The sequence below is a fragment of the Sus scrofa genome, chromosome 17, assembly GCF_000003025.6.
Source record: "Sus scrofa isolate TJ Tabasco breed Duroc chromosome 17, Sscrofa11.1, whole genome shotgun sequence".
Lineage (NCBI taxonomy): Eukaryota > Metazoa > Chordata > Mammalia > Artiodactyla > Suidae > Sus > Sus scrofa.
The window spans coordinates 31,473,149-31,601,513 of record NC_010459.5 but is presented as its reverse complement, the minus strand read 5'-3'; the positions used below and the strand labels follow the sequence as shown (position 1 = coordinate 31,601,513).

The 128,365-nt window shown below is 47.2% G+C and overlaps 4 protein-coding genes across 6 annotated transcripts; 1 reads left to right on the top strand and 3 right to left on the bottom strand.

Annotated features, from left to right (window-relative positions):
- LOC110257389 (basic proline-rich protein-like) lies at positions 9,289-10,168 on the bottom strand. The gene is made up of 2 exons (XM_021077685.1): positions 9,727-10,168; positions 9,289-9,641 (listed from the first exon to the last, which is right to left on the bottom strand). The coding sequence occupies exons 1-2, from the start codon at positions 10,166-10,168 to the stop codon at positions 9,289-9,291; spliced, it is 795 nt and encodes a 264-aa protein (XP_020933344.1).
- On the top strand, positions 9,507-48,587 carry SMOX (spermine oxidase). Of its 3 annotated transcripts, XM_021077213.1 has the most exons (8): positions 9,528-9,722; positions 33,703-33,936; positions 37,508-37,734; positions 43,798-43,971; positions 44,134-44,893; positions 45,598-45,758; positions 47,563-47,652; positions 48,109-48,586. In XM_021077213.1, the coding sequence occupies exons 2-8, from the start codon at positions 33,729-33,731 to the stop codon at positions 48,244-48,246; spliced, it is 1,758 nt and encodes a 585-aa protein (XP_020932872.1). In that variant the 5' UTR covers positions 9,528-9,722; positions 33,703-33,728; the 3' UTR covers positions 48,247-48,586.
- On the bottom strand, positions 64,153-84,493 carry ADRA1D (adrenoceptor alpha 1D). Its single transcript, NM_001123073.1, is given in 3 exon segments — positions 64,153-64,757; positions 83,384-84,322; positions 84,325-84,493. Coding segments are annotated over 3 exon segments (1,713 nt in total).
- Positions 110,838-114,984, bottom strand: LOC100154020 (40S ribosomal protein SA-like). Its single transcript, XM_021077684.1, is given in 5 exon segments — positions 110,838-112,932; positions 112,935-113,369; positions 113,372-113,553; positions 114,542-114,596; positions 114,894-114,984. Coding segments are annotated over 5 exon segments (1,041 nt in total). The 3' UTR covers positions 110,838-112,654.

Genomic DNA, 128,365 nt, shown 5'->3' with positions numbered 1-128,365 from the left:
GAATGCTGTTTGAAGGAGCTCTGATCTTTCTAATGAAAGATTATTTCACAAGGCAAACACATCTTTCAAATGTACTTTTTGTTTTTCTGAGTCTGATTTTGAATCAGTTATGTGTATCTTCCTCTTCATTCCTTCCTGCTGCAGTGTTTTGAAAGGACCCTGGGCTCTCCTTTCTCTGCCCAGGTCATGTCTTCTTCCAGGTTTATCATGGGGACATTGTTGAGGCCTGCTTCACCTTTCCACGTGACTCAATTCTAGTTCCAAGTCTGTGAGGAAACAACGATGAACTGGCCATTCTCTTACGTGCGAAGTCTTTCCTCCTCGGCTAAAATAAAGACAAGGATGAGTCAGTTTCTGCCAACCAGGATCTCCCAATAGTCCCAGTGACTCAGAAGATGGTTTGTTTAATGGGTCAGTGCTCCTCCCAGCAAGTTGGCAGCCCCAGCCTCCCCCTACCTGAGTCACCAGCTCTGGGTGATCCTATCAAGATACAGTTAGTAGAGAGCAGGGGAGGCAGGCCAAGAAAGATCAAGGATAAGTGGGCCAGGAAAGAGGATGGGAAGTGAAAGAATAAGATGCAGGAGGCTACATTTGTTCCTCATTTGCTGGTGGCCTTGGGTGGACCAACAAAGGGCTCAGTGTTCCCACTTTTTTTCTTTTTTCTTTTTTTTTAGGGCTGCACTCGTGGCATATGGAAGTTCCAGGCTAGGGGTTGAATTGGAGCCTCAGCTAGCAGCCAATGCCACAGCCACAGCAATGTGGGATCCTTAACCCAATGAGTGAGGCCAGGGATCAAACCCTCGTCCTCATGGATACTAGTTGGGTTCCTTACCACTGAGCCACAGGAGGAAGTCCTCAGTGTCCCTACTTGAAAATGGGAGAAGCTGAGTATCCTATAATATTAGTAGACCCAGTAGTGGCCCAGAAGGAGAGAAGATGAGACCACCAGGAATATATCTGGCTGGAGATAGACGCACTCTGGAACTTTCCTGTGCAAAAGGAAGGGAGCCCTGGAGACGGTCTGTCCTTGCAGATTTGGGGGCCTTCAGGAGGGTAGGGAGGAGGGGCAGCAGGTCAGATGTGAGGGGACTAGCCCAAGACAGGGGAGCTTGACAGATCAGGACACCTTTGGGGGCACAGAGCAGCTGGTGGAAACACAGCAGCCCAAGACCTTGGTTTCACTGCCTGAATTGCTGGCTCTGGTTTTCTTCTGTCTGCTTTGCTGTCTCTCTCTGTCAATCTTTGTTTTTCTCTCTCCATCTCATCTCCTCTCTCCTACAACACAAAGAGTAGTGAAGGCTCCCCTCCCCATGGGCTGAGTGTTTTCTTTCCTGTTTAGACGGTGACTGGCATCTGCGTATGGAGGCAGTAATCAATCCATCCTGTTTACTTGAGGCTGACACAGTGAGTTGTGGTCAGCAAGGCTGTCTTCCACGCCCCCCCAGGGTGGGGTGGGGGCCAGGATGCTGACACATACAGGCGCACACACACTCAGCTATGACCAGGTCAGTCTGCCTCACCAGAGCTGCAAGGTCCTGGGCTGTCCCACTCTGATGTCTGCAATGTTGTGGGACAGTCAGCTGGGCTGAGGTCATCTCCTCGGCTGCATGCCTGGCATAGATTCAGGGCTCAGAAAAGATCTCCTGACTGAAGTTCCTTGGACAGCACACGGCTCCTTGCAGCAGGGGCGGTCCTCAGAGGTGAGAAGGGCAGTGCCCAGAGGGGATAACATTAGGAGGCATCCTGATCAGAGCTCCCATTTTTACACGAGGGCATCTGGACTAGAGACAGCAAAGAGCTTGGAGAATGGGCCACCCTTAAACCTGTTCCCTCTCTGCTCTGCCTCTTTTGACTACTTCATGTGATTTGAGACACATTATTTTTCTTGGTTTCTCCAAATTCTCTGCAGGACCACTCTACAGGGTTAGGCTGGAGGCTGACAAGGTTTCCAGGGGTTGGTGATGCCAGTGGGGAAAGGGTGGGAGTAAGGCTGATGGAGGCAGATGGTGGTGGAGGCTGGAGGAATCCAGGCGGAGAAGATGGTGCTCTGTTTTCAAGGTGCTTGCCTAGGACCTGACTCAAGCATTGAACACAAGGGCCCAAGTAGACAAAGACTGTCAAACAAAAAACCAAAGAACAACTAAAACCCACATAAGCTGAGAGTCTGGGCCAACGCCCTATGATGCTTTGAGTGGTCTTTCGGAATTCCTGAGGCTATCTGAAGCTCTCCGGAGTCTACCTCCCAGCCTGATTGCACGCCAGCTCTGACGGTAAAGAACCCCACAGACCTGGGCTCTGGGGCCCAACTCTGTCGCTTGCTACTATGTGACTGAGGCCCATGCTTCCACTAAGAAATCACCTGTCTGAAATTCCGATTGAACTGGGTGTCTGCTATTTTTTGCCATGACATATGGAAGTTCCCAGGCTAGGGGTCGAATTGGAGCTATAGCTGATGGCCTACACCACAGCCACAGCAACATGGGATCTGCGACCTACACCACAGCTCATGGCAACGCCAGATCCTTAACCCACTGATTCTTAACCCAGGGATTGAACCCGTGTCCTCATGGATACTAGTCAGGTTCATTATCACTGATCCACAGTGGGGACTCCAGTGTACTCTATTTTATTTGCTAATCTGGCAATCCTTCCAAGCCCTCAAAAGTCAGCCCCGCCTACAACCCAAGACCATCAGTAGAAGACCCTGAATTACTTTGAAGTCTGGGATTTTATCTAAAAAACTCATACAAAATTTATTTCCTTGTTTTTAGTCCTTGTTTTGATATAAAACAGGTTTTATTTTATTTATTTTTGCTTTATAGGGCCACACCTGTGGCATATGGAAGTTCCCAGGCTAGGGGTTGAATCGTAGCTATAGCCGCCAGCCTACACCACAGCCGCAGCAACGCAGGGCCTGAGCCGCATCTGCAACTACACCACAGCTCACAGCAACACCGGATCCTTAACCCACTGAGTGGGGCCAGGGATCAAACCTGTAACCTCATGGTTCCTAGTTGGATTCATTTCTGCTCTGCCACAATGGGAACTCCGTAAACAGGTTTTAAACTATCTTGGTTAGAAGGCAAACATTTCCCACTTATTTACACCTGGCTGTGGACAAATTAAAGCCTGCTTACCTTGAGGGCCTACTTTCTAGGTGGCCAGGAGGAGGCCCTGGGCTGCACCTCGGGCCCTAGAAGTGTTTGCACCCGGAACCAGTGAACTAGGAAAGGAAGAGCAGGAGGGTGAGACATTAACAAGGTCATGTCTGTTCGGTTTAAAGGACTTCATTTTTGTCTTCCTATTTCATCTTTTTGATAGGTATTTAACTGTTTTTTCTTTCACAAAATGAGAATTATTTTAGTTAAAAAAAAAATTAGGAGGAGTTCCAGTCGTGGCGCAGTGGTTAACGAATCCGACTAGAAACCATGAGGTTGCGGGTTCGATCCCTGCCCTTGCTCAGTGGGTTAACGATCCGGCGTTGCCGTGAGCTGTGGTGTAGGTTGCAGACGCGGCTCGGATCCCGCGTTGCTGTGGCTCTGGCGTAGGCCGGTGGCTACAGCTCCGATTCAACCCCTAGCCTGGGAACCTCCATATGCCGCAGGAGCGGCCCAAGAAATAGCAACAATAACAACAACAACAACAACAAAAAAGACAAAAGACAAAAAAAAAAAAAAAAAAATTAAACCCCCTTATGCAAAATAAGGGCAGAGAGCCAGAGCCTCCATAAAAGTGGAGAGAAGGAGTTCCTGTTGTGACTCAGTAGTAATGAACCCAAGTAGTATCCATGAGGACATGGGTTCAATCCTTGGCCTCATTCAGTGGGTTAAGGATCTGGCGTTGCTGTGAGCTGTGGTGTAGTTTGCAGACTCAGCTCAGATCCCACATTGCTGTGGCTGTGGTATAGGCTGGTGGCTACAGCTCTGATTCGACCCCTAGCCTAGCCTGGGAACTTCCAAATGCCACCGGTGTGGTCCTAAAAAGCAAAAATAAATAAATAAATAAATAAAAATTAAAAAAAGAAAGAAAGAAAAAGAAAGAAAGAGGAGAGGAGTCAAGAGAACAGGACCCCCTGAAAGCAGTAGAGGTTGCTTTCAGAACAGTGGCTACACAGTGCTAGTCAGGATGTCCAGGCAGCACTCTGCACCTGTGGCATGTGGAAGTTCCCTGGCCAGGGAGCAAATCTGTGACTTGTCACTGCAATGACAAGGCCAGATCCTTAACCCATCGTGCCAGGGACTCCAGGAGCCTCATCTTGATGGGGTGGTCCCAGCAGCAGCTGGCCTCCTTCAGCGAGGAACTAAAGGCCATGATTACCAGTCTCTCCATCAGACATGCTCAGTGTCTCCCACTCCTGGGTGTACAATGTCGGAGACTTACTTACAGTAATGGAACTTATATCCTTTGGCTGTTAGTCTTTTCGTTAATATGTCATTATCCCATCAGAACAACCATACCAAGGATGTTAGTTGAAGATCAGGAAGTCTCGTCCAGAGGAGAAACCTAAGGACACCAGTCAGTGTGTGCAGTGAGGACAAGATGAAATACACATTCTAGCCTCAACTTCAGATGTAATATTCATGTACTACATGCCTGGTTTTGAGTCAAGTACTCTTTTATTTTCTAACTTTGTCTTTAATGAGATGGAACTGACATTATTTATAAATGGCTGGGGGGAGGATGAGGATACTCTTTTGTTTTGTTTTGTTTTGTTTTTTGTCTGTTTGCCTTTTCTAGGGCTGCTCCCATGGCATATGGAGGTTCCCACGCTAGGGGTCTAATCAGAGCTGTAGCCACTGGCCTACGCCAGAGCCACAGCAACGCAGGATCCAAGCTGCATCTGTGACCTACACCACAGCTCACAGCAAGGCCAGATCTTTAGCCCACTGAGCGAGGCCAGGGATGGAACCCACAACCTCATAGTTCCTAGTTGGATTTGTTAACCACTGAGCCACGACGGGAACTCCAAGGATGCTCTTTATTTGTCCTTTAGCAGTCAGGTATTGCCACAGCAGTGCTGCGTAACAACCATGGAAACTCAGTGGCATACAACAGTTAGTATTTATTTCTTATGTGTATGTAGGTTGACTGGGATAATTCTGCTAATCTCATGCATCTACAAGTTGGTAGATAGGTGCTTCCAGATAATGGCCTTCCTGTGTTTGGCTCTAGGTGCTGGGTGGTGCTCTGGTCTGCTCCTTGTGTCTTCATTCTTTGGCCTCAGGCTGAAGGGCAGAAATTATCCAGGGAAGCATTTCTAAAGAGATAGAAAAAGCATGAGAAGGAAGTAGAAACATGCAGGAACACTTTAAGGCTCAAAACTGACATACTACCACTTTTACCCTATTTCATTGGCCAGAGAAAGTCATATGGTCAAGCCCATTAACAGTGGTGGGAATCCATGACAATAATATGGGTGCACAGTACTACACAGGGAAGTGAAATATCATGGTCCATATGTCAACTCACTGCATCCTACAGAGAAACTATGGGTCCTTGGGGACCCATCCCTCTAGAACTTTATAAACTCTCCCATGGTAAAGGCTCCTGGCTGTTCATGAAAAGTCACTCTCCTATCCCACTTGAGTTCCCAGCTAAAACACACTTCCTAGCCTCCTCTGTAGTTGGCCAACTCCAATTGTTGCTGGAGGCACAAGTTGGAATGTGCCTAGATCCCTGAATCACTATATGAGGGAGGGCCCTTATGAAATGGGAAACTTCTCTCTCATGTGGGTAAGATACATGTTTCTATTACATTTGAACTACTGTGTTCTTGGGTCTCTTTGTTATAGCAGCCAGCATAACTGTTACTAACACACTTCTTAAAGCCCTTCTTCAACGGCTCTGTTCTCACAACACAGAGAGACAGAGCTCCCTGCGATGGTGGGTGTGGAAGTGCTTTGGAAACTGTGAAGTTCTCCACACACTTGAAGTCTGACTGTGATTAATGTTTTACTAATGTTTCAAGTCAAAACGGAGTGTAAGTCACCTGCACTGATGTGGCAAAGACTGAAGCTAATAATTTCTGACATCTGGGGGGGGGGGTTGCTGATGGTTTAGACATCAGTTTTCATATCCTTTAGTCTTTTAAATTTTCACCACAACCCTGAGAGGCAGGCTTTTGTCATTACCCCCGAGGATGACAAAAGCAAGTCTGGCAAACTTGCTCAGCGCCTCATAGCTGATCAGGTGTCTGAGCCTGACCTTCTTCCTCCTGTCCTTCTAAGAGAAAACAATGAGGAAGCATCTTAGTTCCAGTCTACTTTGCACCTATAAGGCTCTAAAGGCTCCCTTGCGGGGGATAGAAAAACAGGTCATACCCAAGGCTGATGCTGGTAGCTTGACTTGTGAGGGGTGTTTAAAGTTCCAGCCTTGTTAAAACGACCTGCCCCGGGAATCTATTCTTGAAGATAAGAGAGAGGTATTTCCTGGGGCTTCTGCAAAGATGGTTACCAAGATTCCTTCTATTCCTACATGCACATTTGTCATAGGTTGAGGTATATCCCTCCGAGTAGGTATCTTGGATATGTTGGAGATCTGTGGGAGTCCTAACCCCCAGCACCTCAGAATGTGACCTTATTTGGAGATGGGGTCTTTACAGAGGTACTCAAGTTAAAATGAGGTCATCAGGGTGGGCCCTAGTCCACTGGTGTTCGTTTGTTTGCTTATTTATTTTTTGTTTTTTAGGGCTGCATACCTGGCATATTGAAGTCCCCAGGCTTGGGGTCGAATCAGAGCTGCAGCTGCCAGCCTACATAACAGCCACAGCAACGTGGGAGCCAAGTTGCATCTTGCAACATACACCACAGCTCATGGCAATGCCGGATCCCTAACCCACTTGAGTGAGGCCAGGGTTGGAACCCACACCCTATGGGTACTAGTCTGATTGTTTCCACTGTGCCACAAATGGGAACTCCCACTGGTGGTTTTATAAGGGGGGTTTGGGCACAGAGATAGGCACATGCACACAAGGGAGAACTCGTGTGAAGATAAAGGGATAGAAGCTAAGATTGGGGTGATGCATCTATAAGCCAAGGAAATCTAAAGATTGCCAGCGCACTATCAAAAGCCAGGAGAGAGGATTGGAACAGATTCTCTCTCCCTTAAAAGGAATCAACTCCGCTGGCACCTTGATCTCAGATTTCCAACCTCCAGAACAATATATTTCTGTTAATTAAGGTGCCCAGTTCAAAGGACTTTGTTGCAGCAGCTCTAGCAAATTAATACAACACCCTACTCTTCCTATCAAGAGGTAGATAGAGTCAGTTTATCCTCCCCTTGAATCTGAGGTGGCTTTGTGACTTTCTTTAGCCCATAGATTGTGGCAGAAATAATGAATTAGCAACTCTGGGCCCAGGTCTTAAGAACCTGGCAGCTTCCATTGCCATCCTCTGGGAAGCCAGGCTGCCATGTTGTCGTATGTTCTGCTGGAGAGGTCAGAAAAAGAGAGAAGTCACTTGGATTATTCTGGTTCCAGCCAAGCTACCAGTTGATGTCGCTAGATAGGGACAGCAGAAGAACTATCTAGCTGAGGCCAAAGAACCCAAAGAACTGTGAGAAAGAAATCATTGTTGTTTTAAGTCACTGTTTGGGGGGTGGTTTATTACACAGTAGACAAGTGAAATGTGTACCTTCATATTTTTGGCAGATACTCCAGCACCTCTATCATTGCTGCTCCTAAAGTCAGATGCCTTGTGTACCATTCTCCTTCTGAATGGATTCTGGTGGTGCCTGTCTCCTGACATTGCTCACTCCCCCATAAAAATTTACAATGGTGCATCTGGTTGGCAGGAGTTGGATGATGCCAGGAGAATGGGAAAGAGTGCTTCTGGCTCTGAAATAGGAGATGCAGGATTCGTGATACAGAAAGTGATGTTCAAAAGGTAATGGGCACCCCTGAGACATAATGAAGGTCTTCAGTAATGACCAATTTTTTTTTTTCTGCAAACCTACTGCATGCTTGGCACACAGTTCAGGGTCCATTTACCTTCTAATGGTAAATAGTGTCTTGCCATCACACTTCCTCACTCTCCATTCCTGTGGTTTGGGTGGAATGAACCCCAGTGTAAGCTTGTGATTCAGGCTGCAACAATGATATGTGACCCAGTCAGAGCCAACTTGGTGTAATGCTGGCTTTTTCTGGGACAGATGAAAGAAGTGAGGACTTGGGTTATGCCTAGAGCTGCTGCTGCAAAGAACCGAGATGAGAGATGAGAAGAACAAGTCTTTTTTTTTTTTTTTTCCTTAGGGCTGCACCCACAGGATATGAAGGTTCCCAGGCTAGGGGTCTAATTGGAGCTGTAGCCGCAGGCCTGCGCCATGGCCACAGCAATGCAGGTTCCGAGCCGTATCTGCGACCTACACCACAGCTCACCGCAACACCAGATCCTTAACCCACTGAGTGAGGCCAGGGATTGAACCTGCATCCTCATGGTTACTAGTCAGATTTGTTTCTGCTGAGCCAAAACTAAAACTCCGGAGAAGACCAAGTCTTGATGATATTTTTTGAGCCTCTTGGTTCCAGATCAGTCATACCATTGGAGTCTTCTGTTACATGAATATGTACATTTCCTATTTGCTTACACCAAGTCAATTTAAGTAGTTTCCCATCATTTGTAAATGGAGGTTCCCAGGCTAGGGGTTGAATCAGAGCTGTAGCCGCTGGCCTATGCCACAGTCACAGCAACGTGGGATCCAAGTCACATCTGCAAACTATACCACAGCTCACAGCAACACTAGATCCTTAACCTACTAAGCAAGGCCAAGGATTGAACCTGGGTCCTCATGGATGCTAGTCAGATTCATTTCCACTGAGCCAAGACAAGAACTCCTTCTTCTTCTTCTTCTTCTTTTTTTTTTAAACAAATGACCCTCACACTTACAGTTGCTTTGGTTTTTATTAAAATTGAGGAGGCGGTGGGTAGTAGTACCAGGGAAAGAAGTTTTCTTCCAGAAGCCACCTCTGCTCAAAGCTATGGGCTGAGAAGGGACAGGTTCAAGCGAGTTGAAGTTTTGAGATTGAGGAGGTATGGGAGGGGGTGACTGTGGTGGGGTGCGGCAGCAGTGTTGGGAGAAAATGAGATTGGAGGTGACCCCCAGGGGAAAGAGCCCTCTGACCCCAACTGAGATCCAATGTAGGGTTTGCGAGAGTGAAGGCAGCTTTAGAGGAGGGTTCCGAGCTCTGCGGGTAAAGTGATGCCTGTGTCCTAGCTCCACCCCGGGGCCTGGCAGGCAGCTTCGGCTCCACGTTAAGCCCAAGCTCAGGGCGGGCAGGACTGCGCTGGCTGCTTATTGGGGGTGGACAGGTGGAGACGTTCGGCGGCCAGCTTGAGGCGGGGGCCGTGGGCCCAGGCGGGGAGCGCTGGGTCCGAGTCCGGAGGCGGGGAGCGCTGGGTCCGAGTCCGGAGACAGGGACAGTGGCGTTCTCCGCAAAGACGGCCTCCAGCCTCCCCGCCCCCGGCGGGCCGGGCCGGGGGGAGGAGTCCGGCGCGGCCCCGCCCCGAGGCGGAGCGGAGGCCGGGCCTGAGCGGACTGGGCGGGGTGGGCTGGGGACGCGAGGCGGAGCGGGGCCCCACACAGGCCGCGGCTGCTGGCTCGGGCCCCTAAGGTCCCAGCGGTGGCTGGAGGAGGAAGCCAGGCGGCTGAGGAGAAGGGGAGGCGGAGGAGGCCGAGGCTGGAGTGCGGCTCGCCGCAAATTCACTTCCCCGGCTCAGCAGGGAAAGGTACCGCGCGCCCGCTCCCCGACCCCCGGCTGCCGGCCCCGCTGGGGCGCAGGCTGGGGCTGCGGCTGCGGCCGCCGCGGGAGGGTGAGGGGCCCGAAGCGGTCCCGAGGCTTGGCCGGCCCGGGGCTCCGGCAGCCAGCGCGGCTCTCGGGTGGGAGGGCGAGGGTGCCCAACGTCCCCGGAGGCGGAGAGGGCGGTGGGTGCCGCGCCTCCTCCTCGCGTCGGGGGCAGCGGTGGTGGAGCCGGGTGGCTGTGGAGCCGGGTGGCTGTGGTACCGGGGCGGGGGTTGCGTGGGGGTGGGCAGGCGGGACCCGGGGGCTGAGTGCTGAGGGAGCACCCGGGGCGCCCGGCGGGCGCGTTTCCTGGGCGCAGACAAAGCCGGGCGCGGACGCCCCGCGACGTCTCAGGAGGTCCCTGGGGAGGGAAGAGAAGGCGCTGGGGGACATGGGGTCCCCCGGGCAGGGTGGGGAGCAGCTGTCCCCGAAGGGCCAACTAGGGGCTCACGGGCTGCGCTGGGGTTGGCAAGACCTGGGCTCGGAAAGGGTAGGGTGTGTTGAGTGCTCAATTTGGGGGAAGGGTTCAGAGTAGCCACTGCCCCGGGAGGGGGCTGGGGCTCTGGTTGAGCCGGTGAGGGGCCTGGCGACCCCCTCGGAGCTTGCACCAGGGAGGGGCATGGCCTGATGAGATAAGCACCTGGCTGACACCTGTGGTGAGATGTGCTTACAGGTTGGTTGCAGAGCCTGCTGGTGACGGCACATCTCGTGCCAGTCCACAGAGGGGCTGGGTAACTTCTAGTTTGGAGCAAGCAGCACCCGGCAGGTGTCTGGAGGGGTCATTGAAATGGTCAGAAATGGAGGGATGGCTAGGCCCTGTATCTGAAAGTGTGTGCAGTGAAGGCCCCCCATTTTTGCATCTTTGCTCCCCTCCCCTTTCATCTTGCTGTGGGGGCGGCGGCGGGGGGGGGTGGTCTAAGCGTCCCAGTTCCTGCCACAGGCTCATGCTTCCACTAGGGTTCCATGGTGGTCACCTCCCTGTCCCTGGTTCTTCAGTTACTTTCCCTCTCTCCAGTGTTAAAAGTGGCTGCTTTCCCCCTGGATCATTCACAATGGTGTAAGAACATGCTTTGTGCCCCCCTTCCCCATTTTACACCCCCACACCTTTTGCCTTCATCTCTCATTGGCCCTCAGCTATGATGCACTTTTCCACTTCTCTTCATAGCAAAAGTTCTCCGGAGAACTGTCTGTATCTGCAGCCCCTGTGGTTCTTCAGCTCATTTGACCTGGCTTTGGTCCCACCATTGCACTGAAACTGCCCTAGTAAAGGTCCCCTGTAATTTATACTCCCCCACCAGCAGATCTCTTTGACTTCCCTTGGTCTTGATCATTCTCTTCTGGCTTCTGGTTTTCTTCCTTAACACCAGCCTCCCTCAGCCCTTCCTTACCAGTCTTTAAGGACAACTCCTTCACTCAGCTTTAAATGTTGAGGGTCCCCAGCCTTGTCCTCAGCCCCCTCGTCTGCCCTGATTCCCTTCTATTTACATACTCTTCAAGCTGTCATTTTTCGTATAATTTTTTAATAATTTTAAAAATCAAGCATTAATTTACAAACACACAGATCTTAAATGTACATCATTTTCATTCTCATGATTTTAAGTAGCCAATTTTATCTCCAGCCCCAGCCTCTCTACCCAACCACCCTCCTGATGATTTATGGTGTCCTGGATGTCTCATAGGTATGAAAAACTTAATATGGAAGAAACAGAACCCTGACCACACTCCCCAAGCATGACCCTCCTGTGCCTTCCCATCTCAGTAAAGGGCCCATAACCCACCGTCCATTAAAGACAGGAAACCAGATGGCATCATCTCCTCCCTTTTCCTCCCTCTCCACAGCTAGTGCTACAGCAAGTCCTTTTGGTTCTTTCTGCCACATCTCTCTTAGGCCTCTTCTTCATGCTCTGACTCCACTGCTACTGCCCCAGGGCAAGCCACCTTGTCTGTCTTGCCTGAATGCTGTAGTAATTTCTACCTGTTTTCCCCAAGTCTGCAATTGCCTCCTCAAATCCATTTTAACCAAGCAGCGAGAACAATTTTGAAAACTATTGTGTAGATCATCTCAATCCTCTAAGACCCCCAATAGCTCCCTACTGCACTTGGAATAAAATTGCAAAGCTTTCCCTTGGCCTTTCAGACCCGCCATGATCTGGCCACTCTGACCTCTCCCGGCCTTATCCCCCACTGTCCCTTTTGCATCTTCCTAACAGTCACACCTGAATCATTCTGCTCCTTGAACACCCAAGCTTTTTCCTGCCCTGTGGCCTTTGCCTGTGCTCTTTCCTTTGCCTGGAATGTTATTTGCCTGGGCTGGCTTTGCTTCTTATTTTTCAGGTCTTGACTTAAGTATGCCTTCCCAGTCTTGGTAGCGGCTCGTCCTTCCCTATAATTCACTGTAGCACCTGGCTTACTTTCTTCATTATATTTATCAGAGTTCATAACCATTTGTTGCAGTTGTCTGTGTACTGTCTGGTTTCTTTCTTCCCCCCCCTTTTTTTTTTTTTAGGGCCGAATTGTGGCGTATGGAAGTTCCCAGGCTAGGGGTCCAATTGGAGCTCTAACTGCCAGCCTATGCCACAGCCACAGCCACGTGGGATCCAAGCCGTGGCTGCGATCTACACCACAGCTCATGGCAATGCCGGATCCTTAACCCACTGAGCAAGGCTAGGGATCAAACCTGCATCCTCATGGATACTAGTCAGGTTTGTTACCACTGAACCATGACGGGAACTCCCTGTCTGGTTTCTTAAGGGCTGGAAACTTGAGAATGTTTCAAGCCCTGGCATGACGTTGATGCTCAGAAAACTGAGCCAGGTGGGAAGGTCAGGGCAGCACAGGGGCCCTCTTCAAATCCCAAGTGATCCTGAGGATTTTTATTTTCTTTCCACAAAAGCAGTTGTGTGAATCACTGCAAGAATCTGAGGGGGCCAGTGGGAGAAGAGATGTGGAGATGGGACAAGTGGTTCAAAGGCAGGCCTGTAGCCTAGCGGGAGGCGGGGTGGCTCTAGGGGGTGTGGAGTTGCTGCAGGTTGGGGATGAATGATTTCCTTTGCTCTCTTTGGTGGAAATCCAGACTGGGGCAACAGAGGGGTGAGTGCATGCAAGCTTGTGTGTGTTTTCTAACTCAGGAGACAGGGGTGGCCAACGAGGCCAGAGCTGTATTTCAGGCCACTCTCTCGAGGGACTGCTGAGTGCCCAGCCCTGGGGGGCAGGGAGTTGGAGGGGAGGAAGAAGGTGGGGCTGGGGGTCTCCCTGCAGACCCTTATCTTTCCAACCCCAGTTCTCCTCTTTGCACAGAGGAGCCAGCTGAGGACTGAGCTGTGTAGCTAGTGCTCTCAGTATGAAGGGCTAAGAGCTGAGGGGCCTTAGATCTGGGAGGAGGAAGCTGGATCCTGGACGGGGCAGTGCTGATGGACCAAGGTAACACTGTGAGGTGAGCACTGGAACTAGGGGCTGAGGGCTCAGATCAGGGCTGGGCTGGCAGGCCTAGGAGAGGCTTTGAGCTGGGATAGTGGGAGCAAAGGAGGGTATATCCTGAGTGGGAGAAATTAGGCAGAGGCCAAGAGGCTGGCCCAGGCAGTGTTCTAAGGACTTTGCAGATATTAGCTCCTTGTAATCCTCTTAAGGTAGGTCTTATTCCCATTTTACGGACGGGAAGACTGAGCCACAGTCATGTACTTCAGTTGTGACAGAACAAGAACTGGGACCTCAGCACCCTGGCTCCAGAATCCGTGCTCTGAACTATTCTATTCTGTCACTTCTCTCATGCCTCTCAGATATGTGCCCCCTGAAGTCTTCTTAACAAATGGTTTTCCCTGACTGCCAGATGTGCCTGGCCTTGGCTGGAGAAGGAGGAAAGGAATCCCACCCTCTAAGGCAGAAGGAGTCCTCACCCCAAGTGGGCAGCTGAGTCTCTCTGCTTCATGCCCCACCTTTTCTTCCAGGAGGGGCTCTGGGCTCAGGCCAAGTATTTGGGTGTCATGCATACTGTGATTTTGAGGAGCTAGGGAGTTCACCTGCTTCTTATAAAAGCAGCTGCCTGCTTGAGATGTCAGCATTAGAATGTCATCTCTCTGGGCTCAGCATCACTCCACTGTCCTCTTCATCTGCTTCTGGAGAGCCTGGGGGTTCAGGTAGGAGCTCTGCAGATAAACTAGTCTGTTTTGGATTCCATGTAGGATGTTGTGAGGTGGAGCTTCAGACTTGGCCTTGGGAAACCTGGTTGGGGGTCCGAATTGGCCTGGGTTGAACACGGGAACAGAACTAGGGGAAGAGAGAAATGGGAACTGAAAGAGCTTAATCCACTTCAGTATTGCCCTGTCCTTACCTCTCTTTTTCTGTCTGTAAGATGAGATTGGAGGGACCTTTTCTTTTGCTCCCCAGACGTTGTGGGAGCCAGGAACTGTCTGAGGTTACATGCTTGAGTACCTTCTTGAGGACTTGCTGTAAAGGAGTGAGGACTTCCTGGGGGATGCCAGCCTCTTGGAACTGGGCCAGGGAGGGGGTGGGGAGGAGGGTATGACAGTCCCATCCTTTGAGGCTTTACTGTTTGCCCATGAAGAGGCCTCTGGGCAAGTGACTTGGCCTCCCAGGGGCTTCTCTGCCTGGTAAGAAAGGGTTTGCTGACCACTCAAGGATGGAGCCTCTTTGCTCCAGATTCTGACCCCAGAATTTAGGGGGCCTACTCATCTATCTCAGAGATCTTGCCAACCCCCCAGGAAAAGAGGGAGGCAGGCTGGGTGGCATTCTCTTCTGTATTTGGGGAGACTGAGGCACAGAGCGAGCACATGGCTGATGGAGGCTCACCAGGCCTGTGTTCTGAGGAGTGCTCCTTCCCCCGCAGGGAGCATGCAGGGAGCTGGTCCACACTGCCTGAGTCCACCTCAACTACTCTGAGTTGAGGTGAAGGCCATGGCGGAGCCCGAGCCCAGCAGGCTAGAGCTGAGGGGGAGCTTCCCAACACCTGGACACTGGGCCTTGTTAGCTGTGGTTGGCATCTGGCATCTTCTTTGCCCCATCCTGGTGCTTAGAGCCACCAGGAACACAGGACAGGGTCCCCACTTACCAGGAAATACGAGTGAGCCAGGCCAGGTGTGATGTAATGAGGTGCAGTTCAGACCAGCTTCTTGGAGGAGGTGGTGCTTTTAGAGGGCCTTGAAGTTCGGGGTGGCTTTGGCTGACACAGGAGGGGATGGCATTCCTGAGGTGGAAGCAGAGCCCAAGCCGTGGGCAACAAGTCAGTTGAAGCCTTGACTGCCAAGCCACTGAGTCTAGACTACATTCACTAGGCCCTGGGGAGCCACTGGAAGTTATAGATCTAGGACACAAGGACTTGATTAGAGCAGTGGTCTATAAAACTACTCTCCAGACTCTAGCATACACGTGGATCACCTGGGTAGCTTGTTCAAATTCAAGTTCCAATTCACCAGGTCTGAGGTGTGGCCCAAGACTCTGCATTTCTAACAAGCTCCTGGGTGGTGTGATGCTGCTGGTTCAGGGGTTATCTTTGTGTAGTGAGGGCTGAGACTGGGGACTTTGGGCCAGGCAGGTGCAGGGATGGGCCTAGATCAGGTGTGCCCTGGGGCAGGTAAGAGGGACTGTCCTGGTTCTCGTGGACTGTTTTGGGGCAGGTGTAGAGGTTACCTGCATGGGGGCTGGGCAGAGGGGAGTGTGCAGAGAACCTGGGGTGGGGGGGAAGGGGCTACTCTGTGGGGGCGGGGGTGGGTCTGGGTGAGGGATTTCTGGGGACTTGGGAACACAGGCCTGATTTCTAGGGTGCGACTGTGAGGAGCTCTCCAAACCATGAGAAAGTGTCTCAGGCGACTGCCCCAGGGCAGGGTGACATGCAGGAGGCATGCAGGGCATCTTATCTTTCCCCACAGCCAAGCCCGGCCCTGTGGGTAGCCAATCTGGGGTGAGCACTCTTCCTCTAGTCAGGGTGGGCCCAAGGAGATTGGGGAGACAGCTGACTCCAGCCCTGGACATGCCGGCTTCTCCTGAAAGCCCCCAAGGTTTCCCCAGCTGCTGAGCCATCACCCCCCAGCAAGCGTCCCTTAACCGCAGCCTGGCCTGCCTGCTTCCTTGTAGCTGCCCTGATGGCTGCATGAGCTGTTCTTGGGGTTTTGTTCCCTCCTGGGCCACCTCCTCAGTGACCCTGGAAGTGGGAAGGTCTGGATGCTTCTCTCTGCTCTACTTCTGGCTGGGCCACTACAGGCAAGTGTCTGCTCTGCTCTGCAGCCTTGGTTTCCTATAGATTAAGGGACTCTGTCCTCTCCTGGGGCGGGGTGGGGGGCACAAGGGGGAGAGTTGCAGGGTTTTTGTGGGTGAAGCACTGCGTTTTCCCAGAAAGGCAGCTTAATACATTTTTATTTTGGTTAACTATTAGAACTCATGGGAGTTCCCGTCGTGGCGCAGTGGTTGACGAATCCGACTAGGAACCATGAGGTTGCGGGTTCGGTCCCTGCCCTTGCTCAGTGGGTTAACGATCCGGCGTTGCCGTGAGCTGTGGTGTAGGTTGCAGACGCGGCTCGGATCCCGCGTTGCTGTGGCTCTGGCGTAGGCCGGTGGCTACAGCTCCGATTCGACCCCTATCCTGGGAACCTCCATATGCCGTGGGAGCGGCCCAAGAAATAGCAACAACAACAACAACAACAACAACAAAAAAAAACAAACAAAAAAAAAAAACTATTAGAACTCATGGGCTAATGGTGGAGTAGAGTGAGCAGTTTGCCTGGAAGAGCTGTCCAGCTTGGATTTGAGGATCTCCTAAGGCCCCTTGCTCGCTCAAGTCTGAAGGCATAGCCTGACATCTGAGGGCACCGGTCAGATGAGGTCCCTCTAGACCCTAGCAGGAGGGTAGGTAGTCCCTGCTCCGAAAGAAAGGTGGGAAGGGTAGACACCAAAGGTGAGGTTTGGTTGCCCCCGGCAGTGCCAAGAGGGGCTTTCAGGCTGAGCTCCCAAAATGTCACACGTAATTTCCAAAGGGATACCCCTTGCCCTCCCTCCTTGATTCCTGCCCATGTGCCCCCTGCTGTGCCAGGCTGTCCTGAGAGGGTGGGAGGGATGGCATTTCTCAAAGACTGTTTTGAGAAACCTCAAAGGTTCAGGAAACAAACAAGAGTAGAAACTGGAAAATCCATTCCACTACTCCGTGGGAGGTTCAGGGCTCTGACAAGTGCTATAGAAAAGAAATTGGTGTTTCCTAAACTGATTTGACCATAAAAGTTTTTTTTTTTTTTTGTTTGGTCTTTTTAGAGCTGAACCTGCAGCACAAGGAGGTTCCCAGGGTAAGGGTCCAATCAGAGCTATAGCTGTCAGCCTACGCCACAGCCACAGCAACATGGGATCTGAGCCTCGTCTGTGACCTACACCACATCTCACAGCAACGCAGGATCATTAACCCACTGAGCAAGCCCCAGGATGGAACCTGCGTCCTCATGGATGCTAGTCAGATTTGTTTCTGCTGAGCCACGACAGGAACTCCTTGGGGTAGGGTCTTGATTAGAACAGGGTGTGATCTTTGGGAAGGACAAGAAAGAGTGAGGACTGGCTTCCTTGGGGAGTGGCTAGCAGAGGGGGGGAGATTTGGGCAGAATGAGCTTTCACAGGCCACTCTGGGTATGGGCATCAGAGGGTGGGTGTTGGAGAGAGGGGGGCTGAAGGCAGGGAGAAGGAGCCACTGAAGGTTTCTGAGCAGGACAGTGGTTTGATCGGAGCAGGCTTCAGTGAGAAGAGTGGCAGGGTGTGATGCCGGGTTGGGGGTTCAGGACCCCCTCATCGGGCTTCCTCAGAGAATTGCTGTGCCCTATCACATCTCAAAGCCTGGGGAGGGGTTGAGGTGCTCTTGTGGGCCCTCAAATTATCAGAGCTCTGAATCATTTTCCCCAAAGTCTGTGGCCTTCCGGGAAGGGGTGTCCATAGTTCGGGATGGGAAGAGTCCCAGGGCCCTTGCTCCCCCCGCCTGCCCTGTGCTGGGAGAGAAGGTCAGTGAGGCCACCCTGGCTTGCCCCTTGCCTCACCTCATTTCCTCTGAGGTGTGAGGACTCTTTGTGCAGCAGCTCAGCGGAGGTGGTGGGGTGTGGCATTTCAAGCAGTGACCCATAAGAAGTTGCTGGAATGGCATCATGTGGTGTGGACTGGCTGACACAGTGACAGAAGCCCTCAAGGAGGCCTGGGCAGGGGACGCTCAGGGAGCTTTCCACCCCACTCAGCTGCCTTCTCGTCATCCTCTGCCCCTGTCTTTTTCTTCCTCAAATAGGCAGGAGCCCAGGGCTTTTCCTGCTCTCTCTAAATCAGGGGCTAGGAGGATGGAGGATGAGGAAGAGCATTAGTGTTGAATCAGGCCAGGGTGGCCGGGCTGTGTGTGTGTGGAGGCAGGTAGCTTCGGTCCCCTTGCCCCTCAGTTCGGGTTCCTTTATCATCTCGCTGCTTCTTTTGGGAGGGTGTTAAGGAAAGTGGGATTTAAGACCAGAAGAATCAGCACTTGGAAATGAGTTGGAATTTATTAGGTAATAGGACAAAGAACCCGGCCACCCTCTGCCAACCTTGTGCCAGGCCCCGATAGACCCACACTTCCTGTCCTCCCATGTGGCCTACGAACTGTTTCACAGATGGGAACACTGGTAGTGCCAGCAAATGGCATGAATGGGTCCCAAAGCCAGGTTCTAGGTCATCTGGTTCGATGCCCTTTCCTCAAGTCACAGACTCCTCAGAGCCTGTCTCCAATCTTTCAACCATGCCTTACCCGCAACCAGACCGCCTCCCCAGGCCAGCCCAGTCAGTTCTGGCGCCCCCGAACTCCTGACCTCAGCGAGAAGGGGCTGATGGGTCCTCCTTGTGGACTGGCAAATAACTAGACCTTGAGTCAGCTACATTTTAGGATGACTCAAGTAGGAGACACGCAGGACCACCAGTGGGCAAACATTCTTAGGAAAGATTTTTAAATGAGGCCTTTAAATGTTAAACACACAGATCCCTTTTTAGCCTCTTTTATTTTGGAAGCTTAAACAATTATATACAGTTAATGCAAAACTTTCGAGTTAATCTGAGAAAGTAACCAAGAAAAGATGATGAACTTGATTCATTCCTTGGTTTAAAAAAAAAAGAAAAAGGAGTTCTCTTTGTGTCTCCGTGGTTAACGAACCCAACTAGGATCGGTGAGGATGCGGGTTTGATCCTGGCCTCATTCAGTGGGTTAAGGAACCAGTGTTGCCATGCTTGAGCTGTGGTGTAAGTTGCAGATGCGGCTTGGCTGCTGTGTTGCTGTGGCTATGGTGTAGGCTGGCAGCTGTAGCTCTGATTCGACCTCTAGCCTGAGAAATTCCATATGCTGTGGGTTCCGCCTTAAAAAGCAAAAAAATAGGAGTTCCCGTTGTGGCTCAGTGGTTAACGAATCCAACTAGGAACCATGAGGTTGTGGGTTTGATCCCTGGCCTTGCTCAGTGGGTTAAGGATCTGGCGTTGCTGTGAGCTGTGGTGTAGGTGGCAGACACAGCTCGGATCCTGCGTTGCTGTGGCTGTGGTGTAGGCCAGTGGCTACAGCTCTGATTGGACCCCTAGCCTGGGAACCTCCATATGCCGCAAGAGTGGCCCTATAAATGGCAAAGAGACAAAACAAACAAACAAACAAACAAAACAAAACAAAACAAAAAAACCCTAAAAACTAAAAACTAAATAAATACTTAAAATAATAGAAAAATAAAGCCTGAGCCCTAGTGTCTTACTGAATATATTGTGGGGTGTCTTGTGTCAGATAAACTTCCCTGGACCTCAGTTTCTTCCTCTGTAGAAGGGAAATGTTAACATGAAGATTAACCAAATATTCCATTTGAAATGCTTAGCATCACCCTCTATACCTCAGATGTATTCAGTGAAAAGTAGCAATAACATTGCTGATAGAGGAGTTCCTGTCGTGGCGCAGCAGAAATAAATCCGAATAGGAACCATGAGGTTGCGGGTTTGACCCTTGGCCTTCCTCATTGGGTTAAGGATCCAGCATTGCCGTGAGCTGTGGTGTAGGCTGGAGGCTATAGCTCCGATTCGACCCCTGGCCTGGGAACCTCCATATGCCGAGAGTGTGGCCCTAAAAAAAAAACCCAAAAACCAAACCAAACAAAACAAAAACAAAAAAAACCCAACATTGCTGATAGAATTGGAAGAGCAGACATTTCTTGATTCCAAAAGCTGGTGAGTTATTAAGACTCTTTGAACTCAACAAGAGAACCTTGAGAATAGGTTTATTGTCCAAGCTCAGTATCTTAACTCCGAAGGTGTTTTATGGATTAAATCACGGGCCCATGTGTGCATTTTGAAATGAACACCATTGCCTTTTCAGACCTGGTTCCAGTTCTTTCTGAGGCTGGCTGGTGGGGGGGGGTGATGATGTTTTACATCAGGGTTGAACTTCATGACAAGCCTTTTATTGGGTGGCCCTTTGTTAGGAGGTCCTGTGCTACGATTTGTTAGGAGAGCAGTTAAACCACCTTGGAGTTACCAGGAGGGGAAAATCTTGGGCCAGAGAGAGGAGGTGGCTGTTTAAAGGGAATTATCATTTAGTTGCTCTTAGAATTTTCTTTTGTGATGCCAAAAGCCATTAGATACTGTCCCTGTCCCTATTTGTTGGCATAGGGCTAGGGTCTGGGCACCCTTAAGCTAGCCCCCATGGGGCAGGGAGTCTAGGGTGGCTCACAGCCACCACACTAACACCCTGGCCAGGGGGCAGGTGGCCTCCTGGCAGCAGCCCCAAGTTTTGGCAGAGTAGCTGAGGTGAGCTGCCAGGCTCGGGGACACCTCCTGCTAGCCCTGAGTGCCTGGCACAATGTATGCAGTGTCAGTGTGTGGGGAGGGGTAAGACAGGAGTGCCAAGCCGAGGGCTATCCTCAGACCTGCTACCCACGGAGGCTGAGTGAGGGCCCGAGAAGCAGGCAGATGTTGAGTAGAAATGAGCTGAGCATTGTCAAACCCTGCTCTGTCTCTTGCTCTCTTGAGGTGGCCTCCATCACAACTGTGAGCCTTTCTGAGCCTTTCCTCATCTGTAAAATGGGCACTAGGGTGTTTGGAAGGATTGAATGATGCCATGGCCTGGCACACAAAGGGCTCAATAAATGGAGATTTGCTCTGGGGTTTATCTGGTGGCTGGGTGTAGGGGGATGTTTTGTTCCCATGTTGGGATTGCGCTTGCTACCTTTGCTCTGTGATAAACCATACTGAGCAGGGGTTGGGGCTGGAGGAGGAGGTGAGCGTAGAAGATGGGGCTTTGCAGGAAAAGAGTTTGCAGTGGAGGGGACCCTCTTCCCACCAATGCTGCCTGCACCCAGCAAGCCCTGGACAGCCCATCAGGGCTGCAGTCTGTCTTTGTGGGCCTGGAGGGAGCACAGATCCTGGGCTAGGCAGAGTGGGGACCCCACCCATAGCTCTGGAGAGAGGTTTGGCCTACAAGAGACCCCCCTCCTCCCAGAGGCTGGAGCCGAAGCACAGACCAGCTTTGTGTAGAGTCACGAGGGGCCGGCAAGGGGGAACTGCGCCCGGGCCCAGCTGTCTCACAAGCCTCAGTTCTTGTCAGTGGTTTGAAAGAGTCAGTGGAAAGTGCTGACTGGGCTGTCCTCCTTACCCCCAGAGCTGCGAGGCTGTGGCTCCTGGCAGGGAGAGGGGAGAAGCCCCGCAGGGAGGCCACCTCCTCATCTGCCAGCTCACACCCCCTCAGCTTCAAGCCCCCCATCTGCAGAATGGGTGGCTCTCCGTGTGGAGACTTGACCCAGGTCAGGGGCTGGTCAGGGCTTTGCCTGCAGGTGACACCTGGTGCAGTGGGGCTGGGAGAGGGGCCCTGAGCTGTGTGTTTGGAGGCGGGCTCTGCACTGCAATGGGAGGCTGCCTGGAGAAGCATTTCCAACTCTGGTGATATCCCCAAGGAGAGAACTGGGCTCTAGAACCAGGCCACTGGGCCCTCCTCCTGCCTATAGGTCCTGTACCAAGTTTCTTCTCTTTTTCTTTTCTTTCTTCATTTTTTTAAAGTTTTATTGAAGTATAGTTGATTTATAATGTTGTGATAATTCTGAGGTACAGCAAAGAAATTCAGTTATACTTGTATACACACCAAGTTTCTTTTTCTTTCTTTGTGTTTTGGCTGCACCTGAGGCATGTGGAAGGTCCTAGTTCAGGAATCGAACCTGCGCCACAACAGTGACCCAAGCTGCTGCAGTGACGATGCCAGATCCTTAACCCACTGCACCACAAGGGAACTCCTCACACAAAGTTTCTTGCCTTTCCTACCGCACAGCCTTGTTGTGAAGGGGAAGGGAGGTGACCGTTTGACACAGAACTTGTAAAGCTTGTTCCTGGTGTCATGACTGGTCACCCAAGCCACCCTGACCCCATCCTTGCTCTTACCCTCACATTCCATCATTCAGGAAGTCCTTAGAAGGTCCCTACAGCATGATCATCCTCTGGTCCCCTCCTGCCTGTCACTTCCTCTGCTCTGGTGTGTCACCTTGTCAGAGAGGTTTCCTGCCCTCCCCATGCAGAGCCCCTGCCTCTCCCTTATCTGCTTTGCTTCATAGACCCTCTCTGATGGGGAGGCTTCTGGCTGTTTCTATAAATCAAGTGCCTGGTAGAGTAGCACTCACTCAGCTTCTCTTTTGTTGTTGTTTTTATTGTGATAAAACATACATAAAATGTATCATTTTAACCATTTTTATTTTTATTTATTTTTTGTCTTTTTAGGTCTGCATCCACAGCATATGGAGGTTCCCAGGCTAGGGGTTGAATCAGAGCTGTAGCTGACAGCCTACACCATATCCACAGCAACGCCAGATCCAAGCCACATCTGCGACCTACACCACAGCTCACAGCAACGCAGATCTTTAACCCAGTGAGTGAGACCAGGGATTGAACCCACGTCCTCATGAATACTAGTTGGGTTTGTTACCACTGAGCCATGAGGGGAACTCCCATTTTAACCATTTTTAGGTATACAGCTTAATGGTATTAAAGGTATTCACATTATTGTGCTACCATCACCACCATTCATCTTCAGAACTCTTTTTCAGCTTCCAAAACAGCTCTGTACCCTATAAACACTAACTCCCCATTTCCCCCTCACTTCTGCCCCTTGGCATCCACCATTCTATTTCCTGTCTCTGTGAATGTGACCACTCTAGGTGCCTCATGTGAGTGGAATTGTATAGCGTTAGTCATTTTGTGACTGGCTTATCTCACTTGGCATCATGTGTTCAAGGTTAATCCATGTTGAGGCACGTGTCTGAATTTCCTTCTTTTTCAAGGCTGAATAATATTCTCTCACATGCATGTTTGTTGATTCATCCATCGATGGACACTTGAATGAATTCTACCTTTCGGCTGTTGTGACTAATGCTGCTGTGAAGGTGGGGGAAGCTGTGTCTTGAGGGAGACAAAATGTAAATCTCTGAAAACATCCAGGTGGGAGCCTAGGGCCCATGACAGAGCAAAGCAGGTGTGAAAACAGTGCCCATTTTGTGGCCGAGGAAAAGGAGTCTTCTCCAGATCACTCAGTGTTAGACCCCATCCCCGCACCCTGGGGCCTCTCTGAGGAAGCAGTCCATGTGAGCAGAGCGTGGACCTTTCTGGCTTGAGGCATGTCACACATGTTCAGCGCAGGGCACTTTGGGAGTTGGGCAGCAGTGGGGGAGGGAGGACAGAAGGAGACCCTTGGCCTAAGTTGGAGGGTGGGCAGTGGACCTTGGGTGCTACCTGGCCTGGCTGCTCTCTCTGCCTCCTCCACTCCTGCATAGGCAGACCCCAGATGTTCTGACCCGGAATCTGCATTTGAGTCTGCTGTAGAGCAGTGATCCTCAGCTTTGGCTCTATGTTCACATCATGTAGGGTCCTTTAAAAGTTTCCACTTGAACCCCACCTCAAAGAGCCTGGTTTAGATGACCCAATGTTGAAGCACAGTATCAATCTTTTGTAAAAATCTCCAGGTGAGTCAGATGCCCAGGCTGGGAAGGAGTTCCTGTACGGGGCCTTGTAAGCTACAGGGTCTGGGCCAGGCTCTCTGCTCACTCAACCCCAGCGCTGAAGTTCAGAAAAGAGGGAGCTGGGACCCTGAGTAGGATGGGGGGAGAGAACTGCTGACAGTATTAGTTACCCCATGGCTGTGTAACAAACTATCCCCAAATTTAGTAGCTTAAAATGGCAATAAATAGTTATCCTCGTAGTTTGTGTGGGTCAGATTTTTTTTTTCTTCTTCTTGTTTTCAGTTGCCCCCACAGCATATGGGAGTTCCTGGGCCAGGGATTGAATCTGAGCCAGAGCTGCCACCCACACTACAGCTGCAGCGACCCTGGATCCTTACCCCACTGTGCTGTGGGTCAGGAATGTGGAAGCAGTTTAGTTGTTTCCAGCTGGAGGTCTCTCAGGAGGTCGCAGTCAAGGTGGTGACTGGGGCTGCAGTCATCAGGAGGCTTTACTGGGGCTGATGGATTGGCTTCCAGGGTGGTTCAGTCATGTGCTTGGCAAGACGGTTTGGCTGATGGTAGAACTAACTCAGTTCCTCCCCTCTCTGTGGGCTTCTTCTGTGAGTGTCCTCACAGCGTGGCGACTGGCTTTCCCTTAAGTAAGCAGTCTCGGAGAGCAAGAGGAAAGCCCCAGTGTGTCTTGTGACCGTGTTATGGAAGTCATCCTCCATAATTCTCCAGGATCCTCTTGGTTGCACAGGTCAGCCTGGGAGGGGGCTGTGCTAGGGCAGGTGTTCTAGGAGGGGAGGATCATCCAGGGCCACCCTGGGGGCTGGTGATCAACCAGCTTGTCCTGTTGTTGCACTCGCAGCCTCACAGACCTTGCCTGGGAGGATCCAGTGCCCCCAGTAAGTGGGATGGCTCTACTCCCTCATTCGCTCGTTCCTCCCATCATCAGACCACAGCAGTGTCACCTCGGGGTGGGGTGGTTCTCTCTGAGGCCTGGAGGTCTTGCTCTGGAGTCATCATGCAACAGGGTCTGTGTTCTCTCTCTTGGCTGGATTTCTCATCGCCATCCATGTCTAATGTCCCAGCCCAGCCCTCCCTGTGGAGGCCCCACTGGTGTGCAGACTTGGGTCTGTAGGAAAACTAATTTAAGAATCATTGCTACTACATGCCCAGCTCTGTCGCATTCAACCCTATGAGCCAGGGACTTTTTATCCTGATTCTAATGATGAAGGAACTGAGGCTCAGGTCACTCATCTAAAAAGTTGTGGAGTCTCAAACCACTGGTATTTAAAAAAGGGGGGGGGGTTTGTATGAAAACCATGATATAATAAGGTATTCCAAAAGGAGACTATTTGTCAAGTCGAGTCATCAAGTGAAACATACGTGTGTGTGTGTGTGTGTGTGTGTGTGTGCGTGTGTGTGTGAAAGAGAGAGAGGGAGAAGAAAGATGTCTTTCTGGGGTTTCCCAAGGGCCATGGTGACTTAGGTGCTTAGAACAGGGCTGGTATGTTCTTGAGGGTGGATTTCCCTCTCCAGATTCAACCCTTTCCAGGGCAACGAGTGACTGAGGACCACCTCCCATCAGCCCTCCCCTGCCCATGGCCTGATTTGATGTCACCAAGGGCAGTCTCTCATCAGTGTAGTCAACTGGCATAGTAACCAGCTCTGTAGTCTCTCACACTTCTGTGGTGACGACTTCCTCGAGGGGACGTTCCTGCTCTGAGGGAATCCAGGCCATGAGGTCTCGTCCTAAGGGTTGCTAAAGAGAGCCACCAGGAAACCTGTGTGTTTAGGACTTTGCTGGGGACACAGGAAGCTGATTAATAGGGTCTGGGGTCAGGGCGGGTCTTGTTCGAGGTAGAGGTGATTGTTTCCCTTCTACAGAAGGGGAAACTGAAGTTCACGTACTCATGGACTCACCCAAGGGAATGGTAGTTAGGGACAGGCTGCTGTCTGGGCACTTTCATCTTCTCCAGGAGCAGCAGCCATCCTGTGGGCTGTGTCTGCCTCTGGAAGATCTGGGATCCGAGGGCAAGAATGTGGGTCTTGTTTGCAGAGGGGTGACTTGGCCAGTTAGGATGTCTGTGTGGGAGCCATGGGGTGCATGGATCGGAGATGGAAGCTGAGCTAGCCAGATTATAGATGTTTAGGTGACAAGCACCTGATCTGATCTATTGTCAGAGCATGATCCACTCATTTTCACTGAAGGTGGCTGGGTCTCTAGGATGGAGTTGGGGGTAAAGCTCTTTGGGTGTGAGAATGGGGTCAGGATGTGCTTCTAGGCTCTGCCTTGGTCCATCTCCACCTCTTTTTCCAGCTGCACAGTCGTCAAGGCTGCCAGCTGAGCTCTGTGCCCATCAGAGAGGCCCTACCCTTTCTCTGACCTCTCTCCTGGCTTTCTTCCTGGTGGTCTTCCTGGGCACCCCCACTCAGGTAGTCTCTGTCTCTGCAGGCAGCTGTAAGCCAGCATCCTAGAGCAAGTCACCTGAGCCTGTCCCACCTTGCAGAATATCATGGGAAACAGGCCAGCCAGAGCACTCACTCTCCTGCCCACCAGTACCCTTGTGGGCTGTGCCTTTGGCTGTGACCCCTCAGACGCCAAGCCTAGGGCTGCCTTTCTCCATGCAGTGCAGGCTCCCCACTTCTCTTCTGAAAAGGCTTACAAACTCTTTTAAAATCATGCTTTTAGGAGTTCCTGTTGTGGTGCAGAGGAAACGAATCCGACTAGGAACAATGAGATTGCAGGTTCATTCTCTGGCCTCGCTCAGTGGGTTAAGGATCCGGCATTGCCGTGAGCTGTGGTATAGGTCGCAGCTGTGGCTCAGATCTTGTGTTGCTGTGGTGTGGCGGAGGCCAGCAGCTATAGCTCTGATTTGACCCCTAGCCTGGGAACTTCCATATGTTGCGAATGTGCACTTTCCCCCCCCCGCCCCAAATCGTGCTTTTAGGGGCTTTACACATCTGGTTGCAGGGAAGAGATGTGGGTAATAAAGACATTGGACTTGGAGAACAATCTAAGTGCCAGGAAGGAGGATGGGGCCCAGAACCCCTTTCCCATGTCAGGGAAAGAGAACACTGCTGGCAGGAGGGCTCTGCAGAATGAGGCCCTCATGCTTCTTCTCTTATTGACATCTCTAATGGCCACTGTTTCTGATGGCTGTTCCCCCCAGCCCCCCACCCCCCACCACCCCGCAGCCAAGACTGGTACCTTACCTACACTGGTCAAGCTAAGTCAGGGTTGGGTGCCAGTCAAAACACAGGCTGTGGGGATAGTCTGATGGATATCAAGGTTCACTCTGATATTAGGATTGGGGCCAAGGCTGAGGCTGGAGTCTGGGCTCAGATGAAGACAGGCTCTTTTACAAGTGAAAAGGAACCCTGAGCTAGGAGAGCTGGCTCCCTCCTTCACACTAGTCTCTTTGGGACTCATCCTTCCGCTCCCTCCCTCTCTGAGGGCCCTGACAGGTGGCCACACCTTTTACCTTTGCTACCATTTAATTTTCTCAGCAGTCCCACCAGGTACCCATTCCCATTTTACAGATGGGAAAGCTTAAAGGCTAAAGGAGGCCGGCAGTTAAGCATCAGAAGGGGCTTAGACAAGTATATCTAGGAGGTGGGGTACAGATGCTGTGTCCTTGGGGTGAATTCAGAGTTATTAGCCAAGTGGGGCCCAGGGAAGAGAAGACACTGGTCTGGGGTTACATGCCAAGAGAGAGACTGAGCTGGGGCCTGAACCCAGGTCCCTGGGCTCCCAGGCCAGTGTTCTCTTCCCTTCCCCTGTGTCTTCTGGACTCACAGGCTGCCCCTGCTCTGTCCACGTTTACCAGCACCCCCCCTAACCTCCCCCAACCTGCCTTCTGTGACTGGCCAGGCCCAGCTCAGCAATCCTACTTCTTTCACTTCCTGGCTGGCTGAGCAGGGTGAGGAGGGCCGGGAGGGTCTGGCCGGGAGGGGTTCGGGCTCAGTCCTTCCCTGGGGGTGAGGGGTGGGAGGGGCCTCATAAGCAGACACAGAGCCCCTTTGTCTGGACCGCTGTGCAAAGCAGCTGGTCTGGGATTTCTGGGCATTTTTTACATCTGAAGAATAATTGCATTGTCTAGGGGGCCCTTGAGAATCCAAATCCCTCCCAGACCTGCCAGGCCATCCAGAGAGATTCTCCAGGACCAGCACCCAGCTTCCCTCCCTCTCCCTCCCTCCTGTTAGAAGCCTGAGGCAGAGAGGGGTCCCTCCAGGGAAACCGAGGTGGAGCTGCTGCCTGGGGCACTAGGGGTATCCACTGGGAGGAGTGACTCGTAAGGTCCTGAGTTTGGGTGGAGAAGGTAAATGCGGCCCCCAGAGCCCTGGACAGGGTGCTCATGACAAATGTGTGGCTTAGAGGAGGAGAGAAGCCTGCTTACTGAAAGGGGTGGGCCCATTGTGGAGTTCCTCTGCTGCTGGAGTCTGGACCCTAAGGGGCAGGGGGAGGTGAGCCAGGTGGGCTACGTGCCTTGGCCATACTCTTCTCTCGAAAATGCTTCATTCATCCTGCGGTGGCCTTGAGAAAAGGACAGGGAGACAGACATACTTGGTAGTAGCCTGTGTTCAGAAGGGAGCCAAGGACCTCAGCCCCAGTCGTGCTTGTGGGGCTGCAGCCTCATTGAATAATAGGCAGCAGGATTTCCTGGGGTGAGATGCCCATGCTTTGGGGACAGGCTGGGGTTGGGTGGTGGTGGCTGCAGAGAACTCACTTTTCCAAGGTGTCTGTAGCTTCAGGGGAAACATCAGCGGAGCAGGTCTTGCTGGTAGTTCAATTAACCTAGAGCCACATGGTCACAGCTGTGCAAGCACTGTGCCCTGCACAAGGGTGTCCATGTGCTAAGGGAACCCAGAGCCAGTTTCTCTGATGCACTGGTGAGGGATGTTTCCCACAGGCCTTCAGAGAGGCCAGGCTGGGGAGGCCTGAGACTTTGGTGAAGTTGGAGTATATGTGTATGTTTGGGATGGGGCGTGGTGTGTGAGTGAAAACTGAAGTCAGAAAAGTCAGAAAGGGTTCAGAGGGTCATGGGCTGCCATGCCGAGGCCTCAGTAGATAGTAGATGCTTGTTAGATTTTTACCCCTTGCCATCCTTGTCTTTAAGGGGTGGGGCTTGGGATAGGCCTAGCAGTTCTCTAGGAGTGGGGTTCAGATGAGGAAGTGGGCAGGCACCTGGGAAGTTGAGGGTAGAGGCAACTGTGACATGGGTTGCCGGGTTGACAAGCCTTGACCTGATGGGTAAGCGCAGGGCTTCCACTCAGGATGCTTTTGAGCTGTGGGCATACTCCAGCACTCCAGTGGCTTTAACTGTGTTTGAGGAAGTGTAAGGTGATGCATGGTGCCCCCAACTCAGTTCTGGGCATTTCCAAGAGGAGTCAGATGTTGGATGCCAGAACTAAAACATGACTGTGGTCCTGGCCTCCAGTCATGACTGTAGTATGTGGCAATCCAGAGGTTCTTCTTGGAGGGTAAATTTCTGAGGGGGACACAAAGAAACTGGTGAGGATACTGAAAGCAGGTGGATGGGGACAGATGCTTGGTGGCTAGGGCCCAGCCTCCTGCTCTTCATCCATCCTTCTTTGGCAACCCTGCCCCGGGACAGGAGGGTCTTTCTTCTTTTCTTCTCCCCTTCCCCTGCTGCCTTCTTTCCAGTTTGGCCTCTTGGCCAGGTTCAGTTGGGGTATTGTTGGCTCTGGCCTGCAGGGGGAGGCGGTGGCCTGCAGGCCCAAGAAATGAGGGTGGGGCTGGGGAGGCAGTGGGGCATCTGGGCATCTTGAACGGGGGTGGACCTGATTTCTTGAAGCTGCCAGGCTTGGCCTGCCTGGGGCCATGGAGGCCCTCAACCTCCCACCCCCATTTTGCCATGGAAGCAGAAGCAAGAAGGCAAGCGTTTGTTGCCGGGCCTCCCTCCTCCCTTCTCCCTCCTCCTCCCCCTACTCCCTCCCTGCCTGGCTGAGCCAGCACTTTTTTCTCCTCTCCTTTATCTGCTAGAAAAAGTACAGGGTGTTCTGTTTCTCCTGTGCATACAGATCAAGGAGGGGATGTTATTTATTTATTTATTTCATGAAGGCAAGAGAAGGGCAGGCTGGCACTGGGGAGCATAAAGTGATTCTTCTTCCTCAATAAGGCATTTTCTCATAAAATTTTTAAGAATTTCCAAAGGAAAAGATGACACAAACTAAGAGGAAATAAATTTGCTTCTCTCCCCCACCCCCGAGATAACAGCCCAAAGGTCCAGTTCAACCTTCAGCTGAGGGCCCAGCATGGAGCACACAGTTAGTGTTGCTACCTATAGCTTTCTCTCTCCCCTTCAGCTGGGACCCCACGGTACATTGGCTCCATGGGCTGATATGGGAGGCCACGCAAGACTCCTCATTTTTGCCATGTGTGGGCTGTGCCTTTGGTTTCTCTGGCTTCTTAGGGGCGGGGTGTCCAGGGGTTGACAGGCACGTCTGGGACAAGGCCTGTGGAGAGACGGAACAGGGGGGTTAGCAGTGAGGGCAGAGAAACAGGCAACCTACACGATTCCTGTTTATTTGGTCCCACTGTGGCACCCTATGTGTTATGTCTGAGTGGAAGTTCTCTGGTGTGTTGGGAACTTGGGGTCCTTTCTGTGTGCATCTTCAAGGCACACTGCCCGCCTGCGTTTCCCACAGTCCATTCCTGAAGCCTGTTCCAAAGGCAGTCTGCTCATAATTCAGCTACAGAACTCAACAAAAGATTTTCCTGCTCGAGACTCTTGAAAATGCTGATGATCTCTTGACATCCATAGAGGGCCTTGTTTAACTGTCACTACAATGTAGTTGGGACAAGCTGGCCACTTTGGGGAAAAGTTTCAGGCTGGGAAGCCACGGAGTTCAGGTACCCCTGAGAATGTGCTGTTGCTCCCCAGCATTTCCTCCCTCTACAGGCCTCCCAAGGCTGCATCTTATCCCAGTCCCCAAGTTCCCAGAGGGTGTGCTCCAGGGAGCTGGGGAGTTTCAGCAATGAGACCTTAGGGACCTCAGGGAATAGTGGGGCCCACATTTTCATCCCAGTTACACCCTGTTCTCCACAGGGGCTTTTGGAGAAGGGGTCCACCAGTAAGGTCTGAGAACCACTGTCATGATCCTACCCCTTTATTGCATAAAAGAGGGTGTTTTGGGGGGTGGCCTTGGGCTAGAGGTGGGGCCAGAGGCCCAGACACCAGCACGCAGGCAGAGCTCCCCAGTCCTGGGGACCCGAGGCATGGGGGTGGGGTGCCCAGCAGTGGTGGCCTCAGCTGCTGCTCTGAACACCCTGTGTGTTTACAAACCTGATGCAGAGCACGCTCCTTGGCCAGCCACTTGGGCGGACTCCTCCTCCCTGCTGGCCGCTGGTACAGGCAGCCACACCCTCACCTCTAATTTTAGTCTTCGGAAGAGATCCTGGGGGAGGGAGGGGAAGGAGGCAAAGGGAGTCAAGGAGGGGTAAGGGAGAGGGGAGGGGAGGATGGGACTGGAGCCAGCTCTGAACTCCGGGCTCCCGGGAGGCCGAACAGAACATCCCTGAGGTGGGGGTGGGTGGGTAGAAGGAGGACAGAAGGCCACAGAAAGGAGGAATGGGAGAGCAGGGACATGGGCTCCGGTGGAAGGGGGCAGGGACCCATGCTGTGTGGGGAGCCACGGCCTATGAGGGGAGACTGCTTCCGAGGGGCTCTGGGCCTCGGGCGCCACCTTCCGGCTCTCTAGGGAACCGGTCCAACACGGAGTCGGAATGCCTGGGGGTAGGGGCTGTAGTTTGGAGGGAGTTTGGAGCCAGGGATGGGGTGATGTTCCTGTCCGTCCCCATGCATGGAATCGGCAGGCGGAATGGGTTGGGGAGGTGCAAGGAACAGCTTCTCAGCCTGATCATACTTGGAAAACGACCCCCTTTAAAATCTATGTTAAAAAGACGTTTAGAGGTGGAATGGTAACCTAAATAGTCAGATGTTGATATTTGCGGAGAAGAATGTTAGTGCATAGCTTTTACGTTATTTTTCAAAATAACCAGGAAGGCATATCTGAATAGTCATTGAGGTGTGTGTGGTGTGTGTGTGGCACAAATCCCAAGTATACAGTAATGTATAGTGTGTGTGTGTGTGTGTGTGTGTGTGTGTGTGTATGTGTGTATATGGCACAAATCCCAAGTATACAGTTATGTATATTGTATAATCACCATTCATATGAAGATACATAGTCTTTCCACTCCAGAAATGTCCCTTCTGACCCTTTTCACTCATTTCCCTCCTTCCACTCTTGCTTCTGTCAGCACAGATTCATTTTACCTCTTCATGAATTCAAATTATGGAGTCATACAGTATGGTGCTCTTTTGTCTCTGGCTTCTTTTCCCAGCGGAAAGGAATCTGACTAGTAGCCATGAGGATATGGGTTCGATCCGAGGCCTTGCTTAGTGGGTCAGGGATATGGCGTTGTGGTGAGCTGTGGTGTAGAGTGCAGACGTAGCTTGGATCCGGAGTTGCTGTGGCTATAGTGTAGGCTGGCAGCTGTAGCTCCAATTCGACCCCTAGCTTGGGAACTTCCATATGCCATGGGTATAGCCCTAAAAGAGAAAAAGAATATTCCTTTGTATGAATATACTGCACATACAACAATATATTTATCCATTCTTCTGTGGATGGACCTTTGGGGAGTTAGTTTTTGGCTTTTATGAGTAAAGCTGCTAGGAACATTCTTTAGCATGTCTATTAGGTGGAATATACCCCATTTCTCTTGGTTGTTTTCTTAGGAGTTGGATTGCTGTGTCATAGGAAGGGTTATACTTAGCTTTGTTAGGTATGGGCGACAGCTTTTTATCTACCCCCTGTCCACTGTCCAGCAGCTACTTTTCACTTACATTCACTTCCTTGTTGTCAGGTCCTGGACACTGTGGGTAGCATGGATAACTAACTGGATAGTATGAAACTTCTGCCACTGAAGCCTTAGCAAAGGCAGTTTGGGTCTGGAGAGGAACGAGAACAGGATCAGAACTGAGGTGCCCCTTGGGGTGGCCCACAGACACCTTCAGACCCTTGTAGTCACTCCAGGAATAGCAGGGTGGCCTCTCCCAGCCTTGGGGGCAGATGCAGGGACCCCCTTGGCCTCCCATCAGCTCCCCAGGCTGGCGTCTCTGAGCAAGCTGGCTTAGCGTAACTGTCAATTTGATGTCTGGCCTCTGGTGCCACGGGTCCTCATGGTCCACTGTTTCCTGGGCTCTTTGCTGCTTTGCGGTGACTGGGGCTGGGTGGCCTGGGAAAAAAACTGGAGATCTACCCAGAATAGCTGAGGTTCATCTGATACCAGCCTCGTGGCACTTTCTGGGGGAGGGGAGAACTATGTCCTGCCCGCCAAATTGCCACCTCATTGAGGCTGTTAAAGCCTAACGGAAAACAAGGGGAGAAGATTAGGGGCAAGGGAGAGAGCGTGCCAGGGAAGGGCCAGGCCAGGGAGGAAGAACAGAGGGTCCAGTGCAGAGTTTGCAAGTATCCAGCACCCTGAGGTCTGTAAAAATATCCTGAGATTCATCCAGGCATCTTGGGGTCCATGTGAGTATCCTGGGGTCGGTGTGAGCTGGTCCCTAACAGCTGTGCTGAGCTGTGCTGAGCTGGTCCAGAGTAAGCAGCACAAGGGTCAGTTTCCCCTGAATTTGGCCTTCTTGGTCGTTCCCTTCCTGGCTGACTCTTGTCTCATCGTTAGAAACAGGCGATGGGATTGATGGATTAAAAGGGCTTGGGGCGGGCTCTCAGCTCCCCTGTTTGCTGACAGGGTCCTGCAGTGTATCTCCCTTCTTGTCTCCTTCCCTCTGACTCTCTCTCTCCATCCCCAACTCCTTTGTAGGTGGCTCTTATTGTCCAGGTCTTCAGGAAGGGAGTGAGGGGGCTCGGGGTCCCCCCTTGAGGGCAGAGCCTGTGAGCATCTTCGGGCAGATGGGAAGCAAAAGCAGAGCAGTGAACTGTGACGCCCTCTGTCCCCTGCAGGTTCCTAGGAGGTGAGCACGGACGGTATGCAAAGTTGTGAATCCAGTGGCGACAGCGCGGATGACCCTCTCAGTTGTGGCCTGCGGAGAAGGGGACAGCCTCGTGTGGTGGTGATTGGTGCCGGCTTGGCTGGCCTGGCTGCGGCCAAAGCACTTCTGGAGCAGGGCTTTACGAATGTCACTGTGCTTGAGGCTTCCAGCCGCATCGGAGGCCGTGTACAGAGCGTGAAACTTGGTAAGCACCTCAGTTCACCTCAGCCCAGTCACCTTCCAAGGTCACCTCTTGTCCTCTAATGTACTGGCCCAGCCTCAAATCTCGTTATTTCAGTGTCTTCCCTGGAATAAGTGTTCCATCATGCAGTCTGCCTGGGCATTTTCCAGAAACTTCCTCTGCCCCCTTCTCAGCACCCTCTCGAGATGGGCGACAGAATGGGGCTCTGGCCTTTATTTTTGGAGGATGATCTAGGGTTCATAGTTTTTAGGAGGGAGAGGATACCTAGAACCAAACTGTCGTGGCAGTGGGTAGCCAGTTTCTATTTCACAAGAGGGGAAATTCTGCAAGTTCCTATTAGTCATGAACTTTTGAGTATGAATTAGTGTATTATGAATTAGTGTATGGGTATGAATTAGTGTATTATGACTGAGAACTAGCCCCAGGACAGTAGGAGGCTCAGGGCAGTGGAAGTGGAAGATTTTGGGCCGCCTTGTGAGTGATGGGCAGGTCTTAGGATTGTCTGGGAAGAAGGTCTGCCCAGGTTGCAGAGTAATGAGGACTCTGGAGAAAGCAGCCAGTGTAAGAGACCTACCCCAGGGGAGGGCAGATTTTGCCAGGGGTCCTAGTGGATGGTGAATTACCTGAAATGCAGCTGGAAGCCAGAGTTTCCCATCTAGGGGGGCTGATCAATCAGACCATGAAAATAGCCCAGTGGTCACTCATGGTAGCCAGGAGTGTGTGGGCTAGACTGACCCTCCAGAAGATTTCATGCTGTGTCTCTTCCCACACAGGCATCAAGGCCAAGCAGACTGTGTAGCAACTTTTGATGAATGGGGCAGCTGGCTTGGGAAATAGGTTGTCAGGCTTAAAATAAGCAGAGATGGAGGAGACATGGGGATCTTCTTGCTTCTTTCAGAAACTTCAGTCACATTAAAAGTCTCCCCTTAGAGCATTTCCTGGAAGGTGTACGTGCAGTTACATCTGTCTTTCCCTGGCACTCACAGGAGTGCCTGTTGGCAGTGAGGATGAAAGTGCAGTCTAAGGAACTCGCAACCTGGGAACAGCCAGCTGGGAAGCCCTGAGACTTTTGCTCGACATCTGATTGGCTGGCCAGGAGCCTTAGGGATGGAATGACTCCATTTGTGGCTCTTGAGTCTTGATGAGAATTCAAGGTCTGACCTGAAAGCAGAAGACAAGAGGACAAATGGCCCAGGCTCAGTGGTAGTTGACGGCTGCCATGCAGGGAAGTTGGGTAGAAGGCAACAAGGTGCAAGGGCTGGGGCTGCAGGAGGCCAAGGGGGTGCATGTGGCAGGGAGGGGCGGGGAGCCTTCCTTGTGGGGCAGGGAGCTTGGCAGGGCTTCAGGGGATGAGGGGAGTTGGGTAAGTAATTAGAAGAAGGAAGGGGGTAATTAATCCCATACACGGAATGATGTAAGTGAGGAATCACATCAAGGCAGACCCTACCAGGATACAGGAGAGCAAGTCCAGGCACAGGTGTATGTGTGTGTGCTGTGTATGCAGACACGCAGGGCTGACAGCCCAGACTGCAGTTGGACTTGCTATAGCGTGAGATGCTAGCTGTGAATCCTGGGCATAAGGGCAGGGGCCCCAAGGACACTGCCCAGTAGATGTGGAGCCGGTACCTGGTACCTTGTGGATGCAGGGATGTAGCAAGGATGACAGAGATGAGACGCACGTGGGAGAGGGCAGGGAACATCCTCAGACTGAGGCCTGCTTCGGGCTGGGCTACTTCATCTCCTTGTAAAGCTTGGCAGGGGGGTAGGGGTGGAGCACTGACCTTGCTGCTGACCTTGACTTCCTCTCCTTGTTCCTGCTTATGCCTAGATACCCATGCTTGGTCGTCACTGCCCAGTGACTATGACTTGGAGCTGTCTGGTGTCCCCTGGGGAGGGTCCAGCATGCAGGCCCCTTTTGCTCCTTTTGGGAGTTCAAACTGAGCAAGACACCATGGGGAGCCCTAGGCCTGGGGCTCTAAAGGAGAATTAGTAATAAATGTCCCCAGTGCCGACCCCCCCACCCCCTCCCCGGGAACCCCTCGGAAGGAGGGCACTGGGTGCCATCTAGTCTGCCCACTTTTTCTGGACAAAGGGACCTATGCATTTTGCTTCTGATTCCAGAGACACCAGGAAATTATGCCTTGCCTTGGCTTGAAGTTGATTGTGTTTTCTCTTGCTCTGTGTTTGGCACATAGATGCATACAGGGCGTTTTATTTTATTTTATTTTGTTTTTTTTAAGTAACTGATGGTTTAATTAGAATCAGCCCGAAGAAGAGGAATGCCCAGTTCCTGGGTTGAGGGATGATTGTTGTCTGTTATGGTGTATGAGAGAGCTGTTGCTGTGTTAACAGACCACCCCAAAATGTAGTGGCTTAAAATAGCACCATTTTATTGCTGATATTCTGTGGCTCCAGAAATTTGGGTTTCTGTCCATAGTAGTCACAGTCTAAGAGGGTGAAAGTGGAAGCCACAAGGTTTCTTGAGGCCTAGGCTCTGATGTCACAAACGTTGCTTTCACTGCCTTCTGTTAATCAGAGAAAGGTGCAAGGTCAACCAGAGGGGTGGGGAAAGATTCCATCTCTCGATAGGAGGACTGGCAAAGCTACACTGCAAAGGGCCATGTGTGTAAGGATAGGAGGAATTATTGTGACCATCTTGGCAAAAAAGTTACCACACATGACGTCTTGAATCAAGCCTCCAAAAACAAAACAAAACACCAAAAAATGTTCTTTTCTATTGTCCTTTCATTGTTTCAGCTCCCCGGGAGCTAGGCAGGGGAGAAGACAAATGTATCATAGCCTCTGCAGCATGAGACCTAGGCACAGTGGCAACTTGCCTCAGGGCATCTGGTACCTCGGCTATGGATGGGGAGGTAGAACGAGCCATCAGCCCTGTCCCAGCTTGGGCCAAGGCATTGACCTCTGTTCCATCAGATCTGCAGGGCTCTCACCTGTGCCATAGGATGAAAAGCTTGGTTTTCTCCAGAAGTCGGTCTTAGACTGCCTTGGAGAGGAGTCTTCCAAACTGTGATGTTTGCCCTCTTTCCTCTGTCCCAGATTGAGTTGGGAGGTGGCCATTTTCTGTCTGGGAGAGGCTTTGACTCTGGGCCTCTGGATGTTGAGGAATTAGAGTTAAGACCAAATGGGGACTTTGGGTCTAGAGGGCTGGGCCTCCTCAATGGGTGCCTCAGGTCCCTTGCTCCCCTCACTGGGCCCATTGTACTCTCTGGTACCCATAGACTTTCTCCCGAGGTGGGGGCACCAATGAGGAAGGAGGGTCTTGTCTGGTGTTATCTTAGAAGGAGAGTTTTCCAATTATTGCAGTCAGGTGACCTGCTGTCAGATCATAGAGTCGTTCAGGGTCGAAGTTATCTCAGCTATAACATGGAATCTATTTCGTGCCACATGTGGTTTCTACAAGGAATTTTTCGCTGAAGACTTTGGTTCATTGCTAGAAGGGTCTTAATCCCGTTCCTGCCCTGTTGTTGCGGGTGGAGAGGAAGGATCCTTTTGGAGGAAGGAGGGTGAGGCAGAAGAAGTCCTTGCCCCTCTAAGAGCCTGTTGTCACCATCAGGACACGCCACCTTTGAGCTGGGAGCCACGTGGATCCATGGCTCCCACGGGAATCCCATCTATCATCTAGCAGAAGCCAATGGCCTCCTGGAAGAGACAACTGATGGGGAGCGCAGTGTGGGCCGCATCAGCCTCTATTCCAAGAATGGCGTGGCCTGCTACCTCACCAACCATGGCCGCAGGATCCCCAAGGACGTGGTTGAGGAATTCAGTGATTTATACAACGAGGTGAGGTATTAGGACAGCTGGGCATAAGGGTGTGGGGGGCAGGGAGTGCCCTGGCAGTGTGTGTGTGTATGTCGGGGGTGGGAGGCTGGGTGATCTGCCGGGGTCTTCTATGATCCTGGTCATGTTGCACACTCTCTGGGCCCTGTATTTGGAAAGTGAGGACAATCTAAGGATAGAATGAACATGATGAATGAGAGAAGCGCTAGATAAGAGATTATTGATACTCATAATTAAATATTTTCCCAGAAGGCCTTAAACATCTTTTATTAGATTTAGTACTAGGTATGTGGGTGTGATTATTGTTGTTACTGCTCTTAGATACTCTTGTAAATGGTAGTTTTAAAAAACCTTATTTTCTAATAGAGTATAGAATTGTAACTGATTTTTTTAAATTGAGTATAGCTGATTTACAGTATTGTATTAGTTTCAGGTGTGAACACAGTGATTCAATATTTTTATACATTATGCTTCATTTAAAGTTATTGCAAAATAATGATAACATTTCTCTGTGCTATGTAATATAGCCTTGTTTCTTATTTACTTTATACACAGTAGTTTGTATCTCTTAATCTCACACCCTTATCTTGCCCTTCCCTCCTTCTTTCTCCTCACTGGTAACCACTAGTTTTGTTCTCTATCCAAGTTTTTTTCTGTTTTGTTATATTCATTCATTCATTTTATTTTTTTAGATTCTACATATAAGTGATAACAGAGTATTTTCTCTAACTTATTTCATTAAACATAACACCCTCTAGGTCCATCCGCATTGCTGCATATGGCAGATTTTCATTCTTTTTTATGACCGAATAAAATTCCGTTTTGTGTGTGTGTGTCTTTGTTCATTCATCTGTTGATGGGCACCTAGGTTGCTCCCTTAGCTTGGCTGTTGTAAATAATGCTGTGGTGAACATTGGGGTGCAAGTATCTTTTTTTTTTTTCTTGCTTTTTAGGGCCAAGCCTGAGACATATGGAGGTTCCCAGACTATGGGTCAAATTGGAGTTGCAGCTGCTGGCCTACACCATAGCCACAGCAACATGGGATCTGAGCTGCGTCTGCAACCTAAACCACAACTCACAGCAACACCGGTTCCTTGATCCACTGAGTGAGGCCAGGGATTGAACCAGCATCCTCATGGATACTAATCAGATTCCTTTCTGCTGCGCCACAGTGGGAACTCTGGCAAGTATCTTTTTGAATTAGTGTTTTCTTTTTCTTTGGATATATACTCAAGAGTGGAATTACTGGATCATAGTTACATTTTTAATTTTTTGAGGAAGCTCTATACTGTTTCCCATAGTGGCTGCTCCAATTTACATTCTGCCAACAGTGCACAAGGGTTCCCTTTCTTCCACACCCTTGCCAACATTTGGTTATTTGTGTCTTTTTTGATGATAGCCAGCATGACAGGGGTGAGGTGATATCTCATTGTTATTTTAACTTGCATCTCCCTGATGATTAGCTGTGTTGAGCATCTTTTCATGTACCTGTGCCATCTATATGTCTTCTTTGGGAAAATGTGTATTCAGGTCTTCTGCCCATTTTTTGAATTGAGTTGTTGTTTTTGTTTTTTGATATTGAGTTGTATGAGATGTTTATATATTTTTAGATATTAACCTCCGATTGGTCATATCATTTGCAAATATTTTCTCCCATACTGTAGTAGTCATCTTTTTGTTTTTCAGTGCTTTCCAAAAGCTTTTAGGTTAAATTAAATTAAATTACATCAGTCCATTTTTTGCTTTTATTTATTTTGCCTTAGGAGACTGATTCAAAAAAAAAAAAAAACAAAAAACAAAAAACAAACCCTACTATAATTTATGTCAAAGTATTCTGCATATGTTCTTTTCTAGGAATTTCATTTTCTTGGATGTTACATTTAGGTCTTTAATCCATTTTGAGTTTATTTTTGTATATGTGTGAGAAAGTGTTCTAATTTCACTTTTTTACATGTGGCTATCCTGTTTCACCAGCAGCACTTATTGAAGAGACTGTATTTTCTCCACATATATTCTGCCTCCTTATCATAGATTGTGTGTGGGTTTATTTCTGGGCTGTTTTGTTCGGTTGATCTGCATGTGTTTCTGTACCAGTACCATGCTGTTTTGGTTACTATAGCTTTGTAGTATAGTCTTAAGTCAAGGCATGTGATACCTCAAGCTTTGTTCTTTTTTCTCAAGGTTGCATTGGCAATTTGGGATCTTTCATGGTTCTATATAAATATTTTTTTCTTTTTAAGGCCATACCTGCAGCGTATGGAAGTTCCTGGGGTAGGGGTCAAGTCAGGGTTGCAGCTGGAGGTCTACACCATGGCCACAGCAGTGCTGGATCCAAGCCACATCTGTGACCTACACCACAGTTTGCAATGATGCTGGATACTTAACCCACTGAGCGAGGCCAGGGATTGAACCCACATCCTCACAGTCACTGTGTTGGGTCCTTAACTTGCTGAGCTACAATGGGAACTCCATATAAATTTTAAGATTATTTGTTTCAGTTACGTGCAAAATGTCATGGGTGTTTAAATTGATTTTAGCCACCTTGCTAAATTGTTATTTTAACTCTAATATTTTATATATTATATATAATAATATTATTATATATTATATATAATATTAATTTATATTCTAATGATATTTTTGAATTTTATGAATATAATCCTGTACTAAAAAAATGAGAATTTCGCTTTTACTTTTTAATTCTCAGACCAGTGTTGTCCAATAGAATTTTCCATGATAATGGAGATGTTTTAGACCTGCCTGCCCTACCCAGTGTGGCAGTCACTAGCCACATGTGGCTTTTGAGGCTTAGTAATACTAAGGAACTAGATGTTTAATTTAATTTTAAATTGCCATAGAGATCTAATGACTACTGTATTGGACAGCACAACCTAAAACTATTCATTTTTCTTGCCTTTTTGCACTGGCAACCTCCAGTACAGTGTTGGATAGAAATGGCAGTGGCACACATCTTTGTCTTATTCAGGTTTTTAAAAATTGTTAATATTTTAAGTAACTTTTCAGTGGTGCCATGAACATGTAGATCTTGCCTTCCAATAACTTGTCATTTATCGTGTAATGACCCTTCACATCAGGTCAGTAAATTGGCCAACAGCCATCTATTGTACATTTCCTTTGTCTCTTGGGCCTGGGAAAAGAGAAATGACCCTTGTTTTGGGGTAGTCCCTGCTCAATGGAGGACAGGCACACTTAGTGTCTCATGTTTGTGTACCCACAAACTACATGGTGTACAGTCCTATAGTGTTGTGCATTCTCACTAAATACTATTATTAAACAGATAAGAATTAGTATTCTTCAGTGTAGACCTTCCTGGTGGGAGTCAGTCACGTCCTGATTTCCATGTTGCTGTGAGTGCTTCGAGCTGGGAGGCCTCTTGAGAATGACTTTCAGGGTCCATGATTGACTTGTTCTTCTAAATGTCCTTCACAGTTCATCATCATCAACTTCTGCTTGTGGGTCTGATTTTTGAAAGCCGAGAGTGTGAGTCATGGAAAGTAGGATGGATAAAGTTTGGTTATCACTCTGGCAGTGCTGCTTTGGTCAGAAGGAAGCGGTTTTATCCCTGAGGTCAAGAAAGCAATTGCCTTATGCAGCTCTTAAACAATGCTGGAGATTGCCTTCATTCAAGTATCAGTTCTACCATTTATTAGCTGTATAATCGTGAGCCAGTTGTTGTGCCTCTCTGAGCCTTACTTTCTGCATCTGTAAAATGGACACAGTTGTACCTACTTCATAGTCATGAAGACTAAATGAGGAGTTTCCGTTGTGGTGCAGCAGAAATGAATCCGACTAGTATCCATGCAGATGAGGGTTTGATCCCTGGCCTCGCTCAGTGGGTTAAGGATCTGGCGTTACCATGAGCTGTGATGTAGGTTGTGGACGCAGCTTGGATCTGATGTTTCTGTGGTTGTGGTGTAGGCAGGCAGCTGCAGCTCGGATTGGATCCGTAACCTGGGAACTTCTATATGCTGTGGTGCAGTCCTAAAAGGCAAAAAAAAAAAAAAAAAAAAAAAAAAAGACAGAGAGAGATCCTAATGAAAAGTGCTTAATGAGAATGAGGATTGGGGTGAGTAATATTATTAGCTGTTACAGACCTGTCTCATTTTCTTTGGTCACATTGGGAAGATGTCACATAACCCAGGATAGGAGATTGTACCCATATGACAAGGAGTGTGTTCAGTTAAGGCTGTCCTAGTCAGTGGTTGACCTAAGGGTCACATAGATGGACTAAATTTGTTAGTCCTCAGTTGGGTCCTCAGCTTTAGTTAACATAAGCTGACTGGCTACTGTGTTGCTTATCATCTAAGGCAAAACCCTGGGGGGAGAGGAGGCAAGTTGAAAGCCTGATTCCTTGGCAGTGGTGCTGGGTGAGGAATTTGCTGAGGACTCCAGTTAAGGCCAAATGCCCAGTGTCTTGTGACTGTGGGGAGAAAAATGAATAAACTCACGTTCTTTATATTTTGTACTTCAGAGACATACTTAATTCATGTTTCTCTCTTGTGGAGGCCTTTCCCTTGGGTAGAGTAGTGGGGGGTGGGCCATGCGCCTTCCTTCCTCCACCGAGCAGCCCCAGGGCCGGGGTGCAGGGCAGGCACATTCCTGTGAGTGTATGTTGCCCAAATTCAGATTCACTTTAGGAAGGGAAACATGCCATGCATCGGCACCAGCCACAGACATTTGGCCAAGGAGCCCACAATTGCCAGTGTCCTCAGAGGGAGAGTGGGCATGTGATCACGCTCACCACGCTTCAGGGAGGCCAGGGTCTTGGATAAAGTCCACAGCCCTCGGCATGACTTTCGTGGCACCTGCCTGCCTTTCCAAACCCCTGTCTTGCAACTGTCTTTCTCCTCACTGCCCACTTCACAAGACTGAGCCACTTTGAATGCATCTCACACTCTCCCTCTCCATATGCTGTTCCTTCTGCCTAAAATACTTTTCCTCTTCCTTCCTCTGCCTCCCTGGCTGTCTCCTGACTGAGGGAGGCTGTCTGAGTTGATCTCACAATCCCTGGTATAATAGCCAGTTATAACATCTCCCCAGCTTGAGTGAGGGTGGCAGCTCAGTTCTGTGTCCGTCTTGCTCACTCTTACAACCTGCGTCGGGCATAGAGCCCAGTCAGTGTTTATTGAGTGAATGTTGGGGCTCAGGCTTTGCCCTTGGGGGATCCCACGCCTGACCCAGGGCAGGCTTGCTTTCTTCAGGGAGACCTGCCCAGTGTCTGGTGGGTGTTACATACCAGGCGGGCAAGGCAGGCAATAGGACCTTGCTCTAAGGGACTCTTCATTGTTTTCTGTTGATGAAGTGTGGGTTGGGGTTCATGCCAAAATATGCCCACGAAATACACTTCCATTCTTTGGTGCACTGGGTACCCCTCCTCTCTACACGCCTTGCCCCAGCATGGCCTCTTCCTTAAATGCATCTAGGTCCTGCAATAAAGGGGTCACTTTGTGTGGGTCTGAGCACCGCCCCGGAGGGTCTCCTTTTCAGATCAGATTTCAAGGCCCCTTCTGCTTCCTCTCCCCTCAGAACACTGGCCAGGCCACTGCTCCACACTGCCCTCCTGGGAGAGGGTGAAGCAGATACCCTTGGGGAGGAATGTCAGGGAAAGAGTTTGTGCATTTGGTTCTTGGAAAAGGGAAATGTGTGTAGACCTGGGTTCTCCAGTGGGCGGTCTGCTTGGCCATGCAGAGCGCATGGGGAGGCAGTTCCTTTCCCACAGACTTTAGAGGCACATCAGCTGCTTCACTTTGATCTAAGCAAGGGCCCAGTAAGAGAGCCACTGGGGCCCATCCCACCTCCTGAGTCTGGACGCAAGGAAGCTGGCTGCCCAGCTTCAGCTTGCCATCCCCAAACCCGATTTCTCATGGTGCAGCCTCAGTGCGGCACTGAGTGCCATGCTGCTTTACCAAGGGAGGGGTGCCATGGGCTCGGCACATCTGGGAGCACCTGGCAGGTCATGACTTTTGAGTTGGAGCCCTTAGGTCTGAGATGCAGGCAGGATGAGTGAGTGTGTTTTCAGTTCCCTGTCCTGGGGTTTCTCTGCAGGTCTATAACTTGACCCAGGAGTTCTTCCGGCATGGTAAACCAGTCAATGCTGAGAGTCAGAACAGTGTGGGGGTGTTCACCCGAGAGGAGGTGCGAAACCGCATCAGGGATGACCCTGATGAGCCGGAGGCCACCAAGCGCCTGAAGCTCGCCATGATCCAGCAGTACCTGAAGGTATCTTTGCCATCTCGGAGCTCTCTTGAGTACAAATACCAGAGTGAGGAAGACTGATCCTGGGGAAGCTGGGTCCGAGGAGGGCGGCCTTGCCCTGAGGTCCTGCTCCTGCCCCTGTCCAGCCTTGGCGGTCACCTGGCTCCCCTCTGGCTCTTCCCACAGGTGGAGAGCTGTGAGAGTAGCTCACACAGCATGGATGAGGTGTCCCTGAGCGCCTTTGGGGAGTGGACTGAGATTCCCGGTGCCCACCACATCATCCCCTCGGGCTTCATGCGGGTTGTGGAGCTGCTGGCAGAAGGCATCCCGGCCCACGTCATCCAGCTGGGGAAACCTGTCCGTTGTGTTCACTGGAACCAGGCCTCAGCTTGCCCCCGGGGCCCTGAGATTGAGCCCCGGGGTGAGGGTGACCATAACCATGACGCTGGGGAGGGCAGCCAGGGTGGAGAGGAGCCCCCCGGGGAGAGGCAGGACGAGGACGAGCAGTGGCCGGTGCTGGTGGAGTGCGAAGACTGCGAGGTGATCCCCGCCGACCACGTGATCGTGACCGTGTCGCTGGGCGTGCTCAAGAGGCAGCACGCTAGCTTCTTCCAGCCGGGCCTGCCCACCGAGAAGGTGGTGGCCATCCACCGCCTGGGCATCGGCACCACCGACAAGATCTTTCTAGAATTTGAGGAGCCCTTCTGGGGCCCCGAGTGCAACAGCCTGCAGTTTGTGTGGGAAGACGAGGCTGAGAGCCGCACGCTCACCTACCCGCCCGAGCTCTGGTACCGCAAGATCTGCGGCTTCGATGTTCTCTACCCGCCTGAGCGCTACGGCCACGTGCTGAGTGGCTGGATCTGTGGGGAGGAGGCGCTGGTCATGGAGAAGTGCGACGACGAGGCGGTGGCCGAGATCTGCACGGAGATGCTGCGGCAGTTCACGGGTGCGTCCTCGGCCCTGCTCTTCCAGCCTTGTACCATCTGCCCTCCTCCGCGAGACCCCTCTGCGTCTCCTGCGCCATGTGCTAGCTAGCATCCCTGTGGCCAGGTCGCAATGCCGAGGTGGGTTGCCCAGGGGCAGAGACGCCTGAAGGGCGCCACGTCTTAGCCTTGGCTTCTAAATTGCAGGCCCTCCCCGTTTGGAACTTGAGACACTCAAAACCACAGGCTCTGGATTTCTTCTTTCTAAGGGCTGATGGTAAAAAAAACTCAGACATCACCGCAAAACCGCAGATTGCCCATTTCCTACTCATGTTGTCTGGCTAGGAGATGGATTTGCGTGTGTGGTTTTTTTGTTTTTTGTTTTTTTTTTGTCAACTCTTTTAGTTGAACGTCCTTCCTCCCCTATCCCAGAAGAGCCTCCCAGGAACCCCTGGTGTTGGAAGGGGGAATGTGATTATATGGGATGTTTATCAGATAGCAAAGTTAAGACCTGCAGAGAGGAGATGTCTTGCTGGGAGTCACCGGGAGGTGTTGAGGGGTACACAGCTTAAATCCCAGCCTCCGCACTCCCTCCTCCAGGCCTCCTCATAGCAGCCTGGCCTTCTTGGAGCCCTGGAGGTAGAGTGAGAGTTGTCTGCTCAGGGGTGTCTTCTGGGTGCAACCATTTCTGACCCTCGTCCCCTTGGCTTTTCTCTCTCCCCAATAGGGAATCCCAACATTCCAAAGCCTCGGCGAATCCTGCGCTCGGCCTGGGGCAGCAATCCCTACTTCCGGGGCTCCTATTCGTACACACAGGTGGGCTCAAGTGGGGCCGATGTGGAGAAGCTGGCCAAGCCCCTGCCGTACACTGAGAGCTCCAAGACAGCGGTGAGTGTGGGTGTGCTGGGTGCATAAGGGGTGCAGGCTGATGGGATCTGTGGCGGGTGAGGAAGGGTATTTTGTATGTGTGCTTTGTCCAGGGGGCGGAGAGGGAGGGGAGTGTCCCCTTGGGAGGGCCAAGGCAAGATAGATGGAGCAGCTCCCATAACAGAAGAGGAAACAGGAAAATGTGCCCTTACATCGGGGAGAACAAATGGAATCAAATTGAGGTGTATCACATACTTTCCTGAGGTTATAAAAAAGGAGCCATTTAATGCTGTGCTGTCCAATATGGTAGCCATTAGTCACATGTAATTTAACTAAAATTTAAAGTCATAAATATGACATTTTGTTCTTTAGCTGCACTAGTCACGTGTCAAGTTTGAGAGCCACTTGTTGCTTGTGGTACCACTTTAGAGTGTGTCACTATAGAGCATTTCTGTCATCGTGGAAAGTTCTTTTGGTCAGCACTGACCCAGTATATTTTATTTATTTTCCCCTGTATGTTGTAGAAAATAAGACTGAGAATATGGACCCACCCCCAAATTATATCAACTATATAATAATATATAGAAAAAATAGTGAATCAAAAAGAAATTATCTATAATGTACTTCTCCCATAAAGTAGATTTTGAGTTTCCCCCACCAAACAGACACATACAATAAATGTTAAAACCCCAACAGAATTATATTTAAAATAATTCTTTGATGTAATTGGTGAAGAAGATTGCAGTCAACCAATGTGTGTTGTGCTTGCCCTGGCGGTGCTCCGGGGCAGAGAGGAAAAGGCCTTCCCTGCCGCTACAGCCATCTTCCTGAAAAGCACACCATCTCTTGTCACCTGCATCACTTAGGACTAGTGCATGTAACAAAAAGCAAAACAAAACAAACTGTGGTTTAAACAAGACGGAAGTTTCCTTCTGTCACAGAAAAGGAAAATCCAGAGGTAGGTATCGGGGCCCCGTGTCATTAGCCGTGGCTCCATCTTCCAGGCCACCCTGTGGTCCAAGAGGGCTGTGGAGGCTGCTGCTCTTGCTCTCATGTCTGTGACAGGTTCCTGGGTAAAAGAGGTGAACCCCTGGGCTGAGTCAGTGTCTCTCAGCAACAATGCTGATTGGCTAGAACATAATCACATGACTCCACCAGCTGGATGGGAGTGGGCCCAGTGAAAAGTCAGGACTTCTGTTACTGAGGAGAAAGAGAATGGATGTGGGAGGAGGCAGCTTGCCCTCTGCCACAACATGTGCCCCACTTTCAGTTTAACCACCTCTGCAGGTTCCTTGTTGGTAGGTTAAAACCTCACTACTCAAGGTGGGTGGTCCATGGACCAGCAGCACCAGCATCAGGTGGAAGCATGTTAGAAATGGAGATCTCAGCCCACCCAGACTTGCTGAATTAAAAACTGCATTCTGCCTGGGTCCCTAGCGGGTACCTTTGCACATTCAGTTTGAGATGTACTGGAATAAATTCCAAACTCAAGCTCAGAAAGCAGGCATCCGTATTTTGCTGGGACCCCACCTAGACAGCCTGCTTTCTTGAGGCCCTGACTGTACCAAAATTCTCACTGTCTCCTAGGCAAGGCCTGCTTTGGTGCATTTTTGCTCCCATTTCCCTTTCTTCCTGAAACGTCCTTTACCTGTTTATCCAGCATATTCCAAGAAGAAACCCAAAGGTCCTGTCCTCTGGGAAGCTTTGTGTGATTCTGCTTGGCAATGGGCTTCTTTTCTGGGCTCTCAGCCTCTCGCCCAAACACCCATCATGTCACATATGATGCCATTTAGTAATTGGATTTCGTGTCTGGCTTCCCCACCAGCAAGGAAGCTCCTCAAAGCAGCTGCCTGGTCTCCTTTTATCTTCCAAGTGCCCAGAACAGTCCCTGGAACCTAATAGGGGCTCTATAAAGGTTTGTTAAATTACTGCCTAACTGTATCGAGTGCTTATATTCTTTCAGGTTCTAAGTGCTTTAGATATGTTATTTCACTTGATCCTTACAACCACCCTAAGAAGTAGATGGATGGTATAAGGCCATTTTGCAGATGAAGAAATCAAGGCTTAGGGAGGTTATGTCATTCCCTGAGTTCACTAGTAAGAGGCACAGTGAGTCTCTGAAACTGTGTAGCCAGGACTCATAAAAGCCTCAGAGCAGAATGGATGGAGGCCTGGATGTTTGGGGAAGAAGCAGGGGAAGACGGGCAGGTGGGATGGGCAACTCCTCATCCTGTGGAAACAGCAAAACCTGCATCTCAAGATGGTTGCTCATTCCTCTCTGACTTGTAGTATGGATCGGGGGGGGGGGTTCTGGGGCAGACAGGTAGCCTTTCTTGCTCCTCCACCTTCACTTCCCTGTCCCCCTGCCCAGCCCATGCAGGTGCTGTTCTCGGGTGAGGCCACCCACCGCAAGTACTATTCCACCACCCATGGTGCTCTGCTTTCTGGCCAGCGTGAGGCTGCCCGTCTCATTGAGATGTACCAAGACCTCTTCCAGCAGGGGACCTGAAGGCCTCCTTGCTGCCGAGCGTGTTCCTTAAAGAACCACTAACTCGTGACTGCCAGCCCTGCCCCTTGCTGCTGTGTATGCCTCGTTTCCTAATCCTCTGTAGAATGGATTTGTATCTTTTGTAGAGCTAGACACCTGACTGGCTTCAGACCTGGCCCTGTAGCTTTTCCTTTTCTCCGTGCTGGGTGGTGACCAAGGTGGGGTCCATTGATTTACCTCTGTGCTCTGACCTCTGACCTCCCCCCATGCCTCCCCTCATCTCTGGCCTTGTTATTGTAAGTGCCTTCAATACTTTGCATTTTGGGATAATAAAAGAGGCTTGCCCTTCCTATGCTCCTCAGCTTCTCTCTTCCATTTTTCTCAGTGGGGTATGTGTATGTGTGTGTGTGTCATCCTCTTTGAGGGAGGGGATGGTAGGGGGAGCTGTGGTCTGGCTGTACCCCCACAGGGGAAGGTGCCTGCCTTTACTGAATGGGCATTTTCTCATCCCAGTCTGTCTGTAGTTGTTTCCTTCCTGCTGGTGAGACCCCTCAGGGGTAAGGGCCCCTCCCTGCCCAGCCCCAGCTCCTTCAGGACAGGCCTGAGTCTGCCTGCTGGCCATTTACCGGATTTCTCAGAGCCTCAGTGGGTGATATGGCCACATGGAGTGAAGGTGAGTTTTATGAGAGGGGACACCTGCTGTTGCTCCCTGCCAGGCTCTGCTGTGTTAATTATTAACAGTGTCACTTGGCCACAGGGCCCTGGTCTGGCTCTTGGGGTGGCTGCTCTTGACTTCTGGGAAGGTGGATACCTCCAGCTTTTTTTTTTTTTTTTCCTGAGTGAACACACACAGATACACCCCTTATATACCCACACACACACACATCACTCCCACACAGATATACCACTCCACACCCTTACACCTGTACACAACTATACCTACACACACACATACACACACGCGCGTGCGCGTAAAACCTGAAAGAACATGTAGTCATTTTCTTACTCCAGATTTCTAGTGATAGGGCTTGAATTCTGTAGCGTCGAGGTGTTGGGTGGTGGAGAAAGTGATGAAGAGCCAGGTGTGCCCCCTGGTCTAACTTAGGTTGGGCCCCCTCCTCAGAAATTTAGGGCACTGCCCTTGGTAAGACTTTCCATCCTCTCCCCGCTCACCTCAGGCTGCGCTGGAGATGCCCACACGTAGGCATAGCCCTACACCCTCCCTACACCCATCTGCATGCCCCGTCATCCTCATGGAGTTTATGTCCGGGATTCATATTCACCTGATGTGTAACTTGAAAGAATTGTGAGTATATATATTACATTTAAAAATTTTTGAATCGAGTATTATCAGTGTAGTTCAAGCTCAAAAATCTTAAAAGGATACACTGAGCCATCTCCTCCAACATCCGCCCCAGTACCATTGCCATTCCCTGTGTTATTAGTACTTTGCGTGTCCATTTCTAGATAAATCACTATACATATATACCCTTCTCTCCTTTTTATACAAAAGTGACAAAGTATTCATCCTGTCATGCATTTTGCTTGTTTTAGTTAACAGTGTATCTTGGAGATCTGTCCATAACAATACTTAGACAATGTAAATTTGGATCTTACTTTTAGTCAGAGTGTCTGTCTCCTTCCTGACCAGTTACTTTGCAGGAAGCACCTTTTAGTAACTTTTGCCTTTGGAGGCACTGATCCAGCTTGGACCCTCTGCATGTGCTGGATTTTCCCCACTAACTGTGGTGGGACGGACAGAAGTGGCCTGTCACATAAGTAAGGGGAATGAAAGTGATATGCAGAGTCTCTGGATCACAGGTGTAGGAATTTTAAAGAACTCTATGAGGGTGAAGGACCAGAAATGTTTATTTGACAATTGCATGTTGGGGAGCTTTAGGTGTGGGCATTTATGACAGTCAGGAGGGTTGTCATAAAGGCTGGGTGCAGAGTCTCTTAATTTGACGTGGATGCAGCTCAGGCTGGGGAGGGTGATGCATCCCAGTGGGGAAACCAAACCTCTGAGAGTTGAGAGTTAAGAAATGTGCCTAAGTAGGTGATGATGCAGAGACTTGATCCAAGGTCTGTTGGGTGCTACAGCAGGCTTATTCTAGTTATTGTGTGATTAGAGGAAGAGGCTGGTGCCATAAAAAACAAAACATCAAACCACGCCCCCCCCAACCTGAGGCCATTACTGGAGAAAGTAGAGCTGCGTATAGCTACCCTGGGAGACTGTGTGGCAGAACCCTACCAAGCTGCCCGTGTGCCTGCCAGCATCCCCACTCGTGGGTATACATTCAGAAGAACCAAATGCATATGCCTATAGAAATAGGTACCAAAGACTAGATGTACCAGGGACACAGGATGAGGTCCTTGCTGTAACTAGGTTTCTGAAATAGCTGTGGCATCGACTGAGACTCAGAGGGCTCTATCAGAGGTATCTGATATGGCATGCTAAGGCTAACACCCATGCCAGCACCTGCTATACAATTCCTGCCACCTATGGGAGGTCACTCCAGAGTAAGCTTCTTTTCCTGGCACTGGAGTCTAGGTAGAATTGGTTGCATGGTTTCTTGTGCTGTGGGCATCAGTGAATCCACGGGCATGGTTGTGGTTTTATGGAAGCTTCAGGTATGTTCCTTCAAGGAGCCCTGGTACTTGGCAGGTACTGTCGCTTTCCATGTTTGCTGCTCTAGAACAGGTGAGCAGTATTAGCTCCCACTTCATGAAGGTCACTTTGGGATGCCTGCCTCACCACAGCAAAGGGAGGAGTGAAGCACTCCTGGGTTACATCACCCTGATTTGCCCGGGCCTGTCCAGTTGAACCCAAGGGTGATCCCAAAGTGCAGAGTGAGGTGGGCTGCTGGTTCACTTCTAGAGAACTGCCTGTCTAATTACTGGTCTGCCCAACATAATGGTAGAGTTGCATGAAGCCATGTGTTCTCATAATGACCGGCTGGGGTGTTTGTCTAGGCTACTCTTAATTTGTGTAGGATAATCAAATCTCAACAAACAGGAGGAGTTGTGGCCCTGCTAAGGTGGCATCCAGGACATCTAAGCTCACGTTAGGTATTGCATAAAAGAAACGGAGGGTTGGTCACAGCCCTGCTTCGTTCACCTGGAGATGATGGATATGAAAGCTAGCTCTTGCCTCCCGTGACTGTAGCGGTGGTTGTTGAACACCAATTTTGCAGGAGTGTTCAATCCCTGGCTCTCTGTTAGGGGATCCAGTGTTGTCTCTGTAGTGGCTCAGATTTTCTTCCTGGCCTGGGGACTTCCATTTGCCAGGGGTGCAGCTGAAACAAATAAAAAAAACCCAAATGTCAGGCATATCTTATCTCAGGGAGCTCCATTCTTGAAAGCATTTTTGACCTGTTGGATTGGGTGTTCCTCCTCATTTCACTGCAGAACCTGTTACTTACTCCTTTTGTCTTGGACTTGTCAGCTCCCCTTCTCATGTAGGGAGCACATGGACTCACACAGCATCTGTCCACGCCCAGTTAAAGGCCATGATCAAGACCTGATGCCTCATAGCTCCTGCTTCCCACTTGTATGCTATTTCAGGGCCCTATCCAGCTACATGAGCCATTACTTTCCCCCTTGCTTAGTTTGGGTTAGTTTTTTTTCCTTTTTATGGCTGCACTTGCAGCATATGGAAGTTCCCAGGCTAGGGGTCAAACAAGCTGCAACCGCTGGCCTGTGTCACAGCCATAGCAACATGGGATCTGAGACTCATCTGTGACCTATGCTACAGTTGTGGCAACACGGGACCCACTGAGTGAGGCCAGGAATTGAACCTGAATCCTCATAAGAGACACACGCACACAGAATGTAGGTTATGGTGTCCAAAATAGTGCCTAGTGTCATAGGTTATCAATGAATCTTTGCGGAATGAATGAGCAAGTCAGTGAAGAAGCTGAGCTGCGTGGTTACCCCCCAGACCCCGCCCCACCCCATGCTGGCCAGCAATCCAGCTGGGCTTCCCTGCTCAGCTCTCCTTCAACTCTGACACTTCTGCTTCTCCACCAACTGTCAACAGGCCACATGGTCTCCTGCTTCACAGACAAAATAGAAGCCACCTGGAGGCAACTTCCTTGGCAAATCTACAAACTACCAGCCTGCATGCCCATCATTTTAGACCTTCCCCAGACTCAACACCACTTGTGCATCCCATGCCCCAAACTCCAGGACCCTGCTCGTCCTTTCCTACCCCCATTCTCTCTACTCCATCCTTCCCACCTGCCTTTCAGTGTCCTTATGTCTTAGCCATCACCAGCCCTCATCTAATTCCCATCTTTCCTTGCCTCTCACACTAGTATTGTCTACACTTGCTCTCTCTGCATCCTCACTATCCTCACCCTGGCAGTGGTTGGTGGGGTTCCTCCAGCTGCAGAGGCAGACACTGGAAGGACTAGGTTTGTGTTCCCTTTCCGTGGCTGGGAGAGGGGAGGATTCTAGGTCTGTGGAAAGACAACCTCATGGGCTAAACCACATCCTCTGGTGCCATCTGCTGGCCATGTGGGCATGCTTCCTTCTTGTGCAGAGACCATCTGTGTTCTGGATTCTCTGAATTTTCTGAATTAAAAAATTTCAATATATCATAAAAAGTACCTTTAATTAATGTTTAACATTTTAATAAAGTAATATTACAACTTATTCTAGAGTATTATTTATTTTTCATTCTTAATCTTTTGTAAAAAGAGGCCTTATTGGCCTTCAAGAGGAGACATTTTCTCTTCCATTCATTCATTTACTCATTCCTTCTTTTTTTTTTTTTTTTTTTTTTTTTTTGGTCTTTTTGCTATTTCTTCGGCCGCTCCCACGGCATATGGAGGTTCCCAGGCTAGGAGTCCAATCAGAGCTGTAGCCGCCGGCCTACGCCAGAGCCACAGCAACGCGGGATCCAAGCCACGTCTCCAACCTACACCACAGCTCACGGCAACACCGGATCGTTAACCCACTGAGCAAGGGCAGGGATCGAACCCGCAACCTCATGGTTCCTAGTCAGATTCGTTAACCACTGCGCCACGACGGGAACTCCTCATTCCTTCTTTTGTTCATCTTTATATGCCAGCTTCTGTGCTAGAAAGTTTTAATTATGCTTTAATAATTTTACTAAATAAATAAGAAATACAAACTTATTTTATCCCCCAAGTAAATCTTGACTGTATGATTTCTTTTTTTTTTTAAATTTTTTGATGTTTATTTTATGGCCCAGGATATGGTCTATCTTGGTATATGATCTATGGTGCTTGCAAAGGATGTGTATTTGGCTGTTGTTGGGTGGAGTGTTCTACAGGTGTTGATTAGATACTGTTGCTGGATGGTGGTGTTGATTTCCTCTATATCGTTGCTGATTTTCTGTCTAGTTCTATTAATTGTTGAGAGAAAAGCTGAAGTGTCCAGCTATAACTCTATCAGCTTTTTTTTTGTTGTTGTATCAATAGACTTCTTTTCTTTCTTTCTTTCCTTCCTTCCTTCCTTCCTTCCTTCCTTCCTTCCTTCCTTTCTTGTCTTTTTTGGGCGGCACCCACAGCATATGGAGGTTCCTAGGCTAGGGGTCAAATTGGAGCTGCAGCTGCTGACCTACACCACAACTCACGGCAATGTCGTATCCTTAACCCACTGAGTGAGGCCAGGGATCAAACCTGCGTCCTCCTGGATCCTAGTCAGATTCGTTTCCACTGAGCCACAATGGGAACTCTTGTATCAATAGACTTTTATAAGAACAGTTTAGACTTACAGAAAAAGCAAGTATATAGTCCCTGCCCCCTTTCCCTGTTATTAGCATCTTACATTAATATGGTACACTTGTTATAACCAATTAACCAATATTGGTATGTAATTACTAATCAAAATCCATAGTTTATTCATCTTTCCTTAGTTTTCACCTAATGTCTTTTTCTGTTTCAGAATTCCATCCACGATACCATGTTACATTTAGCCATCATGTTCCTCTTGGTTGGGATGTTTTCTCAGACTCTCCTTGTCTTTGATGATCTTAACAGTTTTGAGGAGAGTAGTCAGGTATATAGTAAGGTGTCACTCTATTGAAGTTTTTCTGATGTTTTTCTTATGACTAAACTGAGATTAGAGGTTTTTAGGAAGAAAACCACAGAATTGAAGTGCCGTTTTCATCTCATCATATGACCTTTGCTGAAATGGCCTTTGTCAGGTTTCTGCACTGTAAAGTTATTCACCTTCCCCCACCCCCCATCCCCGCTGTCTTCTTTGGAAGGAAGTCACTTTGCAGCCCACACGTAAGGAGTGGGGATTACGCTTTGCTCCTTTAGAGTTTCCACATAACTTATTTGCAATTCTTCTGCACAGGCAAATTGTCCTTTCTCTTCCCTCCCCCTCCTACATTTATTAATTTGTTCAATCAGGATAAATTATATCAGAATGGAGTTACGAATTTTTTTAGGGGGAGGGCCACATTTGTGGCATATGGAAGTTCCCAGGCTAGGGGTTGAATTGGAGCTGCAGCTGCGAGCCTATACCACAGCTATAGCAACATCAGATCCAAGCCACATCTGCTGCCTATACCACATCTCATGGCAATGCCAGATCCTTAACCCACTGAGCAAAGCCAGAGATCAAACCTGTATCCTCATGGATGCTCGTTTCTGCTGAGTCACAACAAGGACTCCTTGATTTGTGGATATTTATTTTACACTTTGGATTATAATCTAATACCATTTTATTTTGTTGTTCAGTTATTCCAACTTTGGTCCCTGGGAGCTCTTTCAGTTTGCTCCTATGTCCTTTTGATATAACCCCTATCAATGTGTATGGGTTTTTTTCTTTTTTTCTTTTTTGAAGATTTCCTTACTTTCTGGAACTATAAGATGCTCAAGGCTCATCTTGTATATTTCCTCCTCTGTCATCAAAACAACCATTTCTCCAGGGAGCCCTGGTTCCTTTTTTTTTTTTTTTTTTGTCTTTTTTGCTATTTCTTGGGCCGCTCCCGCGGCATATGGAGGTTCCCAGGATAGGGGTTGAATCGGAGCTGTAGCCACCGGCCTACGGCAGAGCCACAGCAACGCGGGATCCGAGCCGCGTCTGCAACCTACACCACAGCTCACGGCAACGCCGGATCGTTAACCCACTGAGCAAGGCCAGGGACCGAACCTGCAACCTCATGGTTCCTAGTCAGATTCATTAACCACTGCGCCACGACGGGAACTCCATGGTTCCTTTTTATAGGGCTTGTTCTAGCTTAAAGCAAAAGCTAGATTGGTGTTGCCATTTGTGGTTGGTAATGGCAGAAGCGACCTCAGTTCTTCACTTCTCTCTGCTTTGCCATGTGACCTTGCATCTCCTCTCAAGAGGTTGTCATGGACTGCGCTGTGTCCTTTCAAATGCATGCGTCAAAGTCCTAACCCAGCTCCCTGGGTTTTTTCAGCAAATATTCAGGATTAAGGATTATTCAGCAAATATTCCATCACTTCCCTCTTCCTCTGGGAGCAGAGTATCTTTTCCTACCCCATTGACTTTAGGTTTGGCCATCTGACTTGTTTTGGCCAACAGAATGTAAACAGACGTGATATGATAGGAGCAGACGCTTCCAACGTGTGTACACAGTTGGGTTTGGTGTCTCATGTTCTTGCCATTTGTCATGACAACAGGCCCCTGATTGCTGATGTTTCAGGGAGAATGTGGAGAAAAGGAGACTAGATCTGAGCCTATAGAAACCTGGAACCAAACCTGGGACCTGCAGACAGACACATAAGCAAGAAAAGCAAATGAATCTAGGGGTGGCTTGTTGTGCAGCATTACTATGGCAATAGCTGACTGATACACCTCTCTATGGGGAAAGTCATCCAGCTCAAGAGGGATATTTCTAGGCACTGGTGGGTGATAGAGGGAGCACTGGCCCATAGACTGGGAAGCCACCCAGGCTGCAAGAGTGGGCCTGGCAGGAATAGGCCCAGGGACTCAGATGCCCAGAGGATTCATTTCATGGCTCAACTCTGGCTCAAGGAGCTGGAAGGACAGAAGCCAGAGGCAGTTTTTTTTTTTTTTTTAAGTTCCGTTCAACTGAGCAAAAAAATCTATCCACCACTGACCAGTTCTCAGCTGAAGAAGAACTTTGTTCTAAAAAGTGAGGGCTGCTGCTAGTCCTCTTCCACCAGATGGAGCTGCTACTAGTCCTCATCCACCAGATGGAACGCTGAGAAGCTACAACATTCTGTTCTACCCTCGGATCCCTTCTGACCCAGACCCATAAGCCAGTCTTGAAGTCCTTGCTGAACGTAGAAAGTTCCTGCAGGGAATCAGGAAGATGGGGGAGGGGGTCACTACTGTGTCCTCTGCTGCTTGGACAGCAGTTCTTGGGCAGTAGCACAGCGGCTGGGGGTTCGATGACTGTGCTCTTCTTGGGGTCAGGAGTGGGCAGCGGGGGACTGTGTGGCAGAGAGGGTAGAGCCTTTTCCTTACCCACCCCCAGCCAGCAGTGCCTTGATGCAGAGGGGTAGAACCCTGGCCGGCCTTTTAATTCTGCTTGCTCAGCTCTGGAGTCCCCACTGTTTGCACATGGTTGACCGATGCCTTTCCTTTTCAGACCTGTCTTGAATGTCTATACCCCTTTTTACGTCTTTATTGGTATTTTAAGGAGGGGGGGGGTCTTATAATGGACCAGATAGGATGTCACTTAAGTTGGAAGTGTCTGTCCTTGATTTTAAAAGAAATTTCCTGAGGTGCTGTGGGCTCCTAATAAGGGAGGCAAGACTAGACGGTAGCTTGGGATGGCACACCAGGCGTGGGTGCAGCACATGGAAAGGCCACCTCCAGAGTCTCCCTCTTTCCATCAGTCACCTGCACTCAGGCCAGGACCCACTGACTTTTGCTTGGACTGTTGCAGTCACTACTCTCTAATTGGTCTATTTTTTTTTTTTCTTTTTTAGGGCTGCACCCAAGGCATATGGAGGTTCCCAGGCTAGGGGCTGTATCAGAGCTACAGCTGCCTGCCTACAGCACAGCCACAGCAATGCCAAATCCAAGCTGCGATCTACTCCACAGCTCATGTCAATGCCAGATCCTTAACCCACTGAATGAGGCCAGGGATCTAAGTGGTCTCTTTGTGTTTTGTTTTTATTTTTGATTTCAACACAACAGCCAGAGTGACCTGTTCACCCTAAGTCAGAGCCTGTCACTTTTTCTCAAACCCTCATTAAGGTGCCACTTGACTTGGAGGGAGAGCCAGGCTTGTCCCCTACTATGCCTGGCACCTCCATTTCCCACTTCTCTCCTTGGCCTGATTTGCTCTGGCTACACTGCCCACTTGGCTAATCTGAACACTCCAGGTCTCCTCCTATGTTAAGACTTTGCACCTGCTGTTCCCTCTGCCTGGAATGCTTTTCCCCAGCGATCTGCATGGTTTACTTCATTACCACCTCAGGCCTTTCCTCACACATCACCTTTTATCTGAGAACTCCCCTGGGTTCTCAGTGTAAAAGTGCAGTGTCCCCCATCCTCAACACTCCCTGTTCTCTTTTCCCATTTAGTTGCTTATCACCATCTACTATATATTTTGTTTATGTTATTACCCATTACTTCTGTTTCTCCTGAAATTAGAACTCCATGGAGGCTACACATTTTTATTTTCCATGAATGTATCCCCACCTACTGGGCACAAAGTACGTACTCAGTAAATATAAAATGCATGCATTGGTCAGTGACCATCGCCCGGCCATTTGTTATCGGTTGAAGGGTACTGGCTGGTTGAAATATCAGAGGTCACCTGGGCCCCATCTGAGCAGGTGCAGTTCATACCTGGGGTTGGAGGAACACCAACTGCCCAATCTGTAAGAGGCCCAGGTATCTGGCTCTTGTAGGCTTGCCTACTAGGGTGACTATGAGATATTCCCTAAGAGTTTGGAGGACTGGCCTCTGAGGTTTCCAGTCTGAAATGGACCCATGATAAATGAAATTAGAGACAAAGTGAACTTAAATGCAGAGAGTAAGACAAAAGACTGGGAGTGAAGCATGAAATGGGAGGATGGAGAGGGATGTATGATGGAAACAGGCAGAATGCACTGGGAGGTGGAACCCTGGCCTGGGGACTGACCCCCATGGTTGGTGCACTAAATAAGTGACCTTTCCCTTTAACTTCCTGGCTTTGCCTCTGAACTCACTAAATGGCTTTCAGAACACAGCCTGGCTTCCTGTCATGTTCGTTTATCATCATGATGATGTTGGCTTTTGTGGTGAGTTATAGTTCCCATTAAAAATGAGCACGTTGGTTTTGGGCTTGTGAACTTCACATCCTAGTGAGGTAGGCTATCTGTGTCACCTTAGGTGCTTAGGTGAGACTGGTAACTGTGGAACTCTGACCAGCTCCATTTTCTAGACCTATAATCCTGAGGACTAGCCGCTTGCCTGGGCATAAGTTCATTGAGCAAATCAAACCCCATCAAGCCTTTTGGGGGCACAGCTTTTGTGGTGTCCCACTTTTTTTTTTTAACCAGTCTTCTTTCAAATCCCACACATTTGGTCACTTTGAGAAAATGTCGTTGAGGTAGAGGGCTTCCTGAAAAACCTCTTTGCGTTAGGTTTCTGGTGAAACTCTCCAGGGGAACTTTTAGTTCCAGGGGAAACTCTTGGCTTACACTCTTGCAGATCAGAGAGCTAACCCCGGCTTGCAATGTGGTGATTGGCCTACGTGACACTGAGCTGCCTGCCCAATGGGTAAACCATTGCTTCCTCCTGCTTACCAGAGTCCTGATTTTGTGCAGGAAAGCAGTGTGCCCAATGGGAGGCAATGATCCCTGTTGCCCTAAAGCAGGGTCAACAACGTTTTTCAACAATTAAAAAAAAAAATTAGGCTTTGTGGGTCAAGAGGTAACTTTCTTATATCCGTCATGAAATAGTGTCTATCTCTCTTTTTGGCTTCACCCACGATATGTGGAAGTACTCGGGTCAGGGATTGAACCCAAGCCACAGCAGTGACAATGCTGAATCCCTAACCGTTAGGCCACCAGAGAACTCCATGAAATATTCCCCAACTGCTTAAAAATGTAAAACCCATTCTTAGTTCATAGACTCTACAAAGTCAGGTGGTGGGCTAAATTTGGCCCACGTTCCAGACTTCTGCTCTAAGCCAATCACTGCATCCTATTTATTTTACCAGTTTCCCCTCCAGGGTGGTCATGGCACACAGTTCTGGCCCTTAAACGACCTAAGTGGAAATGTGCTGGGAAAGAGTGGTTTGGGGCAAATTTTATTATCTTGATAAAAGGAAGCAGACCCTTCTCCTTTTTTTCTCTGCCTTGAATATGAATGTGAGTTGTGGTGCCATTGATCACAGTGACACAACAAAGAAGGTAAAAACCAACCCATCAGAGATTGTGAAGCAAAGATAGAAAGAGCTTAGGTGTGTGACTGACAATGCCAGGAACTATCTGCTTTACCACTTGTCAAGTGAGAAAAATAATGACCAATGTTTAAGCTGCTATTGATCAGCTTCCTTATGACTTGTAGCTGTATTTTTAACTGATCCAGCCTGCTAGAGATGTGGCCTTCAATCTTGTCTCAGGAATGGGGGCTGAGACACCTGTGGTTTCTGGCAGAAGAGAAAAAGGTGGCTGTAAACAGCATGGTGGAGTCACATGAATGGCAAACTCCTGGACAGGCAAACTCCTGTCCACGAATGTCATGGGTGAGGTCCTCCTCCAGGGCTTCCTTCCCTCCAGCTCATGACTCTAAAGGCTCAGCCTGTTGTGGCCCCAGTTCCTGGATTTCTTCTCCTTCTTTTATTTTTTTGTCTTTTTAGGACCCCACCCATGGCATATGGAGGTTCCCAGGCTAGGGGTTGAATCAGAGCTGTTGCTGCTGGCCTACGCCATAGCCACAGCAACACGGGATCTGAGCTGCATCTGCCACTTACACCACAGCTCATGGCAATGCCAGATCCTTAACTCACTGAGCCAGATCAGGGATTGAACCTGCATCCTCATGAATGCTAGTCAGATTCACTTCCGCTGATCCACAACGGGATCTCCCTGGATTTCTTCTTGATTCCAAATTCACCCAGCAATTCCTGCTTCATTCTTCTCCAGACAAGGCAATTTGAGGCCTGGGTCCTATGCAGCATTCTTTTTGTTTCCCTGCTCCCACCAAGGGCTGGTTGGGGGAAGGGAAGGGAATGAACGCCAGGCCAGACCTGCAGCTCCCCTTCCCCAAAGGCCCACCCCCAGCACCACCTGGTCCACCGGGCCCCCCAGAGAGCTATTCTGAGCTGAGAGGCTGCGGGACTGGTTTAGCCTTTACAAGCATCTGGTTTTGTGCTTCACTGGAACCATAAGAAAAAAAAAGGAAATTCCTTTCCAAGTGGACAGTGAACATGTAACCCCCTGGGGGTATGACAGGATGGGAACAGAAACAGGGTCAGGAGGGCTTTGAGGAGTTGGGGGTGTGACAGGTCATTGAGGTCCCCAACCTTTCCCCAGGACATGTCAGCACCAGGAGCAGGAGAGACTAAGGGACTGACTTGCATTGGTGACTGTGGTGGTGCCGGCAGGGGAAGGTGAGGCTCTGGGTGGGAGCGGTAGATGGGCTGCAGGGTGCGTGGAGCAGATGTTTCTGCAGAAGTCCAGGGTGCAGCTGGCTCTCTGGGCTAAGGAAGGATACAGGCTCTAGCCCCTTGGGGACTGGTGGGACCAGGTTGGGGGAAGGTCATGCAAAGATGGTGATGTTAGCCAGCCATCACGTGGGTCCTGGGCTGGTCTCCCAGGAATGGGTCAATGGGCCAACTCCATTGATCCAGAGTTTAAGAATACTCACACCTAGCCCTGAGCAGCCCTGGGACAGACAGCCCACTTCCCCGTGGGGGTGAAGCTATGGATTCTGTCAGTGGACTATGCCAGGATGGCCCTTAGTGGGAGCTACTAGAGAGGCTGAGGATGGCTCAGAGCTTAATTCTGAGCTGGGGGTCTTGGAAGGAGGTCTTGGGAAGATGATGGGGAGTGGAGAGGGTGGGTAGGCTCAGGGCCTCCAGGGCCCTGAAGCCTCAGCACCAGTGGCCCTGTCATGCCTGCATGGAGTAGAGGATGTGGCTCTGCAGGAGACCAGTGGGCTTGTATTTGGGGTGTCTGGGGATCATGCAGGGGAGGGTGAAAACACACATTTGGAGCTAGAGCCGGACCCTTGGGAGCCATTTATGTACAAGCAGTCATTGAGATGATTTTGGAGTGGATGAGATTGTATGGCAAGTTGAGATAAGAAAGAAAACCCTGGGGACACTTAGAGGCATAGAGAGGCAAGAGACAGAGAGACAGAATGTGGTCAGGGGACCAGAAGATCCCAGGGGCATGGCTCAGGCAGGGAGAGGAATATTTCAGGAAGCAGGGAGCAGCCCCTGGACTGCAGCAGAGACAGGGGGAGGAGACTGGGGAAATGAAAGGTCCCAGGTGACTTGCAAAAGCAGCCCTGGGGGAAGCTGGGACAGAGGTCCTGGAAAGAGTGTGGGAAGCACTTGAGATGGGTGGCAGAAGCCCAGCTAGAGAAGGAGGGTGGACTGGAGCTGAGGCCTTGGGAGGGAAGTAGAAACGAGGCTTTCTAAGGAATTGGGGGGAGGGCAGTTGGGCAAAGGCCAGTGTCCTTGGAAGCTTGGTTCTATCTCTGTCACATCTCACAGGACCATCCTCCTTCCCACTCAGACTCCCTCCAGGCTCGCCCTGTCCTGTGAGGGCTGTGTAAAGGAACCCCGGTACCATTTTTATGGGTGCTGAATCTTCTCTGCTTCCCCAGTGGCCTTGACATTTCATAGGGGCCTCCTTCAGACAATGGCCCTGTTTTTTTATATGCACCTCAGAGACAGTCTCTAGTCAGATGTGTGGTGCTTGGCTGGGGTAGCCAGGGACCCAGAGAGTGATGCAGTGAAGGCATTTCTCCCAGATGTCCCAAAATCCCTTGCAAAAGGCTCCCTCCTCTAGAAGGGCTGTTGCTACCCCCTCCACTCCGCTTGACCATTCGGACTCTTTGCCAGGTCCTGAGAACAAGGTCAGCAGCTCAGTGCTTTATTGATGATTAGAACTGGGTCATTGGATGCCCTTGCTGTGGCATAGCCTCTCTGAGGGCTCCAGCCCCTAGTGTGGAGAGTACAGGTGTGGGCAGCTGTGTGCGGAGAGCACCATGTACAGGAATCAGGAGCTTAGGCTTAACCATTAGATAAGTTTTGCTGATTGTTCAGTGAGCCTATAGAAAGTACTTTAACTGGGCAAGCTGCTGACCCCATCTGCCTCCATGCCCACTGTTATCCAGAACAGGGAAGGCCCCCCTAGAACCCTCATAAGGGCCCCTCCTCCATCCCAACTGCTGACCACCTGTGGCTTAACTGCCCTGGCATGTAGGAACCCTCTCAGACACCCTCCCCTGCTGCTGAACCCAGTGTGCAATCCTCTGACACTAGGGTCTGCCTCCTCACTGACCTTTGCTTTGACAGATGGCCCCCACAGTGAGAAGACTACTGGGGCTGAAATTGTGGTGATCTTTCAAACAGACTTCCCTAGTTCAGGGTGAAAGCTTTTGGCTCAAAATACTGGTCCACGTTGGCCCTAGCATCTAGCCTTTCCAGTTTCAGAACACCTCCACTCCAGACACCCCAGGGTATTATTTAGCCAGCTCTCCTTCCAAGGGTCCACTGGGCTACAGTCATCATTCCCATGCTGGTTGGATGTATGTGGTTGGTATTATCCAGCTGAAGACTGAATGGCCTGCAGTCTCTTGGGACTATGACAAGTGCTGGACATTTTATTCAAAGCTAATAACCATGGTATTATTAGGTAGGTGTTCTCTCACTCACTATATACACTTGCCTACTTAGGCTTGTATATTTTTCCATGTAATGTTTCACCCACTTAACTGATGGCTACCCTGAGACTCTCAGAGCATCACAGATACATCTGCAGGGACTGAAAGAGTGAAACTTTGTGCTTATAATCACTGCTTGGTTTCCAAGACTAATCATATGAGTTTTAAAAGCCAATGAAATGCCCAAATCTTCTGCTTATACTCAAAGTCCCAAAGGACAGCAGCCATCAATTAAAAAGACAGGTTAAAACTAGAAAGATGAACACAGATCCAATCTATCCTGTGGTGGGCCTTTAGTACTTGAAGGATTTTAGAAAAACAAAAAATAGTTCTTTATAGGCTGTAAGCTAAAGAGGACAGTTTGCACAGTCTGGACAAAATAGAAGTCCTCTGACCAATAAATATGTCTAAAAATGACAAAGCTCTCCCCATTTGATGGTTCCAGATCCCAGCAAGAAGTGATGGGTACAGGTACAAGAAGCTATATACTGAGTGTAAACAGTAAGGCCCTTGGGAGACAACATGAGGGGCAGGCAGAGTGGAACCCCTGGGAGGGGAAAGTGGGCCCAGTGAGTTAGTACAACAGGCTCGTAGGACAGTCATCCAATTTGCCACCAAAGCTTCTGGGTGGCAATGGCAGGCCCACTGGATTCCTCCAGTTGGCAGTAGGAGAAATCCTGTCCATTGAGAAGCCCTGGCCCCACTGACGTTTTCAGGAGAGGAGGCATTAGGGGCAGCCAGTCAGGGCTCCTGTGCCCTTTCCTCTGCAAGGGGAGGGACAGGCTGCCTGGCCATACTTGGGGCAATCTACCCAGGGTTCAGGGCATGGATGGGGCAGTGTTTCTCAAACAGGGATTGGAAACTAATGGCTCTAAGGAGCCCGCAGCCCCTCCCTCGAAAGGAGCTGCGGGCATCTGTGCCCAGGAGTGGGAGCCCAAAACTCTCCACCCTTCAAGGGCCCCACCCCAGCTCAGTTCCTCAAGGAGGCCAGAGAACAGTCCACCTGATCAGTCTTTGGGTCCCTGATTCTCATTTGGCCTCCCGAATAAAGCCAGCCTCCCTCTCCACACCTACACCCACCCCTGGCACACTTCTCTCGGCCTAGCTCAGGGGTCCTTAAATATCAGTCTCCCGGAGATGGCTGTAGTCGGCCAATTCGTAGGCCTGCCAGGTGGCGCCCTCAGCCGCGTCGTGGGGGACGTTTAAGGACACAGCCTCCACCTCCGAGCGCAGGGCGCACGGGGCCTCTGCGCAGGGTGCGCTTCCGGCGCGGATCTTCTGCGACAGGCTGGAAACCTTGGCACGCAGCTGCGTGGTGGGTCTCCGGAACGGCCCGAGCAGCCTCCAATCGCGGAAGGAGTAGGGCGGCTTTCGACGGCCCACGACCGGAGCCTGGGCCTCGGGCGCGCTCGGGGTGTCGGTGGCCTCGGGCGCGGGGAGGGCCAGCGGGGCCTCGCGGGGCGCGGCTCCCAGGCCGGGGGCGCAGTCGGGGCGCGGGCCGCCGTTGGAGGCCAGCCAGTGGTGACCGTAGGCACGCCAGAGGGGGCGGCGGCGCCTGCGACTGTGATGGCACTGGCAGCGCAGGAGGCGAAGGAAGGCGCGCTTGAACTCGCGGCTGGAGCAGGGGTAGATGAGCGGGTTCACGCAGCTGTTGAAGTAGCCCAGCCAGAAGATAACCTTGAAGACGCCCTCCGAGGGCTTCAGCTGCGGGAACAGGGAGCCTGCAGGGAGCAGAGACCCAGGCAGGTTAGATGCCAGGGAGGGGGAGACCCAGGCAGCCCCTAGCACAAAGAAGCCACCCCCTCCACTATTCCCCGAACCCTCCTTTTTCAGGGGCCCTGGCCAGTCATGAATTAAGGGCTCTCAAGCTGTCTCTCCTCAATGAATCCCTGATATAATTTGAAGATGTCCATGAACTTGGATGAGAAAAAAATTTATCTTCAGTTTTACTCACATTTACCTGAAATTGAGCATTTCTCGCGAGTGTAAGCAACAAAGGAGAGTAGAATTAGACAGACGATATGAAATCACTGTTTTGTGGCTCAAAAGTGGTACAATATTGGCAGTTTCATCATGGTTCAACTTAATGTTAGCAGTTGCCACTGATGGTTTCCTATCACTTTCAGTGGTTGCAGATGTTTTGAAATATTGTCTATGCACCTATTTGGAAATGTCAGCCGTTAAAATGCACCACACTGGATCTTGTTATTTAAAGCCTTCACGTGGAAGCACATTTAATACTAAATCACAAATTTTAATTAAAAATATTTTGACAAAATTTTCAATAAAATCGATTTCATCTGCAATCTTTTGTATTTTATTTTATGTGTTTGAAAGAGTAGTTCCGGGGCGGGGGGAGAGAAACTCTGAGATGGGCTCCATAGATTTCACCAGATGCCCCAAGTGGTCCCGAGCACAAAAAGGGTAAGAACTCCTGAATTAAATGTTAACCAAGGCTTGCCCCGTGCCAGGCACAGTGCTGAGCTCTCCTCAAACACCCGAGGTCCTACTCCCTCAGCAGCAAAGTTGATCAGATATCCTAGGAACGTGGAGGGTGGTGATGGCGGTGCTTAGTATACTGGGGTGGGGGGCCTTAGGGCTCTCAGGATGGACAGGAGCTAGGAGGCATGAGGAAGGACAGAGGGTATCCGGCATGGAAGGGACGGGTGGGCAGGAGGATAAGTTTGGGGCATGGGAATGTCTATAGGATATACTCAGAAAACCTCACTTGGGACAGATGGTCATGGGCCTTAAATGCTGGGAAGTTTGGCTCTTATTCTGTGGGTAGTTAGGAGCCGTGGATATTTTTGAGCAGGTGAGAGACAGAACCTAAAAAGAATTAAGCCTCAATAAACACAATGCCTATGGGCTGTTGGAATGCAGGGTAGTGGGTATGTCCCAGTGGAAGTGGGAAGTGGTTAGGGAAGGTTTCTGGGGTGGCTTTGACAGGGAGCAGAGTGCCATGCAGGATGGGGAGAGAGCACTGGGATCTGAGCTGTGCCAGGAAGACCCTCCTCCCCACACATCTCTCCCCTGGCTTCCCCATCATGGACCTGAAGGAGTCATGTTTCCAAAAGGCACCTAACAAAAGGCAAAGGCATCATCCAGGAAATGGCAGCCACCCCCTCCCCCTGTCTTCTGCAGCAGCAGGGGTCGAGGGTGGACAGCTGGAGTGGCCCATCCTAGGCAAAAGCTTCACATGTCTGCCAGGCTGAGAAGGCCAGGGGTCATGGTCCTCGACAAATCATAGGACCCACTTTCTTTTCTTGCCCCGGAAGAAATAAGAGCAGGGTCCTCTACTGAAGGGACATGAGCTGGGGGCCCTTCATATCACCCACCTCCCACCTGGTGGGGATTCCGCACTAGGAGGCACTGGAGGAAGAGGAGTGTCAGGCAGTAACACCTGGCACAGGATGTTCATACCCTGGTCACACAGCACTGAGCAAGTTATTTGGCCATCTAAGTCTTGCTCTCCTTTTCGGCAGAATATACACAACAATGTTTCTCTGCAAAGGATCTTGGGACAGTTCATAAATTTCAGGGTGGAGACTCAACCGGTTCATCATGAATACAGGAGTCTGTATACCCACCCCACCCCTTTCCCTGTTTCTGTGGCTTTTGAGAGAAGAGACCTCAGCCCTGGGAAGGACCCTGTTCCCAGCTCTGGAAAGTGGCCAGGAACAGAAGCCGAGACCTGGTGGGTTTAGGGGAGGCTGGGGCATCAGTTGGAGTGTGTTAAGGAGATAATTTCACTTGGAAGAAGAGTTGGGCAGTTGTCCCTGGAATGTGGGGGCCTCCAGGGTTGACCTCAGCCTCCAGAAAGGCAGGCCTCCGAACAGCATCCCTCCACAGCTACAAAGTAAGACAGAGCGCTGAAAATAACTTTCTGACTCAGGCCAGAATTCTTTTATATTTAGCCCAGGATGACAAATCAGGGGACTATGCTTTCAGCAGTGAGCCTAAAGCCAGCCAAAGGGCTTTCTTATCAGCGTGGTTTTGATTAAGACTGGTGGGCAACGTGGCCTATTGCAGTGTGCCCTGGACCTTATCGTAAACATTAAAGTTCTAATTTATGCTCAACCAACCTATGCAGAAGCCTGTTGTCAGTGGGAACTCCTTACACAAAAAGGAGCTGGGATTCAAACACAGCCGTTCAGCCCTGAGTTTTTCCTACTGTGTCCTGCTGAGATTCTGTCCTACTTTGGACTCTCCCAGAAGCACACCCTGAGACAAGGATTCAAATGCAAGCTGTTAATTTAGAAGGTAAACGAAACACCAGTAGTGAAGTGTGAGAAAGAGAGGGAAGGGAAGAAGGCCAATAAGAGGAGTTGACAAGTGAGTCACTGCTGTGGGCAACCGGGGTGCAATCCCACTGGGACCTCTGGGAGGCTGTGGAGAGCAGGAACCTCAGCGTTACCCCACCAGTGGGGTGAGGGAGGTGGGGTATCTATACACCCATTCCCATCAGTCAGCCTTTGGGCTGCTCCCTCCGGGTGTTCATTTTCCACACTTCCTGCCTGCTGGAAATCCTGGGTAAATTTTAGTATATGTGCTGCCGAAGCGAACACTGGAAATCCTGGGTAAAGAGATGGAGGCAGCTGCTGGGGCAGAAGGTGACCCATGTACAGGGGGGATGGGTGGGGCACAGATGGCAGCTGCCACAATTTGGTTTCATTTGCTTTCACCCCTCTGTGCAGAGACATCTTGCCTGGAAAATACAGACATCTGTGCCTTGGGCTCCAGCTTCCACGAGATTTTTTCCTCTGTTCCCTTCACACAGGGGTAGTTCTGAGTCTCGACCTCCCTCTGCCTAAGGCTGCAGTCTACCCCCTACGCCGGCCGCCCTGCCCCCTGCCTTACCCCTCTGCCTGCCCCAGCGTTCTCTCCTCTGCTCACAGCTTCTTTCAAGGATCTCTGGGTCAGGGAGGTGTGTTGTGGGCACTTCCCTTTGCCACAGATGAGGTGGGTGACTGTCCTGAGACCCTAGAGGATTGCCCTGCAGTGGGGGCATCAGTGGACAAGCCCCTTTGCAGCCACTCAGTTCTGGTCTCTCACGTTGACCATTTGTTGCCTGTCTTGCCTTCTCGGGCCTCTCTGGCCCCAGAACCCCAGCTACAGGAAAGCCTTAATGGGAACAGGGTGGCTCTGAGACAGGGCCTCAGTCTCTCAGTACCTGGCAGCCCGGTTCTCTGCCCTGAGCTGACTCCCTCTCCACTCCCCACATTGTCCTCAGCTTCTCTTGCAGGTATAAAGCCCAGCTGTGCTAACTCACCTTGGCAGCTGTCACTGGAAACAGACACGGTCATACGACCCCCCTCCCTCAACCTCCCACCCCCCAGGCGCCCAGCACCACCCCCTCGCTCTCCTTTCTCTGATTCTCTTCTGTCCTCCTGTGCATCAGCTAAGTGGCCACACTGACCGCTCGCCCCGCTCTAGCCACAGTGGGCTTCCCATCTTGTCTCTGTGCCTTTGCACATGATCATCCTGCGATGCCCTTCCTCCTTCCCCCACCTGGTAGTGCTGGCTCTGCTGGCACCTCCTCCTGGGAGCCTCCCTCACACCAGCCCCTCCCGATGGATGGCAGAGTTAGTTGTCCTTCCCCCTCTCCCAGCACCTCTACTCACTTCTGAGTGCAAGAACACTGCGGGGAACTACTGGTCTCCCGTCTATCTGATCCTTAAATGGCAAGCTCCCCACACTACACTTGACACATTGTAGATGCTCCACACATTGTGACCCCTCTTTCTCTCACACCCTGCAGGCCCTCCATCACCTACTCCCGTTGGTCCTGAATCCTCATACTTTACACCTGGTACCAGCTACCGTCATCATCTACATGCAGTGCCCTTCCAAGTGGGCTCTGCTCCTGCCCCTGTGCTCCTGAACCCTTTTCTCCGCATAGCAGCTGGGCGATCCTTTCCTTTCCTCTCCTCTCCTCTCCTTTCCTTCATGTAAGCATTCCATTCCTTCATGTGAACCCACGTTCCACTGCTGACTGCAGCTTTCTGTCCCCACCCTCTCTCTCTGATCTTGACCTTCTGCCAGCCCCTTGGATTTCTTCTATCCTGCTTAGCCAAGACCCCCTTCACTTGCACCCCAGCTGTTCTTGCCTCCTTCCTTCCATGCCCAAGCCCTTCTGGATTTGGGCTGTATTTATCCAGCCAGATCCTAACTCTGAAGAGATCCACCTACACTCTGTGCAGGCTCAGGGTCCTCAACCTCTGCTCGGGGGTCCTGGTGCCGGCAGCCTTGCTGCACAGCCTCAGCCCACCGTTCCCTGCTGTGCACACCGGCTCCTCTGAGCCTTTGCTCCTCTCCACAGGCCTGGCAGGCCCCTCCCCCATCTCCAGGGCAGGTGATCTCACTTCCTGTTTCATAGAGAAAACAGAAGGACACAGAAGCTGGGCACTCATCAAACCTGCCTCTCTCCTCTTCTTCCGGTGAGAAAGGAGTCTCTCCCCCACCCAGGGCTTGTTCCCTACTCGTGGCCCTGGACCCACCTGCGAGCTTGCCTGACAGAGCTGCACCCTCTTTGCCGGTTCTCTGGTGGTGACCTCATTCTCTCTCCGCTTTCCGTCCACACGTCTTTTCTGTCTCCTCTTCCCATCCACTTTGCCCCACTCCATGCAGCCCCCCCACCCGCAGGCCGTGCCCTCGTCTCTCCTGGACACCTCTCATCTTAGCTGGAGCTTCTAGGGTGCTGCTCTCTTGGGGTTTTGACCCCATGTCAATTGCCTTTGCTCCTTCTTGCCTACGTCCCCACTGCCAGGTGAGGCTGTACCCTTATAAGAAGCGTCTTGCAATCTCTTCTCTTTGCATTCTCCAGGCAGTTTCAGCCAGGCTCACTGACTTTTGGCAGATAACGTCCACAGTTCTATGTCCAGCTCAGTCTGCTCCCCCGAATTCCCAGACTCATAGATCCAACTGCCTTCCAGACATTTCCCTCCACCTGGATGTCTGCTGCATCTCACACTCATCCTGCCCTCATGAAGCTTATATTTCATAGGGCAAGAGCAGCAATACACAGGAAAAAGAAGGAAAATGCAAATGTTTCAGATAATAAAACATGCTAAAAAGGAATTCCCGTCGTGGCTCAGTAGTAACAAACCCGACTAGGATCCATGAGGATGTGAGTTCAATCCCTGGCCTTGTTCAGTGGGTCAAGGATCCGGCATTGCTGTGAGCTGTGGTGTAGGTCGCAGATGCAGCTCGGATCCTGCGTTGCTGTGGCTGTGGTGCAGGCCTTCTGTAGCTCTGATTCGACCCCTGGCCTGGGAACTTCCATATGCCGAGGATGCACCCCTAAAAAGACAAAAACAAAAACAAACAAAAAAACTTCCCCTGGTCTCCCAGGATCTTGGGGGTCAGCAGCCACAGAGACTCACTTGATACCATCCAGCAGCTGCCCAACCCTACCTCTGGGCTTTTGCGTGGCTGACCTGGAGGATGGCCCTCCTTTCTCCACAGTGGATCTCCCCGGTTCTTCAGACTGGGGTCTAGAACCACCTCTCCAGGAGCACTTCTGTGATTAACTCCAGTGCCTGGGGTCTGCGGAGAGTGGTTTCTACAGTGCCTGTGCCTTAAGAAGTTCTTGATTCTGCCTCTACCAAGTGGCATTTGTTGCCCTCCTCCATCACCTCCAAGGTGGCCTGTCATATTGAGTTTGGCTCCTATGCACCCACGCCCATCCAAACAATCAGACGGCTATTGCCTGCTCACTGCATCTCAGGAGAGTGTCAGACAGACCCCAACCTCCTGGGAGGAGCTCTAGTAAACCTCTGGGCCATCTCCTTCCCCTTCTTCAAGACTTTGCTCAAAAGTCACCTTTAAGCTTTGAAGTCAATGTTACTGGTGCCCCGCTCAGGTGCCCCCCAGCCCCAGCTGCTGTGAGTGTTGGCTGCTACATGGCTTATAATTGTCCCTTCTTTGGAGAACTGCCCTGGGCCAATGGGAGCTGCTTCAACCAGGAGATGATACCTTCCCACCAAGGAGGCAGCTCACAGCCAGTCACAGACTGACGCGGGGATAGAAAATGCCAGACTCTGTGGCTCATTGTAGGGGCAAGGACACTGGTGGCAGAACCCCAGGGAATAATCATGAATGTGAACCCTCTCAGAGGTCACCATTTTAGTCCCACCCAAGAGCCTGCAGGCTTCAGTGCTAGGGCACTTCAGGCCAAACAACCACCAGGGTGGGAACACAGTCCCACCCATTAGCAGACAAGCTGCCTGAAATCATACTGAGCTCACAGCTGCCTCTCAACATGCCCTTTGACATGGCCCCGCCCACCAGAGGGACAAGTCCCACCTCCACCCACTGGTGGGCAGGCACCAGTCCCTCCCACCAGGAAACTTGTACAAGCTCCTAGACCAACCTCACCCATCAGGGGTCGGACACCAGAAACAAGTGGAACTCCAATCCTGTATCCTGTGGAACGGAGACCACAAATGCAGGAAGTCAGAAAAAACCAGCCTCTTTGCCTCAAGGTGGCACAATTCTCTGCTGCCATTCTTATTCCCCGTGGGGGTCAGGACAGACTTTGAGACCATATCCTGGGCTTAAGTCTTTCCTGACCTATCCTACTTCCCTACCTTCCTCACAGCTTCCTTCTGACAGCCTCCCTCAGTTCAACTTGCATAAGAACCCCTGTCTCAGGCTCTGCATACAGGGACATAACCCAAGACAGTTTTTGCCTGGACATCTTCAAGCTCTCTTGATTAGTCTCAAACCTATAATCCAGGGAATAGCTCTTGGTCTGTTTCAACGCTTTCACCCACTGCAGGGAAAGGCGTGGCATGAGTGTGCATGTTCACGTCCATTTCTTCACACTGACCCACTCCCCACGCAGGCTGGAGTGGGAGTGGACACACTGACCCACCTAAGAGGAGAGATGGTCAGGACATGGGTAGGAGATAACTGCAAATATAGCTCTTGCCTGCTTTTCTCTGCTACTTGGCCTTGTTCCCACATGTGAGCATCCATCAAGCTTGTTCCCACCTGCCTTCCCCAATTCCCTGTATTGGGGTGCCTCTGTCAGGAGTCCAACCTAACATCCAGGGATGGTGAATGTCCACTGGTCTGAAGATGCAGGCCCTCTCCTGTGTCAGTAGGTTATGCTGCTCTTTGGCATGCTGGCTGGGCTAGCCTGGCCTGTGCACTATTGGGGAAACTGGGGCAGCCTGTGAGGTTGAGGTGTGTGGGTTTGCAGCCTTATCACAGGAGTCCCCTCTCCTAAGGAAGAGTGATGTCCAGGCCCAGGAAATGCTGCTGAGATGCTGGTTAAGGCTGGAGCTGGCCAATCTGGCCATGCCGCACTGAAGAGTGACAATGCTGAAGCCAAGGGGGGGAGCTGTGTGATTAACAGCACTCTTTTGGCATCACCAGAATGAACTTTTTCTTGAGAGAAGGTCAGAATTCACAGCCAGCCTTGTTCAAAGTTTGCAGCCAACCAGGTGGCACCCCAGCCTCTCCCCTTTCCCACCCCCTCCCTCACCAGTGACTTTTCTATCCACAGGCGGCCATTTTCTCCATCCAGAAAGAGACGAGTTAAAAATACCACATTCTCTTAGCTATTCAGGTCTCTTCCTGCCAGCAGGGCTAGGAGAGAAGGAATTCCCAGCCTTAGACTCCCTTTCTCTCTCTCAGTTCTTTCAGATGCCCACTTAGTACCTCCAATTCTAGAACTCAATAGCATCTTGCCCAAGAAAGGCTGGGAAGCAGTAGACCTCTTTGCTATATTTTAAAGAGTCAGATGAGCCTTTCCAATACAGCGCACTTGATTTGAGACCTGAAGACCCTCTGAGGGAGTAAGTCATGCATCTACCTGAGGAAAGAGAATTCCAGACAGAGGAAAGGGCATGTACAGAGGCCTTGAGGCAGCCGGGTACCTGAAAAGTTCAAGGACAACCAAGAAGTTAGGATTGCTGAAACAGAAAAGAGGAGGGAGAGATGGTAAGAGATAAAGCCACAGTGAAGCAGAAACAATCATGGAAGGCTGTCAGGAAGAGGTGACCTGAATAGGGTCCAGGTCTCAGATGGATCATGAAGACATGGAGGCATGAGTTGAGGGTACTGTGGGGCTAGCTTGCCAAGCCAGATATGTTGAATTACTTGCATTGCCAATTTTCCATGGTGAGAGGTAACTGGTGGTCCTCTGGCTTGAGAGAGACAAATAGATCAGAAGTCCTTCTGTGCCCCCATGTTTGCTTCAGGAGCCTTGAGCTCTGTGGGGCTGGCTCTAAACATCCTTCTGCAGCTATGAGGACTGGCGGAGAGGGGCAGTTCCTAGAGCCACAGAGGCTGCCTGGTGGGGCCCATGGCAGGGAGATTAGTCACAAACCTGTCCAGTGTCCTACACAGGGCCCACCCATTTCCCTTCAGCTGGTCTCCTTCCTTTTCTCTCCTCTCTTTCTACCTTCCCTCTCTGCCCTTCTCGTCACTTAACTCAATTCCTGATTTGTGGCCTTGGAGTGGCCACACCCCAAGCTCTGTGTGCCCAAGGCTGAAGTCTCTGCCAAATGGCTCTTGTGCTCAGTCGAACATGAGCCTGATCTGAGCATGAACCTTGCAGCTCTGCAGCCACACTGACAAATGGCTCATGAATCTGGGCAGATCAGTGCTTATGCCAGAGTAGAGAAGGTTCCCAGACAGTGGTCACTCTGTCCAGGAGTCCCAGTACTGAGCTGCTGGGGCATAGCCCACTAGGCAATGCTGGCTCTCAGGGGCTCAGGCCAACATTCTGCTGGGTCACCATGAGCAAAGGAGGGCAGGAAAATCCTGCAGCTTGCAAGGAGACCTTTTTGGTGAGCATATGAAGTAGGATGGGGCGGGTTCAGGTGGAGCCAGAGATGGGCTCAGGAACTCAGAGACTTTCTCATAAGGAATGGGCTCAAGGGCTCTGGGGGCCTAGGAAATAAAGTAGCAACAAGGAGTTCCCATCATGGCTCAGTGGTAATGAACCTGACTAGTAACCATGAGGATGCAGGTTTGATCCCTGGCCTCGCTCAGTGGGTTAAGGATCCCACATTGCTGCGGCTGTGGTATAGGCCAGTGGCTACAGCTCCAATTACCCCTAGCCTGGGACCCTCCATGTGCTGAGGCTGTGCCCCTTAAAAAAAAAAAAGACAAAGAATTAAAAAAAAATTTAAAAGATGGCAAAAGACAGTGAAGTGATGAGTTATAGGAAAGGAGGTGACTAAAAGACAAGGTGAGGGGCAGGGAGGTGAAGGCTTGGTCAAGGTTGGGGTCAGTGAGCAGGTATAATGGGAGCCAATGAGCAGAAGATGGACTCTGGTTGCAGAGATTCACTGACGATCTGGAGGGACAAAGATCAAGGTGGGCACATGGGCCTGGGCATGGCCCTGGGAAGAAGGGTGGAGGGGGAGTCATAGGGTATCAGCCTCAGTACAGTGAGTTACACCAGTGGCCAGGGTGGAAATGAGAATGTGGGAGAAAGCATGTGACCCCAGTATCCTAGCCTTTAATGAATGAGGCAGAGTAATCAACAGCTCATCAGAAATTTGGGACAAACATATCAGTAGGAATTGGGCAGAGGACAAGACCCTCAGGAGAGGAAGATCTGTGCTTGCCCAAGAACAGAGGTCCATCCCCATCAGTGGTGTATTTTTCTTTTACACACACACAAAAGTATTTCCTAGCTCTGACCACTGGGTCAGTAGCCAACTTAATGTCAATGGACATCTGAGAGCGCAGACTGTGGTCTTTTAAATCATCATTTTCCACTAAAAGAGACCAGGGCTCTTTAGAGAAATGGTACAGGGCAAAAAAATAAAGTATAAGCTGGGTCTGAAACATCATCAGACCAGAAAGCTCAGGACTCTCTGGGTGGTGCCAAAGGTCTCAGGAGCCAATTTGAAAGGGTGCCCATTGGCCAACCGCAAAATGATGACATCTGTAATGTGTGACAGATTTAAAAATCACCTTGTCATGGTGCTAAAAAACCTGTTGGCCCCCTTTGGAAAGACTGCTAGGACTTTTTTTTTTTTTTTTTTCTTTTTACAACTGCACCTTCAGCACATGGAATTTCCCAGAGTAGGGGTCAAATTGGAGCTATAGCTGCCAGCCTACACCACAGTCACGGCAACTGGGGATCTGAGCCACATCTGCAACCTACACCGCAGCTTGTGGCAATGCCGGATCCTTAACCCACTGAGCGAGGCCAGGGATAGAACTCACATCCTCATGGATACTAGCCACAATGGGAATTCTGATTGCTAGGAAATTGACTCTTCTTTTGATAAAGGGGAACATGGAGCAGCTCTCCTGCTTCTCCTGTGCAGAATCTATTTCAAGTGCCCAAATAGCTAGTGGCAAATTCTTTTTAGAATTCTAGTCTACAAATGCAGAAGGAATGACGGCATTTGGATATCACCACTTTAAGTCCCAGTGACACAACTGGTCCAGGCCATGGTCAATGGTGAAGGCTGATAGGACATTTTATAATGGATGAATCAGGCTGACTACATCTGAATCCATGATCAATCTTAAATTCTTGCCCCAAACACTGAACTTGAATCTGATCAAGCCAGTTTACAGGAAGTACAGGGAACAGGGGGACACATTATGTGGTACCATAGGGATGCATACCCCAGACTGTGGGTAATTCCTTTGGGACACACAATCTGGTTTCTTCACCAAATAAGTTGAAAGGGAAAAAGTGAGGGAAGGAGAAGCTTATCAATTAAAGAAACTGAGGAGGCAAATCAACTGCATGCTATGTATGTACTTTTTTCGACCCCAAATCAAACAAATAACTAAAAACTAAAATGAGGCAATTGGCATCATTTGAACACTAAGATATTTTGATAATAATAAATAGCTATTTCTATGTGTTATAATGGATTGTATTTTTTTAAAGTTCTTTTAGAAATATGTATTGAAGAATTTACAGGTGAACTGATATGGTATCTGGGATTTTCTTCAAAATAATAAGCAGTGGTGGAAAGTGAGTGGGCATCAGCCTTGGATTGATACTTTTTTCTTTTTCTTTTGTCTTTTTAGAGCCACACCCACGACATATGGAGGTTCCCAGGCTAGGGGTCGAACTGGAGCTGAATCTGCTTGCCTACACCACAGCCACAGCCAACAGTGGATCCGAGCCTCATCTGCGACCTACACCACAGCTCATGGTAACATTAGATTCTGGATCCTTAACCCATGGAGCAAGGCCAGGGATCAAACCCTCATGGATGCTAGTCGGGTTCATTAACAGCTGAGCCATGACGGGAACTCTGGACGGATACTTGATGAAGCTGGGTCATAGATGTCTGGGGGCCATCACACTGTTCTATTTATGTATGTGTTTGAAACTATTCATGATCTTTAAAAATGGGGAAAAAAATCTCTAGCTCATTGCTTGTTCATAATAATCACTCAATAAATGTCAGATATTACGTTTAAAACGTTTTTTAGGTGACATAAATGGAGCCACCCCCAATGCATCGCTAGTAAGGGGAAGTCTGCTTTACACAGAGGCTGTTATATTACAATCACAGAAGGACTGTATGACTTCACTTCCACAAGGTATCTAAAATAGTCAAATTCAAAGAATCGGTGAGTGGATGGTAGGTGCGGGGGTTGGGGGGGAATGGGAAGTTGCTAATTAATAGGCATAAAATTTTAGCTAAGCAAGATGAATAAATTCTGCAGATCTGCTGAAAAGCCTTGTGTCTGGAGTCAACAATACTGTACACTTAAAAATTTGTTAAGATGGTTTCATATTAAGTGTTCCTACCACAGTGATGATGATGATGATGAAGATGATAGAGGGCTGTGCTTTGTCTCCCAGATCCTTGGCACGGCAGGGCGTGAAGAGGCCATGGGTTTTGCCACGTCTTCCTTCTCACACACTGACTGAGAACCTACTCTGTGCCAGGTGCCACAAAGGCACAGATAGGAGACGTAAGGCCAGCCTCTTCTTCAGGCTTCTGGATCAGAGCACAGCAATGCAATTACTGAGGACCCGCTGCAATGGACCCCCTGCCTGTGGACCCCTGGGCCACCTCAAGGAGCCTGTGGAGATGGGTCCTTTGGCACTTGGCCAACACTCTCACATGCAAATGTTGAATCTACCCTCCACACCCGCTGCCGACGTGTGCCATGCAATCTGGACACCCATCCTCAGCATGGAGCACAGCCTTCTCCTGCCTCCCCTCACCTTCTCAGCCCCTCTCCTCCTCTCTTTCTCTCTCACATTAAGGCATAAAACACTGACGCTCAAGTTTATAAAATGTGTACATTTTAAGAGTACAAATTCATGATTTTACATATATATACGCTAATGTAGTCACTGCCCAGCCTGAGGTATAGAATGTCCCCGGTCCTTTGGAAGGTTTCCTGGCAGTCTTTTCCAGTTACCCTCCCACCCCCAACACCCCACATCACACATGTAGCCACCCTCTTAATTTTTATCCTCATTGATTAGTTTTGCCTGATTTTGAACTTGAGATACACAGAATCACATGGTGCAGTTTCAGACCTGGATACTTTGCTGAGCATTTTGTAAAATTCATCCACATGGCTGTGGACAGCAAAACTTTCTTAGTTTTGTTCAGTGTATATACGGAGATGGGAGTGCAAGCTGGGGTTCTGCTTATGGTCACTAGGAATGACAGGGGTGGGGCTTCGTGTGTGTGGGCGCGCACATGTGCGCACATGCGTGCATCTAGGTCTCAGTGGACAGGTCACCTCTGGGCATGGCTCGAGTGCTTGCAAGGCAGGCCAAAGCTAGACTCAGCAAAGTGCTGCTGCTATGAAAACACAGAGGAGAGACGTGGCCTCTGGAGGGTTAGGAGAGAAAGGGAGCTCTTCTGCAGATGGGTGCCTGGGGCAGGATTTTTCTTGTCTCTCTGTCCCCCTCTCATTTGCACGTAGGCTGACTGGCATTTCTCTCTCTCTCTCTCCTTCTCTCTCTCTTTCTTTCTTTCCTTCCTTCCTTCTCTCTCTCCCTCCCTTTCTTCCTTCCTTTCTTTTAAAATTTTTGGGCTACACCTGCGACATATGGAAGTTCCCATGCTAGGGGGCAAATTGGAGCTGCAACTGTCAGCCTATGCCGCAGCCACAGCAATGCCAGATCCGAGCCGCATCTGTGACCTACATCATGGCTTGAAGATCCTTAACCCACTGAGTGAGGCCAGGGATTAAACCTGATTCCTCATAGATACTAGTCAGGTTCTTTTTTTTTTTTTTCTGCATTTTTTTAGGGCTGCATCCGTGGCATATGGAAGTTTCAAGGCTAGGGGTTGAATCAGAGCTACAGCTGCCAGCTTACACTACAGCCACAGCAATGTGGGATCCAAGCCGAATCTGCAACCTACACCATAGGCTCACGGCAACACCAGATCCTTAACCCACTGAGCGAGAACAGGGATGAACCTGCATCCTCATGGATACTAGCTGGATCGTTTCCACTGTGCCACAACAGGAACTCCCTGACTGGCATTTCTTTCTTTCTTTTTTTTTTTTTTTTTTGGTCTTTTTAGGGCCGCATCCGTGGCATATGAAGTTCCCAGGTTAGGGGTCCAATTGGGGTCCACGCTATGCCCCCTCTCCTGGATGTCCTCTGTGGATGTCTGCAGAAAGCAGGCCCCCATGGCTGCCCTTCCCATACATACTCTGTAAGTGTGAGCTCCTCTCCATCAGGCTAAAGAATCCCTGTAAGGAGGGAATTTTACTCAGCTTCCTGTGATGCTCCAAGGCACCCAGCTTGCTGGGGTGAGGGTAGGGCACATGTACCTCTCCGGGCAGAGCTGCCAAGAGCCCATCCTCCAAAGACCCCAAGCATTGGTGAGCATATACTCCATCATCCAAAGTGAAAGGGGGCATGACTAGTAAAGGGGGCATCAACAGAGCTTCCTGGGAAAACTAGGATGTGTGGTCATTCTGCATGGAGCATATGACTCAGCAGGGCATCAGCCAAGAATGCCAGGAGGGTGGGCACCCAATCAAGGGGGCAAGTGGCACTTCCTGTCCTCATGCAGCTCCCCAAGTGTCCTAGAGGAGCTGGTGCTGCCCTCCCTGGCCCTGCTCTCATAATCACGGGGTGGCATGTGACGTTTCAGGCCCACGGAGCTGAGACCTGCCTGCTGCCACAGGGAAGTTGAGGCCCTCAGGATTTTTGATGCCTTGTGTCTGTGTCTCAGTCTTTCCTGCCCAGCAGCTTGGGCCCCAAAGGCCTCCCATGAACCCCAGCTCAGAACTCTTTTTTAAAAATTTTTTTTTGCCTTCTTTTTTTTTTTTTTTTAAGGGCTGCACCCTTGGCATATGGACGTTCCCAGGCCAGGGGTCTAATTGGTGCTGTAAGCCGCCAGGCTACACCAGAGCCACAGCAACTCGGGATCTAAGCCATGTTTGCGACCTACACCACAGCTCACGGCAACACCAGATCCTCAACCCACTGAGCGAGGCCAGGGATCAAACCTGCATCCAGGTTTGGTTTGGATGCTAGTCAGGTTCGTTAACTGCTGAGCCCGACAGGAACTCCTCAGTACCCTTTATCTGTGTCTCTCGCTGCTGCAGCCCTGACTTGACTAAAGCATTCCAGGTGATAGCTGGCAGGTCACAGCCCTCTGTGCCAATGCCCCTCTGGGACCCTGGGTCCCCTTCCCAAGGCTCTCAATATTCTCTGGGCTGGTGGGGCTGCTCACTGGCTATGTTATTGCTGTGGCTGAGGCTGCTGCTTCCACTTGGCTTTGTGTGTACAGATGTGGGTGAGGGGCACCCTGGATCTGCTCAGCAACCCCAGGTTGTGGCCCTACTGGGCACCTTCTTTCCATGGTCCATCGCCCTTGCTGGCACACAGTGCTTTTTCTCAATCCCTTCATCTCTGCTGCTCTGTACACCTGGTGTGGGCATCAGGGCCTGTGAGGAGGGAAGTGCCACTTCTGGCTTCTCCCTCTCTGCCTCCTCCTGCTTCTTTCAAACTGGGTGCTCCCCAAGGCTCCTTCCCCAACCCCTCTCTTGTCTTTGTTCTTCCATCCTCTTTCTAGGAGATGGTGCCCTACATTCACTTCTGCACCTTATCCATCCTTGGTCCCCTTATCTAAATTCTCAACACCCTCTTCCCTCCTGCCAGGCACCTCCTACCAAAACACGCCAACCCCTTGGATTCCACATCCCACCCCTCCCAAAACCTCGAAAAATTTGCTGCTTAGAATGTTCCCTGTTCCTTCAAAGATGCCTCCCTCCTCCCAGGCCTGGGGCAAGAGCTGGGGTGGGGGTGGTGGTAGGGACAGGACCTCTTGGCCCTGCTCCCTCCTGCACAGCCCTTGGGCCACTCCTGCTTCCACTGCAGGCTCTGTCGTCCTGTTCTCTCTGCTGCCCTGCCCTCCACACCACATCAGGGCAGGTCGGAATATTCTGTTACCCTGTTTGGGCCTCTGTCCAGCTTGCTCATTATTGCCAGATTCCACTCAATTCGGAGTGTCCTCAGGCTTTGTTCTGGCCTTGGTGAGGTGCCCTGGGAGGCTGGGCACAGTGCAGACATGCAGGGAGGGGAAGCAAGGATAGCCCCTGGGTTCCCACGCCAGGTGCAAGGAGCAGCGGAGATGGAGGGGCTTGGGAAGAGCGGTGAGTGCCAGCAAGGGCACAGGTCACAGAGGTTTAGGGCTGACTTCCTGGAAGAGGGAGACACGATCTTCACCTCAAAAAATTGTAGCCTTTTGCAGTGTTGACTGTAACAGTGAAAAATTAGAAAAAGTGAACACCCAGCAGGAGAATGCATCAACACACTGTGGAATACTCTCTTATAGAATACTACATGGCTGCCAAAATGAACCAGAATGGATAAATCTCAACGAGAAAACTCTGGGTGAAAAAGGCAAACTGAAGACCTATGTGCAGGGCTGGTGCAATTTATATAAATGTGAAGGACACACAAAATCTACTACTTATTATTAGGGATTCAGGTGTCTGTGGTAAGAGTATAAACATGGGTGTGGGCATGATAAACATCTGGTTTACCTCTGTGGAGGGAGAGAGAAAATGAAGAAAGGACAGAAGGAGGGAATTTAGTTGTGGCTGTGTCCTATTTCTTTGAAGAGAGAGAAAGGGATCTTATGGTGAAAAGTTATCATCTGTTTAATATGGGTGATTACAAGTACACAAGCACATGTTAAATTATTTTCTCCATATCTGTGCATTACTCTGTCACTAAAAATTTTAGAAGATATTAAAAGAACAAAAAGGGAGGTGGCATTCTGTACACACCTTGACCATTCCTGATGGGAGGCTAGTATGAACCTAGGGACTGAGAGGAGGCTGAGGGCACCTGGACCAGGTCACAACTGGGGTTGGCAAAGTGGGGGGGGGGCACTGACTTTCTCCTGCCTGCCTATTTGCCACCACCTGCTCCATTCATTCTTCCCCCTCCCCCTACGGTGATTTATTCATTCTTTACCTTGTATTTGTTGAGCATCTACTACAAAAGCAAAAGCACACACACACCAAACTCACCATGTACACAGATATAGTCCCACACAATACCTCACTCAAGTCTCACCACAGCCCTGCCAGTGGGTATCATTACCACCACTGCCATCCCTATTTTGCAGATGAAGAAACAGAGGCAGAGGGGTTTAGGGACTAGAGAGCCTGCTGGCCTCTCTGCTGTGCTCACTGGGGTGACAACACAGATGACACAGCCCTGCCCCGCAGAGCTTCTGGGGGCAGGGGGGAGGCAGGGAATCCTACCCCAAACCAAGCAACACACAGATGTGATTGCAGCAAAGGAACTAGTCACAGAAGAGAATCTTGTGCCTGAGGGAGAAAATACAGAGGAAGACACTGAAATTGAGAGAAGAGATGAGAGGAGGCCAGAAGTGGGGACATTTATGCTGAGACCTAAAAGATGAGGAGTTAGCCAGGAGGAAGGAGTTGGGGAAGGCAGACCAGACAGAGGGAAGAGCAAGTGCAAGGGCATGAGCTTGGTGCGGGCAAGGACCCAGAAGACATTCAGAAGGGCCTGAGAGCAGAGAGCAAAGGGCAGGGCAGCAAAGCCATGAAGTCAGAGGTCAGAGGGGGGGTGGCTCATCACTTGGGCCCTTCCTTACAAAAGGGAGACCCCATGTGTGGGTTTGTCCTCACTGTTCCAGTCCATGCCTGCAGTCCTGGTGTAAATATTCATGTCTCATTTTGGTCTGGACAATAATAAACTTGAAGGTCACCCTGTCATAGGCTACAGTGGAGAGTCTGGATTTTGTTCCCAGGGCAGTGGAAAAGCATTGAGGGGTTTTAGTAGAAGAGCGACACTCTGATTTATAATGCATAAAGGTCACCCTGACTGCCGTGTGGAGAGGGCCTACAGGGACGCAAGGGGGAGGCCATTGTTCTTTTCCTGACTCAGAGCAGAGGGTAGAAGGAGCCAGGCCTGAGAAAGGCAATGGAGACCCTGGCGTGGGCTGGCTGAAGTTGCAGCCACGGGTGAAGTGACTCAGGGAGAATGCGTCCCCAGAGATGCTGTTCCCCTTCTCCCTGTGCTGACCCAGCCCCCAGGTCCAGAAGGGGCCTCAAGGCATGGGAGGAAGCCCCCTGGGGGAAGATTGGCCCACCTCCTAGGACTACAAGGAAGCCTGTGAAAGAAACAGCAAAGTTCTCTGAAAGTGCTAAAGGACTCCGTAAATTTAAGAAACAATGATGAACAATATTAACTTGCCATTTGTCCATTTGATAACTTACATTTTCCCTTTCTTTTTCACTCCCACACAGCCCCCCGCCCCCGCCCCTGACCTCCAAGAGGAGATGTCAGAGGTGAGAGTCCAGGGAATTCACAGATACCCTGGGAAGGGCCTCCGAGGGGGCAGCTTCCAAACTGAGAGAAAGCAGGTGGCTTATGGTGTCCACTGGTGTTCGTGTTGGTTGGCCAGGGATGGCGGCCCATGAATGAATGTAAGCCCACCACCCTGAGCACCACCTCTGGAGGCTGGCATTTACAGCTGGGGGTGCAGAGAGGGGGAAATGTAGACAAGCACATACACTGCTCACCACATACCACAGGCAGATGCCTACACAAATTTCTACGAACTTTCATATTCAGAGAAGTCGTGAGCATAAAACAAGCCCAGGGCTTGGTAATGGCAGTGAAGAAGGGGGAAGGCCAGTAATGTCAGAGGCCCATAAAACCCTGCAAGCAGGAAGGGCCTCTCATCTGTCTCTCACACAGCAGCTTGCATGCACCTACCTAAGAGACTGGACAGGTTACTAAGTAAACCTTTGACATTCAGATGGAGAGTCACCCTCCACTTGGAAGGACCATCCAAGTCCAGGTGCCAGAATGGGACAGCCACCAGCTGAGAGAGGACGGAAAGGGGTTGGTGGGAGAGGGGTCACTCACCCAGTGGTAGGACGAAGAAAAAGGGGAACCAGCAGAGCACGAAGACGCCCACGACGATGGCCAGCGTCTTGGCTGCCTTCTTCTCGCGGGAGAACTTGAGCAGGCGTAGGGACAGTGAGCTTCGGAAAGTGTGGCCCTTGGTGCTGCGCATCGCCCCGTGGCCCCGGTCGGTGCCCGTGCTTGAGCCGCGGCAGTGGATGCGCAGCACCACCTCCGAGGCCTTGCCCCGCTCGCGCTTGACGCCCGCCTCGAGGCTGCGCGTGGTGCTTCGCGCAACCACGTACACACGGCAGTACATGACCACGATGACGGCCATGGGCAGGTAGAAAGAGCACAGGGAGGAGAAGACGGCGTAACCCGCCTCCTCCGTGATGCCGCAGAAGCGCTCGTCAGGGGGTACCGGCTCCTTCCAGCCCAGCAGCGGTCCCACGGACACCACAATGGCTACGGCCCAGAGCAGCGCCAGGATGGCGGCCGCCTTGCGCTCGGTCATGATGGAGGGGTACTTGAGCGAGTGGCGCACACCCACGTACCGGTCCACCGAGATGGTGCAGAGGCTGAGGATGGAGGCAGTGCAGCACAGCACGTCCACGGCGGCCCACACGTCGCAGAAGGCCCGGCCGAATGCCCAGAAGCCCAGGACCTCCATAGTGGCAGAGAAGGGGAGCACGGTGGCACTCAGCAGCAGGTCGGCCACGGCCAGGTTCACAATGAAATAGTTGGTGACCGTCTGCAGATGGCGGTTGCAAGCCACCGAGAGGATGACCAGCAGGTTGCCCGCCACGGCCATGAGGATGAAGGCGGCCAGGAAGACGCCCACGCCCACGCCCTGCGCGCTCACCACCAGCCCCCCGACGGCCGCCGTGCCGTTCACCTCGCCTCCAGCACCGGCGGCCCCCGGCTCCCCCGCGGAGCTCCGGTTGTTCTCGTCACTGCCCGCCCCACCACGCCGCCGCTGCCCGCGGTCCCCGGCACGCCGTCCACCGTCCGGCCCTCCGAGGCAGCCGCGCCGCCGGAGCCACCCCCGCTGCCGCCCGCGCTGGCGCCCCCGGCGCTGCCGTCCGAGCGGGATCCCTCGAAATTGACGCTCAGGAGGTCTCGGAAAGTCATCTCAACGCGCGGCCGTCGGGGGCCGGGCCCGGGCGCGGGACGAGCGACTGGTAGGGTGGGGGGCACAGGGCATAGCCGCGGGGCTGGGGCTCCCGCCCCACGCGCCGGTCCCGTCGGGGTCCTGCTCCAGTTCCTGCGACGAGGAGCGCGGCTGCCCGCCAGTGGTGCCCGGCTGGCCGCGGAGTGGGACTGAAAAGCCGGGACCGGCCGGCGACGCGCGCCGCTCTCGCAGCGTGCCCAGGCTAGTGCAGCGGGCGGTGCGGGCGGCGGCCACTGCGGCGTTTGCTGCTGGGCGCGGGGGGCGGGACTGAGGAGGGGCGGCGCGGGGGAGGGGGAGGGGCGGCCGGCGCCAACGGACCCGGCGCCGCACTCGCCTGAAGAAGGGGTCTGCGCTCGGCGCGAGCGGGCGTTCCCGGGTCACTACGCTCCGCGGGTGCCCACGCCTGCCCTCTCCCCTCACGGCCTGCTCTCGGCGCCCCCCTCGCGTCCCTCCTGGGCCTCCTCTCTCTTTCCCCTCAGCCGCGTCTTCTTCCTCCCGCCCTTTCCCCGGAGTCTCGGTCACTGCTGGTGCCCTTGGGCGCGCGGAGCGTAGAAGGTGCGGTTCCCGGGTTCCCGGACTCCCGGCTCCGGCCGCCAGAGAGCAGCAAGCGCCTGGGATTCTGCAGACTGCGGACTGGACTGCGCCTTGTCGCGGCGGGTCGCTTCCAGGGACTACCTGACTACCTGGATGGATCTACTGCACTTCTCTCAAGGTACTGGACAAGGGAGGGTCTCAAACACCTCTGTCCAGTGCTGTGGCGTGGAAAGCTCCGGGCAGGGGTCGCAAGCTTTGCAGGCCTGTGATGGGAGAAGGAACAGGAGACTACTTATATGGTTACAGCCTTCAGACCCGGCCGAGGACCCATTGGTTGATCAGCATATACCAACTTCCGTACTGTTACTTTACTCCGTATCAGATGTCGGAATAAAATTTCCTATTGCTACCCTGAATAAGTGGCCTCGTCCTAGGGAGGGAGGATTTACATGCTGGAGGGTGGGAAAGGCCACTTGGCGGGATGGCCGAAGGAGGTGGGGCAGACAGTCTGGCTCCAAATCTAGGCTCCGCCCCATGTTAGCTGTTTGACCTCTTTGTGTCTCAGTTCCTCATCTGTAACTGGCGTGAAGGTTTAATGAGTTAATATGTGTTAAGGCCCCAGAGCTGTGCCTGCGTTGGTTAGCTGAGTGGGACTAGGCAGGATGGGATTTAAACCGGGAGGACCGGAGGGCAGAGGGAATGTAGAGCTGGCATGAACCTGGAACAGGTGGAAGAGTAGGTTTGCGGTGCCTCTTGTTCACTAGAAAGACTGGCTAGGGAGAGACCAAAAGAGACCATTCCTTTGGCCAATGTAAAAATACTAACCAAGCTGCTGTCCTGCCTCAGGCCATGTTGGACATTCTGGGTGGCAGGGCAGGGGGGAATTGCAGGGAGGATAATGGCATGGAGTAGGTGGGGGATGAGGAAGTCTCGAGTGGTGATGAGGACCTGTTTGGAGAGGTGTCTGAGAAGGGGCGGAGAACTCATGACCTCAGTGCCAATGGCTGTGAATGGCATCTCTGGATGTCCTAGATGAGAAGATGCTTTGGAGAAGAAGCAGAAAAATGGGATAAATTTTGAGAGATGGGTGAATGTCCTGTCCCCCCCACCCCACCCCCACCCCCTGCGCGCCATGTAGGAAGCTGTTACAGTCATAGCTTAGAAACAGCTCTTTCAAGGCCCTCAGCTTCCCATTGTATGTTCCATCTTTTACTTGGTCTTTGGAAGCTTACTGTGGAGAGTTGAAATGAAAGCAAGGTGCCTTATAAGGATTACTTGGCAGCTGACCAAAAGCCACTTATTTGATTATTTATGCTAATATTTATCTAAAATTAATGGAGTTGGCAGTTAGTGACTGTATTGCTCATCATAGTTGAAATGGTAGTAGCTGGGGATGGGCACCAGTGGAATGATATTCTTCCTTGAAGCTTGGCAAGCAGCCCACTGCTCTGGGGACCCTTGGTGTAACTTTTTGCTTTGCAGCTGTGTTTGTTTCTGCTCCTAAGAGATATTCTTTTGCTTCTTTTTATTTTTTTCATGAGCGGAAATAAGCTGGGAAGCAGAATATTGGACAAAGTTGGAAGACCCCCAAGTTGAAAAACTCTCAGAGAGGGGCAGAGATTAGTTATAGTAGGTTAAAAGCTGAAATAGGCAACCCCCAAACTTTAGTAGGTAACACAGTAAAAATTCATTTTCTCATTTATTCAGCATCCAATGTACCCATTGGGCAGCTCTCCTGGACAGATCTCCATGGAATGACTCAGGGATCCAGACTTTTTCCATTGTGTGGCTCCACCATTTTCTAGAACTCTAGAATTCTCCAGGACCCTGGAGACTCTTCTAGATTGTCTACATCCAGCTGCCCAAAGAACAAAAGGGGAATGTGAACAATTATGTAGGCATTTCAGGAGCCAACACAACAATCGTGTCTAAGCTCTTGCCCCTACTTAGATGCAAGGGAGAAATGTGGCTCAGCCAAGTGCCTAAGAATGGGGAATGGATTTGATGACCATCAGCCTGTGGCACATTATGCTGCAGGAAAGCAAGGGTCCCGGGAAGACTCCATCTGAGCATTAACTTGGCAATGCCTGATGCTTGGATTATGCAAAGAGCAGGTAGATTGGCTGTTCTGAACTTCTGGCTAATACTCTATCCAGGCCCAATTGATACTTTTCATGTGGCTATTCCTTCAAGACCAGGCGCAACATGTACATTTCCTGTATGATTTACTAAAAAAGGGTTAAAGTTGAAAATGCCATTTGGGAATGTCTGGTGACAATGCCACTGCCAATCTCTTCAGCTCTGGAAATGCAAAAGGAGAATTAAGGTGGGCAGTGGGAACCCAACTAGCATTGCTTTAACCTTCATGGAGAATAAGCAATCTTTCTCTAGTAGAGTCCACTCAATGCCAAGGGGAATCTCTTACCTTCCTTTCTTAGTGCCAGAAATACCACCCTAATGATCTAAGTCTTCCAACTCCAAGAACCAGAATTTGTCATTATATTACAGATTCTTTGTATGTCCTAGTAGAGGTGACGTCTAAGGTTACCATCTCCTCCAGCCCCTGGAGACCTGATTACCCATTGCAGTATGCAGAATGGGAGGATGGGAAAGAAGTTCCATAGGGATATTCTGAGGTAATGAAAAGAAATATGAGAAAGTTCTAGGTGTAAATTTGGCTAACCTGACAGATTCCCTGACCCCCAGAATGGAGCAACAAATGCTTAAGAGGGAGATTTCCTAAAACGGAATCAAAATAGGCCCATCAACTGTGAGGAAGTGGTCTATATATAATCAACCTGAGAGGCCAGGCAGGGTTCCTCGACTCTGGTCCCAATTAGGGAGGCTGAGACAGCTCCTCCTGGGATGTCAACCTTCCAGTTCACTAGTAAGATGGCACAAAGCCTTTCTCCATTTCCTTTCTCCTGGGCCAAGGTTCAGTCTCTGGAGAAGACAGTGAAGAAAGGAAGATTTCCCTCGACAATGGTTCCATGAAGGAAAAAAGGATGAAAGAAGCAAAAAATCCCAAGTATCCCAGGAAAAAAATTAGGAAGTGAGGCAGGCCTTCCCTACTTTAGTGCTCTCTGGCCCTATCCCCTGGGCTCTCACCAACTCTCCCTTACTCTTTCCTCAGTGGGTTGGTCACTTAGTCTCCATGGTCCTCTCTTTCCCCATAAATGTAAAATAGTGATGATAACTCTGTCCCACATGGGGATTAAGTGTTTGCAAAAATCCCGTTTCCTTCTCCTCTGGTTCCCCAGTATCTATGATTTACTCCTCTGTTGAATAGTGTTTTGAAATTTGATTGTTTATTTGTGGTATCTGGAGATAATGACCCTCTTGGGCTTTTCAGCGACTGTGACATATTTGTCTTTTTGTGCTCAGCAGCTAGTGCAGTGCTGGCCTCTTGAAGTTGCTCAGTGAATGCCTGCTGAGATAGTAGATGAGAGTATGAATCAACAAATGAAGAAATGAATGAATGCTTGAAAGCCTGAAGGGCTGTACACCTCTGTCACTGAGGGTTAGAGTATGTGTCTGTACCAGAGTTCCAGACTTTTGTAATAGATGACTGGGGAGGGCTTTCACACATTCCAGGGAGTCTGGTTTCCTAGGCAGGAGTGAATATCTTTCTCCACGGAGGAATGCTTCTGAGAGGCGTCAACTAGGATGACTGACTACATTTATCGTTACCTTGGATATTTATGGGTAAGACAGGATATTGTGTGCATTTATCTCATGCATTTTCCTTTCTTTTTCTTTTTTCTTTTTAGGGCTGCACCTACAGCATATAGAAGTTCCCGGGCTAGGGGTTGAACAGGAGCTGTAGCTGCCAGCTTACACCACTGCCTCAGCAATGTGGGATCCAAGTGGCATCTGGAACCTATGCCACAGCTTGTGACAACACCGGATCCTTAACCACTGACTGAGGCCAAGGATTGAACCTGTATCCTCATGGATACTAGTTGAGGTCTTAACCTGCTGAGCCACAGTGGGATCTCTGCATTTTCCTTTCTTGGAACACACTCATTGACTTAAATTGAGGAACTTTTATTTGTCTTGGTTTTTCTCTTGTAAAAAGGGATGATGTTTCACTAGTGTGCTTTCTGTTTACAATACTGATACATGTCCTTATTAATAAAGGTGATCAGTTGGGAAGTAGGCCAGCTACCTCTTTGATCTGCAGGGCTATAATAGTGAGGTTGTCCAGAGAAACAGGCAATGGGAGAGAGATATACATACCTTCAAATAAATAAATAAATAAATAAATAAAATTAAAAAGTATTTAAACTTTATTTACTATTTTTTTATTTTTTTACAATTTTTTTTTCTTTTGTCTTTTATCTTTTATCTTTATAGGGCTGCAGCCATGGCATATGGAGGTTCCCACGCTAGGGGTCCAGTCAGACCTGTTGCTGCTGGCCCATGCCAGAGCCACAGCAATGCCAGATCCGAGCTACATCTGCGACCTACACTGCAGCTCATGGCAACGCTGGATCCTTAACCCACTGAGCGAGGCCAGGGATCGAACCTGCAACCTCATAGTTCCTAGTCGGATTTGTTTCCACTGCACCACAACGGGAACTCCTAAACTTTATTTTTGTTTTAAGGAATGGGCTCACTTAATAGTGGGGGATGGCAAGTCCAAAATCTGTAGGGCAGTCTGGAAATTCAGAGTTGAAGTTGAAATCTTGAATTTGAAATTGATAGGGCAGGCCAGCAGGCTGGAGACGCAGGTATGTTTTTTTCTTTTTTTGAGGGGAAGTGATTTATATTTTTAATTCATTTTGGGGGAAATTATTTATAATTAAAATTTTTATTTATGATTTTTATTGGAGTAGAGTTGACTTACAATGTTGTATTTGTTTCCGTGTATAGCAAAGTGAATCAGTCATACATATAAATATATGCATTCATTTTTCCCATGTAGGTTACTATAAACTGTTGAATAGAATATATTCAATAGTTGGTATATTGAATTGAGTAAATTTTCCTGTGCTATGCAGTAGGTTCTCTTTAATCATCTATTTTATACAGTAGTGTGTGTTCTTCCCACCCTCCCGATTCTTCCTTCCCCACAACAGTTTCGCCTATGGAAACCATAAAATTGGTTTTGAAATCTGTGAGTTTGTTTCTTTTTTTAAAATAAGTTCTTTTGTATCATTTTTATTAGATTTCACATATAAGTGACAGCATGTGATATCTGTCTTTCTCTGTTTTACTTACTTCACTCAGTATGATAATCTCTAAGTATCTATTACAGTTATTACAAAATATTGGCTAAATTCCCAGTGTTGTACAGTACATCCTTGAGTCTGTCTTATCCCCAATAATTTGTACTTACCAATTTCCCACTCCTATCTTGCCATTCCCTACCCCTCCCACCAGTAGCCACTAGTTTGTTTTCCATATCTGTAAGTCTGCTTCTTTTTTTGCTAGATTCATAATATATTGTATTTTTTAGATTCCACCTGTAAGTGATATCATACAGTATTAGTCTTTGTCTGAGTTATTTCACTTAGCATAATGCCCTCAAAGCCCATTCTTGCAACCTGCAACCTCATGGTTCCTAGTCGGATTCGTTTCTGCTGCGCCATGACAGAAACTCCTATCTTTAGTTTTTTAAGGAACCTCCATAATGTTCTTCATAGTGGTTGTACCAATTTACATTCCCACCAGTAGTGTAGGAGGGTTCCATTATCTCCAGCCCTCTCCAGCATTTATGATTTGTAGATTTTTTGATGATGGCCATTCTGACTAGAGTGAAGTGATACCTCATTGCAGTTTTGATTTGCACATCTCTAATAATTAGTGATGTTGAGCATCTTCTCATGTGACTTTGGCCATCTGTATATCTTTGTTGGAGAAATATCTATTTAGTCCTTCTTCCCATTTTTAAAATTTATTTTATTTTATTTTTATTTTTTGGCTGTCCTGTGGCATGTGGAGTTCCCAGGCTGGGGATCAGATCCAAGCCACAGTTGCAGCCCATGTTGCAGCTGCAGCAACGCTAGATACTTTAACCCACTGTGCTGGACTGAACACACTGAACTGTATCCTAGTGCTGCAGAGACACTGCTGATCCCATTGTACCATAGAGGGAACTCCAGTTTGTTTGTTTTCTTGATATTGAGTTGTATGAACTGTTTGTATATTTTGGAGATTAAGCTCTTGTTGGTTGCATCATTTGCAAATACTTTTTCCCATACTGTAGGTTGTCTTTTCGTTTTGTTTATGGTTTCCTTTGCTGTGCCAAAGCTTTTACAGGGTTTAACTAGATCTTATTTGTTTGTTTTTGTTATTTCCATTACTCTAGGAGATGGATTCAAAATGATACTGCTGCAATTTATGTCAAAGTGTGTTCTGCCTATGTTTTTGTCAAGGAGTTATATAGCATCTGGTCTTAACATTTAGGTCTTTAATCCATTTTGAGGGTTTTGTTTTGTTTTTTTCTATTTATTTATTTTTTAAATTTTATTTTTTCCCATAATCCTTGCTTTTATTTATTATTTTTATTTTTAAATGAATTTATTACATTTATAGTTGTACAATCATCATCACAACCCAATTTTATAAGATTTCCATCCCACAACCCCCAGTGCATCCCCCCACCCCCCCAACCTGTCTCCTTTGGAAACCATAAGTTTTTCAAAGTCTGTGAATCAGTATCTGTTCTGCAAAGAAGTTCATTGTGTCCTTTTTTAAGATTCCACATGTCAGTGAAAGCATTTGATGTTGGTGTCTCATTGTCTGACTGACTTCACTCAGCATGATAATTTCTAGGTCCATCCATGTTGCAAAAAATGCTGGTATTTCATTCCTTTTAATGGCTGAGTAATATTCCATTGTGTGTATGTACCACATCTTCTGGATCCACTCCTCTGTTGATGGACATTTAGGTTGTTTCCATATCTTGGCTGTTGCAGATAGTGCTGCAATGAACATCAGAGTATATGTGTCTTTTCAAGTCATGGTTTTCTCTGGATAGATGCCCAGGAGTGGGATTGCTGGGTCAAATGGTAGTTCTATGTTTAGTTTTCTGAGGAATCTCCATACTGCTTTCCACAGTGGTTGTACCCAATTCACAATCCCACCAACAATGTACTAGGGTTCCTTTTTCTCCACACCCTCTCCAGCACTTATTGTTTGTAGACTTTTTGATGATGGCCATTCTGGCCAGTGTAAGGTGATACCTCATAGTGGTTTTGATTTGCATTTCTCTAATAATGAGTGACGCTGAACATCTTTTCATGTGTTTTTTGCCCATCAGTATGTCTTCTTTGGAGAACTGTCTGTTTAGATCTTCTGCCCACTTTTTGATGGGATTGTTTGTTTTTTTGGTATTGAGCTGCAGAAGGTGTTTATTATATAAACTTTGGAGATGAATCCCTTGTCAGTTGATTCATTTGCAAAGATTTTCTCCCATTCTGTGGGTTGTCTTTTTGTTTTGTTTAGGGTTTCCTTTGCTGTGCAGAAACTTTTAAGCTTGATTAGGTCCCATTTGTTTATTTTTGTTTTTACTGTCATTACTCTAAGAGGTGGATCTGAGAAGATGTTGCTGTCGTTTATGTCAGTGAGTGTTTGGCCTATGTTTTCCTCTAAGAGTTTTACAGTGTCTGGTCTTATATCTAGGTCTTTAATCCATTTGGAGTTTATTTTTGTGTATGGTGTTAGGGAGTGTTCTAATTTCATTCTTCTCCATGTGGCTGTCCAGTTTTCCCAGCACCATTTATTGAACAGGCTGTCTTTTCTCCATTGTGTATTCTTGCCTCCTTTGTCATAGATTAGTTGGCTGTAGGTGTGTGAGTTTAATTCTGGGTTTTCTATCCTATTCCACTGATCTATATATCTGTCTTTGTTCAAGTACCATACTGTTTTGATGGTTGTTGCTTTGTAATAGAGTCTGAAGTCTGGGAGCCTGATTCCTCCAGCTACATTTTTCTTTTTCAGGATGTCTTTGGCTATTCTGGGTCTTTTGTGCTTCCAAACAAACTTTAAACTATTTCGTTTGAGTTCTATGAAAAATGTCCTTGGTAATTTGATAGGGATTGCATTGAATGTGTAGATTGCCTTGGGTAGTATAGTCATTTTGATAATATTAACTCTTCCAATCCATGAGCATGGTATGTCTTTCCATCTAGTTGTGTCATCTTTGATTTCTTTCATCAGTGTCTTATAGTTTTCAGAGTACAGGTCTTTTGTCTCTTTAGGTAGGTTTACTCCTAGGTATTTTATTCTTTTGGATGCGATGGTAAACAGGATTGCTGCCCTAATTTCTCTTTCTGATCTTTAATTGTTAGTATATAGAAATGTTGTAGATTTCTGTGTATTAATTTTGTATCCTGCAACTTTGCCAAATTCATTATGAGCTCTAACAGTTTTCTGGTAGAGTCTTTAGGATTCTCTAGATATAGTATCATGTCATCTGCAAATAGTGATAGTTTTACTTCTTCCTTTCCAATTTGGATTCCTTTTATTTCTTTTACCTCTCTGATTGTGTGACTAGGGCTTCCAAAACTATGTTGAATAGTAGTGGCGAGAACAGACATCCTTGTCTTGTTCCTGATCTCAGCAGAAATTCTTTCAGCTTTTCACCATTGAGAATGATGTTAGCTGTGGGTTTGTCATATATGGCCTTTACTATGTTGAGGTAGATTCCCTCTCTGCCCACTTTCTGAAGGGTTTTTATCAGAAATGGGTGTTGGATTTTGTCAAAGGCTTTTTCCACATCTATTGAGAGGACCATATGATTTTTATTCTTCAGTTTGTTAATGTGGTGTATCACACTGATGGATTTGTGGATATTGAAGAACCCTTGCATCTCTGGGATAAATCCCACTTGATCATGATGTACAATCCTTTTAATGTATTGTTGGATGTGGTTTGCTAGTATTTTGTTGAGGATTTTTTGCATCTATATGAATGATATTGGCGTATAATTTTCTTTTTTGTGGTGTATTTCTCTGGTTTTGGTACCAGGGTGATGGTGGCCTCATAGAATGAGTTTAGGAGTATCCCTTCCTCTGCAGTTTTTTGGAATAGTTTCAGAAGGATAGGTATTAGCTCTTCTCTAAATGTTTGATAGAATTCGCCTGTGATGCCATCTGGTCCTGGACTTTTGTTTTTTGGAAGTTTTTACTTTTTTTATTTATTTATTTTTTGTCTTTTTGCTATTTCTTGGGCTGCTCCCGCGGCATATGGAGGTTCCCAGGCTAGGAGTCCAATCGGAGCTGTAGCCACCGGCCTACGCCAGAGCCACAGCAATGCAGGATCCAAGCCGCGTCTGCAACCTACATCACAGCTCACGGCAACGCCGGATCGTTAACCCACTGAGCAAGGGCAGGGACCGAACCCGCAACCTCATGGTTCCTAGTCGGATTTGTTAACCACTGCGCCACGACGGGAACTCCCCATGGAAGTTTTTAAATCACAGTTTCAATTTCAGTTTTTGTGATTGGTCCGTTCATCTTTTCTATTTCATCTTGGTTTAGTCTTGGAAGATTGTACCTTTCTAAGAATTTGTCCATTTCTTCTAGGTTTTCCATTTTATTGGCGTATAGTTGCATATAGTAGTCTCTTATGATCCTTTGTATTTTTGTGATGTCCATTTTTACTTTTCCTTTTTCACTTCTAATTTTATTGATTTGAATATTCTCTCTTTTTTTCTTGTTAAAGTCTGGCTAAGGGTTTATCAATTTTGTTGATCTTTTCAAAGAACCAGCTTTTCATTTCGTTGATTTTTTTCTATGGTCTTCTTCATTTCTATTTCATTGATTTATGCTATGATCTTTATGATTCCTTTCCTTCTACCAACTTTAGGTCTTGTCTGTTCTTCTCTCTCTAGCTGCTTTAGATGTTAAGTTAACTTGTTTATTTGAGCTTTTTCTGTTTCCTGAGGTGGGCTTGTATTGCTGGAAACTTTCCTCTTAGAATGGCTTTTGCCACATCCCATAGGTTTTGGAGTGTCATATCTTTGTTGTCATTTGCTTCTAGATATTTTTAAATTTCCTCTTTGATTTCTTCAATGATCCATTGGTCGTTTAGTAACATGTTGTTTAGTCTCCACGTGTTGGTGGTTTTTTTTTTTTTTCTGCAGTTTTTTTCTTGTTGTTGATTTCCAGTCATGTAGTATTGTGGTCAGAAAAGCTGCTTGATATGATTTCAATTTTCTAAAAGTTACTGAGTTTGATTTGTAGCCCAGGATGTGATCAATCTTAGAGAATGTTCTTTGTGCACTTGAGAAGAATATGTATTCTGCTGTTTTTGGATGGAATGTCCTATAAATATCTATTAAGTCCATCTGATCTATTGCTTCATTCAGGGCCTGTGTTTCCTTATTAATTTTTTGTCTGGATGATCTGTCCATTACCGTAAGTGGGGTGTTGAAATCCCCCACTATTATTGTGTTATTGCTGATTTCTCCTTTTAAGGTTGTTAGGAGTTGCCTTATATATTGTGGTGAACCTGTGTTGGGTGCATAGATATTTAAAACTGTTACATCTTTTTTTTTGGATTGATCCTTTGATCATTAGGTAGTGACCTTCCTTGTCCCTGAAAATATTCTTCATTTTAAGTCTATTTTGTCTGTTATGAGTAATGCTACTCCAGCTTTCTTTTGATTCCCGTTTGCATGAAATATTTTCTTCCATCCTCTCACTTTCAATTTGTATGTGTCCCTAGAAGAGAAGTGGGTCTCTTGAAGACAGTATATATATGGATCTTGTTTTTGTATCCATTTAGCCAGTCTATGTCTTTTGGTTGGGGCGTTTAGTCCATTAACATTTAAGGTAATTATTGATATGTATGTTCTTATTGACATTGTATTAATTGCTTTGGATTTGTTTTTGTTGTTGTTTTTTCTTCCCTTATTCTCTTGTTCTCTCCTCTTCTGGTTTGATGACTATCTTTAGTATTGTATTTGCATTCATTTTTCTTATTTGTGTATGTATCAGTCGTACATTTTTGGCTTGCAGTTATTTTGAAGTTTTGCTATGAGTCTATATATATATATGAGATTGTTTTAAGTTGTTGGTCCTTTAATTTCAAGTGCATCTCCAGTGTCCTGCATTTGTACCCACCTCTTCTCATGATTTCTGATTTGGGTGGCATAATTGTGCATGGATGATTTTGTATCTTTACTGTATATATACCTTTACTGGTGAACCTTGTCATTTGTGGCATTTTTGTTTCCTGTTGTGGCCTTTTCTTTTCTGCCTAAAGAAGTTCCTTTACTATTTGTTGGAAAGCTGGTTTAATGTTGCTGAATTCTCTTAGCTTTTTCTTATCTGTGAAGGTTTTGATTTCTCCTTCAAATCTGAATGAGATCCTTGCTGGGTAAAGTAATCTCGGTTGGAGGTTTTTTCCTTTCATCACATTAAGTATATCATGCCACTCCCTTCTGGCTTGCAGAGTTTCTGCTGAAAAATCAGCTGATAACCTTATCAGGTTCCCTTATATGTTATTTGTTTCTTTTCCCTAGCTGCTTTCAATATTTTCTCTTTGTCTTTAATTTTGGTCAGTTTGATTAATATGTGTCTTGGGGTGTTCCTCCTTGGGTTTATTTTATGTGGTACTCGTTGTGCTTTCTGGATTTGAGTGAGTGGTTCCTTTCCCATGTTAGGGAAGTTTTCAGCTATTATCTCTTGGAATACTTTTTCTGTCCCCTTCTCTCTCTCCTCGTTCTGGCACCTCTATAATACGGATGCTGGTGCATTTAACATTGTCCCAGAGTTCTCTGAGACTCTCTTCATTTGTTTTCAATATTTTTTCTCTATTATATTCCACATCCATAATTTCCACTAATCTGTCCTCCACCTCGCTTATTCGTTCTGCCATTTTGAGTTTTTTTTTTTAATTTTTTGCTTTTTGGGGGTTTATTTTGGCCACATCCATGGCATGTTGAAGTTCCCAGGCCAGGGATCAAATCTGAGCTGCAACTGTGACCTGCGCCACAGCTGCAGTAATGCCAAATCCTTAACCTGCTTCACCTGGCTGAGGGTTGAATCTGCACCTCTGCAGTGACCCAAGCCACTACAGTTGGATCTTTAAACTCACTGTGCCACAACAGGAACTCTCATTTTGAGTTTATGCTTGTGTATAATGTTAGAGAACATTCTGATTTCACTCTTTTACATGTAGATGTCCAGTTTTCCCAGCACCACTTATTGAAAAGACTGTCTTTTCTCTATTGTATAGTCTTGCTTCCTTTGTTGTGCATTAATTGGCTATAGGTTCATAGATTTATTTCTGGGCTTTCTATCCTAAATCAGTGATCTACATTTCTGTTTTTGTGTCAGTACCATACTGTTTTTAATTACTGTTGCTTTGTAGTACAGCCTGATTTCAGAGAACCTGATTTCTCCATCATTTTTCTTTCACAAGATTTCTTTGGCTATTCAAGGTCTTTTGTGTTTCCATACAAATTAAAAAACTTGTTCTAGTTCTGTGAATAGTGCCACTGGTAATTTAATAGGGATTGTAATGAATCTGTAGATTGCCTTGGGTAGTATAGTCATTTTGATAGCATTGATTCTTCCAATCCAAGAGCATGGTATATCTTTCCATCTGTTTGTGTTATCTTCGATTCCTTATCAGTGTCATGTAGTTTTCAGAGTACAGGTCTTTTGCCTCCTCAGATTTGTGTATTCCTAGATATTTTATTCTTTGTGATGTGATGGTAAATGGGATTATTTCCTTATTTTCTCTTTCTAATCTTTCATTGTTAGTATATAGAAATGCAGTATATTTCTGTATATTAATTTTGTATCCTGCAGCTTTATCAAATTCATTGATGAGCTCTAGAAATTTTCTGGTAGCTTCTTCAGGAATTTTTATGTATAGAAATGTCATCTGCAAACAGTGACAGTTTTACTTCTTATTTTCCAATTTTGACCTTTTAAATTTCTTTTTCTTCTCTAATTTCTGTGGCCAGCACTTCCAAAAGCTATGTTGAATAAAAGTGGTGAGAGTGGACATCCTTGTCTTGTTCCTGATCTTAGAGGGAATACTCTCTGTTTTTCACCATTGAGTATTATGCTAGCTGTATTTTTGTCATATATGGGCTTTATTATGTTGAGGTAGATTCCTTCCATGCCCACTTTCTAGAAAGTTTATATGATAAATTGGAGTTGAATTTTGTCAAAAGCTTATTAGACTCCTATTGAAGTGATCATACAAAGATTATTCTTGAATTTGTGCCACTCCCTTCTGGCCTGCAGAATTTCTGCTGAAAAATCAGCTGACAATCTTATGGAGATTCCCTTGTATTTTATCTGTTGCTTTTCCCTTGCTGCTTTTAATGTTCTCTCTTTATCTTTAATTTTTGCCATTTTAATTACACTGTGTTTTGGTGTGTTCCTCTTTTGGTTAATTCTGAATGGGACCCTCTGTGCTTCCTGGATTTGTGTTACTACTTCCTTTCCCAGGTTAGGGAGGTTTTCAGCTATTATCTCTTCAAAATATTTCCTCAGACCATTTTTCTCACTCTTCTCCTTCTGGGATGCTTATAAAGTGAATATTAGTGTGTTTGATGTTGTTCCAGAGGTCTCTTAAACTGTCTTCTTTTATTTTAAGTTTTCTGTTCAGCAGCAGTGATTTCTACCACTTTGTCTTCCAGCTCATTGATTTGTTACTGTATCACTTAGTCTACTATTGATTCCTTCTATTGATTTCATTTCCGTTATTGTATTATTCATCTCTGTTTTTTTTCTGCCACGCCTATGGCATGTGGAATTTCTCAGGCCAGGGACTGAATCCAAGCCACAGCTATGACATATGTGAATGCTGGATCCTTAACCTATTATTGCCAGGCTGGATCAAACCTGAACTGCCAGAGACAACACTGGATCCTTAGCCCACTGTGCCACAGCAGAAACTCCTGTTTGGTTGTACTTTATATTTTATAACTGTTTCAAACTTCTAACTTCTCACTCTATGTTCCATTCTTCTCTCAAGTGCTTTGATAATCTTTATTACTATTACCTGTACTCTTTCTTGGGTAGATTGCCTATTTCCAATTCACTTAGTTTTTCTGGAGTTTTATCTTGTCCTTTGTCTGGAACATGTTCCTTTGCCACCTCATTTTGTCTAAATTGCTATTTGTATTTTTATTTATGTGGTAGGTGCAGTCCCCTCTTGTCACCTAAGCTATATGCTTGAGGGGTTCCCCCTAAGATGGCTATATGGGTCCTCCTTTTGTGGCAGGCTCACTGTGTCTGGTTGGCTTGATTGGCCCCTAGCCTAGTTAGCTCCCAGGCTCTGCCTTGTGCAGATGCTCCTGGCTACTATATAGGGGGCCTGGTCACAATGTACCTGGCTTCAGAACTCTGGGTGGGGAGGGACAAGGACAAGTGCTGGCTCACTGGTGGGTAAAGTCAGAGTCCTGAAGGCTCTGGGGCCGTTGCCTGCTCACTGGAGAGTGAAGCCATCTTCTGGGTTTAGTGCTGGAGTACCATCAGGAAGAGCTGGTTCCTAGAGTCTGGTAGCAGGGCCAGGATCCCAGGGCTAATTTCAGATCATTGGTTAGCAGGGTAGCTTATTCCTAACACAGTTGAGTATGAGGTCTAGGGTTTACCAAAGCTGGTGATGGCCTGCTAATGGTCAGGGCCAGGGCCCAGATGGTCCTAGAGTAGCGTCTGGCCTGCTGTGGATGGGCTGGGTCTGAAAACTGCAGGATTATAGTTTTTGTTCCTCTTTTTAAAAAACATATATATATATATATAATTCATTTAAAATATTATTTTCCATTATGGTTTATCATAGGATATTTAATATACTTCCCTGTGCTATATACAGTAGAGAATTCTCTATATAGTAGCTTACATCTGCTAACTTCAGCCTTCCACCTCATGTCTCCCCCACCCCCCTTCACCTTGACAACCACAAGTCTGTTTTCTTTGTACATGAATCTGTTTCTGTTTCATAAATAGGTTCATTTGTGTCATATTTTAGATTCCACATATAAGTGATATCATGTGGTACTTGTCTTTCTCTTTATGACTTACTTCACTTAGTATGAGAGTCTCTAGTTCCATCCATGTTGCTGCAAATGGTATTATTTTGTTCTTTTTTTATGGCTGAGTAGAATTCCATTGTATATATGTGCCGTTTCTTCTTTATCCATTCATCTGTTGATGGACATTTGTTTCCATATATTGGCTATTGTGAATAGTGCTGCTATGAACATGGGGGTGCATGAATTATAGTTTTTTATGGATATAGGCCCAGGAGAGGACTTTCAGGATTGTATAGTTTTCTGAGGAACCTCCATATTGTTTTCCAAAGTGGCTGCACAAACATACATTCCCACCAACAGTGTAGGAGGGTTCCCTTTTCTCCATACCCTCTCCAGTATTTGTTATTTGTAGACTTATTAATGATGACCATTCTGATGGATTTGAGGTGGTACCTCATTGTAGTTTTGATTTGCATTTCTCTAATAATTAGTGATGTGGAACATCTTTTCGTGTGCCTGCTGACCATCGTATATCTTTGGAGTAATGTCTATTTAGGTCTTCTGCCCTTTTTTCTTTCTTTCTTTCTTTCTTTGGGCCGAACGCATGGCATATGGAGGGTCCCAGGCTAGGGGTCTAATTGGAGCTACAGCTGCTGGCCTGTGCCACAGCCACAGCAATGTCAGATCTGAGCCATGTCTGCAATCTACACCACAGTTCATGGCAATGCTGGATCCTTATCCCACTGAGTGAGGCCAGGGATTGAACTCACAACCTCATGGTTCTTAGATTCATTTCTGCTGTGCCACGACGGGAACTCCCTCTGCCCATTTTTCAATTGTTTTTTTGTTTGTTTGTTTGTTTTGTCTTTTTGCCTTTTCTAGGGCTGCTCCCATGGCATATGGAGATTCCCAGGGTAGGAGTTTAATTGGAGCTGTAGCTGCCAGCCTACGCCAGAGCCACAGCAATGCAGTATCCGAGCCACTTCTGCAACCTACACCACAGCTCATGGCAACACTGGATCCTTAACCCACTGAGCAAGGCCAGGGATCGAACCTACAACTCCATGGTTCCTAGCCGGATTCATTAACCACTGAGCCATGACAGGAACTCCTCAGTTGGGTTTTGTTGTTGTTGCTGTTGTTGAGTTGTATGAGCTGTTTGTATGTTTTGAAGATTGTGTTCTTGTCAGTCACATCGTTTTGCAAATATTTTCTCCCATTCTGTGGGTTGTCTTTTCATTTTGTTTATGGTTTCCTTTGCTTTGCAAAAGCTTGTAAGTTTGATTAGTTATAATTTATTTTTGTCTTCTTTTCTATTGCTTTGGGAGACTTACCTAAGCAAATACTGGTACAATATATGTCAGAGAATGTTTTGCCTATGTTGTCTTCTAGGAGTTTTATATGTTTAAATTTTTAAGTCATTTTGAGTTTGTTTTTGTGTATGATGTGAAGATGTGTTCTAACTTCATTGATTTACTTGTGGTTGTCCAACTTTCCCAACATCACTGCTGAAGAGACTGCCTTTTTCCTTTGTGTTTTCTTGCCTCCTTTGTCAACGATTAATTGACCATAGGTGTGTGGGTTTATTTCTGGGCTCTCTATTCTGTTCTATTGGGCAATTATTGAAATCTAGAGTCTAATGTCTTCCCCCTGGTGGGGTAGGGTGATCTAGACCTACTGCAGGCTTCCTGGAGGGAAAGGCTGATGCCTGCCCACTGGTGGATGGAGCTGGATCTTGACCCCCTGGTAGGCAGAGCCATTTCTAAGGACACGTCTAGCAGTGGCTGTAGGCTCAGGAAGTCTTTGGGCAGCCTGTCTGCTGAGGAGTAGGGCTGTGTCCCCACCCAGTTAGTTGTTTGGCCTGAGGCATCACAGCAGGGGCACTTATAGGCAGTTGGGTGGGGCCAGGTCTTGGTGCTAATGAGCCAAGATGGCATCCACCATCAGCAGTGTTCACATTATAGAATGTTCCCAAATATGGCTGCCACCAATGTCTACGTCACCAGGGTGAGCCATAGCTGCACCCACCTCTCCAAGAGACTCTCTAAGACCATCAGATAGGTTTGGCCCTAGCTCTTGTCAAATTACTGCTTTTCCCTGGGTCCCAGGGCACATGAGATTTTGTATCCATCCTTTAGGAGTGAAGTCTCTATTTTCCCCAGTCTTATGGGGCTCCTGAAATTAAGCCCTGCTGGCCTTCAAAACCAGGTGCTCTGGGAGCTTATCTTCCCAGTACAGGACCCCCAGGCTGGGGAGCTTGATGTGGGGCTTTGAACTCTTACTCCTGTGGGAGAACTTCTGCAATATAATTATCCTCCTGTTTGTAGGTCGCCACCTGAGCATAGGTGACTTGGGAATCTACACCTTCTGTCCATCTTGTTGTGGTTTCTTCCCTATCTTTAGTTGTAGATCTTTTCCGGTATGGTCTGGTCTTTTTTTTAATCAATGGTTATTCTGCTTTTGGTGTGCTTGTGAGATCAGGGTCTTTCTATTCTATCATTTTGGCTGCTCTCCCCTATATTGTTACTGAGGCAGAATTTCTTTTCTCTGGGAAACCTCAGTTTGTGTTCTTAAGGCCTTCAAATGATTGAGTGAACCCACCTACATTTTTGAGGGTAATATACTTTATTTAAAGTTAGCTGATTATAGGAGTTCCCATTGTGGCTCAGTGGTTAAGGAACCTGACTAGTATCCATGAGAACATGGGTTCAATCCCTGGCCTTGCTCAATAGGTTAAGGATCCAGTGTTGCCGTGAGCTGTGGTGTAGGTCACAGACATGGCTTGGATCTGGTGTTGCTGTAGCTGTGATGTAGGCTGGTGGCTACAGCTCCAATTCGACCTCTAGCCTAGGAGCCTCCATATGCCACAGGCATGGCCCTAAAAAGACAAAAAGACAAAAATAAATAAATAAATAAAGTCAACTGATTTTAGAAGTTAACCTTTTTTTTTTTTTTTTTTTTTTTTTTTTTTTTTTTGGTCTTTTTGCCTTTTCTAGGGCCACTCCTGCAGCATATGTAGGTTCCCAGGCCAGGGGTCAAATCAGAGCTGTAGCCGCCAGCCTGTGCCAGAGCCACAGCAACGTGGGATTTGAGCCTCGTCTGCAACCTACACCACAGCTCACGGCAACACCAGATCCTTAACCCACTGAGCAAGGCCAGGGACCGAACCCACAACCTCATGGTTCCTAGTTAGATTCGTTAACCACTGCGCCATGACGGGAACTCCTAGAGGTTAATCTTATCTATAATATACCTTCGCTGCAACATCTAGGTTAGTGTTTGACCAAACATCAGGGAACCATAGCCTAGCTCTTCTTTTGTGTGATTAAATTATGATCCAATAGGTTTTTATTAGACATGTTTCAGAGGAGGCAAGACGGCGGAAGAGTAGGGGGACACACTCACCCTCTCCCACAAACACACACACACAAAAACACATCTACACGTAAAACGACTCTCACAGAACGGCAACTGTATGCTGGCAGAAGAACTTAAACCTCCAGAAATGGCAAGAATCTCTTGACATAACTGGGTAAAATGAGAAAAGAGGAGAGAGAGAGAAGGGGAATCAGGATTGGACTGGCACTCCCGAGAGGGAGCTATGAAGGAGAAAGGGAACCCACACCCTGGAAAGTCACCTAACCAATGGAAAGATGAACAGAGTTGGAAGGCTCTCCAGATCCTGAGAAAAGCGCAACAGCAGTTCTGATATCTGAAAAGCAGAGTGAGAGCCAAACAGATCATCTGAACCACTGGTGCAGACACCAAAAACTGAGATGCTCAGGTGGGGGCTGGGCACCGAGACCTAGGCTCCAGAGGTTAGTCCCTGGGAGCAGGCTAGGGTTGGCAGTGTGGAGACAGCCTGAGGTGACTAGGAAGCGGTATGTCATGGGTGGAGGGAGCAATACTCAAAGGGCTGGGGAGTGGAAAGCCACAGCAGAGGGAACCCGGGAGAAGGTCTGGACCCACAGGAGAGATGAGGCTCCAGAGTTGGGGAGGGGAAGGAGGAGGGGCGGGCTGCCATAGAATACTCCTCGCACCCCAGCATGTGCACTTGCCTGCCAGCTAGTAGAGAGCAGAGCTTCCCAGAGCATCCCCCTCTCTTACCCCATGTGCACCATGCCAGAAGCCACCTGCCATCCTGGCAGACTGGCCCCACCACTCGTGGAAAGCCAACCACCACCATGGCTTTCCCTATCCCGGCCTGCCAGCACAGAGGAAGCACCCCACTCCTGCAGAGCAAGCCTGCCAGCACCACCCACCCTTGGGAAGTGCTCCTTTGCCTTGGAGTGAGCCAACTAGGCCCGCCTACCCTTGGGAAGCACTCCACTCCTGCGGAGCAAGCTGCCTAGAACCACCCACCATTGGGAAGATCTCCATGGCCCAGGAGCACCAGGGCAAGCCCTGTCTGGCCATGGGAAGTGCACCTCCACCGCGGTGTGCACCTGCCAGTCCTGCCTGCCCTCGGGAAGTGCTCCTTTGCATTGGAGTGAGCTGGCTAGCTCCACCTGCCCTTAGGAAGCACTCCACTCCCACGAGCAAACTGCCCAGCACTTCCTGCCCTCAGGAAGAGCTCCACGGCCCATGAATGCCAGGGCTTGCCCTGCCCGGCCACAGGAAGTGCATCTCCACCACAGTGCACACCTGCCAGTCTCGCCTGCCCTCAGGAAGTGCTCCTTTACCTTGGAGTGATCCTGCTAGCCAGCCCACCCTCAGGAAGCACCCTCTGCTGAGGAGTGACACGATTAGCCCCGCCCACCCTCAGGAAACGCCCCACTGCCTCAAAGCAGACCAGCCAATACTGCCCACCTTCAGGAAGCACTCTGCAGCAGCTCCAGGGCAAACCCTGCCCGGCCACAGGGAGTGCACCTCCACCATGAAAAAGAAAAACACAAGCAAGATGAAGAAGCTCAGAAGCCATTCCTAGTTAAAGCAACAGGAGAACTCACCCGAAGCAGTCAACAATGAAACAGATATCTGCAGTCTGACAGACTTGGAGTTCAAAAGGGAGATAGTGAAAATACTGAAGGAATTAAGAGAAAATATGAACAGTAAGGCAGACTCCCTCAGAAAGGAACTAGAAAATATAAGGAGGAGCCAAGAAAAACTAGAAAATACATTTGTAGAGATACAGACTGAGCTAAGGGCAGTAAAAACCAGAATGAATAATGCGGAGGAACAAATTAGTGATGTGGAAGATAGAATAATGGAAATCACCCAAACAGGATAGCAGATAGGAAACCAAATGAAAGAATATGAAAGCAATATAAGAGACCTATGGGATAATATAAAGCGGGCCAATCTACACATAATAGGAATTCCAGAAGGAGAAGAAAAAGAAAAGAGGACTGAAAATATATTTGAAGAAGTTATCACTGGAAACTTTCCAAATCTAAAGCATACTGATTTCGAGATACAGGAAGCACAGAGGGCCCCAAACAAGTTGAACCCAAATAGACCCACACCAAGACATATTATAATAAAAATGGCAAAAGTTAATGATAAAGAGAGGATCCTAAAGGCAGCAAGAGGAAAAAAAGTGTCAATTATAAGGGAACCCTCATAAGGCTATCAGCTGATTTCTCTACAGAACTCTACAGGCCAGGAGGGAATGGCAAGAGACATTTAAAGTGCTGAAAGGAAAAAATATGCAGCCTAGAATACTCTATCCAGCAAGAATATCATTTAAAATAGAAGGAGAAATAAAAAATTTCTCCAACAAACAAAACCTAAAAGAATATAGCAATACAAAACCCATTCTAAAAGAAATACTGAAAGGCCTTGTCTAAATTAAAAAAAAAAAAAAGAGGAAGAACTAGGATGGAGGAAACACAATCAGAGAGCAGTCACTTAAATAAGCCAGCATACAGATCTAATCATGAAGATGATTAAAATAAAATAAAATTTTTGAAAATGACATCAAAATTGTAAAATGTGGGTAAAGGAAGTAAAGAAATAATTTTTTTCTTTTTTCTTTTTTTAAAATTTTTATTATGGTAATGAAGTGTTTGAACCTACAGGACTATCAGGCTAAAACACACAATTATAGGAAGGGGTTAACATACTTAAAAAACAGGGCAAGCACAAATCAAACCCAACTTTACATTCACAAAAAATGAAAAGAAAAGCACTCAAGCAGAAAATAATTGGAAGCCATCCAACCAAAAAAAGAAAGGAAGAATGGAGAATCATAGAATCAACTGGAAAATGAGGTTTAAAGTGACAATAAATAATCATCTATCAGTTATCACCTTAAATGTCAGTGGACTGAATGCTCCAATCAAAAGACACAGAGTGGCTGATTGGATAAAAAAGCAAAAACCTTCAATCTATTGCCTACAAGAAACTCACCTTAGGACAAAGGACACATATAGATTGAAAGTGAGGGGGGTGGGAAAAAATATTTCATGCCAATGGACAAGACAGGAAAGCAGGAGTTGCAATACTCACATCAGACAAAATAGACTTTAAAAAGAAGGCCATAAGAAAAGACAAAGAAGGACACTATTTAATGGTTAAAGGATCCATTCGAGAAGAGGATATTACAATCGTCAACATATATGCCCCAAATATAGGTGCACCCAGATACATACAACAAATATTAACAGACGTAAAAGGAGAAATTGATGGGAATACAATCATAGTAGGAGACTTTAACACCCCACTCACATCAATGGACAGATCCTCTAGACAGAAAACCAATAAAGCAACAGAGATCTTAAAGGAAACAATAGAAAAGTTAGACTTAATTGACATTTTCAAGACATTACATCCCAAAAAATCAGAATACACATTCTTCTCAAGTGTGCATGGAATATTCTCAGGAATTAATCACATATTTGGGCATAAAGCTAACCTCAAAAAATTTAAGAGTATAGAAATTATTTCAAGTATCTTCTCTGACCACGGTGGCATGAAACCAGAAATCAACCACAGGAAAAGAAATAAGAAAAAACCTATTACATGGAGACTAAACAACATACTACTAAAAAACCAGTTGGTCAATGGGGAAATCAAGAAAGAAATTAAAAAATACCTCGAGACAAATGATAATGAAGACACAACTTCTCAAAATCTATGGGATGCTGCAAAAGCAATGCTCAGAGGGAAATTCGTAGCAATACAGGCCTTCCTCAAAAGAGAATATCTCAAATTGACAACTTAACCCACCACCTACATGAAATAGAAAAAGAACAAAAAACCCCTAAAGTTGGCAGAAGGAAGGAAATCATAAAGCTCAAAGAGGAAATCAATAAAATAGAGATTCAAAAAACAATAGAAAAAAAATCAATAAAACCAAGAGCTGGTTCTTTGAAATGGTAAACAAAATTGACAAACCTCTGGCTAGACTCACTAAGAAGAGGAGAGAAAGAACCCAAATAAACAAAATAAGAAATGAAAAAGGAGAAATCACAATGGATACTGCAGAAATACAAAAAAAAAAAAAAAAAAACCATAAGAGAATACTAAGAACAATTATATGCCAAAAAAATTTGACAATCTGGAAGAAATGTACAACTTTCTAGAGTCTTACAGCCTGCCAAAACTGAATTAAGAAGAAATAGACCAACTGAACAGACCAGTCACTAGAAATGAAATTGAATACGTCATGAAAACACTCCCTACAAATAAAAGTCCAGGACCAGATGGCCTCACAGGCGAATTCTACCAAACATACAAAGAGGAACTGGTGCCCATCCTCCTTAAACTCTTTCAAAAGGTTGAAGAAGAAGTAACACTCCCAAAGACATTCTATGATGCACCATCACCCTAATTCCAAAATCAGACAAAGATACCAGTATTTTTGATGAATATAGATGCAAAAATTCTCAACAAAATTTTAGCCAACCAAATCCAACAACATATCAAAAACATCGTACGCCACGACCAGGTGGGATCATACCAGGTTCACAAGGTTGGTTCAACATACGCAAATCAATCAACGTCATATACCACATAACAAAAGAAAAGTCAAAAACCATATGATCATCTCAATAGATGCAGAAAAAGCATTTTACAAAGCCCAACATCCATTTATGATAAAAACTCTCACCAAAGTGGGTATAGAGGGAGTATTCCTTAAGATAATCAAAGCTATTTATGACAAACCCACAGCAAATATAATACTCAATGGAGAAAAACTGAAAGCCTTCCTACTAAAATCTGGAACAAGACAGGGATGCCCACTCTCATCACTGCTATTCAAAATAGTATTGGAAATCCTAGCCACAGCAGTCAGACAAACAAAGGAAATAAAAGGCATCCAAATAGGAAGAGAAGAGATAAAACTATCACTGTATGCAGATGACATGATACTATACATAGAAACCTTAAGGACTCAACCCGAAAACTACTTGAACTGATCAACTAATTCAGCAAAGTAGCAGGATATAAGATTAACATCCAGAAATCAGTCACATTTCTCTGTACTAACAGCGAAATATTAGAAAAGGAATACAGAAATACAATATCTTTTAAAATTGTACCCCCAAAAATCAAATACCTTGGAATACACCTGATCAAGGAGGTAAAGGAATTATATGCCGAGAACTATAAAACATTAATCAAGGAAATTAAAGAAGATGTAAAGAAATGGAAAGATATTCCATGTTCCTGGACTGGAAAAATTAATATTGTAAAAACGGCCGTACTACCCGAAGCAATCTACAGATTCAGTGCAATCCCTATCAGATTACCCATGACATTTTTCACAGAACTAGAACAATCCAAAAATTTATATGGAACCACACACACACACACAAAAAAAAAAAAAACCCTCAGAATTGACAAAGCAATCCTGAGAAACAAAAACCAAGCAGGGGGCATAGCTCTCCCAGACTTCAGGCAATATTACAAAGCCACAGTCATCAAGACAGTGTGGTACTGGTACCAAAACATACATACAGACCAATGAGACAGAATAGAGAATGCAGAAATAAACCCTGACACCTGTGGTCAATTAATCTTTGACAAAGGAGGCAAGAACATAAAATGGGAAAAAGACAGTCTATTCAGCAAGAATTGCTGGGAAACCTGGACAGCTGCATGCAAATCAATGAAACTAGAACACACCCTTACACCATGCATAAAAATAAACTCAAAATGGCTTAAAGACTATTTAAGACAAGACACCATCAAACTCCTTGAAGAGAAGATAGGCAAAACATTCTTTGACATCAACCTTATGAATGTTTTCTCAGGTCAATCTCCCAAAGCAACAGAAATAAAAGCAAAAATAAAGCAATGGGACCTAATCAAACTGACAAGCTTTTGCACAGCAAAATAAACCAAAAAGAGAATAAAAAGACAACTTACAGAATGGGAGAAAATAGTTTCAAATGATGCAACTAATAAGGGTTTAATCTCTAGAACATACAAGCAACTTATACAAGTCAACAGCAAAAAAAGCCAACAACCCAATGGAAAAATGAGCAAAAGACCTGAATAGACATTTCTCCAAGGAAGATATATAGATGGCCAACAATCTCATGAAAAAATGCTCAACACCACTGATTATAAGAGAAATGAAAATCAAAACTACCATGAGATACCACCTCACACCAGTCAGAATGGCCATCATTAAGTCCACGAATAGCAAGTGCTGGAGGGGTTGTGGAGAAAAGGGAATCCTCCTGCACTGTTGGTGGGAATGTTAGCTGCTACAGCCACTATGGAGAACAGTATGGAAGTACCTTAGAAATCTATACATAGAACTACCATATGACCCAGCAATCCCACTCTTGGGCATCTATCCGGACAAAACTCTACTTAAAAAAGACACATGCACTCGCATGTTCATTGGAACCATATTCACAATAGCCAAGACATGGAAACAACCCAAATGTCCATTAATAAATGACTGGATTAGGAAGATGTGGTATATATACACAATGGAATACTACTCAGCCATAAAAAACCCTGAAATAATGCCATTTGCAGTAACATGAATGGAACTAGAGACTCTCATACTGAGTGAAATAAGTCAGAGAGAGAAAGACAAATACCATATGATATCACTCATATCTGGTATCTAATACACAGCAGAAATGAACCTTCACACAGAAAAGAAAATCATGGACTTGGAGAATAGACTTGTGGTTGGCTGGGGAGAGTGGGAGAGACTGGGGGAGATTGGGATTAATGGATGCAAACTATTGCTCTTGGAATAGATTAACAATGAGATCCTGCTGTGTAGCACTGAGAACTATGTCTAGACACAACACAGCATGACAATGGGAGAAAAAATTACGTATACATGTATGTGTAACTGGGTCCTCATGCTGTACAGTGGGAAAAAAAAGTGTGTTGGGGGAAATAACAATAAAAAATAAATTAAAGTTAGAGAAAAAAAAGAAATTTTTAGGTATGGCTTTTTGGAGATTTTACCCTGCTTTGGGTCCTGTTTTTGACCTTCAAGTTTATAATAGAAAGAAGAATCCACATCAGTCTGATCAGTTTCTGTCATTCTGCGATTCAGTATCTGAGGTGCTGACCAAAATGTATAAAATTTATATAGGTCAGGTAATCCTGTGTTATATATACCCAAAAGAATTCTAAATTCTTCTGTGTATAGTTGCTAATCTTATCTGGCTTTAGGGAAATCCTTAATTATAATTATTAATTCAGCTGTGGTCTAAGATTTAAATTCTACGGTTTTCTGCCTATCTAGCTTATGGAAAGGTTATGTCTTTAGAGGCAACTGACATTTAAGGATCTTTGAAGTTGTTTGGAAACTGTAGGGGCTGGACAGTTGTCAATGCGGAGGGCAAACAGTTGGGAATATAAGGGGGAGGAAGGAGGGCTGGGGCTAGGGAATTAACTGGAAGAAAAAGAAAAGGAGGATTTTCTAGGAAAATGAATATATTTTGTTGGTGCCTAAGTTTGTCAAAATGTTCATTAACTTGGCCAAAGAAATCTTTTAGTGAAGCAATTTTTAAATCAGAATTTCCTTTGAAGGCCTCTGCATACAGATCAAAATATCTTATTCCCTTTGTTTTCTAAAGCACTTGTCAAATGAATGATTTTGTTCAAGTCACATGTTACCCAGAGCGGCCATTGAAGGTCCTAATTATCCCTGGTGAAGTTAATCCATTTAGAGAGAGAGAATTAGGATTCTAATGAAAATAATATAAGAAATAGGAGTTTTTCCTGGAGGAGGAGAGGACTCAGACAGCCCCATGAGAGCTGGCAGTGGTGGGTAGAAATGTGATGCTTGGGCATCTTGTGTCTTGGGCCCTCAGCTTGACAGTTGGTTGTCTCCAAATGCAAGGCTGACAATTTGTTCCCTACAGAGAGCCAATGAGAATAATGTCTCTGGGGAAAATATTTGGATGAAAGAAAAATATTACCCAGTTTTATTGGTGACCCACAGCCAAGTATGAATGAGAAGCACAAATTCACCTAGGAGGTTTATGAGGCTGGCTTGATCAACAAGCCTAAAGCCTAAATACTAAATACTGTGTCTGTGTTCTGCGCTGTGATTCTTCTTGTGACAAACAGCAACTTTGACAGCACCACACAAGTGGAAGCAAATTAGAGAGCAAAAGAGATGAAAAAGAATGGCCTAATTCCATCAAGGAGCTGAACTAATAGGAACCAATAACAAAACCTAGCACTAACCTAGTAATAAGTAGCTAGCAACAAAGGGGGAGGAGTTCAAATCCCTTTACTGCTGATTTACACTGTTGGTGTGGATTTGACAATCTGTGAGCAGCAAGATACAAGGGACCTTGTTATCTACAGATAATGTACGTGGCCAAAAGCTGGGGTCTGCTGTGAGGGGCAGTATATTGGTGAGACCTCCAGGAAAACTATGGAAATAAAAGAAGACCACCCAAATGAGAATGAACAAAGCCATTTCTTCAGAGCCTCCTCTAGCAAAGTAGTCAGCCACCATCACTTGAATTTGTTAGGGACTCAAAAGCAGGCAGGGGTAGGAAAGAATTACAGTTAAAAAAAAAAAAAGGAAGGCTTCAGGTGTGTTATGATTGGAAGTGGTTGTCATGGGAAAACTGGAGGGGGTCTGACTAGAAGAGGGGCATCTTATGCGATTAGTTTGGGGAACATTCTTGCCCTTCTCTAGTTGGTCCTGAGTTGGAAGCAGATACAAAAACAGGGAAGCTGAAAGTCATTGACCAATTTCTGACCATTCTGGGATGATTGCTACAGGGGTTTGGCTTCATCATAGGCCAGAGTTCTGTTGTCATATATGGTCTGGCCATTGTCCACTTGTATATTCAATATCTGAGAAGACATTGGTGTACACAGTCTGGGTAAAGAAATAAGATGTACATTCAAGAACAAGACTGTGCCCAAGATAAGATAAGGGGATCCATCTGAGGTCAAGCTGAAGGGGCAGGCTGTATGTAGATGGAGTGAGGGCTGTGTACTCAGGTGAGGGATTGGGCTGTGGGCAGGTGACTGGTCAAAGTGGAACAAGGAGGTTGGCCAGAGGCTTCCTTCCTTCCTTCCTTCCTTCCTTCCTTCCTTCCTTCCTTCCTTCCTTCCTTCCTTTCTTTCTTTCTTTCTTTCTTTCTTTCTTTCTTTCTTTCTTTCTTTCTTTCTTTCTTTCTTTCTTCAATTTTAGAAACTTTATTTTCCATCCACCCATTTCTATTTTAATAGTTTATGGAAGAACTTAAGACCACTCAGTGGTCATTCCTACCCATTCAGTGGCCTGAGAAGTGGGAGCTTCAGACCAATCTTCAGTGGCAGGCTGAGCACTCCAGTCTTCAGTAGGGAACTGCTGGATGGGCACAGAGGGCACCTGCAGGCCTTCAGACCAATCTGCCACCTCAGGTTGAGTAGCAGTGAACTCAGGAGCTGGAGCAGTCCATTCACCCTGAAATTCCTCCTTGGTCACATCCTTCTCAGCAGCTGCCTGCTCTTCCTTTTCAATCTCTTCAGGATCTCTTCGAAGTAGAGATCAGGCATGACTTCCTCTGGGTGTTCACAGGAGATGGTGCCACACATGCGTGGAACTTCCCGGGCAAGCACCCACCATATCAGACCCACTGAGCAAGCTCTCTTGTTGTTGCACGGGATAGCAATGTCCACGTAATGCAGAGGAGAGTCTGTGTTACACAGAGCAATGGTAGGCAGGTTAACATAAGAGGCCTCTGTGAGAGGCTGGTGCTCAGCCCTTGGATCAGTAACCACCAGAAGTCTTGGCTCCCAGAAGGCTACCTGGATCTGGTTAGTGAGGGTTCCAGGAATAAAGCGGCCAGCAATAGGAGTGGCTCCAGTGGCAGCAGCAAACTTCAGCACAGCTCTCTGAGCAGTATTCCTGGAGGATATGACACTGACATTAGCTGGGTTTTCACTGGCAACAATGGCATGAGCAGCCATTAAAATTTCTCCCAGGCTTTCTTCAGATTTATGATGTAGATGCCATCACTTTTCCTTTGGTAGATGTACTGTTCTATTGGGAAGTCAAGGTTGGTGCCACTTAGGTGGGTTTCTGCTGCAAGGAATTTGAGGATATCCTCCTCTTTCATTTGCAGGACATCAAGGGCTCCAGATATTGTGAAAGTTTCCCTTTAAGTTACCAAGGGAGTCGGGAACAACACCGTATGGACCCCTGTCTGGGTAGCGCAGAAAGAAGAGACTTCTTCCTAAAGGTAGGTTACTCATGTAGGGCTGACTCAATAATGAGTCAGATGAGCCTAGGAAGCTCTATTTCTGACCAGCTTTGATTTAAGCTCTTCCTACTTTCTGTTCATCTCCTTTGGCATTAGAGAGATCTTCCCCTAATTGCACCTGGTATATTTGAGGGAGTAGTTTTAGGTATAGTCTAGGGTTTGGGAGGAAGTGGCATGGCTTTGATAATAGGGGTCTGGGTGAAATTACACCCTGCAGTCTTTCCCTGCTGAGTGAGAAAAGTGTTATTACACCTGCCCACAAAGGTGTTTTGACAAGCACATCCTCTGATAAACTAGTACTTCCCCTGTGCCATTGTGTTAAGAATCAAGATGTTGTTTTGCTGCAAACCTCCCAGGTTGGTAGGGGTGAGGAGATGGTGGAATGATAGGGGCCTTGTTCCTTTCATTTTGCTGTTTGACACATTTCTTTCTCTGTAAAAGATTGCCTCTGGAATAACTATAATCCATAATCTCTAGTTATTGATCATCTAGAGTTGATTGAATGGGGACCGCAAGATTCTGCTAACAAAACCTTACTCATTGTCTTGTCACAGTGACTTGTGGCTTTTTTGGTTTGAGCATTGCCTTACATTCCTCTATTCATTCATTCCATAAATATGAATTATAGTGTATCAGGCCCTATATATATGGCACTTGGCTGGTTGCTGGGGGTAAAATGTAGAGTAAGAGATGGCCTTGACGTTCATAAGTCTCACACGCTATCATGGGAGTCAGATGATAAAACAAAAGTGGACTGAATCTAGTGCAATGAACACACAGGGCACTATATAACATCATGGAGGATACTGGGTGACTCAGGTAAGAGGGTGGCATTTCAAATGATTTTTAGAAATACTAAGCTTGAGAAGAGCAGACAAATGCACCTCAGGCAGAAGAAGAACATGTAGCAAAGTCTCAGGCTGGGAAAATCTTGGCATTCTTGGCACCAAAGGAAAGCTGATGAGTATGAGGATCAAGGGCATGAGCTGCAGCTAGAGAGGAAGCTGGGGTTGCACAAAGATGCAGAAAGGTATCTGTTTTTAATTCCAAATTTCCACATAGTAGAATCTTTTCAAGTAAACTATTTATTAAAATATAACATATAGAGAGAAAAATGCAAAATCATAGGTAAATGAAATAAACATACCTGTTTAACTATTGCCAAGATCCAGAAACAGAATGTTAACCCACTCTCGTTCCTCTGGGAGACTCCAGTGGACAACTAGCCATTCTCACCTGCCAGTCCTGGCGTGGCCTCTTTGTCAGCGGCTCCTGCAGGCTGGTCATCTTTCCTTCGGCTCCTCACTTGGGCTGATGACTTGGTCATGGTTACCTCTCCCACTAGACTTCAGGCTTCTTGAGGGTGGGACCATGGCTGTTCTGCTCACCCTTGGGTTGCCACTCTGGGCTTGGGTCTCTCATCATGATTGACCCACTGACCATCCAAGGTAGAGGCCACTCTTCTGACTGTGAACTCAACCACTCCACATGCTTTCAGGTTGCAAAAGATTTCCAAGTGTCTGGCAAATACTAACTGAGGTAATGAGTAAATGAAAATTAGCTGGTTTCCATGTTAACTCCTTGCAGCAGTTTAAGCCAGCAAGTGACTCTCTTAGCGCATTTGCATCTAAGCCATCAAGGCTGAACTGAATGGGAGAAAGGGGTTGTTGTGGTACCTTCAATCAATTTCTTGAAAAGGAAAATTAAAGTAGACATGGGTCTGTAAGTATAATTTTTTTAGAGTCCATTTGAGTGTGAGGAAGCTGGGTAAGCAGCATTTGGCAAAGGAGTTAGTCTCCCTTGTATGGTCCAGTCACACCTTGGCTGCACTTCTTGCTTAGGTCTAGTTTTATTATTTTTTTTTAAATACAGCTTTATTGATGTAATTCATATACCGTACAAATCAACTATTTAAAGAATACAATATAATGATTTTTAATTAGATTCAGAGTTATAAACAACTATCACCAGTCATTTTTATTTATTTATTTATTTATTTATTTATTTGTCTTTTCTAGGGCCGCACCCGCGGCACATGGAGATTCCCAGGCTAGGGGTCTGATCGGAGCTGTAGCCACTGGCCTGCACCACAGCCAGAGCAATGCTAGATCTGAGACGCGTCTGTGACCCACATCACAGCTCACAGCAATGCCGGATCCTTAACCCACCAAATGAGGCCAGGGATCAAACCCGCAACCTCATGTTTCCTAGTCGAATTCGTTAACCACTGAGCCACAACAGGAACTCCATTTTTAGAATATTTTCATTAATTATTCTCCCACCTCTACCCTGTCCATACACAGTAACTCCCCATTCCCCCACACTTACTTTCCCCAGTCCTAGGCAATCACTAATTTACTTTTTATCTCCAGAGGTTTGCCTATTCTGGACATTTCATATAAATGAAATCATATAATGTATGGTCTTTTGTGATTAGGTTCTTTCACCTTGCTTAATATTTTCAAGATCCATCTAGGTTTTAGTGTCTTTCCATATTTCATTCCTCTTTATGGCTGAATATTATTCCATTCCATTTAAAGCAACTGATTTAAAGTATTTGTCTAGTTAGTTCATCACCTTGGGTTTCTCAGGGACAATTTCTGCTGATTGGCCTTTTTCCTGTGTATGGGTCATATTTTCTTGTTTCTTTGAATGTCTCCTAAATTTTTGCTGAAATCTGTACATTTTAAAAATACAATATGGGGAGTTCCCATCATGGCTCAGTGGTTAACAAACCCGACTAGCATCCATGAGGACATGGGTTTGATCCCTGGACTCACTCAGTGGGTTAAGGATCTGGCATTGCCATGAGCTGTGGTGTAGGTCTCAGACATGGCTCAGATGTGGTGTTGCTGTCGCTGTGGTGTAGGCCAGCAGCTGTAGTTCTGATTTGACCCCTAGCCTGGGAGCCTCCATATGCTGCAGGTATGGCCCTAAAAAAAAAAAAAATAAGGCAAGTCTGGAAATAAGATTCTTCCCCCCTCCCTATCAGGGTTTGTTGTTGCTGTTTGTTGTAGATGTTGCTATATTTTGTTTGTTTAATGACTTTTCTGAACTAATTCTGTAAAATCTGTGTTGTTTGTTATGTGTGACCATTGAAGTCTTTGCTTGGTTAGTTTTGTTGTCAGCTAATGAATGAATAGAGATTTCTTTGGATAAATCTCCCAATCTTTGCCAAAGGGATCTGTGTTCACGTTGGGGCACAGACTTAACACTCAGCCAGTGGAAATTGATACCCCTTTCTTTGCCCTCATTTGCTCCTGTAGCTCCTCATAATCAGCCATCGGTGAGGGTTGAGAGCCTTCTGAAGCCTTTTCTGAGCATGTGCACAGCACTACACGTGCAAGTGGTCTTCTATATTCCCAAGAATATGTCAGAGATTTTCAAAGTCCCTGTGAATATCTCATTCTTCAGCTTTTCCTTTTAAACTTTTTGGTTAGTTTAGTGCTTGCTCCAACTGTTTTCCACCACGTTAGGTAATTTGAAGTTAAGCATTTGCCTTTAATTGTTTTTCATACTGGAAAAGTCAGATCGAATACAGACAGCCTTGCAAATGTGCAGATCCTCTAAGGGATCATCAGACAGATCAGTAATAGCAATTCTTAAAGACTGTGGTTTTGAAAAAGCTCTAGCTCTGCTGTGCTCCTTGTGGCTGCCGGTTGCTACTTCTCACTGAGCATGTGGGTTGTTATTTTTAAGACTACTGTGGAGCTGGAAAGTGGGGAATGGGATGAGGGCAAGTTAAAATGCAACAAAGCTAACTGTTCTTAATGAGATTCAGTTGTTTTTCTTGAATAAATCTTTGTTAATAATAAACTCTGGTTAATATCCAGAGTTCTAAAAAAGCTGGTTCTGATGAATTTTGCTTTAACGGAGGAGAGAATTTTCAGACATCCTTACTATGCCATTTTTGCTGATGTCATCTCCTCACGATTTTGTTAACATATTCATCGGGCATTTTTAGATTTTATTTACATATATTTTTGTGTTTCTGTTTGCTTTGCTTCTCTTTACTTAGCAAGTACATTTCATAGGTGTGTGGCATACTTCTTACTGCATCACATTAGGAATTCTGTAACATCTTGTTGCCACATATTTAGGAATGTTAAGAATAAACTGTGGGTTTAGGAGTTAGCCTGGTCTCTTTGTTGTAAAATTTCCCCACAAACTTCACTTAATGGTTTGTGTAGCTATTTGTTGCCAAGATTATTATTTCTTTTTCTTTCTTTCTTTCTTTTTTTTTTTTGGGGGGGGTCTTTTTAGGGTTATACTCATGACATATGGAGGTTCCCAGACTAGGGGTTGAATTGGAGCTGTAGCTGCCAGCCTACACCACAGCCACAGAAATGTGGGATCCGAGCCACGTCTGCGACGTAAACCACAGCTCACAGCAATGCCAGATCCTTGACCCACTGAGCAAGGCCAGGGAATGATCCCATGTCCTCATGAATACTGGTTGGGTTTATTAACTGCTGATCCACGACAGGAACTCTCTGGATTATTATTTCCTTCGGGGTTGAGAAATTATTTTTTTAGGGGTTGTGATTTTCTACATCTGTCTTTCCTTCTGTGTTTATTAGCTGTGATTCCTCTATGAAGAACTTTCCCTCATCAGTTTTCATTATTCTGGAATATAGTTATGAAGAGAAGGATAGATATTTGATTCTTTTTTCATTTGTTATTATGATTTAAAAAAACCACATAACAAAATTTACCACCTCAACCATTTTTAAGTGTATAGTTCAGCAGTATTGTTTATTCACATTGTTGTGAAACGAGACCCAGAACTTTTTAAACTTACAAATCTGAAACTCTATACCCATTAAAGAATAATCACTCCTTCCCCCCTCCCCTCAACCCCTGGTAACCACCACTCTACTTTCAGTTTCTATGAATTTGACTACTTTAGATACTTCATATAAGAGGAATCATGCAGTATTTGTCTTTTGATGACTTTCTCATTTCACTTAACATAATGTCCTTGAGTTTGATCCATGTTGTAGCATGTGACAGGATTTCCTTCTTTTTTGAGGGTAAATAGTATTCCATTGTATGTGTATACATTTTGTTTATCCACTCATTTGTTGATGGATATTCGAGTTGTTTCCCACTCTCAGCTATTGTAAATAGTGCTGCTATGAACTTGGGTGAGCAAATGTCTCTTCAAGATCTTTCTTCCAATTCTTTTGGCTATATGAAAAGAAGTGGAATTGCTGGATCATATGGTAGTTCTATTTTTAATTTTTTGAGAAATTTTGATAATTCTTTCCACAGTGGTTGTACCATTTTATAGTCCCACCAACAGAGCACAAGGGTTCCATTTTCACCATATCCTCACTAACACTTGTTACTTTCTAGTTTTTTAAAATACTAGTCATCCTAATGGGTGTAAGGTGATATCTTATTGTGGTTTTGGTTTGCATTTCTCTAATGATTAGTGATGTCAGTTAGCTCTTCATATGGTTGTTGATCATTTGTATATCTTCCTTGGAGAAATGCCTACTCAGGTTCTTTGACCATATTTTAATCAGACAATTTGCTTTTTTGTTGTTGAGTTGTAGAAGTTCTTTATAAAGATATTCTGGATACTAACCTATTATCAATATATAATTTGCAAGTATTTTCTCCCATTCCATAGTTTGCCTTTTAACTTTGTTGTTTATGTCTCTTTATGCACAAAAGTTTTAAAGATAGCTGTAGTCCCTGCATTTGTCTATTTTTGTTTTTATTGCCAGTGCTTTTGGTGTCATATCCAAGAAATCATTGCCAAATCCAATGTCAGGCAGATTCCCCCAATATTTTCTTCCAGGAATTTTATCGTTTTGGGTTTATGTTTAGGTATTTAATCCATTTTGTGTTAATTTTTGTATATAATGTTACATAAGGGTGTGCCTTTATTCTTTTTCATGTGGCTATTCAGTTTTTTCCCCAACACCATTTGTTGAGCTTTTAATCACAATATATTCAAAGACCGTCATGTACATTTCCTGCCATAGACATGGGCTCAACTGTTTCTCCAAGGAATCTTGGTTTGCTTTAATTTTAAAGATCACAATATAGGTGCTAACTACTTGTTCTTATTTATTTATTAAATTTTATTGGAGTATAGTTGACTTACAATGTTGCATTAGTTTTAGGTGTATAGCAAAGTGAGTCGTTTTATATATATCATACACATACACAAACACACACTCACACAGATATATCCATTTTTTCCCATATAGGTTATTAAAAACTATTGAGTAGATTTCCCTGAACTATACAATAGGTTCTTATTAACATTTATTTTATACAGTAGTGTGTATATGTTATTTCCATCCTCCTAATTCCTCCCTCCCCCCAGAAGTTTCCACCAATGGTAACCATAAGATTGCTTTTGAAATCTGTGAGTTTATTTCTGTCTTGTAAGTTCTTTTATATAATTTTATTAGGTTCCACATATGTGATATCATATTATATTTATCTTTCTCTGTCTGACTTACTTCACTCAGTATGATAATCTCTATGTCTATCCATGTTGCTGCAAATGACATTATTTTATTATTTTTCATGACAGAATAATATTCCATTTATGACAGAATAATATTCTATTCCACTGTCAATGGATATTTACGTTGCTTCCATGTCTTTGATATTGTAAATAATACTGAAATGAACATTGGGGTGCATGTATCTTTTCAAATTATGGTTTTCTGTGGATATATGCCCAGGATTGGGATTGCTGGATTATATCATAGTTCTATTTTTAATTTTTAAAGGAAATGCCATACTCTTTTCCATAGTGGTTGTACCAGTTTACATTCTCACCGATGATATAGGAGGGTTCGCTTTTCTCCACATCCTCTCCAGCATTTGTTTATAGACTTTTTGATGATGGCCATTCTGGCTGGTGTGAGGTGATACCTCATAGTTTTGATCTGCATTTCTCTAATAATTAGTGATGTTGAGCATATTTTCATGTATTTTTTGGCCATCAATCTGTCTTCTTTGGAGAAATGTCTATGCTATGCTTATTCTAATTATCTATTGCTATGTAACAAACTATCCCAAGAATGAAGTTTAAAATAATAACAATAACTTATTATTATCTTTTTATAATGCTTCTGTGGTTGACCTGGACTCTGGTAGTTTTCACTTGGAGGGGCCGGGGTCTCTCATATGGTCACAGTTAGTTCCAGTGTCTGAGGTCTTATCAATTACTTATTTGCTTACATGTCCAATGTCTGAACTGGAAACTTCTAGAGGTAAGAGTGGTGAGATTCCTTGGGCATCTCTCTCTTCACCAATTTCTCTGTGCTCTTCACACTTGGCAGCCTCACCACACCTGGACTTCTTATATGGTAGCTGAAGGTTCCCGGAGCAACTATTTCAAGAGAAATAGGCAGAAACTATATGGCATTTGCTAACTTAGCCTTGGAAGTAGTGAAACATTACTTCCATTGTATTCTATTTATAGAGGCAGTCCCTACCCAGGTTCAAAGGGAGAGGAAATAGACTCTGTGTCTTGATGAAAGGAGTGTCAAGGAATTTGCAGACATTTGTGGACAAGTTTTAAGGCCATCAGACTGCCTTTCTAGTATACAGAGTTTGAAAATATTAGAAAGGGCAATGAATCATAAATTTCATATAGCATTTCCAATTCAATTTATTTTATTATTTTTTATTATTATTTTATTTTATTTTATTTTTTTGTCTTTTTGCCATTTCTAGGGCCACTCCTGCAGCATATGGAGGTTCCCAGGGTAGGGGTCTAATTGGAGCTGTAGCCACCAGCCTACACCACAGCCACAGCAACGCCAGATCCGAGCCACGTCTGTGACCTACACCACAGCTCACGGCAACACCGGATCCTCAGCCCACTGAGCAAGGCCAGGGACCAAACCCGCAACCTCATGGTTTCTTGTCGGATTCATTAACCACTGTGCCACGACGGGAACTCCTCCAATTCAATTTAAAATTACAGGAGTTTTACTCTATTTGATTTTATATTTGTACTTCTTTTATCATATGCTGAAAATCAGTTAGGGTCCTCATAACCTTAACACAATTACTTACTTGCTTTCTCCTAATATGTATATGTATGTGTGAGTATATTTCAAAATAACAGTACCAACTATGGTCAGCAGAATAATGAACCTCCCCCTAAAGATGTCCATCTAATCCCTAGGACCTGTAAATTTTAAGATATTTTATGAGTGCCAAGGAGAAATTAAGGTTTCAGAAAGAATTAAGTTTACTAATCATCTGACCTTAAAACAAGAAGAACATTATCCTGAATTATCCAGGTGGATCTAATGCAATCACAAGGATCCTTAAATGGTGAGGAGGAAGGTGGAAGAGTCACAACCAGAGAGACAGCATCATGAGTAAGATCAGACTGGCCATTGCTGGCTTTGAAGATGGAAGGGGCCATGAGACAAGGAACATGGGCAGCATTGAGAAGCTGGACAATACGAGAAAATAGATTCTTCCTAGAACCTCTAGAAAGGAATGCAGTCCAGCTAACATCTTGATTTTAATCCAGTGAGGCCCACTTTGGACAACTGACCTCCAGAATTGTAAGATGATAAATTTGCATTGTTTTATGCAAATTTTATGATAAATTTGTGGTAATTTGTTATAGGATACAAATTTTGGATACAAATTGGGTAGGATATGGATACAAATTTTGGTGCATGAAGCCAGGTGCTGCTGAGACAAATACCTAAAAGTGTGCAAGTGGTTTTGAAATTGGGCAGTGCCTGGAGGCTGGAAGAATTTTTAGGAGCATGACAGAAAGAGACTTAAATTGCTGGATAGATTGTTAATAGAAATATGGATGTTAATAGCTTCATTAGTGATAACTCAGAAGGAAGTGGAAGATATGATAGAGGAAATCTCAGTTGCCTTAGAGGATATGTAAAGCATCATGAACAGGGTAGTTTTGGTTTATTTGTTTGTTTTGTTTTTGTTTAAGAAGGAAGGATTTATTACTTGCAGCAACTAAGGAGAACATTGGAGATCTTTCCCAGAGAAGTGTCTCCATGAACTGAACGTTGATAGAAACGTGGATAATAAAAGTACTGCTAGTGAGGGCTCAGATGGAAATGAGAAGTGTGTTATTAGAAACTGGTGGGAAGGGGATTAGCTGAAAACTTAACTGAATTGTGTTCTGCAGTTATGTGAAAAGCAAAACTTGCAAATGATGAATTTAGATGTTTAGCTGAGACTTTCAAGCAAGGTGTTAAATGTGTGGCCTGATTTCTTCTTGCTCTTATAGCAAAATGTGAAAGAAAGATAGGTTGAGGAAAGAAATATTAAGTGAAAAGGAACCAGAACTTGATGATTTGGGAAAGTCTCAGTTTATCCAGATTGCAAATGAAGCTAAAATTAGGAGATTCAGTGTCAGGAAAGCGCATGCTAGAGAGATATCTCGGGACATGGATGGACAACTCCTGTTAGTGGCTTGGAAAAGTCAAATTTCAGAGTTTCTGATCATACAGAAGTATGAAAGTATGGATCCCTCAGCTGTCTCAGCAGCAGCCAGGAATAGAGATGGGATCATCCAGGAAATTTCTGTAGGGGAGCCTCTTGTCTAATGGAGTAAATCTTTGAGATATACACAGGAAATCCACAAAATCTACTGAGAACTTTATGCCAGCAGAAACACTGCCAGTTTGGATCAAATGGTACAGAGAGAGAAAATGAAAGAAGGCTGCTGGATCCTTAAAATTCTATAGGAAAGAAACAAACTGATAAAACTACTCAGCAGTAAACCTGAGACCTTTCATAAAAGAAAGAGAGCATAACTCCAAGGGTGGAGGCTTGAGCTAGAAAGCGTCATTCCCAGACTGTGGAACCAGATGGGATGTTCTTGGCTGGATTTTGAAATTGCTTGGGACCTGTGACTCCTTTTTTCCTTCCATTTTCTTCACCTTTCAGCCAAATGTCTATAATCAGTATCCTGTGCCTGTCCAACCATAGTTCTTTGGAAGCAGATAACTTATTTCTTGCATTTCATAAGCTCACAGACAGAGAGGAATTTTGTCTCAGATGGGTGATAGCCAGAGCCTTACCTACAACCTGATTTAGGTGATGAAACTTGAGATTTTTGAGCTGAGATTTAGGACTTGATGCTGTAATGAGTTGAGATTTTGGGGACCTTGGGATGAAGTGAATGCATTTTGTATGAGGGATAGTTGTGACTGTTTGGAGGCCAGTGGGTAGACTGTGGTAGGCAAGATAATGGCCCTGCAAAGATGTCCACTTCTAATCCCTAGAACTTTTAAATATGTTACATCACATGGCAAGAGAAAATTAAGTCTGCAGAGAGAATTAACTTTGCTAATCAACTGAACTTAAAACAAGGAGAGTATCCTGGATTATCCAAGTGAATACACTGTAATCACAAGGGTCTTTAAATGGGGATGAGGAAGGCAGAAGAGCTGGAATCAGAGAGATGGCAGAAAGATTAGATTGGACATTGCTGGCTTTGAAAAAGAAATAAGCCCACAAGCCAAGGAATATGGGCAGCCTCTGAAAGCTGAAAAAGATAAGAAAGCAGATTTTCTCCTTGAGCCTTCAGAAGTGAACACAAACCTGCGACACTTTGATTTTAATCTAGTCCCCAGTGTGATAGTATTGGTGGAACAAATTACCTTTAGCAGATAATTTGGATTAGTGCCCTTGTAAGAGACATGAAAGAGAGACCTCCTCTCTCTCATGTAGTCAAGTGAGTCTATAACAAGAAGCCAGCTGTCTGCAAATCAGGAAGTGGCCTCATACCAGATACTGGTTCTGCCAGCACCTTGACCTTAGACTTTCCAGCATCCAAAACTGGGAGAAATAAATGTTTGTTGCTTAAGCCACCATTCTATGGTGTTTTTGTTCCTGAAACCCAAACGAACCAAGACACTTACATTTTAGACACACATGCTCAAATACACACACACACACACACACACTTTTATACACAAGTAGCAAACTATACATATTATCTTATACATTGCCTCTTTTGTAAACTTAAAATATTTGAGAGATCGTTTTTTAATGGCATATAGAGATTTCTTTATTGCTTTTTACAGTGGCATTGTAGTCCATTGTACAGATTAACTATAACTAATTTAATCACTTCTTTATTTTTTTGGTATTTAGATTGTTTATAGTCTTTCACTGTATAAAGAATGCTGCTGCCACGATCGGCTTTATTTCATACACATTTTTATATTTTTGTTAGTTCAGTATTGGGATAGATTCCTGGAAGTGAGATTGCTGCATCAAAAAGTAAATTTTCCTAGGTATAGTCAAATGAGAGGGCTTTGAAAAAATAAGTAGTTACCAGAGATTATTTGTGTGATGCCAGTGTCTACTGTGTGACTTAGGAATAGTTGATGGAAGAGGAGCCAAAAAGGAAGTGTTACAGTTAAGACCAGGGTTGTGAGTGTGGTCATACTTGTGGATGTTGAAAACAGAAGAACTGGAAATGAGAGGAAGACCGTCTAATATTAGGTGCTATGATTGTTAGAAAGTGACAAGGGTGACTGGGAGGTTGATGGATGGCAGCAGGGAGAAGATGGAATGGGTGGCAAAGCCATAAGACATGAATCTGAAATGGTCTGAAGTTTCTATAAGCCAGTGGGAAGGCCAAGGTCAAGAAGCAAGAGGACCACTGTCATAGTCATTTGGGGCTGTTATAAAAAACAGCCAAAGACTGGTTACAAGAAACATTTATTTCACATAGTTCTGGAGGCTGGAAGGTCCAAGATCAAGGTGCCAACAGATCTGGTGTCTGGTGAGGGTCCACCTCCTAGTTTGCAGAGGGCCATCGTCTCATATCCTTATATGCTGGGGAGCGGAAGGTAGGAAGCAAGCTGTTTTATGTCTCTTCTTATAAGGGCCCTAATCCATTTCATGAGAGCTCTTCCCTCATGACCTAATTACCTCCTAATACTATCACACTAGGGGTTAGGACTTTAACAGGAATTTGAAGGCAGGCGGGCAGGGGGCGGGGGTACACGAACATTTAGTCCATAGAAGTTATCCAAGCCTGAGATTCTGCGGATGTGAAAGATGAAACAGAAAACCACTAGAGGACCTCAGGGAAAGAGTGTCCTAGGGGACAGCTAGATTAAATCAAAAGGTGACTGGAATGTCCTGAGAAGACTTTCAGAGTGTGGGAGTGCTTTTCATGGCATGGGAGGACACTCTAGAAGTATTTAGGAGGACAGGGGGAGGTGGTGGTTTGCATCACAAAAGGGAGTCACAGAGAGAGATTAACTAGGGATTTGGGGGTTGTTGGAGGACTAGCAGTAACTGAAGTGATTAGGGATGTGTGGTGTTGAGGCATGGTTGACCACCTCCCCAGATCCATTCCTCACTGAACCTTCCCCCACCTCATTCTCCTTTCTAAAAGAGCCTTGAGGCGGTTTAGCTATCTCTCTTCAAGCCTTGTATCTGTCCTTCCCTAGCCCTAGGGAGTGGGTACTAAAGCCATCATGAACATCCTGGTTTTATACCCAATATTTGGTTTAGGTACAGACATGTGATGAAATTCTGTCTAATGGAAAGCAATAGGATGTATTCTGGGAATTATTTTCTAACTCTTCATAAAATATACAAGGAAAAGATAGCCACTCTTTTACTTGTAGAAGTTATTGTTTCTGGTATAATGCTCGGAACTCCTGTCGTCATCTGGGACCATGAAGACTGACATTAAAAAGGCCATTTGCTGAGCCTGGCAGAACAAAAAGTAGAAGGAATCTGGGTTCTTGATGACCACATAGGCTACTGAGTCAGCAAGCTCTGAAGCTGCCATTCTGTTGTGGGACATAGTTAATGTCCTTATATACAACTTTGAGTTGGGCTATTCTTTGCATCCACAACTGTAATAACTGACACCATGAGGCTGAAGAAGATTAGAAAATATACTTCTTTGTCATACACATGACCATCCCCAACAGCATAGGGACTTACCACTAAAACTATATGAAGAAATAGATATATTGGTAGAGGAGTTCCCATCGTGGCTCAGTGGTTAACGAATCCAGCAGGGAACCATGAGGTTGCGGGTTCGATCCCTGGCCTCGCTCAGTGGGTTAAGGATCTGGCACCATGAACTGTGGTGTAGGTCATAGATGTGGCTCAGATCCCAAGTTGCTGTGGCTCTTGGTGTAGCCTGGCGGCTACAGCTCCAATTCTACCCCGAGCCTGGGAACCTCCGTATGCCACAGCTGCAGCCTTAGAAAAGAGGAAAAAAAAAAAAAAAAAAAAAAAGATACATGGGTAGATGTGTATGTGTGTATCTTTGGGTATATATACACTTGCGTATAGATTAGAAGGATTAAGAAACTGGTAATAATTTTTACCTATGTGGAGAGAAGTGCTTCAGGGGCAGATTTGGAAGGAAGATCAACTTTTTACTGTTTGCCTTTTTCCCTTTTCGATTTTGTATCCTGTTTGTATATTATCTTCTCAAAACAAGACAAAAGCTCACTAGCAGAGTTAAATTATGCACTGAAAATAGTAAAGAACCTAAATGACACTGTGGAAAATAAAATTAGTAATGGAGAGAGCATTTTAGGAAAACCTCCTAGAATGCCATGCAGCAGGTCAAAGAGATGAAATTGATGAGAGAGAGAATGACAACTCTGAAGAGACAGCGTGAAGCCCATCACAAAAATGGAATGGGAGAATAATCAAAGCATAAAATAATGCTTTTCTGAGATGAGAAATGTTGAAAAATAAACTGAACTGTGTTTCAACAAGAGTAATAACAAAGAGCCCACTATTTCAGTGCATCCTGGTGAAGATTTCATATTTCAGAGATATTGAGAAAAGAAATTTGGTCTGGTCTCAGATTTCTTCCTGATAAAGAAAGTGGGGATCAATGCTACAGTATCATTTAAGTGGAGTTAAGTCCATCTTTGTCTTGGGAAATTATAAGGGATATGCTCTGGAAGAAAGCTACATGCTTGGGAAATGCTATAAATTACAGGCTTCCTTTTGAAATTTATAAAGCCCATTAATTCAATAAAAAAATAAATGGTTTATCTTTGCTTATCCATAGTTCCCATTAACAAATGTTATGCCTCTCTTAATATCTGTAGGTAATTCCCACTATTTTGGGAACTTCTTTTTCTTTTTTTTTGGCCGTGCCTGTGGCATGCAGAAGTTCCTGGGCTAAGGATTGAACCTGCACCACAGCAGTGACCAGAGCTGCTAAAGTGGCCACATTGGATCCTTAACTTGCTGTGCCTCAAGGGAACTCCTAGTTTGGGAAATATTTAGCAGCAGAGTTCCAGGATTGTGGCCCAATCCTGGCTCCACTGAGTTGTTGTTCATAAGAAAAGGTAACAGGAATGTATTATTTATAGCCTAGATAAGCAAAGTCTTAGAAATGTATTATGCCATACCCCATTCCTGCCATCTTGGAACTCTAGGGTGACATTACTGTGCAAGTTTACTTAGAGGTGGGAATGACCAGAGGCCATTGGTGTGGTAGAGAGAGTATCAGACCAAGAGTCAGCAAATTGGACATTAAACACAACCCAGTACATTTTCAGTTGCTTGGTATGTGATCTTCAGCTTCTTAGGAATTTTTAAGGGTCTCAATTTCATCATCTGAAAAATGAGAATAATTCTACTTCCTTAGACTGCTAGAAGATTGAATAGGATAAAAATGCAAAATTAAACTTGAAAGAATGATAAAAATACATGTAGAATTTCAATTT

Coding starts and splice junctions, on each gene's coding strand:
- SMOX (XM_021077213.1), top strand. CDS start 33,729: ATGCAAAGTTGTGAATCCAGTGGCGACAGCGCGGATGACCCTCTCAGT. Junction 33,937..37,507: donor TGTACAGAGCGTGAAACTTG/GTAAGCACCTCA, acceptor TGTCACCATCAG/GACACGCCACCTTTGAGCTG. Junction 45,759..47,562: donor CTGAGAGCTCCAAGACAGCG/GTGAGTGTGGGT, acceptor CTTCCCCACCAG/CAAGGAAGCTCCTCAAAGCA.
- LOC110257389 (XM_021077685.1), bottom strand. CDS start 10,168: ATGTCCCCCAGCGCCTTCTCTTCCCTCCCCAGGGACCTCCTGAGACGT. Junction 9,642..9,726: donor GGTCGGGGAGCGGGCGCGCG/GTACCTTTCCCT, acceptor CCTTCTCCTCAG/CCGCCTGGCTTCCTCCTCCA.